This window comes from Cnephaeus nilssonii, assembly GCF_951640355.1.
Source record: "Cnephaeus nilssonii genome assembly, chromosome: X".
Taxonomy (NCBI): domain Eukaryota; kingdom Metazoa; phylum Chordata; class Mammalia; order Chiroptera; family Vespertilionidae; genus Cnephaeus; species Cnephaeus nilssonii.
In genome coordinates this window covers 11,881,322-12,017,620 of record NC_137071.1, presented here as the reverse complement: position 1 = coordinate 12,017,620, position 136,299 = coordinate 11,881,322, and the positions used below count along the sequence as shown (strand labels likewise).

General features: G+C 41.5%; 2 protein-coding genes across 3 annotated transcripts; one reads left to right on the top strand and one right to left on the bottom strand.

The window, feature by feature from the left end:
• Positions 1-28,791: 28,791 nt before the first annotated feature.
• LOC307096320 (uncharacterized protein CXorf58 homolog) lies at positions 28,792-67,726 on the bottom strand. The gene is made up of 9 exons (XM_079765906.1): positions 67,597-67,726; positions 64,473-64,608; positions 62,568-62,667; positions 59,705-59,799; positions 59,178-59,289; positions 49,928-50,059; positions 33,385-33,614; positions 30,563-30,722; positions 28,792-29,269 (listed from the first exon to the last, which is right to left on the bottom strand). Exons 2-9 carry the CDS (start codon positions 64,586-64,588, stop codon positions 29,093-29,095), a joined length of 1,122 nt encoding a protein of 373 aa, XP_079622032.1. The 5' UTR covers positions 64,589-64,608; positions 67,597-67,726; the 3' UTR covers positions 28,792-29,092.
• A 196-nt stretch (positions 67,727-67,922) lies between these two features.
• Positions 67,923-123,210, top strand: APOO (apolipoprotein O). Of its 2 annotated transcripts, XM_079765773.1 has the most exons (9): positions 67,923-68,131; positions 89,465-89,572; positions 91,240-91,359; positions 93,606-93,660; positions 98,648-98,743; positions 103,468-103,559; positions 108,399-108,479; positions 118,241-118,306; positions 122,911-123,210. In XM_079765773.1, the coding sequence occupies exons 1-8, from the start codon at positions 68,123-68,125 to the stop codon at positions 118,274-118,276; spliced, it is 597 nt and encodes a 198-aa protein (XP_079621899.1). In that variant the 5' UTR covers positions 67,923-68,122; the 3' UTR covers positions 118,277-118,306; positions 122,911-123,210. The 2 variants fall into 2 exon arrangements, with proteins under 2 accessions (XP_079621899.1, XP_079621900.1); XM_079765774.1 differs by lacking the exon at positions 98,648-98,743.
• Positions 123,211-136,299: the final 13,089 nt, after the last annotated feature.

Sequence of the window (136,299 nt, the reverse complement as noted above, 5' to 3'; positions counted from 1 at the left end):
TTTAGCCAAGTTGACATTACCCTGGGGTTTTCACATACCAAGGAAAGGTACCACCTTCTCATCTTGGGAGTCGGATGAATTTATACAATTATTTGTACAACTTGTATAGTTTAAGGAGCAGGACTTGCAAAATGGCCACAACTTCCAGCAAATCCTCTCCCTAAAAAGCAATGATAAAACTGAGCAAACTTGTAAAAAAATGTAAACTGAAAATTGACCATAGGCATACAAATTGAGAAGCATTTATTCAAGAAAATGTACTATCCTATATAATAAAAGTAATATGCTAAGTGTCGGTTGACCGGTTGACTGCTCGACCAGTTGCTATGATGCACACTGACCACCAGGGGGCAGGCGCTCCCACCAGTAGGTTAGCTTGCTGCTGGGGTCCAGCTGAGCGGGACTGGGCGAGAGGGCCAGACATGCCCTGGAGCCCTCCCTGTGGTCCCTCCCTGGCCGGCCAACCTCCTGCAGTCCCTCTCTGGCTGGCCAGCCCCCATCGGCCCCTATCCCCAGCCAGGCTGAGGGACCCCACCCATGCACGAATTTGTGCACTGGGCCTCTAGTACCTCAATAAGAACCATGGGAGTCTCTGATTTTTGCCTGGGGCTATTCCCATCCCAACTCTCCTTCCCCTTGCTCTATGGCACGGAAGTTCTTCCAGGGCCATTGCAGGGATCTACCTTTATTTGGAGTGGAGTGTGGAGAATCCCATATGTCACTATGGTGATATGGCAGCTAGCGTGAGGCATCAATAGTGATTGTGGCCCTAGCTGGATTGGCTCAGTGTATAGAGTGTCAGCCTGCGGACTGAAGGTTCCCAGGTTCTATTCTGGTCAAGGGTATTTAAAAAAAGAGTGATTGTGTTTAGTAATATATTGGCAGACCAGCCAGAAATTTAATAGGAGATCTTGGGAATGAGATAGCCTACTTTACCCCTGGGGGTCCAGAAGTATGTGCTCATGGACAAGGCTGTGTGCACCTAAGGGGAAACGTAAGAGCTAAGAGGGCCATAGTAAGATACTTGCCCCTGGCTGGATGTGAGGCCTTGCAAACACATAATATCAGGAATAGACTTGGAAACTGAACTTTGAATTCATTCCCCAGGTCACAGATTTATCAGGAAAGGGCAGAAGGAAGCCTTACTGCTTCAAGGTGTTATGTGTTAACTTCTGACCACTAAGCTATGCTGACTCAGTTGTTGCCTTGGAATTTAAACAAAAAAGCTGATCAGAGATATCAGTGGCCATCCGCTAGGGTGGGGGAGAGGGGAAGTGAGTGGAGAATAAACTGCACAGAATTCCTCCAGGAAAATCACTAAACAAGCATACCACACCCAAAAATAGCAAAACCACACAGAATCTAGACTTGCTACAATATAGTATCAAAAATGTCAAGTTTCAAAAAAAAAATTATGAGACAAGCAAAGAAATAGGAAAATGTGATCCATACCCAGAAAAATAAGGACTAAATAGAAAACTGTCTCTGAGCCGAGACCGGTTTGGCTCAGTGGATAGAGCGTCGGCCTGCGGACTCAGGGGTCCCGGGTTCGATTCCGGTCAAGGGCATGTACCTTGGTTGCGGGCACATCCCCAGTGGGGTGTGTGCAGGAGGCAGCTGATCGATGTTTCTCTCTCATCGATGTTTCTAGCTCTCTATCCCTCTCTCTTACTCTCTGTAAAAAAATCAATAAAAAAAAAAGAAAAAAAAAGAAAACTGTCTCTGAGTGTTATGGAGAGCAGAATAATTATAGTTTTGTATCCTGTATTTCACAAGTCATTTCAATTTTTTTGAAAAAATATAAAAGTGAATTGATTATATTCACTTGAAAAAAGTATTTTTTATTGATTTTTTATGTTAATCCTCATTTGAGGATATTTTTCCCATTGGTTTTTAGAGAGAGTGGAAGGGAGGGAGGGAGAGAAAGAAACATTGATGTGAGAGAGACACAGCAATTGGTTGCCTCCCATATGCACCTAAACAACCGATAATCAAGCCCACAACTGAACTGGCAACCTCTCAGTGCACAGGATAACACCCAACCAAGAGCCACACCAGCCAGGGCTGAAAATAATACCTTGAATAATTGCTTAGTGTTCCATAATATGGCTACATCATAATTAAACATAGTCCTACTGTGGGCATAACTACATTTTTAAAGTAGTTCATTTATTTTAAAGTCCATGACAAATACTGCTAGTTTAAGCTTCAGGAAAGTTGTATAATATTAGACCCACATCAGCAGTGAGTCTAATTTGTCACCACACCCTATCCAAAGTTGTATTTTCATTTTTATTTGATTTTAGTGAACGTTGAGTAATTTTTCATGTCTATTTGCCAATATGCTCTATGAATTCCTGTTCGTGTCATTTATGCATTTTCAGTGATATTTTAGTGTTTCATTATGGATTTGGAAGGATTCCTCATCAACTATATGTGCCACACTTGACCATACTATCCCAAACTAAGTATCTTTAATATTGGGTCAATTTTTAAAAATCATATAAATTTCATTAAATGTAGAAAGCGAATGAAACAATTTAGAGAAAACAAAGGGATGGGAATTATTCTGATGGAGCAAAATGATTAAGAATCACATATATTTAAGAGATAGGCGCAGCTGATAAAGATATTGAGAAAGGTATGGTATACATTACAGGGTCAAAAGAACCCCTATTCAAAAGTTAACAGCATTCTCCTTAGACCTGGGGTATGAGAGGTTTCTCTAATGGAAACGTGCGTTCAAACTTTTATTGAATACCTGCCTTGTGTACTAGTGGGAGTGAAGTTAGCTGGGAGTGAAAAAAAAAAGACCCATCTGCTCTCAATCTAATGAGGAATCATAAGTAACTAAAAATCACTGAAGGCAAGAAATAAAAATAAAGAAGGCAAGAGATAAAGGAAAAAGCAGGGTGCTGCGGGAGCTCTGAAAGTTACAATTACCATTGATGACAATCAGGAAAAGGTTCATGGAAGAATTGGCATTTCTATTTGGTCATGGACATTAAGCAGGATTTCTCTCTAGAAAAGGGTTCTCAAGAAAGGATGTGCTCAAAACTAGAAATTCTCTCTCTCTTTTTTTAGAAAACAGTACCTGATTACCCTATGCCCTGAGAATGTGTGTAACACATACCTCTTGACATCCTTGCAGTTTTGATGAAATACTTGCCTTCCAGATGTTTCTGTTTTTTCTTATGCTTCATGGTTCAACTCTTTAAAGAGTCACTCAAATCAGATACCTTTCTCCCCCAAACTCTGCTCTCAGTGTGTAAGTTGATGATGACAAAGAATCAAATTAACAAATACAATCAATATAAACAAATTACTATCAATAATAAGACACTTGAGAGACCTCTCCTCTCACAGAGTCACTGTTCTGACCAGTGCTTAGGACACCACCAGGGCAGTTATGATGCTAGTCATCGCCATGGTTTCAGTGGTGTTCTATGACCTGTGCATGACATCACTGCACCCCAGGCACCCAGCTAGTATTCACAGGACTGCAGGGCCACCACACACACTGGCCAGAGTGATCCCTTTGTCCAATGGGAACACCACCATTAACTTGAAAAGAAAAAAAAAAAAAAGAAAGAAAGGATGTGCAAAAAAGCGCAGGAGGTTCTGACCCAGGCATGCACACAGATCCAATCTATCTGTCTTCCATTCAAGTGGATTCTAGCACTGGTGGAAATAATCAACATAAAACAGCACCTAGTAAAATTTTTTATGAATGAAAAAAATAGGTGGAGACCCATTTTAGCTCATTAAAAAATTTATGTAAAATACAGACCATAGAAAATTTAGACTTTATAAAAACAACAGTAAAACTGACAGTGGCAAAAACTTTATACAATTAAACCTGTAGTCTTGGGCTCCCTGGAAGTTGACTCCAAAATGAGAATGAAAGTGTAATTTTCTCCTTATATTTATTTTTTATTTATTGCTCACGTTATTACTGATGCCTCCCATCCCCCCTTCTGTTTTGCCCACCTCTACTCAGCCCTCACTGCCCTCCCCCCTCCCCTAGCTTTCACACTGTTGTCTTTGTCCATGGGCTAGGCATATATGTTCTTTGGCTAATCTTTTCACCTTTTTAAAAAAAATTGATTCCAGAGAGGAAGGGGGGGGGGAGAGTGAGAGAGAAACATCAATGATGAGAGAATCATTGATCCATTGATCAGCTGCCTCCTATACACCCCCTACTGGGGATCAAGCCCAAAACCCGGCATATGCCCTGACCAGGAATCAAACCGTGACCTCCTGGTTCATGGATTGACACTCAACCACTGAGCCACACCAGCCAGGCTATAGTTTTAATTTTCATCTCTCTGAAGATTAGTGATGAGCATTTATTTTTTCATGTCTATTGGCCATCTGCATGTCCTCTTTGGAGAAGTGTCTATTTAGGCTCTTTGAGAATTTAAGTTATTTGAGAGGTCATTCCAGAAAGCATCAGCAGGGAATGGGGAACTGTGATGAGCCAGTAAAGGTACATCATCAAGCAGTTTTCTACTGGGGGCGAATGGGTTCAATCTCTTCTCCACAGACAACTGGGGGGAAAAGGTGTAGAACATACCTCAGAGTAATCCCACCAGAGGACGAGGAAGTATTTATCCTCCAACTGCCATCTATCATGGGCACATTAGCTCCAAGCATTTCAGGGTGACCAGTCTGAAAGTCCAGGTTGGGGCGGGAGTTGCAGGTTTTTGCATTCAGAAGCCAAAACCACCATTCTTGAGTACTGAAGAGTGAGTGTCAATGGGGCATGGGTGGGCCACCACCACTACCTGCTACGTTTGTTATTGACTCAAAACTATCGGAAGAGCCCTGGTCGGTTTGGCTCAGTAGTTGAAGCATCGGCCCTCGGACTGAAGGGTCATGGGTTCGATTCCCAGTCAAGGGCATGTACCTCAGTTGCAGGTTTGATCCCCGGCTCTGGTCATGTTCAGGAGGCAACCAGTTGATATATCTCTCTCACATCGATATTTCTCTCTTTCTCTCCCCCCGCCTCTCCTTCCCTTTCACTCTCCCAAAAAAAGAAATGGAAAAAATGTTCCTGGGTAGGGATTAAAAAAAAAAAATCCCCGTGTATTCAAAATTATCTGAAGAATCATGTTTTTACAAAATGTAGGCCCACAAAATTTGCACCACAGGAAATTGGTACACATAATGGCCATAAAAGTAAACTCACTTATAAGAGGTTATAATTTTTAAAAATTTATTTGGATAAAATTTAAAACAAGTTTTCATAGTGATATTTTTATGAATAAACATTTTCCAGATGAAAATCATTTCAGTAATTCTTAATACCTTCACAAGAATAGTAAGAATAGTTACATGGATGTAAAGTACAACATAGGAAATATAATCAACTAGAGGCATGGAGCACGAAATTCATGCATAGGTAGTGTCCAAAGCCTGGCCTGCAATCAGGGCCGGTCTTCCCTGGCTGCCGGCAGCTTGCCCTGCCCCCTGCTGCTAATACAAAATAATACTGAAAGTAATTGAAAAATAAAAATTAATGAAAGCAAACAAAAATAATTTCAATAAAATAAAAGCCAATAAAAATGCTAGAAACATTTAACCTGGATTATAGAGGAACTTGGTACCAAGGAATTAAATTGATTTGAATTTGCTCAGGAAAATATGTTCTTCATAAAATTTCAGCCATGTTGGCATGATTCTGATTAGGGTGTTTTTACTCACAAACATGGAGTCACAGTGTCCTCAGGCTCAAAACAAGAGGAGGATGGAAACATCCTGTTCTTGAGTTGCTAGAGGCCAAAAAATGAAGAGGATTTGTGCCAGGGGAAATTGCATGGGTAAATGCAGAGTGGAAAAGCATATGGAATGCTTTGAGAATGATGAATTCCTCACTGACAGAGCTATGGGAGCAGATGTTAAGCAAAAAAAAAAAAAAATCATTCATGAATATTCTGTGGATCTGCAGATTTCTTTGTTGAAAGAGGATAAGAGAAAAATTGAATCTTACAGCCTTCTAGTGTAACTCTTCGCAACTTGTCACTAAAATATCCCATGACCTTACAGGAAAAGAATAAAAACCCATTAAAAATAATGAGAGATTGACAGGCAGCATAATATAAAATTGTGAACAGCCTTGTAAATAATCTTAAGGCAAATGGAGTTTGAGAAAAATAGACCCGCACTTCTTCACCTTATGTAATATTCAGGCTTTCCTCATGAAAGAAAGCAACTAGAAAAAGATTTTTTAAAAGATACACTGCTTTTGCTCCACCCACCAAATCCTGACTCAGAGATTCAGGCCTTTACTAGCCTGAGGACTGGGCATTCATCTCTCTTGATCTCAAGCTCTACTATGAGGAGGCAGTTTTATTCCTGAGTTTTCCCCCTTTTCTTGAAACCTCGCAGTCCCCCATCCTTCACCCCTTCTCCCCAGCAGTCCTCACTGACTCCCCCCCCCCCTGCCCGCAAGTGTACCCATTGTCTTTTTACATTGAAAAAGGACCACAGTAATCAACTAGGCAGGAAGTAAGGGTGGACTGGCCGAGGTGTAAAGCATATCCTCCCCATTACTCATTCACTGTGACCGCAGACATAGGAAGAGCTATTTCACTGCCATTGGCTTCCAGTACCAGAGGAGACGATGAGAGGAGGGTGATAACCACCAGAGTACAAAGAGGTACAATAACAAGACAACCCATTAGAAACTAAATGTAGACTGGAAGTTGTACCCAACAACTCACCTCCTTTCCAGTTGCAGACTTAAGAAGGGGGTGAAACTACTACCCAAATGGATAGAAGTTGGGACGAAAGGCAATGCACATGTTCTGTTGACACACTGAGTCTGGAAGGGTCTTTCCTTGTTTGTGTATGAATTAAGAGAAAAAACAAATTGGGATCTACAAACAAAGACTATGTGATCAAAGAAATGGAAGACTCGGGAAAAGGAAATAAACTTCTGGAAAATTATTTGCTTTCAGAGCCAGAAGAAAAAGTCAAATTATTAGGCATCTTCAAAAGATTGCAGGAGAAGCAAAAGATCATAGGTAGAAAAAGAGCAAAAGTGTAAAAGGTACTTGACTCAAAGAAAGACTGTAAGAACACTCGAAAGGCAGCAGCAGAATTAAAGTCCATAGGCAGTAAAGCACAAAGGATGGCATAGAAAATTCACCTGCTGGTGTGAAAAGGTGTCCTTGAGATGCTTTCCCGGAGTGCAGGTGAAAAGGACAGATTCAGTTCTTCACCACATGCTTAATGAACACCTACTATGTGCCAGTCACTGTGCTAGGTGCTGGATCTAAAGGCTTGCGCATTATCTATCAGAGTGTGAGAGGCAGTCAAACCCTTAAACACAAATCCTATATAATAAAAGGCTAATATGCAAATCGACTAAACAGTGGAACAACCAGTCACTATGATGCACACTGACCACCAGTGGGCAGACGCTCAATGCAGGAACGCTAAGAATATCCGACTGCTGGGAGCGGGCCTAAGCTGGCAGTCGGACATCCCCTGAGGGCTCCTAGACTGCGAGAGGGCACAGGCCGGGCTGAGGGACCCCTGCGAGTGCACGAATTTCATGCACTGGGCCTCTAGTTAACATATAATTGCAAATCTTGATGGTTGCCTCAACTGAAAACTGGCTCAATAAGGATTGCCCATGTAGGAGAAGCCAGTTCTGATTGGGTGATTAGGGAAGGTCTCTGTAAAGAATAGATAACTGGAAAGAGAGAGGGTGAGTGGGAGAAAAGAGATATATAGAGAGTGGACATGGGTGTGTAGCCCTGCAGCTGAAAAGCATGTGCAGCAGAGACTGAAAGAGGACCAGGGCCTCTGGTGATGTAGGAAGTGAGGAATGTGGTGCAAGGTGTGACCAGAGAGCCACTATGGCCATACCTCACAGAGCTGTCTAAGGCTGGGTGAGGAGATAGTATTGCATTCTAAGGGAAGTGGGAAGTCCCTGAAGGCTTCTAGGTAGGCGGCTGATGTGATGTATGTCTTAAAAGGTCGTCTGGTCCTTGAATCAGGGTAAGAAGGAAATTGGAAAGCTCACTGAGGGGCCAGGGCAGTATGAAGGGTGATGACGATTTAGACAGCAGTGGTGGCTGACACTGCAGACAGAGAAGTGAAGGGAGTTAGGATACGCTCTGGAGGCTACCACTGGCAGAACTTGGGTATGAACTGGATGGTATAGGAGAATGGATGGCCTGAAACAACTCCTGAGTGCACTTTGAACACAGGGCCTATTACAGGGGTCCTCAAACTTTTTAAACAGGGGGCCAGTTCACTGTCCCTCAGACCGTTGGAGGGCCGGACTATAGTTTAAAAAAAAACTATGAACAAATTCCTATGCACACTGCACATATCTTATTTTGAAGTAAAAAAACAAAACGGCAAAAACACCCGCATGTGGCCCGCGGGCCGTAGTTTGAGGACGCCTGGCCTATTATATTGGCATTAATCACAATGGGAAAAATGGGTAGAAGAGTGATTTGGGAAGGGACCAGCGGGAGCACAGGTTCAGGCTCTTTAGGTCTCAGATGCCTGTGAGGTGTTCACGCGTGAAAAGGTGAAAAATATCACTGGATATAAATCTGGATGAATCTCAGGCGAGAGGTCAGAACGGACAGCATCCACTATTACAGATAGTATTTACTTGGGTTTTATGTACCCTTTCCATTCAAAGACACACAAAAGTAGACCAAATAGCATACTGAATCTCTATGTCCCCATCATAGTACAAATGATATTTTGCCATGAAAATGCTAAGTCACCTAGAAAAAGAGAAAAATCCCAACTACTCCAGTCTGAGCTTTCTCATCTGACAATGGGGATATTCTAACTGACCTCATGGAGTTCTGGTGAGAATCATATCAGATTAACCATGTCAACAGTGTATGGTAATCAATGTTAGCCATTAATATTTGATTATTTTGGGGTGGGCAATGTCGATCCATTAATGGAGAAGGAAAATATATCTAGGTTAGTGAGTGGAAACAAATTGAGTTAAGTTTATAAATTCAGGAGAAAGTGTTCAAATCATTGAGTTTTTATGGAGAGAACAAAACAGAAGCTGCTGGACACAACTACAGCATGTTCTGGAATTCTTGCAAGCTGAGGACACAGCAAGAGCAAGTAGACTTAAGGTTTCTATAAAGTGTGAATTGCACATATGAGTCCTAGGTGCTCCCGCAATGGAACCCCCACTTTATGATCATTATATTTGGGGGAAATTCACATGAAAATCAAGTAAGTACTCAAGTGTCAGAGCATTACATGATCTGGTCTGGTCAGTTTGGGAAGGTTTTTGCTGAAAAGAATGACTTTGTGAGAAGACCCCAAAATGGATTATGAACAAAAGGTTCAAACTGAACCTGTGCTCTGGAGCAGAGCCTCTCAAACTTTAATGGGCCACAGGGCCCTTGGGGATGTTGTGAAAATGCTCCTGATGCAGGACGGGGCCTGAGAGCCTGCATTTCCCACGAGCTCCAGGGCACTGCCGAGGGAGCAGGGCTTTCTGGGATCCTGCAGAGCTGTTGCTCCTCACTCTGACGTTGCATGAAGTCTGTTACTGAGAAATCCTGTAGCGCAAATCCCTGCTACTAGAAAGACAGTGGGACAAGGACGAGGCAGAAACCCATTTGGGGCTGGGCTTGTGGCAGCCTGTGGCTTAGAGTCCTCCCGTGGGCACGGTATGGCCCAGGAGGGTTGAGAGAACTAGGAGTCAACAGCTCTTGGCATTGATACTGCATCACCCACGTCCATGACCCTGGGAACTGGTGTTCAGATGTGGAGGAGAATGATGAGAACGTTGACACGGGGACAATGATCAACAAATTACAGGTGCGTGACATTCCTGGCCAAGAAATACATGAGGAAAGATGTTTTCTTTTATTTTTTTAATGTTCATTTATTGGTGAGAGGAAGAGAGAGAGAGAGAAAGAGAGAGATTTGTTGTTCCACTTATTTATGCATTCACTGGTTGATCCTTGTGTGTGCCCTGACCGGGAATCAAACCAGCAACCTTGGCATATTGGGACGATGCTCTAACCAACTGAGATAGCCGGCCAGGGCATGAAAGATCTTCTAGAAAAAAGGTTTTTCTGAGTTTAAGGGAGATCTCCATGTGTAGACTGAAGGAAGGAACTTACCCCATTTCAGGGAGGATTATCTAATGACACACACATGGCGATACGTTTTCGCTACAAAAGAAAACAGCCCGGGATCATCAAGACAGGAGAAAACATCATTTGCTCTGCACACTACTTGATGCTCTGCGTGACTTCTCCCTTTCAGACTTCATAGCATTCCAAAACAGGGTGGTGCTGGCCTCTAAGGTGACCAGATTCAGGAACTCCAACTATGTTGTCGGGATCCCTTTGCTCTCCAGCTGCCTCGGCTCTCATTCCTCCGGGGGGCCCACAGGCTTCCTCCAGACGTGGCACCCGCAGCTCCTGGCTCCCATTATCAGAGCTCAGTGACACCAGAAGAGAGAGATGGAGTCTCTCTCCTGGTTTCACCAGAGAAGGTCTCCAGTTGTCTTTCTGCCACGCGCTCGCCCTTGGATCCATCACAGTGGCCAAGAGAATGGAGTAAGAGAACTGGCCAGGGGCTTCGGGGACTGGGATTCAAAATCCCACCGGAATGAAAAGGGCGGAGTGAGAAAAATAAGCGAATCAAAGAGACGCTTGGCCAACAAATGCAAAGGGTACACGATGGGGAGGTCTAGGAGTTGCCCCACTGTACAGATGATGGCAGTAAGGATTAGAGGTTAAGACACTTGCCCAAGGTCATGCATCCAGTATAAACTGAGGAGGCCAGAATACAAACCAAGGCAGGCCGACCAGCGTTCTTCACCGCTATGCTCCAAGGCAACAAAGGCAATTTGGTTTCAGACCTCTCTGCAATATCAGCTTTCAGAATGAATGCTTTTAAAATTTTTGTTCAACTTGAATATTTTTTAGCAGTTTTCTAAATAGAGCTGGTTCCTCCTAACTGGTTTGGCTCAGTGGATAGAGCTTCGGCCCATGGACCGAAGGGTCCCGGGTTCGATTCTGGTCCAGGGCACATGCCCAGGTTTCAGGCTCAATCCCCAGTAGGAGGTGTGCAGGAGGCAGCCGGTCAATGGTTCTCTCTCATCACTGATGTTTTTGTCTCTCTCTTCCTCTCCTTTACTCTCTGAAATCAATATATGTATATATATATTAAATATAGCCTGAGCTGGTGTGACTCAGTGGTTGAGCATTGATCTATGAACCAGGAGGTCACGGTTCGATTCCCTGTCAGGGCACATGCCCAGGTTGCAGGCTCGATCCCCAGTGTGGGACGTGCAGGAGGCAGCCAATCAATGATTCTCTCTCATCATTAATGTTTCTCTTTGTCCCTCTCCCTTCCTCTCTGACATCAATAAAATATATTTAAAATATATAAAAATACAGCTGGTGCCATAAACTCCCCTACAGGAGAACAATAAAGTATTTTTTAAGGAAAGGTATTATTTTAAAAAATAAATGTTTTTATTGATTTCAGAGAGAAGAAGGAAGAGGGAGAGAGATACAAACATCAATGATGAGAGAGACTCATTGATTGGCTCCCTCCTGCACGCCCCACACTGGGGATTGAGCCCGCAACCCGGGCATGTGCCCTGACCGGGAATTGAACTGTGATCTCCTGGTTCATAGGTCGATTCTCATCCATACCAGCCAGGCAAACTGGTTGTTTTTTGTTGTTTGTTTGGGGTTTTTTTTGGTAATATGAACGCAAGGATTCAAACTTATTTGATGTGTATAACCCATGTACTTATCTTTACTGATGCTCAAATGATCCCAACTGTGACTAGCTGAAACTTTAAATTGAATCCTGCGTCCCTTTACCATGACCTAGTAATCTCTGAAAGCTTTATTGCTATCAAAACACCTTGTATGTGTCTTTCCCCAGATCCACAGAATGCTTCAAGGTCATACTTATAATTCTAAAAGGTGTATATATATATATATATGCCTTCCAAAGCAAAGAAGATACAAGCAAAGAAAATACTCATAAGAGAGAAAACAAATCATAAAGCAAAATAAATGGCAAAGAAAAAGATGGCCGTGTCCAGTCTTGCTCAGTTGGTGGAGCATCATCCTGAGCATCAAAAGGTTGCTGGTTCCATTCCCGGTCAGGGCACATGCCCAGGTTTCAGGCTCGATCCCTGGTGGTGGGCATACAGGAGGCAGCTGATCCATGTTACATTCTCACATCGATATTTCTATCTCCCTTCCCCTCTCTTTCAAAATCAATAAAAAATCTTCTTTAAAAAGATAAAATGCCCTGGCCGGTTTGGCTCAGTGGTTGGAGTTTCGGCCCATGTACTAAAGGGTCTTGGGTTCAATTCCCAGTCAAGGGCACGAACATCGTTTGTGGTTTTGATCCCCAGTCCAGGTCAGGGTACATGGGGGAGGCAACTGATCTATGTCTCTCTCATGCCAATCTCCTCTCTCTCTCTCTCTCTCTCTTTCTCTCTCTCTCTTTCTCCTTCCTCCCTCTCTTCCACTTTCTCTGAAAATCAATGGAAAAATATCCTTGGGTGAGGATTAACAACAACAACAATAAAAAGATGAAACATGATAAGCTAAATGTATTAGTTATAATGCTAAATCTAAATGGAACCTACTCTCATCTATATAATAAAAGCCTAAGCCAGTGGTCGGCAAACTCATTAGTCAACAGAGCCAAATACCAACAGTACAACGATTGAAATTTCTTTTGAGAGCCGAAAACCGACTTCTGTGCATGGGCCACGAAGTTTCAATCGCACTGTACGTGCGCACCCGCACGTGGTATTTTGTGGAAGAGCCACACTCAAGGGGCCAAAGAGCCGCATGTGGCTCGCGAGCCGCAGTTTTCTGACCACTGGCCTAAGCGACCATTATGGCAGAATGACCTGAACGACCAGTTGCTATGACACGCACTGACCACCAGGGGGCAGATGCTAAACGCAGGAGCTGCCCCCTGTGGTCAGTGCGCTCCCACAGGAGGAGCACCGCTCAGCCAGAAGCCTGGCTCACGGCTGGCGAGTGCAGCTGCCACGGTGGGAGCCTCTTCCGATTCTGCGGCAGCGCTACCGAGCCACAGCAGGCACAGCGGGCCGGGATGAGTGTGCGCAGTGCAGCACCTGGCACTGATTCGGGTTCCTCCCTGGCCGCCTGCCACTTGGCGCACTGCTACATCCCTTGGGGGAAGTCCGACTACTGTTTAGGCAGTCAGACATCCCCCAAGGGGTCCCGGACTATGAGAGGGAGGTCCGATTGCCAGCTTAGGCCCAATCCCAGTGCCGTTCTCTCTAGAAAGCAGTCAGTCTGAATAACTCTGCCTCAGGGAAGTGCAGGAAACTCAGGGTGAGCCCGCCTCCGTGCTTGACTCACCCACTCGACGGTGTTCACAGGACAGACTGTGGTGGCCCAACCCAAGCATGTGCAGCAGCTGCTGAAGCTCAAGCAGCAGGCTGTGCAGCAGTAGAAGGCCATCCAGCCACAAGCCGGCAGTCAGACATCCCCTGAGGGGTCCCGGATTGCGAGAGGGTGCAGGCCAGGCTGAGGGACACTCCCCGCCCCAGTGCACAAATTTCATGCACCAGGCCTCTAGTATACAAATAAAGTTTCCCAGACTGGATTTAAAACAATTATTTCTATGATATTTACAAGAATCACAAAATGGCACAAGAAGATCAATGTAAGAGAATCGGGGAAACATGCAAAACGAACACAATGAAGGGAAACCAAAGATCAAAATACTTGTTAGTAGAATTTGAGACCAAAAAAAACACTGAATAAAATGGCATTGAAATGTATAAAACAAAAATAAGAAGGTTAGAGACTGACTTAATAATTCAATTAATTTTCTTATTTAATAGTTTCCCAAAAAGAAACATGAATACTAGACAAATACACCTTTTTTCCCGTGGAACACATATACAATTTGAATATATAGCTGCACTCACAGTGGCACTTCAACAGGGTTCATTTGCTGAAGAAGACTCATGGGACCTAAAAGACAAAGCTTTCAAATGTACAGTTTATTACAGGGAAAGGACACCCTATAGCAAGAGCCTGAAAATCGGAATAAACATCACAGCATGGGACTCCCAGCAGGGGTCTGGAGAGGCCAAGTGCAGGCTCCGATTGTCCTCTTTCTGTAAAGGCCAGGCCAGATGTCTGTGGACGGGGAACCCCTGATGTGTGCACAGATCACTTCGGAACCAGGGAGACAAAAATGAAGTCTTTGCTGAGGGTGTTTATATTTTGCTTGTCACCTAGGCATATCCCTGCTGCAGACCCAGCAGAACCTGGGGCAGGGGGCTGTTGAGCAACACACCCAGACCAGGTACAACTCTCCAAGTTTATTGTTGTTTGTTGTTGTTGCTGTTTTTGTTTTGGGTAATCCTCATCCGAGGATATTTTTTCCTTTTAAAAAAAATATATTTTATTGATTTTTTTACAGAGAGGAAGGGAGAGTGATAGAGAGTTAGAAACATCAATCAGCTGCCTCCTGCACACCTCCCACTGGGGATGTGCCCGCAACCAAGATACATGCCCTTGACCGGAATCGAACCTGGGACCTCTCCGTCCACAGGCCAACTCTCTATCCACTGAGCCAAACCGGTTAGGGCCCAAGGATATTTTTTCCGTTGATTTTTAGAGAGAGTGGAAGGGAGGGGGAGAGACAGAGAGAGAAACATCGATGTAAGAGAGAGACATCACTCGGTTGCCTCCTGCATGCACTCTGACCAGGGTGGGGATCAAACCCACAACCGAGGTACGTGCCCTTGACCAGGAATTGAACCCAAGACCCTTCAGTCCACCGGCTAGGGCCAAGCTCATTGTTATTAATAAGCAATGCTGACAAGGTGGGTCAAACTCCCCTGAAACTCTTTGGACTCATAGTTACATGGACACATTATACATCAACGCTTTGTGCTTTGACCAGGAGCCACGTCAGGCAGGAGCTTTAATTTAACCAAACAGCTCAGGTTACTTGTAGACCCGCCATGAATTAGCTTTACAGCACAATAGCAAAGCACAAAGTCTATCTCAATAATTTCCAAAACACTGCAACCATACAAACTATAGTTTTGGACCACAATTAAAAAAAAAAAAAAAAGAGCCAAAACCGGTTTGGCTCAGTGGATAGAGCGTTGGCCTGCGGACTCAAGGGTCCCAGGTTCGATTCCGGTCAAGGGCATGTACCTTGGTTGAGGGCACATCCCCGGTGGGGGGTGTGCAGGAGGCAGCTGATCGATGTTTCTAGCTTTCTATCCCTCTCCCTTCCTCTCCGTAAAAAATCAATAAAATATATTTTTTAAAAAAGAAAGAAAGAATAAATATGATAAAACAAAGTAATCAAAATGCAAATTTAAAACGGCACTTTTCTTTAGACTATAAGTCTAATGAAAATTAAGAAGAATGATCATATGCAATATCAATAAGGATCTAGGGCCTCTTTGTTCATTGCTCCTGGAAATATAAATCTGTACAATCTTTGTCAGGTACATCTTGGTAATCTGGATCAAAATCCTTAAAAAGGTACATCCTCTTGACCCAGAAATTACTTATTTGGCATTTCATCATGAGGAAATAATTGAGGATATGGGCAGGCAAGAATGTTTATTGCAGCATAGTGGATGACAGCAAAATGTTCAGCAATATGGGGAGTGTTTCAGTAAGTCATAGCCATATCCAATGATTCAAAATAATTTTGTAGAGGTCTGTTTGTGGCAGGCTCTGTTAGTTGCATGTCTACAAAATTTCCCCCTCTTCTATAGTAACAGAACCCAGATACTGTTCAGGGCAATGATGTTCACTGCTCCAGGCACAAACCATGACAGTCCTGTTCCCACTTGCCAAACTTCCCTTGCAACCAGGAGTGGCCATGTGATCCAGTTTTTATTTTTATTATTTTTTAAATTGATTTCAGAAAGGAAGGGAGAGGGAGAGAGAGAGAGAAACATCAATGTTGAGAATCATTGATCAGCTGCCTCCTGCATGCCCCCTACTGGGGATTGAGCCGGCATGTGCCCATGACTGGAATTGAACCTGGGACCCTTTAGTCTGCAGGCTGATGCTCTATCCACTGAGCCAAACCAGCTAGGGCGTGATCCAGTTTTTAAAAAATGTATGTTTTTATTGATTTTTTTTATAGAGAGGAAGGGGTTGGGGGAGAGAGAGAGACATCAATGTAAGAGAAACATCAATCAGTTGCCTCCTACACCCAACCTGACCGGGTATGTGCCCTGACCAGGAATCGAGCCAGCGATCTTTAGGTGCATGGGATGACACTCAACCAACTGAGCCACACTGGCTGGGCTGTGATCCAGTTGTTGTCAATGAAATGTAAGAAGTCTACTGGGGGTTTTGAGAAAGTTTTGCTTTCCTAATAAAAGGGAAAGATGCTGTTCATGCCAGCAATCATCTACTGCCGACCTTATATTAAGTGAGAAAAATTATTTGTTAAGCAAGAGTTGTTTGGGTTTTCTGTTATTTGGGGCCCAAAGAGTCCCTAACTCTTTGGATACTGTAATGCACCTCTCCAGAACCCCCTCAGGACTCCCAGACACTGGGAGTGCTATAGGCTGACAGTTTTCACCTGTCAGCTATATCCAGGAATTGCACTCATTGAAGTCAGCTGCCTTGCCCAATGTCACATCCCCTTCCTGGGAGGCAATCCATCCTATATAATAAAAGGCTAATATGCAACGACAGAACAACTGGAACAACCGAACAACCAGTCGCTATGACGTGCGCTGACCACCAGGGGGCACGTGGAACATGGCGTGAGCTGTGGTGGAGCAGGTGAGCGGGGGTGCCAGACCAAGGCGGGGCACTGGTTGCTGTCATTGGGGCGAGCCTCTAGTGGTTACTGAAAAGTCTTTGCTCCCGTGCACCATGGTCTCACCTGGCGCTTGCACCTGCTGCTGGTGCTGGCCCTGCTCACACCTGCTGCCGGTGCTAGAACCACCGCTCGCACCCACTGCCGGTGCCTGGCACTGGCCCCGATTGCTTGGTGCCATCAGCGGGTGCAAGTGGAGGCTGCTGGCCCTGATCGCCCCTCAGGGCTTCTCCACCTCCCCCTGCTCCTGAGGGGCAATTGGGGCAGCAGCCACTGCTTGCACCCACTGACGGCACTGGCCCTGCTTGCACCCACTGCTGGCGCCAGCCCCAATCACTCCACTCCTTCAGCGGGTGCAAGTGGGGCCGGCGCTATGAGCACATGGGAATGGCAGCGGCGGGAGCAGGGCTACCGGCAGATTGGACTGGGGGCCATAGTGGGAGGAGGCGGGGCGGGGGCACAGAGGATGGGCCGTGCCCTGTGCCCACCGCAGCCTTGTGGCCCACAGTTCCTTTCAAGGTACATGAATTCGTGCACTGGGCCCCTAGTAGGACTATAAAGGCTCGGTCTTCTTTCTTCAATTTGGGGAAACTCTGCAGGTCCTCCCAGCTCCACAGCTGGAGCCCTTGTAACCACTGCACCATTGCCTAACTTCCCCTTGTGCTTAATCCTACTTTATTCCCTTTCTCGATGGTGTTGATCTTAAGAGCACTTCTTAATACATTTCCTGCACTCAAATCTCTTGTCTCAGAGTCTGTTTCCTGGGTAACCCTACCCACGGCATCACTGACATTTATTCATGTAAAAAGGTATTTAAAATATATTGCTAAATGACACAAGAACATGTTATAAAGCAGCATGCATGGTGTCTTCTTCTTATACCGATTACACAGAGGTGGGCAAAAGTAGGTTGATAATAAAAAAATACAATAATTAAGAAATGACACAAAAATAAACTCTGTTTCCTGTACTCATAACTATAAACCTACTTTTGCCCTACCCTGTATATCTGCATAGTAAAAATGCAAAGGAAAACACAAATATTTTAACACCAGGATTTGTGTTTCCAACAATATGCTGGACTAGATATTTAGAGAAACTCTAGTTCAGAACACATTAAATGCCAAAAAGTAAGTTTTAATATTTGAATACAGAGTTGTAGTGGGAAAGTAAGGGAACTCCAAGCGTGGTGGTGGGGACACAGAAATTATAGGAAAGCACAAATCCACAAGAGCTAACGATCACATTTACTCTGGAGGTAGCTGCTGATTCCTGATGGCCTAGAGCCAGGTTTCATGAGCATTGCTGGGGGAGATGGGAGACAAAGCCTTGAGCGTGAGCAGGATGGAGACCCTTACATTAAGGCAGGAGAGTCTAAGAGCAACAACCTTAAGAAGTTCAACTGGAAAAGCCCGCCCTGCAGATGGCACCTGGAGACGTCAACTCCATGGGAACAACCAGGTACAAGCAAATAACCAATATAAATATGGGGAAAATATTTGACTAGACACTTCATCAAAGAAGATATATGAATGGCAAATAAACACATGAAAAGATGTTCACAATCACTGAGCCTTAAGGGAATGCACAGGGTTGGGGCAAAAGTAGGTTTACAGTTCTGAGTGTGCGAATCAGAGTTTATTCTTGTATTATTTATTATTATTTTTAAAATATATTTTTATTGATTTTAGAGAGGAAATTAGGGAGAGGGAGAGAGAAAAATATCAGTGATGAGAGAGAATCATTGATCAGCTGCCTCCTGGAAGGCCTACTGGGGGTTGAGCCCACAACCCGAGCATGTGTCCTGACTGGGAATCAAACTGTGACCTCCTGGTTCATAGGTCAATGCTCAACCACTGAGCCATGCTGGTTGGGCTATTTACTAATTATTGTATTATTTTCTATATGATCAACTGTAACCTACTTTTGCCCCACCCTGTATTAAACCACAGTGAGATGCCATTTCACACCTATCAGAAGGGCTAAACTTAAAAAGACTGGGCACTGTTCTCTGAGCATGCCCACGCCCCTTTTTCTCAGGCATGCACCTTGCTTCTTCTATCCTAAGCTTTAAGGGTCCCAATGAGATTTGCACCCAGGGGAGCAATTCTGCAGCAGCTGCTCATCCCGGGTTTACCCCCATCCTGTCTCTAGGAGCCCTTCCTTTGCCTCACTATCCCAAGCTTTAATAAACGTACTCTCACTTTCACCTGAACTTGTGTGTGTCTTGAAATTTTCCCTGCATGAGTCAATAACCTGAAGGTGGCCTGAAAGGTCCTGGACCTCATCTGGGCAAAGCCAGCCCTTGGCACGGAAGCGGTCTGGTAACATTTTTGCTCCTTAAGATAACATACCTTTGAAATGTCAGTAATTTCCTTTTCCAGACTACTCAGGGAAAAAAAAAAAAAAGATAAAGAAAAGACTGATGATATCAAGTCCAGGCAGTTCCACTATATTCCTAACTTGCTGAGAGTGTTTATTATGAATGGGCATTTAATTTTGTTAAATGCTTTTTTGCATTAATTATATTACTGTGTGATTATTCTACGTTAGCCTGTTGATTACAATGAGTTTTTGAAAAATATTTATTGTTGAGAGTATTACAGATGTCCCCCTTTTTTCCCCCGATTGTCCCCCTCCATGGGGTTCCCAACCTGCCCCAGGTTTCACCATCCTACTATCTGTGTCCATAGGTAAGAGCTTTGGTTAATATCTTCCTGCCCCCTCTCCCCCTTCCCTCTGAGATTCATCAGTCTGTTCCATGCCTCTGATTCTATTTTATTCATCAGTTTATTTTGTTCATTAGATTTCTTATTTGTTTATTTTGATTTTTAGATTCAATTGTTGATAGATATGTATTTGTTGCCATCTTATCTATAATAATAAAAGTGTAATATGCTAATTAGACCTGATATCCTTCCGGATGTCCTTCCAGACGAAGCCAGGGCTGTAAGGGAAGCCCGGGTCCTGGTTGCCAGGGGGAAGCTGGTGTCGGCAGCCAGGGAAGGAAGGCCTACTCTTGCACGAATTTCGAGCATCTGGCCTCTAGTTGTTCATATTTTCTATTATTCCTCTTCTTCCTCCTCCTCCTTCTTTTTCAAGAATACCCTTCAGCATTTCATATAATACTGGTTTGGCGGTGATAAACTCCTTTAGCTTTTTCTTGTCTGTGAAGCTCTTTATCTGACCTTCAATTCTCAATGATAGCTTTGCTGGGTAGAGAAATCTTGGTTGTAGGTCCCTGTTATTCATCACTTTGAGTATTTCTTGCCACTCCCTTCTGGCCTGCAATGTTTCTGTTGAGAAATCAGCTGACAGTCGTATGGGTACTCCCTTGTAGGTAACTAACTGCTTTTCTCTTGCTATTTTTAAAAAATATATATTTTTATTGGTTTCAGAGAGAAAGGGAGAGGGAGAGAAATAGAAACATCAATGATGAGAGAGAATCATTGATTGGCTGCCTCCTGCACAGCTCCCCACTGGGGATCGAGTCTGCAACCCAGGCATGTGCACCTGACTGGAATCGAACCCGGGACCCTTCAGTCCATAGGCCAATGCTCTATCCACTGAGCCAAAACGGGCAGGGCTCTCTTTCTATTTTTAAGATTCTACCTTTGTCTTTAACCTTTGGCATTTTAATTATGATGTGTCTTGGTGTGGGCCTCTTTGCGTTCCTCTTGTTTGGGACTCTCTACGCTTCCTAGACTTGTAAGTCTATTTCTTTCACCAAGTAGGGGAAGTTTCTGTCATTATTTCTTCAAATAGGTTTTCAATATCTTTCTCTCTCTCTTTTCCTTCTGACATCTCCATAATGTGAATGCTGGTACACTTGAAGTTGTCCCAGAGGCTCCTTACACTATCTTCATATTTTTGGATTCTTTTTTCTTTTTGCTCTTCTGACTGGGTGTTTTTTGCTTGCTCATATTCCATATCATTAATTTGATTCTCAGAATCCTCTCTCTACTGTTGAATCCCTGTAAATTATTGTTTATTTTAGTTAATGTATGCTTAATTTCTGACTAGTCCTTCTTCATGTGTTAGAAATTCTCACTAAGATCTTTGAAAGTCTCACTAAGTCCCTTAAAGTTCTCATTAAGATGTTCGAGCAACCTTATAACCATTGTTTTGAAGTTTGTATCTATTAGTTTGTTTGCTCCCATTTCATTTAGTTCTTTTTCGGGAGATTTCTTCTGTTCTTTCATTTGTGACATATTTCTTTGTCTCTGCATTTTGGCTGCTTCCTTGTGTTTAAGCGGGACACCTGGGCCTTCAGAAGCCACTGTGCCACTGAGCCCCAATCCCTGATGGTTTTTACAGCCCATAGTTATGGGGACACCTTTTCCCAGCTCTGGGACCCTGAACTGAGGGTCTGGTGCTGGGCGGGGACCCCTTGCTTCTCATGGCACCCTCCATAGGAATGATCTCCCTCCAGGTTAAGAAAGCGGCACACGTGTGTGTGGGACCAGCCAGTTCACACCTCCACCCCTCCTACCAGTCTCAGTGTGCTTTCTTCTTTACCTCTATAGTTGTAGGACTTCCATTCAGCCAGCTTTCCAGTGGTTCTGGATGATGGTTGTTCTGTATTTTAGTTGTAATTTCGATGTGGTTGTGGCAGACGGTGAGTACTGGCATTTACCTACACTGCCCTCTTGGTTCTCACTGATTGTTTTGAATACTGAACCTTTACATCCTGGAATAAACCTCACTTGGTCATGATATAATCTTGGTATATATTGCTGAATTCCATTTGCTAAATATTTTTGAGGATTTTGGTGTCTAAGTTCATGAGTGACATTGTTTTGTAGTTTTCTTTTTTGTAGTTCTTTTGTCTGGTTTGGATATTATAGTGTCATCAAATTGAGTTGGAAAGTACTCCCATCTATTCAATTTTCTGGAATAGTTTCCGTAGAATTATTGCTAAAACTCATAGAATTTTAAAGCTGGAAGACACGCTTGAAATCACTAAGTACTGACCAGAAACTTGAATTGATTTTAGAGATACCAGAGATATCTTTTTATTCTCTCCAGGTAGCCAGATTCAATTTAGACTTCTATACCTTGGAGGATTAGCAGAGGAATTAAATGATTTTTCTTTTTTTAAAATATATTTTTACTAGAGGCCCGATGCACGAAATTCGTGCAAGGCGCTTGGCCCTCACAGCCCTGGCCGGCCCTCACAGCCCTGGCCAGCCCTCGCAGCCCCAGCTTCGTCCAGAAGGTTGTCCAGAAGGTTGTTCTGCTGTTCGGTCTAATTAGCATATTAGCTCTTTATTATATAGGATTGATTTCAGAGAAGAAGGGAGAGAGAGAAACATCAATGATGAGAGAGAATCATTGATTGGTTGCCTCCTGCAAGCTCCCTACTGAGGATCAAGCCTGCAACCCAGGCATGTACCCTTGACTGGAATCAAACCCGGGACCCTTCAGTATGCAGGCCTATGCTCTATCCACTGAGCCAAACCAGCTAGGGCAAATGATTTTTCTTGATACGGTGTAAAAAGAAGAAAGTACACTCAGAAGGAGCCAAAAAGTCATTTCCTAAAAAGTTGACAGCTACTCACTTCATTGCACTATAAAACCAGGAAATAGCCCTGACCGGTTTGGCTCAGTGGACAGAGCATCGGCCTGCGGACTGAAGGGTCCTGGGTTCAATTACGGTCAAGGGCATGTACCTTGGTTGTGGGCACATCCCCACTGGGGGATGTTCAGGAGGCAGCTGATCGGATGTTTCTCTCTCATCGATGTTTCTAACACTTTATCCCTCTCCCTTCCTCTCTGTAAAAAATCAATAACATATATTAAGAAATAACAAATGAATTGAAATGTGAGGGAAGAATAAACCAAAACAGTAAGAGCTGGTGAGTCTTTGGTTGGTTTTCCAGAAGTTGACTTTGAGGCTAGGATTCCAATGAAAGTAGTTTATTTAGAGGGCAAACAAACAAACACTTCAGTAGGAGAACAAGGAAGTTACTGGGGAAATAAGACAAGGAATGCAAGCCTGGTCAGTGTAGCTCATTGGTTAAGCATCGACCTATGAACCAGAAGGTCACAGTTCAGTTCCCAGTCTGGGTGCAGGTCCCACAGGTTGCAGGTTCAATCCCCAGTGTGGGGCGTGCAGGAGGCAGCCAATCAATGATTCTCTCTCATCATTGATGTCTCTCTCTCTCTCTCTCTCTCTCCCCCACCCCCTTCATCTCTGAGATCAATAAAAATATATTTTTAAAAAAGACAAGGAAGGCAAAGCAACCAATAGAATGTGTTACAAGTCCATTACCACTTCGGGTGACTGGAACTTAATCGTGCTGGAGAAATTCTGAGAGCCAGTCTAATACACACACACACATTTCAGATATTCCACAAAAGACAGAAGGAGCTAGGGTATTTGTACACCACCTTCTTTCAGGCACCGAGTCAGAGCCTCTCCTGAGGGGGCATGAATTCCCTGGCACTTCTGGCCTGCCCCATAAAAACCAGTGGCAGCCTGCTCCAGCCGCAGAATGCCCTAACCCAGTGGTCGGCAAACTCATCAGTCAACAGAGCCAAATATCAACAGTACAACGATTGAAATTTCTTTTGAGAGCCAGATTTTTTAAACTTAAACTTCTTCTAATGCCACTTCTTCAAAATAGACTCGCCCAGGCCGTGGTATTTTGTGGAAGAGCCACACTCAAGGGGCCAAAGAGCCACATGTGGCTCGCGAGCCGCAGTTTGCCGACCACGGCCCTAAACAATGGTTAGTCAGCTTACCCAAAACAGAAACAAAAGCCATGGTTTTACCTGTTGGTTCCAATATTGATCCTTTTCCGCGTTTTGCATTTGTCTCTTCATCCATCATCCACTCTTCTCTTTGTGGCTCTTGGTCTCTCTCTGTACTGACAATTTGTGGTTCTTTGTCTCTTTGTACTACGATCACTTTTTCCCAGGTTTAAAAGGATGCAACATGGTTTAAGGGGTGGAGATGGCACAATGTTATTTCAGCTCACCTAATAAAATGTGGCCATCATTCACCAAAATAAAAATATTAAAAGATGTTTACCATTAGTATATTTGCAGCGGTTCTCCCTAATAATGCCACTAAATATAAATACAGAATGTTATGAAGAAAAGAATAAGGTGTTCAGGGGCTGGTAAGTTGGAAGTTAGGGAATATGGGCAGCACATCTACTGCATCTGCCACAGCTTGGGAGGAGAATCACATATGAGACACAGAGAAATTACCTTCCAGAAAAAGATGGGTATGATTTTTAGAAAGGAAATATAAATACCACGATTTAATTTATTCCAAAATTACTCAAACTATAGAAATCTATTCTTGGGGATGACACTGTAAAAACTTTTTTAAAAATATTATTTTTTATTGATTTCAGAGAAGAAGGGAGATGGAGAGACAGAAACATCCATGATGAGAGAGAATCATTGATCGGCTGCCTCCTGCACACCCCTTACTGGGGATTGAGCCTGCAACCTGGGCATGTGTCCTTGACTGGAACTGAACCCAGGACCCTTCAGTTTGCAGGCCAACACTCTATTCACTGAGCCAAACTGACTAGAAGTAAAAATTTTTGTCAATGATGATATTCGTTTGATGCTGTGCCTTCAGAAATAATTTGTGAAGGCAGAAAGGAACTGGCAATGCATGGTCTTTGCATAGAGCATTTTGACTCACTTTAAATTAATGCAAACCTGGATATCATCATCTGAACCTATTTTCTCTGGCATGTTAAAAGAATTGCATTAACTTATTTGTGCTAAATGAGAAAGTACTCTGAATGAGAAAAAGGTAATGGATTGCATGCTGAGAATAACCTATGGATTAATATTTAAAGTTTCTCAAGAGAAGTCATAATACAACTCCCTGGAACAGATAGTATTATGGTATTAGTCATAGATTTCTGGAAATGCTGATCCAACTACTTTTAGCACTGGAAGCTTTTTATTTATAGAAACCCATAATAATTATTGATCCAAAATAAGCTCAGGTTGTATTTGATTCTTTCTTAATATTCTGTGGTAGAATGGTATAATTTTTGAATTTATTGTTTTAGTCTGGTCCATAACCATCATGTCTTGATTATTTCACTTTTAGAAGTTCCTCGGAACTCTCCAAATGTTGGAGAATTTTGGAGACTATAATTTGACAGGTTAATTTTACTGCCAAAGATTGTCATAATTTAATATTACCAGGGAGAAATGAATATTCACTTTTCCAAAAATACAGGAGGAAATGACTTACTTTTGGACAACTTTTTAAAAAAATGACACACATGAATATTTTAAACTTAATGTCATTTCTATGAATCATAGCTGAATATAATACTGTAAATTTATAGTGTAGGGCTGAAAAATTTTCAGGAGCCATCGTCATTCTCTCATATCTTCCTGGTCCACAAATCTGAGCATATACCCTTACTTCCAAGCAAGTAATTAATAGTAGAAGGGAAGTAAGTTATTGTTACTAGAACTTCATTAATTTTATAAACATTAGGGGTGAGTTAATTAAATGTTTGACCAAATATAGCAGGCTAATTTTTAAGTGGACAATTTTGTCTAGCCCATGAATAATGCTGTAAATATCCAAATGGCCCTTGGCAGAAAAAAGGTTTCCCACCCCTGTCCTAGAGAAAACCTAAAATACAACAACATGGCTTATCAGAATAATTTATGTTAGCTACTGTAACAAACAACCTCTACAATTGCTGGGGCTTAACACAAGGAAGCTTATTTCTTGCTCACATAACAGTCCATCAGGTCGGGTTGCTGCTCTGACTGTCACTCTTTCATTCAGTGACATAGGAATCTGGGGTCCTTCAATCCTATACCATCTTGGAGTTCTTTGTCTCTAGACATGTAAACAGGGGAGAGAGCACACAGAAGATCATGCATGACGTTTTTTGCCACGTCTAGAAGTGGCATACATCACTTCTGCCCACATTCTTCTGGTGGTCCCAATGCAATTGCAGAAAGAGCTGGGAAATGTAGGCCTGTGTTCCCAGGAAGAGGAAATGGAATTAGTGAGCACTCAGCCAGTCTCTGACACATGAAAAGGTTGAAAATAAGAAAATATGCAAAGTGATATGCCAGACAGAAGAAAGCTAGAGTAGCTTTGCTCATAATGGATAAAAAAGTCTTCAAGGCAAAATGCATTATTAGGAATAAGGATAGTAGCTACATAAAGATAACAGATTCAAATCACCAGGAAGAGATGCTAATTCTGAAATTATATATGTACCTAATGATATCTTCAAATAACAAACAGCAAAAACTGACAGAATTTGAGGAGAAACTGAAAGTCCACCGCCATAGAAATTAACATATACCCTTCCCAGTAATTGATGTCACACAGCCCTAAAATTAGTAGCAATAGAAAATATAAACAATAGAATTAACAAGCTTGATCAAAAAAAGCACAAGTATTGGAAAAAGTTTTCAATTAGTAATAATTGCACCTTGGATAAACCTCATTGGCTGTGATAATGCACTGAGCAATGCTGAAGAAAGGACAAGTATAGAATCTTGTATCCAATGGCACACAATTCACATTTTTCTTTTTCTATAAGGATGCTTTCTTTCTTTTCTTCATTAAGAGTGCAAAAAACATTCATCCAAACTGAAGATATACTTGGCTAGAAAGCCAGTCTCAACCAATTTCCCAGAATCAATATTATACAAATCATGTTCTCTGATTACAGTGCAATTAGGTTAAAAATAAACAACAGAAAAATAAGCAAAAGAAAGAAAACTGTGTATGAAGATGCTTACTCTAGTGTTAATTACCTACAACAGTGAAAATTTAGAATCACTGAAATATCCAATGATATGGTATGGTTACATAGATTATGCCTCATCAACCCAATGGGCTATCATGTGGCCATTAAAATTATTTTTTAAATGGACTATGTTTAAGATACAATATTAAGTAAAAATTTTAAATCTACAGGGGTGGGCAAAAGAAGGACTACAGTTGTAATACAAATAAATAACACAATAATTGCCCTAGCTGGTTTGGCTCAGTGGATAGAGTGTTGGCCTGCGGACTGAAGGGTCCCGGGTCTGATTCCGGTCAAGGGCATGTACTGAGGTTGCAGGCTCCTCTCTGGCCCGGACCCTGGTCGGGGCACATGCAGGAGGCAACCCATCAATGTGTTTCTTTCACATCAATATTTCTGTCTTTCCCTCTCTCTTCCTCTCTCTCTAAAAACCAATGGAAAAATATCCTTGGGTGAGGATTAAAAAAGAAAAAGAAAAAATATAATAATTAATAAATAATATAAGAATAATCTCTTCAGACAATTTTCTTTCTTTTGCTTATCTTTGTGTACTCACAATTGTAAACCTACTTTTGCCCACCTTTGTATGTTATTTATGATTATAACCATGTGAAAATATGTGTGCATTTAGACAGATTAGAAAGATATAAGCAAATTAAAACAATTGTATTATACCAATGAGATTATGTGTGATTCTACTTTTAAAAGGATTTTCTATGATGTGATTATATTGTTTAATGTAAGTTAAAAGAATCAATAGAAGACTTTATCTGGCAGCTGATGGTAATTATGTCTTTTTTAATGCTAGTTATGTCTTAATATCAATTATCACTTTCTTTTATAACAACTGAATTTTAGTATGGTACACAACTGCCCAAAACAAGAGTACATTTCCCAGCCTCCCTTGCAGCTAGGCATTATGACAGGACAAAGTCATAGCTAATAAGAGAAGTGGCTGCCCTTAAACGTAGAGAGTCTGTCCTTCCTTTGTCCTTTTCCTTCATCTTGTTACCCTAAATCTCCCTTAGCTTTGTTTTTGCACATACTATGGGTTGACTGAATCTGATATGCATTTGACTGAAATAGGAACTGTTTCATAATTTAACAAATGAAAATATACATGACTCATGAGGTAAGTATGTGTTTTCTATTGAACCAGTGTCCAGTACAAACTCTGAAAACAAGGGGATTATCCGTCCCATTTTTGGAGATCAAATGAGGATATATTAATATTGAAGAGTGCATGTTTAGTGCTCTCCCTCTTGGGAGCACGCCTGCGCCTTTTCCTTCCTCCTCTTCTTCCCCCACAGGCATGCATCTCCTAAACCCTAAGGGTCTGCACAAGACTTGCAGCCAGGGGAGCCATGGGCAGCAGCAGCTCCTCCTGGGCTAAATCCCTGAACCTGTCTCCAAGACCCCCTTTTCTCTGACTTCCCAGGGAGCCAAAGCGGCCCTGCCGAGGGTCTCCTTTGCTTTTTCTATGCTAAGTCCTCCCTTGTTTCACTGTCCCAGCTATAAATGACCCCCCCCAAAAAAAGAGTACACATTTCTGTTAAATATATTCTAGTGGGAATCATACACCTTTACTCCAATATTCCTTATCATTTAAGGGAGTGTTTTAGCAGAGAATGAGATCCATTTATAGGCTGCTTTGTCTGAGTTAAAGCAGCAACCAACTTCCACATTTTAAATGTTAAGCAAAATAAAAAAATGTATTTTTAAAGTTAAATAAATAATGAATGCCCTTTGTTTAACTATCACAGCCTCTGGTAAGGTTTGATATAATCCGATAGCCTGGATCACAAAAGATCAATACTTCACACTATATCAGGCATGAGAATTTATCAATTCAAAAGGAAATTGATAAATACTACTGAAAATAGTCTTCATACTTGAAAAGCAGCCAAAGTGCAACATGAAAGCAGATGCAACATTCTGTCCCAACTGCTTACAATGCTCAATAATGATTAGGTATGCTATGTCACACCGACTGTAGCAACAAATGCATTATTAATTTTATTATAATTGAGAGTAGGTCAATCACAAGCTGTTCTGTAAAAACAAAATGCTACTGAAAAAAAGACACTGGAGGCTGACTCCATAGCAGCCTTTTATTCTGCGAATTCTAATATTTATGCTAAGCATGGCCTGTTCAGATATTTTTTTAAATGAAGGAAAATCAAAATTGAATAAAAATGCTAGGGATTCATATATGCACCATTTCTTCAACAAAACTATTATATATGGTTAGTTTGAGGGCATCTAGTTGAAATAATTTATTCAGATTAAACTTCAGCCAGTAAAAAATATTTGCACCCCTGGTATTACAAAAAGAGCTTAAAAAATCTGTCGCGCATTTGGTTCAGAGAGCATACTGAGGCCTTGTTTATATATTTTTCTTTGGTATTCATATTCATCATTTATAGACAGACAAGCAATTTATTAAATCACTTGGTTTTCTTTCAATTAGCTGTACATTAAAATGGTGGATAACGATGAACATACAGTTTTTGACACCAGAAAAATGGTTCCTTTTTGTCTTGTTCCGATTTGTCATCTGGCTTGGGGTCTTTAAATTTCACAATTTCAAAAGATGGGGTAGAGAAGACAACCTTTCGTTGTTGCTTTGTATCTGGTCTGTCTGTTTGAGGTTCCTAGGTAGAATTATAAATGAAAGCAGAAAGTGTTTCATATTTGCTTTTTATTACTTTGTTTTTATCACTGACTTTTTGTACTTAGCCTCATCTCAATAAATGTATAACATATTAAAAATTACAGCCGAGACCGGTTTGGCTCAGTGGATAGAGCGTCGGCCTGCGGACTGGGAGGTCCCGGGTTCGATTCCGGTCAAGGGCATGTACCTTGGTTGCGGGCATATCCCCAGTGGGGGGTGTGCAAGAGGCAGCTGGTCGATGATTCTCTCTCATTGATGTTTCTGACTCTCTATCCCTCTCTCTTCCTCTCTGTAAAAATCAATAAAATATATTTTAAAAAATTACATAGCAATACATGAGCATTATAAATATTCCTATGATGTAGGAGTATACTGAGGCAGAATTTACACGGTATAGCTTTTTTATTGTTAAAATATGTTTTTATTGATTTCAGAGAAGAAGGGAGAGGGGGAGAGAGAGAAACATCAATAATGAGGGAGAATCACTGATTGGCTGCCTCCAGCATGCCCCACACTGGGAATGGAGCCTGCAACCCGGGCATATGCCCTGACCAAGAATCAAATGGTAACCTCCTGGTTCATAGGTCTATACTCAACCACTGAGCCATTCTGGCCGGGCAGTATAGCTTTTTTAACTTTATTTTTATTGTTGACACTATTACAGATGTCCCCATCACCTCCTCACGCCCAGCGCCCCCCCCATCCCCATCCACCTCCACCCAGCCCCTGCTCCTCTTCCCTCTGGCCAACACCACACTGGTGTCTGTGTCCATGGGCTATGCATATATGTTCTTTGGCTAATCTCTTCACCTTCTTTCACCCAGTCCCCCCACCTCCTCCCCTCTGACAGCTGTAAAGTCTGTTCCATGTATGCATGCCTCTTTCTCTTTTGTTCATCAGTTTATTTTGTTCGTTAGAATCACAGTATAGCTTTTAAGAAGTTCATATAGAAATGACTTCCTCTGAGAAAAGCACCATTAAAGATGTGCTGACTCATCAGTGTCAATATACAGAGGGTTGGTTTTTTTTGTTGTTTTTGTTTTGCCAGCTCATGCTGATGTGAAGCCTAAACGACTGGTATTAATCAGGTTTAAGAATTTCAAAAATATGTGTTACCAAGAGAAATGTAGCTTTATACTATCGCGCACTTGGTATATAACAAAGGGTTTTCAGCCTTGAACTTGTAGATTAGGAAAATTCTACTCATAGAAGTAGAATTACTTGCAGTTTGCATATTGCCCAAAACGATGAATTCAGTACAAGTTAAACTTACAGTTTTCACGGAAGTGCTTGCTTTTTTCTCCTTCTCATAAGCTTTTTTCATTTTTTCATTTTTCAATCGCGCTTGCTTGGATCGACGACCCAGATGTTTAAATTGAGCTTGCTGTTGGGGGGGCCGATATAAACATTGGCTATTCAACAGAGGTAAGTACCTAGAAAATATTTGTATTACGGACAGAAAATTGAACAAAATGAAAGGTAAACATACAGCAAGTTCCAAATTTTATTAAAGCATTCTCTAGCAAATATATCATAGATCTCAGTACTTGCAGCAATATTGCATATATATTTTTAGGCCAAAGTTATCATTTCTACTTGAGGTACATAGCACAGTTCTTTATATGCCATGGTGACATTGATGATGATGATAAAAATTATAAAACGCGGTTATCAATTGAAAATCAGTTTTCCTGGAAAATACTGTGTAGTAGCCATTTGAATCTTTTTTAACCATATACTAACACAAAAAGGTATTAAATTTCATAATAGCTGAAAAAAACCCCACAAACTTTTATTTTTTATTTTATTTTATTTTTAAATATATTTTATTGATTTTTCACAGAGAGGAAGAGAGAGGGATAGAGAGTTAGAAACATCAATCAGCTGCCTCCTGCACACCTCCCACTGGGGATGTGCCCACAACCAAGGTACATGCCCTTGACCGGAATCGAACCTGGGACCCTTCAGTCCGCAGGCCGACGCTCTATCCACTGAGCCAAACCGGTTTCGGCCCCCACAAACTTTTAAAATCAGTGTTGGGTTCAGACATAGTTTGTACTATGCCCATAGTCCCCTGGCTTTACCACTGCAGGGCACATGGCCCCAACTTCCAACTGCTAGCATTGACCTCACGCAGCCTGCAGCTTTCTTGTGAAAACAAGAACCCATGTTCGGGGAAACTGCCCAAGAATTAATACGGTCCCTCCTAAGCAATCCTTAACTGAAGACTAATGGACACTGGGGTACAAATATCCCAACTCCTTTGCCCCCTGTGGGATAACTTGAGTTGCATGTTCTGTACTCGCTCAGACATTCCCAGGAGAGGTTCAGCTCGTTACCCACAGTGGTAGCTTGCTTGCTAACACACACTGTTTTGGCGCCTGCCCTTCCCCATTTCACTTATCTATCCCCACTTATCAGTAGTTCCTGGGACCACCCCCCCCACCCCCCGCCACCACCACCAAATAAACTATACTCAAATCCTTGTCTCATGGTTTGCTTCTGGGAGATTCCAAACTAAGACTACATTCGAAAAAGCCTTGACCCAGAAACAAGGAGGCATCGATCGGACTGTCGGGCCTCAGAGGGAGGGTAGGGGAAGGTGGGGGGAGGGGGGAGAGATCAACCAAAGGACTTGTGTGCATGCATACGAGCCTAACCAATGGTTAAGGACAACAGGGGGGTGGGGGCATGCGTGGGGAGGGGTGTGGGATGGGAATGGGGGGATGAGGACAAATATGTGACACCTTAATCAATAAAGAAATTAAAAAATAATAAATTAAAAAAAAAGAAAAAGCCTTTAAGGAAGTCCTTCCCCCTCTTCAATTGATTTAGAGTTTGGCTACTTATTTGGTTAAAGCAACTCATTCTTGGATAATCAGGAGCCTGAGTCCAAACAGCTAGGAGTCTAGGGTTGTATATGGTGGCCAAGAAAATGACATCATTTATTTGACCTTGGTGCTAATAGGGTTAAGTTCTATATTCAGTGCTTATATGGATGAGTGAGAGAAAATCTATTTTATGATGACAGACTGTGCCCTACACCAGGCCATCTGTCTGGCAAATGTATAGTCTTGATCGTAAAAATAAATGGGCTAAATTATGTTATTGGGTCAGCACCACTCATCTCTACTCCTGAGACAAACCCCACACAAAACAACAAAACCCAGCATGTGTGACAATGGGTCACCAGTATTTTCTTCAGGTACTAAAGGAGTATTTTTTTCATTTCAAATATGACTGTGAAAATGGACTACCAATAGGTCCTCTTCAGTCTTATTATCTTTTTCTTAAGAAAGCAAGCTTAATCTGTAAACAAGATGGGTTAGGTGAGACATGGTAATGGAAGGAAAAAAGCTATAATTGGAGTAGGCATATTCTGTTCATGTTGTTCAGATCATAATACAGTCTATTTTGCTACAACATGCATTTCTATAATGTGAATTGGCTCATATGCTATTGGTAAAGAAGGGAATAATGTCACTGTGATTTATATGCAATTTATCTTCAGCAAGGCGAGGCAGAATAGCAAGAGCAGAATTATAACCTTCGGCAGAAAGGAAAAAGTCCTGAGCTCTGCGCAGCATGGGCAATGGGAGCCCTTCTGGCTGTACTTATAAAAACAACAGTTAGCACCTGCACTAGGGCTCTCTCCCCAGAGAGGCACCCCACCCCCACAGTCCACCCTTACAGTCCTCCACCCTACTCCCCACCTTGGGTGGCTCTCGGTTCTTGGCAAGTTGCACTGCCTCTCGTGTCCACTTAAAAGGCAATCACACTGGCTCAAGGCTCCACTTCTATCTGCACTATTTCGATGCCCACTCTTGCTCTAATTAAAGCGTTGCCAGCATCTCTACCCTACATTTTTATATTTGCTGTGGTGGCCTCCAGCCATCCTAAACTGCCTGTCTGGTCATTCAAGTTACCTCCCCAGGTAGCAATTGCCCTTTTAGTTGGTGCTCTGTTTACAAAGTTGCATAAGTTTGGAGCAATCTGCCTCAAACCTGTTATTATATTCTGTGAACTATTTGGCAGAATAGGGACATTTTCAGAAACGTCTCTAGTATCATAACCCTAGGGAGGGGTCACTTTTACCTAGTTTCGGTAATAACCCGCAGCTGGTTTCGACGCATCTCTTCTGTTCGTGGTCTCTGTGATAGATACTTCATTTCTCTTTGCAGACGTTTTGAGACTACTCTAGACTCTGCATAATCAAGTATGTCATACATCATCATTGTCTTGGGAATGTTTTTGAGGCTCAATCTTCTCCAACAGTTATTTCTTCCACCAGAAGATGCAGGCGTCTTATCCAGAATACTGGAATACTACAGGGGGGAAACAAAGTAGGTTTACACTGGTGAGTATGCGAAACACAGAGTTTATACTTGTATTATTATTTATTAATTATTATAGTATTTTCCATACAAACAACTATAAACCTATTCTTGCTCCACCCGGTAGAAACAAACAATTAAGAATGATTGGTTGTGGTGCTCTAGAATGGTTTTCGACACATTTCCCAAGGTTCCACTCAAATGTCACTTCATTCAAAAGGCATTCCTTGAACATCTCTGATTTTATTGGTCTCTCTCTTCTATGACTCTTATTGCTGACTAGTTGATGTTTTAGCTATCTGTGTGTATCTTAGCTCCCCTACTAGAAGGCAGAATCCCTGTCACATAGAATCATGCACATGGTACCACACTCACTACATATTTCTTTAATGTATAAACATTTTAATGGCAAATATAACTCACATAAGAGGCTCTGATGAAAAATGGCAGCAGAGTAAGTGGAAGCCACAATGACACCGTCCCAGAGCCAAACTGGAAATACAACTAAAATACAGGAGAACCACCCTGAAAAATCAACTGAAGACTTGCTGGAGAGAACCCTAGCCAAGAATGGACAGTGGAGACCGCACAGACACTGGTAGAAGGGTGGAGATGCAAGAGGGTTGACCACCGACAGCAGCTGAAGGTCTGGAGGGATATCTTTGCTGTCGGGGGGTTCCCACTGAGAACTCTGGGGTCTAAACCCCAAGCTGGGCTCCCCAGCCCAGAGCACCGGAACTGAGAAAGGCTCCCACATAACACCTGGCGTAAAAAGCAGCAGGGTTACTGTCTGCCAGCCAGAGACTCCTGGAACTGCAGGCACCCTCTTAAAGGGCCAATGCACACAATTTTGTGTGCAGCCACTTACATTGGGCTCTGGCAGAGGGAGGGAAGAGTGGACTGGAACTGTGTGAGCAGAGTCCAGGTTTGGGGGCTCTGGGGCTGGAGCTCAGACGGCAGCCACCCCAGTTTCCTGTGCTGAGTCATTCCCTCACACTGCGGAGAACATCTTTCTCTGCAGACCTTTGCAATCCAGGTGGTTTTAGCCTGGGGGAAGGCAGTTACCACACCCTGTTTAAAGACCTCTATCATCCTGTGTTCCCTACCCTGAGGCTCATCAAGGCTGATAACATTCACACTGAAGATAGAGACGGAACTCTGGAGGCTTTGAGTCTTTGCCTGATATCTGTCTGGGCCCGGGGCTAGGAAAAGCAGACCCTGGTGCACATCTTGATCCTTTCCAAAGGCACTCAGCCCCAGCAGAGGGAGCCACAAGCTGCAGTTTGCTGGTAGTCCCAAACAGGGTACTCAGGGCCAGTCAGAAACAGCACCTGGTATTTTCCTGCAGTAGAGTCTGGGAGTTGTAGCAGATTTACATAATACATAGACACAAACCCAAACAGGCAGCCAAAAAGGGGAGACAAAAAAAACACCCCCAAAATGAAAGAACAAGAGAATTCTCCAGAAGAGCTAAACGAAATGGAGATAAGAAATTTATCTGATACTAGAGGCCAGGTGCACTAAATTAATGCACAGGTAGGGTCCCTAAGCCTGGCTGGTGATCAGGGCTGATCTGTGGGCAGACCAGCAGTGTGATGAGGGCCCCCCATTCGCACCTGCCTTGGCTGGCCTGTTGTTGCCCACTCACCAGCTCCCCCCCCCACCGCCTGTCTCCTCCCTCTGCGTGGCGACTGGCGGGGCAATCAGGGGACCCCCGCTCACACCTGCCTGGGGCCTGTGGGCTGGGGGCAGCTCCTGCGTTGAGTGTCTGCCCCCTGGTGGTCAGTGCGCATCATAACGACCAGTTGTTCTGCCGGTCATTCCACCGTTTAGTCAATTTGCATATTAGGCTTTTATTATATAGGATAGAGTTCAGAATAACAATGGCCAAGATGCTCAACAGCATGAGAAAAGATATAGTAACTATGAAAAAAGACCAGTCAGAAATAAAGAATGACATAGCACTAATAAAGAACAAATTGGAAGGAATACTCTGCAGATTAGGGGAAGCCAAGGTTTGGATCAGTGAATTAGAAGACAGGGCAGAAAAAAAATCACTCAATCAGAGAACCAAAAAGAAAAAAACAATTAAAAAACAGGACAGCCAGGCCGGCATGACTCGGTGATTGAGCGTCGAACTATGAACCACGAGTGCACAGTTCAATTCTCAGTCAGGGCACATGCCTGGGTTGTGGGCTTGATCCCCAGTGGTGGTTGTGCAGGAGGCAACCAATCAATGATTCTCTCTCATCATTTATGTTTCTATCTCTCTCTACCCCTCTCCTGTCCTCTCTGAAATCAATAAAAATATATTTAAAAACAAAACAAAAAAACAGAAGGACAGCTTAAGGGAGCTGTTGGACAACATGAAATGTAACAATGTTCACATAATTGGAGTGCCAGAATTAGAGGAAAGTGAGCAAGGGATAGAGAACGGGTTTGAGGAAATAATGGCAGAAAACTTCCCTAACCTCGTGAAGGAAAAAGTCATGCAAGTCCAGGAGGCACAGAGAGTCCCAAGCAAGAAGAACCCATACAGGCTCACACCCAGACACATCATAATTAAAATGCCAAACACTAAAGACAAAGAGAGAATCTAAAGGCAGCAAGAGAAAAGCAATTTGTTACCTACAAAGGAGCTCCCATAAAGCTGTCAGCTGATTTCTCATCAGAGACTCTACAGGCCAGAAGGGAATGGCATGAAGTATTCAAGGTAATGAAAAGCAAGGATCTGAAACCAAGATTGCTATACCCAGCAAGGTTATCATTCAAACTAGATGGTAAAATAAAGAGCTGCCCAGATTTAAAAAAAAGAAAGAAAGCCAAAACCGGTTTGGCTCAGTGGATAGAGCGTCGGCCTGCGGACTCAAGGGTCCCGGGTTCGATTCCGGTCAAGGGCATGTACCTTGGTTGCGGGCACATCCCCAGTAGGGGGTGTGCAAGAGGCAGCTGATTGATGTTTCTAACTCTCTATCCCTCTCTTCCTCTCTGTAAGAAATCAATAAAATATATAAAACAAGCATTTAAAAAAAAAAAGAAAGAAAAAGAAAGAAAGAAAGAAAAGGCTAAAGGAGTTGATAACCACCAAATCAACACTGCAAGAAATGTTAAAGGGACTGCTGTAATGAGAAGAAATAGAGAGAGAAACATAGGCATACAGAATTAAAATGGCAATAAATAATGGTTGCACATCAACCTATAAACCAGGAGGTCATGGTCTGATTCCTGGTCAGGGCACATGCCCAGTTGTGGGCTCGATCCCGAGTAAGGGGCATGTAGGAGGCAACCAATCATTGATTCTCTCTCATCATTGGTGTTTCTATCTTTCCTTCCCTTTCCCTTCCTCTCTGAAATCAATAAAAAAAATATTTTTTTTCAAAACTATATATGCACCCCTATGCTCATAGCAGCACAATTTACAATAGCTAAGATTTGGAAACAGCCTAAGTGCCCGTCAGCAGATGAGTGGATTAAAAAACGGTGGTATTGCCAAAACCGGTTTGGCTCAGTGGATAGAGTGTCAGCCTGCGGACTGAAGGGTCCCAGGTTCGATTCCGGTTAAGGGCATGTACCTTAGTTGCGGGCACATCCCCAGTAGGGGGTGTGCAAGAGGCAGCTGATCGATGTATCTCTCTCATCGATGTTTCTAACTCTCTATCCCTCTCCCTTCCTCTCTGTAAAAAATCAATAAAATATATTTTAAAAAACAGTGGTACATCTACACAATGGAATACTATGCTGCTGTAAAGAGGAAGGAACTCCTACCATTTGCAACAGCATGGATGGATCTGAAGAGCATTATGCTAAGCGAAATAAGTCAGTTGGAGAAAGATAAGTATCACTCATTTGTGGACTATAATGAACAACATAAACTGGTGAACAAAAATAGATCCAGAGACAGAGAATCATCAATCAGACCGTCAAACCTCAGATGGAAGACAGGGGAGGGTGGGGGGAAGGGGGAGAGAGCAACCAAAGGACTTGTATGCATGCATATAAGCATAACCAATGGACACAGACACTAGGGGGGTGAGGACACGAGTGGGGGGACAATGGGGGGATAAGGACACATATGTAATACCTTAATCAATAAAGAAAAAAAATATTTTTAAAAAGTACCTATCAATAATAACCTTAACTGTAAATGAATTAAATGCTCCAATCAAGAGACACAGGGTAGTTGAACAATACAAAAACATGACCCAATTATATTGCTGTCTACAAGAGACCCACCTCAGAACAAAAGACTCACACAGGATGAGAGTGAAGGGTGGAAAAAAATTTTCCATAAAAATAGAAACGAAAAAAACCCCCACACAAAACCTGGGGCAGCAATACTCATATATGAGAAAATAGACTTCAGAATGAAGGCCATCACAAGAGACAACAAAGGTCACTACATAATACTAAAGGGATCCATCCAACAAGAAGATATAACCCTGGTAAACATATATGCACCCAATATAGAAGCACCTAAATATGTAAAAAAAAAAACAAACAAAAAAAAAACACCAAAACCTTCTAGAGGACTTTAGGGGAGAGATTGACAGCAATAAAGTCATAGTAGGTGACTTTAACACCCCCTGACTTCACTGGATAGATCTTCCAGACAAAAAATTAACAAGGAAACAGTGACTTTAAATGCTACACTGGATCAGACGGATTTACTAGACATTCATAGAACATTTCACCCCAAAGCTATAGAATACACATTCTTCTCGAGTACACATAGGTCATTCTCAAAAATAGACCACATATTAGGACACAAAACAAGTCTCTACAAGTTTAAGAAGACTGAAATCATATCAAGCATCTTCTCATATCACAATGGAATAAAATTAGAAATCAACTACAGTAAAAATACTCAAAAACTTTCAAACACATGGAGGCTAAATAGCATATTATTAAACAATGAATGGGTTACCAATGAGATCAAGAAAGAAATAAAAAACTTCCTGGAAACAAACGAAAATGAACACACAACAATCCAAAATCTCCGGAACACAGCAAAAGTAGTCCTGAGAGGGAAGTTCATAGCACTACAGGCCTACCTCATAAAACATGAAAAATTAATAATAAAATGATTTAACTCTACAACTTAAAGAATTAGAAAAATAACAAGAAAAGCCCAGAGTAAGTAGAAGGATATAATAAAGATTAGAAGAGAAATAAACAAGAGACCAAAACAACAACAATACAAAACATTAATGAAACCAAGAGATGGTTCTTTGAAAAGATAAGATTGATGAACTGTTAGTCAGACTCAGTAAGAAACAAAGAGAGAGGACCCAAATACAGGCAGTCCTCAGGTTACGTCGGACTCAACATATGTCGTTTCGTGGTTATGTCGCCATCTCCCATTTATTTATATATAAAAAAAGTTCTGTCATTTCAACGTATGTACATACGTGCTTTGTGTTTTTTATTATTTATCACAAGTAAAGGTCAGGAATTGTTATCTTTCTTTTAAATTGTTTTTACTGTTTCACTTCATTACTGCTGTGTATGTGCTCCATGTGAGTGATGTAGGTGCTTATGTAGGTGGGTTCCGACTTACAGCGAAAATCGCTTTACGTCCCGTCATAGGAATGGATCTCCAATTTAACCCGAGGACTTACTGTATATAAAATCAGAAACCAAAGCGGAGAAGTAACAACTGACATCACTGAAATACAAAGGACAACTATGTAAGAAAATACTATGAACAACTATATGTCAACAAGCTGGACAATGTGGATGAAATTTCTAGAAAACTATAATCTCCCAAAACTGAATCAGGAAGAATCAGAAAACCTGACTAGGCCCTAACCGGCTTGGCTCAGTGGATAGAGCGTCAGCCTGCAGACTCAAGGGTCCCAGGTTCGATTCCGGTCAAGGGCATGTACCTTGGTTGCGGGCACATCCCCAGTAGGGAGTGTGCAAGAGGCAGCTCATCGATGTTTCTCTCTCATCGATGTTTCTAACTCTCTATCCCTCTCCCTTCCTCTCTGTAAAAAATCAATAAAATATATTAAAAAAAACCTGAATAGGCCAATAACAATGGATGAAATAGAAACAGTAATAAAAAAATTCCCAGCAAACAAAAGCCCGAGTCCAGATGGCTTCACAGGGAAGTTTTACCAAATATTCAAAGAACTAACACCTATACTCTTCAAACAATTCAAAAAAATCCAAGAGGAAGGAAGACTTCCAAGCTCTTTTTATGAGACCAGCATTATCCTAATTCCAAAACCAGATAAAGACACTACAAAGAGAATTACAGGCCAATATCCCTGATCAACATACACTGAGTGGCCAGATTATTATGATCTCTGAACGCATAATAATCTGGCCACTCAGTGTATAGCCTATATAATAAAAGGCTAATATGCAATTTGTCCCCTCGACCAGGAGTTCGACCAGCAGGCAGGCCAGCCAACCACCCATGTCCCCTCCCCCTGGCCAGGCTGGCCAGACCCCCCCATGCACAAATTCATGCACCAGGCCTCTAATACACACACACACACACACACACACACACACACACACACTGAGTGGCCAGATTATTATGCATTCAGAGATCATAATAATCTGGCCACTCAGTGTATATGCTAAAATCCTCAACAGAATATTAGCAACTCAGATCCAGCAATATGTTAAAAAGATTATACACCATGACCAAGTGGGATTTATTTCAGGGATTCAAGGCTGGTACAATATTTGCAAATCAACACATGTGATACATCACCTAAACAAATTGAAAGGTAAATACACATGATTATACCAATATATGCAGAAAAAGTATTTGACAAAATCCAACACCTATTTTTGATAGAATCTCTCAGCAACAGTGGGAATAGAGGGAGCATATCTCAACATAATAAAGGCCATATTTGACAAACCTACAGCAAACATTATACTTAGTGGGCAAAAATTAAAACCATTCCCCCTAAGAACAGGAACAAGACAGGATGTCCGCTTTCACCACTCTTATTCAACATAGTACTGGGAGTCCTAGCCACAGTGATCAGACAAGAAGAAAGAAAAGGCATCCAAATTGGAAAAGAGGAAGTAAAACTGTCATTATAAACAGATGATATAATACTGTACATACAAAACCCTAAAGACTCCACCAAAAACCTACTAGATATAATAAATGAATTAGGCAATGTAGCAGAATACAAAATTAACACCCAGAAATTGGTTGCATTTTTATACACCAACTAGAGGCCCAGTGCACAAAATTCATGCACTTGGGGGGGGGGTCCCTCAGCCCAGCCTGTGCCCTCTCACAGTCTGGGAGCCCTTGGACATCCTTGGCACTGCCAAGGAGGCGGGAGAGGCTCCCGCCACTGCTGCTGTGCTCACCAGCTGTGAACCTGGCTTCTGGCTGAGCAGTGCTGCCCCTGTGGGAGTGCACTGATCATCAGGGGGCAGCTCCTGAGTTGAGCATCTGCCCCCTGGTGGTCAGTGTGCATCACAGCAACCAGTTGTTCTACCGTTCGATCAATTTGCATATTAGGCTTTTATTATATAGGACTAGAGGCCCAGTGCACGAAATTTGTGCATGGGGGAAGGGGGGGTCCCTCAGCCTGGCCTGCACTCTCTCCAATCCGGACCACTTGGGGGATGTCTAACTGCTGGGCATCCCTCTCACAATCTGGGACCACTAGCTCCTAACCACTAACCTGCCTGCCTGCCTGCCTGATCGCCCCTAACCACCTCTGCCTGCCTGCCTGATCGCCCCTAACTGCTCTCTCCTGCCGGCCTGATCGCCCTTAACTGCCTCTGCCCCTGCCACCATGGCTTTGACCAGAAGGATGTCCGGAAGACATCTGGTCTAATTAGCATATTACCCTTTTATTAGTATAGATAATGAATTCTCAGAAAGAGAAACTAAACAAACAATCCTATTTACCATTGCAAAAACAAAAAATAAGATACTTAGGAATAAACTTAACCAAGGAGGTAAAAGACTTGTACTCAGAAAACTACAGGACATGGAGAAAAGAGATAGAGGAAGATATAAACAAGTGGAAGAATATACTGTGGTCATGGATGGGTAGAATTAACATAATTAATATGTCCATACTACCCAAAGCAATCTACATATTCAATACAATCCCTATTAAAATACCAACAGCATATTTCACAGATCTAGAACAAATACTCCAAAAATTTATATGGAACCAAAAAAGACCCGAATAGTTGCAGCAATCTTGAGAAAGAAGAACAAAGTTGGAGGGATCACAATACCAGGTATCAAGTTCTACTACAAAGCCAATGTAATCAAAACAGCCTTGTACTAGTACAAGAACAGGCATATAATTCACTGGAACAGAACAGAGACCCCAGAAATTGACTCAAGTCATTATGTTCAATTAATATTTGACAAAGTAGGCAAGAGCATACAATGGAGTAAAGACAGTCTTTTCAATAAATGGTGTTGGGCCCTAGCTGGTTTTTCTCAGTGGACAGAGCGCCTGCCTGTGGACCGAAGGGTTCAGGGTTCAATTCTGGTCAAGGGCATGTACCTCGGTTGCAGGCTCCTCTCCAGCCCAGGCCCTGATCAGCATTCGTGCAGAAGGCAACCAAACCATGTGTTTCTCTCACATCGATATTTCTATCTTTCCCTCTCTCTTCCACTCTCTCTAAAAATCAATGTGGGGGGGGGGGAAGAAATAAAAAAAATGGTGCTGGGAAAACTGGACAGATACATGCAAATAAATGAAACTAGACCGCCAACTTACGCCATACATAAAAATAAGTTCAAAATGGATAAAATACTTAAATGTAAGTCGTGACACCATGCAAATCCTAGAAGAAACCATAGGCAGCAAAATCTCAGATATTTCTCATAGCAATATGTTTACGGATACTACATCTAGAGCAAACTAAAGAGAAGATAAACAAATGGGACTAGATCAAAATAAAAAGCTTCTGCACAGCAAAAGGAACCATCAACAAAATGAAAAGGGAACCCACTGTATGGATGAAAATGTTTGGCAATGATACATATGATAAACAGTTAATATCATATATATATATATCTCCCATACTACTTAACAAAACCCAATTTAAAATGGGCAAAAAAAAAATAGACATTTCTCCAAAGTGAACATATAGATGGCCAAGAGACAAAAAGTGCTCAAAGTCACTGATCAGCAGTGATGCAAATTAAAAGGACAATGAGGTATCACCTCACACCTGTCAGAATGACTACCATCAACAAATAAACAAATGACAAGTGCTGGCGAGGATGTGGAGAAAAGGGAACCCTAGTACACTGCTGGTGGAATGCAGACTGGTACAGCCATTATGTAAAACAGTATGGAGTTTTCTCAAAAAGTTAAATATGGTCCTAGCTGGTTTGGCACAGTAGATAGATCGTCGGCCTGTGGACTGAAGGGTCTCGGGTTTGATTCTGGTCAAGGGCACATACCTCAGTTGCAGGCTCTGGTTGAGACCTTGGCGGGAGGCAACCAATCAATGTGTCTCTCTCAGATCAATGTTTCTCTTTCTCTGTCTCTCCTCCTCTCTTCCACTCTCTCTAAAAATCAATAGAAAAATATCCTCGGGTGAGGATTAACAAAAAAAAAAAAAATTTTAAATTTAAATATGGAACTGCCATTTGACCCAGTGATCCCACTTCTAGGAATATATCCTAAGAAACGCGAAACACCAATCAGAAAGAATACATGCACCCCTATGTTCATAGCAGCACAATTTACAATATCTAAGATCTGGAAATAGCCCAAGTGCCCATCAGTAGATGAGTGGATAAAAAAGCTGTGGTTCATTTATACCATGTAATACTATGCAGCAGTAAAAAAGAAGGACCTGTTACCCTTACAGACAGCATGGAGGGACCTGGAGAGTATTATGCTAAGCAAAATAAGCCAGTCAGAGAAAGTCAAGTATCACATGATCTCACGCATATGTGGAATCTAATGAACAAAATAAAAATATGAACAAAATAGATCCAGAGACATAGAAACATGGAACAGATGGTTGAATTTCAGAGGGAAGGTGGGGGTAGGGAGTGGGGTGGGCTGGGAGAAATCAACCAAAGCACTTGTATGCATATATGCATAAGCCATGGACACAGACAATAGGGTGGTGAAGGCCTGGGGTGGGGGTTGGGGATGGGCTAGGAGTCATGGGGGAAAAAGGGGGACCTATGCAATATTTTCAATAATAAAGATTTAATTAAAAAATATAATAATCTAAATTAAACTCAGGATGAGCCCAACATTTGGTAATAGCTATGTGATCTGTATACCTGGTAGTGCTCCTTCATGACATGCTTGGGTTGAGATGACATTTGCATAAAGCTTTTTAGAAAGAATGAGTTCGTATTTGGTGCTAAGTGGCAAATTTCACTATTTTCATTTGAAGTATTTATAGAAACCCCACTTTTCTTTTTAAAATATTTAAAATATAAAATTAGGAATTTAAAAGTGCAAATATATATAATCAATTCAACCTTATAAATGCTCATTTAAGAGATAGGAATAGGGCCAAAACCGGTTTGGCTCAGTGGATAGAGCGTCAGCCTGCGGACTGGGAGGTCCCGGGTTCGATTCCGGTCAAGGGCACGTACCTTGGTTGTGGGCACATCCCCAGTGGGGAGTGTGCAGGAGGCAGCTGATTGATGTTTCTCTCTCATTGATGTTTCCAACTCTCTATTCCTCTCTGTAAAAACTCAATAAAATATTTTTTTTAAAAAAAGAGATAGGAATAGGGAAGCAGGATCTATGATGCTAGGAAATGGAATAACAGCAAGACAGTTAGGGTATATACACACACGCACACTCACACACATACAGGCCACTCTCCCTTTGTATTATTTAGGCATGCATGAATTTTAATTACCGCTATTTAGTTGAATAAGCCCAGTCCTCTAACAACATGGTTCAAATTTCAGTTACCACAGTATAATTGAGTAATTGCATCAAGCACAAACTCTGCTGCTCGCTCTTCAGTCCATAGATCACTGCGTAAATAACAGATGTGTATGGTGATTATGACAAATCATGTCACTTCTTTCAAAGTGTGTCAATGATTGGTCACAATGGATCTGTTATTTAATTCACACACAGACAGCAAAGTAAATAGTTGTGTTGCCTCTTTGTCCCCTAGAAACAACAAAAAAATCAGAGGAGGGACTAGGCCAAAAAAGTAACAAAAAGTGATAATGCTGGAAGTGAAATTCAAATCCCATGTAAACGGACTTTTAGAAGAAATAGGTGACCGTGGGGATGTTGATGCAGCCATCATTCAAGAGACTGCACATAGGCAGCTAGAGGAACCTGGCGAAAGTGAACTTATCAACGTAAGTGAGGAACGAGGCTGTAACAAAAGGGATGAAGCTGTGCCAGAGGAAGTGACCCTGACAAAAGAGACACTTCACAGTAAAGGAACTCTGAGATATATCACAACATTTAAAGTCCAAAGGATAAGCCCTGGCCAGGTAGCTCAGTTGCCAACACCAAGGTTGTGACCTCAATCCCCGGTTAGGGCACACACAAGAAGCAACCAATGAATGCATCAATAAGTGGACCAACAAATCGATGCGCATCCTCTCTCTCTCTCTCTCTCTCTCCCCAATTAAAAAATTTAATGTCCAGAGGATAAAATGTTGGTGGGTAATCCAAACTTAAAAGAAGTATGACAGCCGAAACCGGTTTGGCTCAGTGGATAGAGCGTCGGTCTGCGGACTGAAGGGTCCCAGGTTCGATTCCGGTCAGGGGCATGTACATTGGTTGCGGGCACATCCCTGGTGGGGGGTGTGCAGGAGGCAGCTGGTCGATGTTTCTCTCTCATCGATGTTTCTAGCTCTCTATCCCTCTCCCTTCCTCTCTGTGGAAAATCAATAAAATATATTAAATTTAAAAAAAAAGAAGTATGACAATTTGCCATAGAGAAGATGCATTGTAAGTTGCATAAGAACAAGAAGGAAAGCACTTTAAACTACTCTAGCTAGCTAAACATTTTTAGTAGTTTTATTGAGATTCACATCCCATACAATTCACTTATTTATTTATTTTTAAATATATATATATATATATTTATTGATTTCAGAGGGAAGGGAGAGGGAGAGAGAGATAGAAACATCAATGATGAGAGAGAATCATTAATCAGCTGCCTTCTGCACACCCCCCTACTGGGGATCGAGCCCGCAACCCAGGCATGGGCCCTTGACCAGTCCACAGGCTGACGCTCTATCCACTGAGCCCAACCAGCTTGAGCCAATTCACCTATTTAAAGTGTATAAGTCAGTGGTTTTCAATGAGTTCAAGTTTTTATTTTTATTTTTACAAAGAAATAAAACACTTTACAATGAAATAAAACACTATACGGGTACAGTGAGGACTGCCTGTGTATATTTTATTTCCCGAGAGGGGAGTAGTAAAATGGGTAAACATCTCAGCACTGTCAATGATCTGCTCTGCACTTATTAGCTATGTGACCTTGGGCCAGTTTTAGAAAAATCTCATTAAACTTAATTTTTTCTCATCTGTTAAAGGGTCACATAATTTATGAACGTGAAGATTAAAGGAGATAATATGCATATAAAGAGCTGAAGTCTGTGCTGTGTCCATAAAGGGCTCAATAAATATCAGGAATCACCATACCTCTCTCTTCCACTATGTCAATCTGGGGACTTTTTTCTATGACACCAGTCCTTGGCATAGCCACGATCTGCAAGTATGAGACCCATGTCCTTAGCAAAGATAGTTGGCACCCTCAAGCTCTAGTCATTTCCTGGTCTAATGCCCTAATCTTCTAGGTTAAGGCTTTGAAAGAAAGAAAACAGAACTGGGAGTCTCCAAGGCAGTATGTTAATTTCATGTTTCACATTGAAGCAACTGAGTAAATAGTTAAGGCCATGTGTTATTATTATGAGCTAGAATTTTGGGTTCCCTTAGTTTTTAGAATGTGTGAAATATGGTAATAATAATACCTATCTCTTAGGGTTGTTATGAGAATAAAAGGAGTTGGTATTACAGTTATGCGCCACATAATGATGTTTTGGTCAACAACAGACCACATAGATGATGGTGGTCCCATAAGATTATAATGAAGCTGAAAAATTCCTTTCACCTAGTGACATCATAGCCATTATGACATCATAATGCACTACTCACGTGTTTGTGGTGGTGCTGCTGTAAACAAAACTACTGTACAAAAAAAGTACAGCACAATTATAGTAGCAACTATACCATCTAGACTTGTGTAAGTGCAATCTGTGATGTTCGCACAATGCTGAAATCCCTAATGATGCATTTCTCAGAATGTGTCCCTATCGTTAAGTGGCGCATGACTGTACATCGGCATTTGCTATTATTATTATTTAGGTATCTAGTGTAAGTTCCCTGATTCAGCACTGCTATCCTATTAGTTATGCAAACCAGAAGACTAGGAGCCATGTTAAGGAAGGCTAGGACACCTTCCTTTAACTTACCACCCTGTCACCAAGGCCAACTGCTTTTTTAAAAAAAAAAATTTTTTTTTATTGATTTCAGAGAGGAAGGGAGAGGGAGTGATAGAAACATCAATGATGAGAGAGAATCATTGATTGGCTGTCTCCTGCACCCCCTCACGGAATTGAACCCAGGACCCTTCAGTCTGCAGTATCACTCTCTATCCACTGAGCAAAACTAGCTAGGGCAAAGCCTACTGCTTTTATTCCCTAACTAGAGGCCTGGTGCACAAAATTCATGCACTGGAGTTGGGGGTTCCCTCAGGCTGGCCTGTGCCCTCTCACAGTCCAGGACCCCTTGGGGAATGTCCACCTGCCTGCTCGCTTCTCCTTACCGCTCAGCTCACTGCTCCTTAGTGCTGCCGTGGAGGCGGGAGAGGCTCCTGCCACAGCCGCTGCGCTTGCCAGCCATGAGCCTGGCTTCTGGCTGAGCGGTGCTCCGCCTGTGGGAGCACATTGATCACCAGGGAGCAACTCCTGCATTGTCTACTCCCTGGTGGTCAGTGTGCATCATAGCGACCAGTTGTCCTGCTGTAACAGTCGCTTAGGCTTTTATTATATAGATTATCTCTTGCATCTCCAGCCTCACAGCCCTAAACCAATATGCCACCATCTCTCCTAAAATCCTGCAGGAACCTCCAAACTAGAAGGCTGGTACTATACTCTATTCCATATTCTACATTGCAGCCACATAGATCTCCTCACTTATCAGATTCTATCACCTCATTTCTTGAAACACTGTACCAGCTTCTCATTGTACACAGAATTAAGAAAAAAAAATACACCCTCCAAATAAAAAAACTAAGAAAAAGATAGAAAAGAAAAAAAAACACACAACACCTTACTATGGTTGAAAGCCCTGCATGATGATCTTAGCGGCCTTCCGGCCTGACTACATACCACCACACTCTGCTCTCTCTCCTTCAGTCCCACAGACCTGCTTCCAGGCCTCACAGCTCCTCCTGCCACAGAGCCTTTGCCTTGGGTATGCCACCTGCTCAGCCCCAGACTGAGGCTGTGACACATTGTTGATTGCCTCCCCATCAACCACTTCCCACTTCTCCCTTGCTCCTGGAGCCCTGGTTGTTGTTTTGTTTTTGTTTTTTTTTTTCCAGGTATGGACCAGCAATATACTCTGGGAAGGAGAGCCCCAGCACACAAACCAATCGGTGATTGGTTTAGGGGGGAACATGTGATCTGATTCTGACCAATGGGGCCTGAGGAAGTCTGTTGGGGTCTTCTGGGAAAGAGTTTTCTTCCTGAGATAAAAAGACTCATGGAGTCTCCTTCTTCCCGCTTTGGAATGTAATTGAGAATGTGATAGTTATCTTGCTCCCATGTGAAGGAAGCCAAGAGAACTGTAGAGAAGCTGACCCAGAACCGTAATGTCTTTGAGCTGCCACATTAGCTAGTCCAGGACGCTCCTATCTGGGGACTTCTTGCATGGGACAATAAAATGTCCTTTTCGTTGAAGTCTCTTGTGGCTGGAAATATTCTGTTACTTGTAGTAGAAAGCATCCCAACAATAAAAGAATCCTTCCTTATTAGGTCAAATCCCCATGCACTCTCTTAGCACCATGTATTTATTTTTGATTTTTAATTGAGATAAGGTTTATATAAAATTCACCATTTTATAGTGTACAAGTCAGTGGTTTTTAGTAAATTCACACCATATATCACCACTATCTAATTCCAAAACATTTCCACCACACCAAAAAGAAACCCCACATTCCTTAGGTATAACTCCTTAGACACAAAAAGCCATACATTAACTGAAGGGTCCCAGGTTCGATTCCGGTCAAGGGCATGTGCCTTGGTTGCGGGCACATCCCCGGTGGGGGGTGTGCAGGAGGCAGCTGATCGATGTTTCTCTCTCATCGATGTTTCTAACTCTCTATCCCTCTCCCTTCCTCTCTGTAAAAAAATCAATAAAATATATATTTAAAAAAAAAAAAGAAAATGATGGAGGCTATGGATACATGGGGGCAGTATGAGGGCAGGTATAAAATGGGTTAGCTCTATACCTTTTTCTTAATTTTGCTATGAACCTAAAAGTGCTCTAAAAAAAAAGTAAAGTCTGAGAGAATTTGTGAACACCCAAAATCCAATCAAATTACCTTGGGGGGTAGGAGGCGGAAACTTCAGGAAGACCCAACTTGATTGTGGATGTAACTGAAGAAGCTTAAACTGTATCTTATGGCTAAATAAAATATATATTCTAGCTAAAAAAAAAAAAAAAAAAAAAAAAGCCATACATTATATAATTTCATTAGTATGAAATAACCAGAATAGGCAAATTCAGAGAGACAGAAGGTAGATCAGTGGTTGATAAGGGCTGTAGTGATGGAGGAATCAGGAGTGACTGCTTAATGGATGAGAGGTTTCCTTTTTGGGGTGCCAAAAAGGTTCTAATACTAGATGGTGGTGAGGTTTGCACAATACTGTGAATGTACTTAATGCCACTGAATTGTTCACTTTAAAAATGGAACATTTTGTATTGTGTGTGTTTTTAAATAATAGTGTTATTGATTTATTTTAGAGAGAGCGAAGGGAGCTGGAGAGAGAGAAACATCCATGTGAGAGCGTTAACATCAATTGGCTGCCTCCTGCATACCTCCTACCAGGGATCCAGCCCGCAACCCAGGCATGTGTCCTGACCAGGAGTCGAGCCAGCAAGCTTTTGGTGCATGGGATGACACCCAACCTACTGAGCTACATCAGGCAAGGCTATATTGTGTGTATTTTACCATGATAAAAAATGTATGATTCTTGGAAAATAGGGTAAGAAGGCTTTTAGTTGTTGTTGTTTGGTTTCAATATCTAAATCTAAATTCCTTACTGTCACGTAATCTTGCACGGTGACAATATCTACTTCATCAGTTATTTTGAACTTCCGGAAAAGATATTCATCTTCTAAAATTTGTTCATGAAACTTCTTCTTCCCCATTAGTTTGTAAGCATCATATGAGGCCTATAAAAAGAATAGAGCATAGACTTTTAAAATAGTATAACAGCAATAATAATCAGCACACACTTTTACGTATTTTTCTGACAAATACATAAAATATTGTTCCTTTCTTCTAACAGCTTGTATTCAATAAAAGGATAGTATTTACAAAAAAATATTATATAGGGATTTTTTAAAACTACCTAAAATTTGTTCCCATAACCATATCTACATAGTTTTAAAATGCAGCTAGAGGAGCTGAGTTTACAATCCTGAGAACCAGTTTTTAATTTTTTAAAAAATTCTCATCTGAGGATATGATTTTAGAGAGAGAAGAAGGGAGAGAGAGAAACATTGATGAGAGACATCTATTACGTGCCCCAACTTGGGATCGAACCCGCAACCTAGGTATGTGCCCTGACTGGGAATTGAACCTGCAACCATTTTGGTTTACAGGATGATGCTCCAACCAACTGAGCCACCCAGCCAGGGCAAGGACCAGTTTTTGTTTTTTTAAAAATTTATTTTATTGATTTTTTTTTACAGAGAGGAAGGGAGAGGGATAGAGAGTTAGAAACATCAATAAGAGGGAAACATCGATCAGCTACCTCCTGCACATCCCCTACTGGGGATGTGCCCACAAGCAAGATGCATGCCCTTGACCGGAATTGAACCTGGGACCCTTCAGTCCGCAGGCCGACGCTCTATCCACTGAGCCAAACCTGTTAGGGCAAGGACCAGTTTTTAAAAGATGTTTTTTACCCCTTAAAAAACATTCCTTTCCCTTAAAACAAAACAAAACAAACCTATAACGCCATTCATGCTGTCCATGCAGAAAAAATTTATCTGATTATTAAATAGGTTGGCCTAGGAACTTCAATAAAAGGTATCACTGGGCCAACTATCTTTATGTGTTAGTTAATACAGTATATAGCCCCCAAATGGAAACATGTACGTTTTAGATTGCTCAGACTTCTTTCTCCCTCAGACTTCATTCTCAGTAGCCATAGATTGGCAAACAAAGGGTGTTTTACATTTGCTACTCAAGGAAAGCACCTGGAAGGGCAAAGACAGAAAAATCACAGAAAATACTGATGCTCAAATCCTGTCTGGCCCTGTTGGTACCAAACTCTTCCATGCACATTTCTCCTTGTTCTAAGAGCTATACATAGACTGTGAGTAGAGCCTTAAGTACTCCCCACCCTCTTTCCCACTCCCCATAGTACGTGCTGCTTCTTCTAACACATATTTGTATTATGCATCTGCGCTTATGGCCATAAAGGGTATGCTTATGTGAAGGGAGAGTAGCGTAGATGAAGATTTAAATATCTTTTGATGCCAGATCAGTCTCACTTTTCTTTTGCATCTCAAAATGTGACGCTAGTGAAAGTATGGGCGCTCTGTGTTATATAACGCTGATGTAAGGCCACAGAGGAGTCACTGAGATAGGATTGACTCAGAATCTGTTCTTTTTACTTACCACACAATACAACAGCGAGCCTTGATGTATTTTCTATTTCAATTCTTACTTTTGTTATCTAGAATATTCCTTTTAAATTTCTTAAATTTCTAAGCTTAGAACACAGATACATATGAAAAATAAGAGAAAATACAGGGTGGCCCGGCCAGTGTGGCTCAGTGGTTGAGCATCGACCTGTGAACCAAGAGGTCACAGTTCAATTCCTGGTCAGGGTATATGCCTGGGTTGCGGGCTCGATCCCCAGTGTGGGGCATGCAGAAGGCAGCCAATCAATGACTCTCTCTCATCCTTGATGTTTTTGTCTCTCTTTCCCTCTTCGTCTCTGAAATCAATAAAAAAATATTAAAAAAAAAAAAAGAAAATATCCCTAGCTGGTTTGGCTCAGTGGATAGAGCGTCGGCCTGCAGACAGAAGGGTCCCAGGTTCGATTCTGGTCAAGGGCACATGCCTGGGTTGCAGGCTAGATCCCCAGTAGGGGGCATGCAGGAGGCAGCCGATCAGTGATTCTCTCTCATCATTGATGTTTCTCTCTTTCTCTCTCCCTCTCCCTTCCTCTCGGAAATCAATAAGAATATATATTCTAAAAAAATAAAATAAAAGAAAATACACAGTGAGGCAAAAGTAGGTATACAGTTGTGAGTATGCAAAACAGTTTATTTTTGTATTATTATTTATTAATTATTGTATTATTTCCCATATGAACAAATATAAACCTAGTTTTGCCCTGCCCTTTATTCAAATGGTTGTAGTTTTATTCCTAAGGCAGTAAGTTAAAGGGACAGAAATCATTTACTAAAAATGTGATGTGGGGAGAGATCAACCAAAGGACTTGTGTGCATGCATATGAGCCTAACCAGTGGTTAAGGACAACAGGGGGGTGGGGGCATGCGTGGGGAGGGGGGTGGGATGAGAATGGGGGGATGAGGACAAATATGTGATACCTTAATCAATAAAGAAATTTAAAAAAATGTGATGGAATGTTCCTTTTGGGAGATCATTTTGGTTTTCCATTTCATTAGTTTCTTTCTACACTACGCATCTAAACAAAAGGCAGTATTGGCACGTAACTCCATTGTGCTCTCTTGCAATTAATTTTCTGAGGGTCCTAATTAACCATTCCGACAGTGACTCTAAAGGTAAAAGCAAATAGTTATACACCGAACAGGTCTGAAAAACCACTTAACTTCTGCTTTGAACATTATTTTAGATACAGTTTTATTTTACTTTAGAACAAGTTACTTAAAAAGGCATTTGTTATTTCCTCCCTACTCTACTCCACTCCGCCACCACCACCAATCTCTCCAAGCCCTGGTTTCTTTATTGGTACAGGGCCTCAGCTGTGTGAGGCCCATCCCCGTCTCTCAGCCAAAACTCTCTATGCCTGGCAGTACATGGCAGGCCTGCTGCCCATTTGTGACAAGGATTTGAAAAAAGTTTGCCCTCCAGTGGCCAAGATGTTCTTTCTCATACCTCTGTCGTGTATGGCCAGATTCAGGAAAGTCCTTCTAGATAGAAAGAGATGGAAAGCAGAGCTCAGCAACAAAAGGGAAGGGTAAAAACTAGGCAATGCTCTAGCTTGATCCCCAGTGTGGGGTGTGCAGGAGGCAGCCGATCAATGATTCTCTCTCATCACTGATGTTTCTATATCTCTGTCCCCCTCTCTGAAATCAATAAAAAAATATTTTAAAATAACTCCTAGCCCTGGCCGGTTTTGCTCAGTGAATAGAGTGTCGGCCTGCAGACTAAAGGGTCCTGGATTCCATTCTAGTCAAGGGCACGTACCTTGGTTGCAGGCTTAATCCACAGCCCTGGTTGGGATGCATGCGGGAGGCAACCAATCGAGAGACACATCAATGTTTCTCTCCCTCTGTCTCGTCCCTTCCTTCCATTCTCTCTAAAAATCACTTGGAAAACATCCTCCGGTGAGGATTAATAAAAAACAATACAAAATAAAACAAAAAACTAGGCAAGGATTCCAGGATAGCCACCAATCAGACTAAGATTCAAGAGGCAGGTTCCATTCTTAGTGGGTGACTCAAAGGGTCGGAAGGGGGTATCTCTAAATTTGACACCTCCCCTGATACCCGACATCAATGTGGCCCCGAAGCACCCCCATCCCTGTGGCTACTTGCTGGCCTAGATCCATACTTGGGCTATCAAGTTACTGTACCATCTCAAGTCTCTTCCCTGCCTGGCTGGACATTCTTATTCACGAAGGTAGTAATAACTAGTGTCTCTGCACGGGAACAGTTTATTGGTTTGAAACAGTTCAATTAGATACAGGCTCCGATTTAATAAAACCACCATAACGGCCTCAAAATGTGCACAGTACACAGAGAAGTGTTCAAGTCTCACTTCTGCCCCTGACAGACCTCTCCAAGTTTCAGTTTCCTCACAGGCAAAAAGGGAATAACATGTTATCTGTTTTGTTTATACACACACACACACACACACACACACACACACACACATATATATATATATTATTTCAGAGAGGAAGGGAGAGGGAGAGAGAGATAGAAACATCAATCATGACAGAGAATCATTGATCAGCTACCTCCTGCACACCCCACACTGAGGATCAAGCCTGCAACCTAGGCATGTGCCCTGACCGGGAATTGACCATGACTTCCTGGTTCATAAGTCGACGCTCAACCACTGAGCACACTGGCCGGGCAGGCTCACTGGGTTTTGATGTCAATTCCTTCACTTTCTAGTTATGAGGCCTTAGGTAAGTTACCTAGTCTCTTTAAAATGAAGATAATAACAGAATCTACATTCTAGAGTTTGTGAGAATTAAATAATAATGCACATAAAGTTTTATACGTCATACTTGATAGTGTTCAATAGGGGTAGTTATTATTAATATTAATGTTTTTCTTTTTTACATAAATACACAATCCTCAAAAAAGAATGGGATCTTCAATTTAAAATAATAGTGAATGTTAATGTTTAAGAGCTGTCAGTTAGCCAGGGGGGTTCCAGACCATGGTGGAGGGCACCTTTAGGACAGTGCTCATGAAAATACATTGTGCCCAGGGTCATTTGGGCGTCTTGTTAAAGGCAGATGCTGATCCAGTGGGTCTTGGGTAGGGCCTGAGAGTCTATGTTTTTTGGTCAATTCTCACCTGAGGATATTTTTTCCATTGATTTTTACAGAGAGTGTAGGAGAGGTAGAAGCGGGTGAGAGGGTGAGAAGGTGAGAGAGGGAGAGAGGGAGGAAGGGAGGGAGGGAGGAAAGGAGGAAGGGAAGAAGGAAAGGAGGGAGGGAGAGAGAGAGAGAAAGAGAGAAACATCGATTGATTGCTTCCCACATGCACCCTGACCAGGGCCTGGGATCGAACCTGCAACTCCGGTACATGCCCTTGACTGGGAATCGAAATCACGACCCTTCAGAGTGCGGGCTGACACTTTAACCACTGAGCACACTGGCCATGGCTAGGGCTAGAGATTCCGCATTTTAAAAAAAATATTTTTTATTGACTTTAGAGAAAGGGAGAGGGATAAAGAGAAACACTGACGAGAGAGAAAACTATTGGCTGCTTCCTGCACACCCCCTCACTGAAGATAGAGCCTGCAACCCAGGCATGTGCCCTAATGGGGAATTGAACCGTGACCTCCTGGTTCATGGGCTGATGCTCAACCACTGAGCAACACTGGCTGGGCATGAGTCTGCATTTTTAATAAGTTCCAAGGGATGCCAGTGTTGTAGGTCAGCAGGCCACACTTTGAGTAAGTCACAAGGCTTTAGAATATTCTAAATATAGTTGGTCGACTAACCACAGTGACAACCCTCTGTAAATAAGTATTGCTCTGAAAATAGATCATCGAAGTAGGTAACTGAAATAAGATCTCTTTTTTTCTACACACAACTATACAATTGTTCTCGCATCATTTGAACTGTCTTGGCACCTTTGATGAAAATCAATTCGTCATCTATGTGTAGGTCTATTTCTGAATTCTCTATTCCCTCTCATTGATCTACATGTCTATATGTTATCACTACACTGCTGGGATAACTGTGGCTTTTTAAGTCTTAAAATCAGGTAGTGTAAATTTTCTAACTTTGCTCTTCTTCTCCAAAGTTTGTTAGGCTACTCTATATCCTTTCACTTGTCTTTGCTTATTTTTGGTGAACACATGAAAGATGCCTTTGGAAAATAAGGAAATGAAACTAGAAATGGCAACAAAAACATGAGAAAAGCTGGAACAACAACAACCTGTGAAACACACCTCCTTCATAAGTGAACTTAGATTAAACATCTGAGTGGACTAAAACTGACTTATTTCTTTCATATCCTATCTAGTAAAGAGGGAATATGCTAATTGACCCTCACGCCATTGCAAAGATGGCAGCGCCCACAGCCACAAGATGGCAGTGCCCAGTCCCCTCAGCCCCCCAGCCGCCCAGGGCCGCCCGAGGCTCAGGTAACCAGGGCCGGCCGAGGCTTGCGCTGCCGGCAGTGGCAGCAGCAGAAGTGTGATGGGGGTGTCACCTTCCCCTAATAGCCGGGTTGCCTACCGCCCCTGAGGGCTCCCGGACTGTGAGAGGGAGCAGGCTGGGCTGAGGGATGCCCCCTCCAATGCATGAATTTTCATGCACCGGGCCTCTAGTTAAGAAATAAGTCAACTTAGGAAGTTGGGTCAGTTTGCTAAAGACACAATTTCTACATTCGAAGAGCAAAGGAGTTGAGTAAACTTATAGTGAGAAAAATTCCACTTCTATCAACCATTAACCCAAGTGTTACCAGAGTTTGTTTTGAAGCTGAACTGAAGGGAAACAGGAACCCTAAACTGTGCTCTCCAAACTGGGATGTCATCGTCATTTAAAACCCGTATAATGTTTAGTGAAAAACTCAAGCTGAATAATATGATTGCATTTTTACAATAAGAACAAAAAAATTAAAAATATATGTGTGGCCCTGACCGGTTTGGCTCAGTGGATAGAGTGCCGGCCTATGGACTGAAAGGTCCCAGGTTCGATTCCTGTCAAGGGCATGTACCTTGGTTGCAGGCACATCCCCAGCAGGGGGTGTGCAGGAGGCAGCTGATTGATGTTTTTCTCTCATTGATGTTTCTAACTCTCTATCCCTCTCCCTTCATCTCTGTAAAAAAGCAATAAAGTATATTTAAAAAATATGTGTGTGTATTTTTATGGGAAAAACATGAAGGGGTGACGGGAGCGGGCTAGAAGAGGCTAATGGGGGAAAAAGGAGGACCTATGTAATACTTTCAACAATAAAGATTTAAAAAAAAAAGAAAGAAAAACATGAAGGCTACAAAGCAAACTGTTAACATTAATCATCAGGTGAGTGAAAGTTGCACCACAGAGAAGCCATAAAGGCATATTTTCCTTTTTTTAAAAAAAAAAAACCTCTCTATGCTATTTCCTTTTTAAAAACAGTTATTTTGTAATTTAAATAAAAACTGAAGTTGCTATACAGCATTTACAAGTTTTAATATACACACAGTGCTTTCCAGCCACGGCGTCCAACGTTCTCATTTGCTCCAGCCTGGGGACAGTAGAGGCCTCTAGGAGCTGACCCAGGAGAATTGCAGTTCCTGGAAAGGCCCCATTATGCAACCTCAGAAAAGCAGCAACTGATGCTATTTTCTAGGGCCAACTGTAAGCTTATTCTGTAGATACATGTGGTATGAACATAAAGTAAACATCTACTTTTGTGTTTGAAGTCCTCCTACATACTGTACATGAAAAATATGAATGTTTCTGAAACACCATATTCCATATGAAAACACATAATCCATTTGATACATTTCTGAAACGGAGTTAAATTTTCTCCGACGTTGCCTGAGAACAGAGAAAAGCAGTCTCTTTTCCTTTTCTAATATTCTTTGGAGAAGAAATGTTACACATGTTGGAGCTGATCAGAAACTGCCAGGCTGTGTGGTCTTCTATCCTGAATTCATGCCATTACTGATTACTTCAGATGGCCCATAGTTTTCATGTAAAATATTTCCAGAAGGCGACAGGAAAAGAACCTTTGATTTATGGTTTATAAAAGGCTAAATATGAGTCCTAGCTGGTTTTTCTCAGTGGTTAGAGCGTCGGGTTGGATTCGGGTTAAGGGCAAGTACCTTCGTTGCAGGTTCAATCCCTGGTGGGAGGCAACCAATCCATGTGTCTCTCTCACATTGATGTTTCTCTCTCTCTTCCTCCCTTACATTCTCTCTAAAATCAATGGGGAAAAAAATATCCTCGGGTGAGGATTAACAACAACAATAAAAGGCTAAATATTAGAATGTATATATTTTTAAACTCAATTACAGTTATATATAAGGGTCAACAGAATAAAACATGTGTTGTATATCCTTACTATTAAAAGTGTGGTCCATGGGCCCCAGCTGGTTTGGCTCAGTGGATAGAGTATCAGCCTGCAGACCAAAGGGTCCCGGGTTCGATTCTGGTCAAGGGCACATACCTTGGCTGCAGGCTCCTCCCTGGCCCAGGCCCTGGTTGGGGCTTGTGCAGGAGGCAACTAACTGATGTTTCTCTTTGTCTTTCCCTCTCTCTTCCACTCTCCCTAAAAAAATCAATGGAAAAATATCCGCAAGTGAGGATTAAAAAAAAAAAGTGTGATCCATGGGAGCTGGTTAGATTGAGGCCCCATTCCAGATCTACTGAGTCAGAAACTGCATCTTTAACAAGATCCTCAGGTGATTCCTATGCTGCAGACAATTTTGGTGCATATTCATGAAACTTAAAAGTTAAGAACTCAGATAACAAAGGATAAAATATTTTAAAAGTTCATTTCCAACAGTCCAGCATGGCTTTTTCTAAATATGCTACCAGAATTGAAGAAACAACGATAAAATGATATTAAGACAAAATTGAATCAAAGGTTATGCATAATTTTAAAGCACTGACCAATAGGCCACTTTAGTCCGTTACAGGGGTGGGCAAAAGTAGGTTTACAGTTGTGAATATGCGAAACAGATAATTTATTCTTTTTAAAAAATATTTTTTTTTATTGCCATGCTGGTGTGCCTCAGTGGTTGAGGGTCGACCTGTGAACCTGGAGGTAATAGTTCGATTCCCGGTTGGGGCACACGCCCAGGTTGTGGGCTCGATCCTCAGTGGGGGGTATGCAGGAGGCAGCTGATCAATGATTCTCACTCCCTCTCCCTTCCTCTCTGAAATCAATAAAAATATATTTTATTGATTATATTTAAAATATGTATATTTATTGACTAGATTTAAAAGGTGTTTTATTGATTATTAATTATTATAATTATTATTAACCTACTTTTTCCTACCCCTGTCTTAACAAACCAAAAATTTAATATTAAGAATAATGGTGGGTATTTTCTAGAGCCTTATATAAGTAATTATTCCAAATATTTTTTTAGCTAATAAACAGAGACACTTTGAAACATATGCTTAAGAAAATACTAACTCTGGGGGGTGGGGGCATATATGGGAGTGGGGTGTGGGGGGGCAATGGTAAGATATGTACACATATAATACCTTAATAAAAAAATTGAAAAAAAAGAAAAAAGAAAATACTAACTGCCTGCTGGGATGTTTAATGGTGAAATAATAGTCTGTATAGTTAAATGCAATCCAGATACTACATATCTATGTTATGATGTTAAGAAGTGTAAGAAGCTAAATAACATAAAATGTACAGTGTGAAACATTACCTTACTTGACGGCTTTAACATATTTCTTCCACTGAAATACTTGTAACCATGGCCTCCAGTATGTAGGAAAATTTTAAACACAATAAAAGGTGGAAATTTTTCACCACTGAATCTGAAATAAAGACCAAAAATGTGTCATTTGGAATCAGGTTTGGGACTCTGTTACGGCTCCCCCTTGTGCTTAAGATAGTTTCTTGCATGCAGGATAAAGGCTATACCAGAGCGTAGAACAAACTGGTAAGGAAATGGATTGCAGAAGATTAAAGAGCCACACCTCGGAGGTGTGTGGGCTCACAACTATTCTCATATGTCTGGCAGGCTGGACACATCGTGGGACAAGAGCTACTCTCAGGGCAACTTTGGCCTAAGAGTCATGCCTCAGTTTCTTTACATAATAAATGTAAATAAAAACGTATTTACTTTGCAGTTATATACTGAGAAGGCATGAGGACTTAAGAAAACAAATTTCTAAGATTTCCTCATATTAACTAAGTACTTCTTGAAATAACTCAGCATAGAAACATTACCTGAATTTAACTTTACAGTTCATGCCACGATCTTTAGCAAACTCAGCCTCCAAGGGGCTCACATTCTTCAGTATATCATATGTCAGACAATATTCCTGAAATAGATGAGGGTGCTATAAATGGAAGGTGGTACCTTGCCCAGTTGCAATTTACTGAAAATAACAGAGGCGGCATGATAAAGTGAACGGTACACCAGACTTGGGAGTTCTGAAAAACTGGGTTCTAGTGTTGGCTTCTCCACTTATCATCTGTGTGGCCCCGAGTCAGTTATTCACTCTTTTGGCCTCCAAGTTTGGGTATGTGTTCCTCCTCAAGATCCCAGGCACTGTTCTTTCCCTATGATAACACTTCTCACAATGTACTGTAAGTAACTACAAACTCCTTTTTATCTCCTACTAGACCTGTGGTCGGCAAACTGCGGCTCGCGAGCCACATGCGGCTCTTTGGCCCCTTGAGTCTGGCTCTTGCACAAAATACCGCGGCCTGGGCGAGTCTATTTTGAAGAAGTGGTGTTAGAAGAAGTTTAAGTTTAAAAAATGTGGCTCTCCAAAGAAATTTCAATCGTTGTACTGTTGATATTTGGCTCTGTTGACTAATGAGTTTGCCGACCACTGGACTAGACTATACAAGCTTAATGAAGGTAGGGACAGTGACCTTCTTCTTTACCACTGGATTCCCACCACCTGGAACACAGCAGGTGCTTCACAGTATTTGATATTGAATGAATCACTGTAAATGAGGATGCTCATACTACTGTTACTAGCTTTTAAGCACTTTTATATACCACATACTACGTTAGGTACCTTATACACATAACCTCATCGATAGCAATATTATTTGAATATTATCAACTCAGCAATATTACTTGAATATTATCATTCCCATTTTACAAATGAGCAGGCTGAGGCTCTGGGAGTGTCTGTAACTTATCCAAAGGCATACAGGTAGTAAGTGGGGAAGCCAGGATTCAAACTTCAACCTGCTTGACTTTAAAGCCCCCACTTCTCTCCCATATGACCCTGTCCAACATTTATGCCTATGCCAATTACATAAAAATATATGCCAAATGCCAAGACCGGTTTGGCTCAGTGGATAGAGCGTTGGCCTGCGGACTGAAAGGTCCCAGGTTCGATTCCAGTCAAGGGCATGTACCTTGGTTGCGGGCACATCCCCAGTGGGGGGTGTGCAAGAGGCAGCTGATTGATGTTTCTCTCTCATCGATGTTTCTGACTCTCTATCCCTATCTCTTCCTCTCTGTAAAAAGTCAATAAAATATATTTAAAAAATATATATATGCCAAAGGGATTTTAAAATGACAAAGCACTATTAATGTAAGGTATTAACTTGAAGTATTAGGATAACATGAAAAAAAATTTCCTTCTTTCTGTCACTAAAAGAATCTAAAATGATAACAAAACCAGAATGATCATACTTAAATACAAGTTCCATATGTGAAGACAATGGACAATGAACCTGCAATGTCTCAAGTTGACCTAGGTGGGTTTTCTCTGAGGTATTCTGCTGTCACTGACATCACAACTAGGTCTGTGGGGTCAGATGGTGTACACAGTGCTCAGACTTTATTATTTTTTTCAAAGGGGCTAAAATTCCCTTAATATGACTATCTATAATAATAAAAGTGTAATATGCTAATTAGACCGGACAACCTTCCGAACGAAGCTGGGGCTGCGAAGGAAGCCCGGGTCCTGGGTGCCTGCTGGTGGCCGGAGGGAAGCCCAGGTCTCAGGTGCCAGAGGGAAGCCGGTGCCTGCAGCCAGGGGAAGGAAGGCCTACTCTTGCACAAATTTCGTGCATCAGGCCTCTAGTTACTAATAATAGACTACTGTAATCATGGGTGATTTTATTAGGAGAGTATTTGGTACTGTATGATGGAATTTCTACTACTCTGCTTGGGTTGACAGAGTTGTTCTTTGCATTTTATTTTACTCAAATAGGACTATATTATTTATACTGTTCTGCACTTGCCTTTTTCACTAGCACAATATCTTAGCTATCTTTCCACTGCAGAATTATATGCAAGGCTTCGAGGTTTAACACTATGAAAGCACCAACACTTAGTTTACTTAACCATATAATTGATGAACATTACATGGTTTTCCTTCCTTTGCTGTTACAAACAACACTGCACTGAAATGGTACATAGATTATAGAATAGTCCTAGAAGTGAAATTGCTAGGTGGAAGGTAAGGGCACTTTTTTTCTTTTTATTGTTGTTAATTCTCACTGAGGATATTATTTCCATTGACTTTTAGAGAGAGGGAGGAAGGGGAGGGGAGAGAAAGGGAGCGAGTGAGGGAGGGAGGGAGGAAGGGAGGGGGAGAGGGGGAGAGAGAGAGAAATATTGATGTGAGAGAAAAATATTGATGTGAGAGAGAAAAATATTGATGTGAGAGAGACACACCGATTGGTTGCCTCCCACATGCACCTGGACTGCGTTCGGGGATCTAACCTGCAACCCAGGCACGTGCCCTTGACTAGGAACCAAACCCGAAACCCTTGGTGATGCTGAAACCACTGGCCAGGGTGGAAAGGGCACTTTTAATTCAGAGATTTTTATTGTTGGACGATCACTGTCTCACATCTTCAAATAAACTGAGTTTAAAAATATCATGTGGGTTTATGTAATAAAAGGCTAATATGCAAGAAATAATAGTCACTTATGTTAAAATAAATCCAGAAATATTCATTTAGGGCTAATCAAAGAAGCAATCCCAGGACCCTATGCAATAATATTAGATTTAAATAGGAAGGGAAAAGTTACTTATTTTATCCTTACTTAACAGATACTTTAGCTTGATAAGTAATTAAATCTGTCAGAGAAAACAGAAAGCAAGATACATACTGCTGCACAAATTGTATGCTTTAGGAGTTGAAATATTGTCCTGTCCATATAAGATAGCCAAGCTCTTTGTATCTTTAGAGCTGAAATCTCTTTACGAGTTCTGAGAGAAAAAAAAAGAGGTTAAAATTTGTGAAGTTGTTTTCATTTTCTTAAAATCTTGGGGAACTCTGAATTTATGCTTCCTCTTTCCTGCACCTCCCCATTCCCACCCTATAAGTGACCTAACGAGGAACATCTAGATGTGGTACTTGGAACTGGTTATTTGCTGAATCTAGTTAGAATGAGGATATGAAATACTTGAGAAGATTTCCATGGAGATTAAAAAACTATTCTGGCTAAAACTTTACCATCAAAAGGCATATATATTATAACTAGTGGCCTGGTGCATGGACTCATGCACATTGAAAGGAAATTAATTAGAAGAAATATTTTAATATCGCTATTTGCCCTTTCTCTATAATAGAGGTGTCAACCAAATTCATGATTGACAATGACAGATCGAAACACACGTGTGATTGGCACCAGCGAGAGCTTTATATGTATCACGCATGCACGAGTCAACTTAGCCTTTTATATATATAGATAATGTGTGAGGAGGCAAACTTGTTTTCTAAAAACATCCATGACCTAAAATGATTTTTGCTGTAGTTAGTTCTTAAAAACTCTGTCCAACTGCCCTAGCCGGTTTGGGTCAGTGGATAGAGTGTTGGACTGCGGACCAAAGGGTCCGGGTTCAATTCTGGTCAACGGCCCTGGTCGGGGTGCGTGCAGGAGGCAACCAATCGATGTGTTTCTCTCACATCGATATATCTCTCTGTCTTTCCCTCTCTCTAAAAATCAATGGAAAAATATCCTCAGGTGAGGATTAACAAAAAGACACTGTCCAACTAATTCAAGTGCTAAGAAAATGTGGAATTTTTGAAGTTTATAGTAGGCCCAATTCTCTTCTGAGAGCCGATGACCAGCCCTAGAAAAGAAACTCCTTTGTGCTCTATGCTTGAACCAGGTTCATCCTAGTCAGGCCAGGTAATTATTTTACTTTTGTTCACATCCCAGCACTGGCAGGTCACAGGGATTTCCTTCTCCCCAACCTCCCAACCCCATCATTACCCCACAGGGCTACAGGCACAAAGAGAGGTATTCCTGTATAGTGTCACTGTTGGCTGGCAAAACGCAGACTACAAGGTGTAGAGTAGAAAAGGCCTGGAGTATGGAAACAGTCCTTTGAATCTGAGCCAATGCCATTTATTAGCTGTCTAACCTTCTGCAAACCACCTACCTTCTCCCAGTTGCGGCTTCCTCACTTATAAAATGTAATGACAGCTTTATAGGGTTGTACTGGGATCAAAGAGATGTGCGTTAACATGCTTTACAAATTATGAAATACTATCCTATGTAATAAAAGGCTAATATGCAAATCGACTGAACAGCAGAACGACCGGCCGCTATGATGCACACTGACCACCAGGGGGCAGATGCTCAATGCAGGAGCTGCCCCCTGGTGGTCAGTGCGCTCCCACAGGGGGAGCACCGCTTAGCCAGAAGCCAGGCTCACGGCTGGCGAGCGCAGCAGCAGTGGTGGGAGCCTCTCCTGCCTCTGCGGCAGCACTAAGGATGTCTGACTGCCAGCTTAGGCCCGCTCCCTCATCAGTTGGACATCCCCCGAGGGCTCCTGGACTGCAAGAGGACACAGGCCAGGCTGAGGGACCTCCCCACCCCCCCGAGAGCACAAATTTCGTGCACCGGGCCTCTAGTAATTATAATGATTATCCAATTCAAAAGTAATTTAAAAACACAAAAATCTATAATTTACAAAACAAGATGTGTTTGATGTTAGCTAGGTAAATACCATATGTAAACTGTCCAGTTGTGGAAAATGATACAAGGCGAAATTTGGCTACTCACAGTCGTCCTGGCTTTGTCCTTTTAGTATGTGGCAAAGGTGATTTGTAGCTGTTTACTATCGTTGGCTGAACTGATTTTCCACCACCAGTGGCCCCTGCCTTTGAGGAACCACTCATTTTTCTTATAATGAAGTAATCTGAAAGTATATAAATTAAGCATTTGAGGTCATAATCTGTATTATTACACTGTTTGGATGAGACTCAAGTGTCATTGACTGTTGTACTAATTCCAGAATCCCTTCAAAAGGAAGGCATCATGTATCTCTTAATATTGCTTACAGTTTACAGTCTTTATTATGAGGAATGTGGGAAAGACAAAGAGATCTATCCAATCGCCTTCTAACTGGTCTCCCTGTCTCCAGGCTCTTTGTCCTCCTATTCATTGTCCACTCTGCAGCTGGAGTTAACTTTCTAGAGCAATACCCCAACCTTCTCACTCCCCAACTTAAAATATTTCAGGGCCTGGCCACCGTGGCTCAATGGCTGAGCATCAACCTATGAACCAGGAGGTCACGGTTAGATTACGGGTCAGGGCACATGCCTGGGTTGTGGCCTCGATCCCCAGTGTGGGGTGAGCAGGAGGCAGCCAATCAATGATTCTCTCTCATCATTGATGTTTCTATCTCTCTCTCCCTCTCCCTTCCTGAGATAAATAAAAATATATTAAAAAATAAAACAAAATCTTTCAGGGACACCTCATTTCCTCCAAGCTGAAGTCCAGACTCCCAATTCCAGCCTTTTCACAATCTAGTTCCATTCTCTCAAACCTCAAAATACCAACTTTCATCAGCATTCCTCGCTACACTCTGTGAGAACAGGAACTTCTTGCCAAAATCAGTCAATGTTTTACAACTCTGGGCTGCTGATCAGGCCATGTCCTCTACCTGGAATGACTTCCCTGCCACCAGCAAACATCAATTCATCCTTGAAGACCCCAGCTAACTGATGCCTCTCAAGTTTTCCACCTTTTCTTTTTTTTTTTTTTTTGGCACAGAACTGCTCACTCCTGTCTCCAAGGTCCCATAGTGCTGTATATATTTTTCTTTAATAGTACTTCTCATATTGCATTATAATTTGTTTTCTTGGCTGTCATCACAACAAGTTCATTGAAGGCAGGAGGCGTATTGCTAACTATGGACTCCCCAATGCCTAGCAGAGTGAAGGGTTTTCACATGCTAGACTAAAAAATTCCCACCCCGGTTTTGTCATGGAATAGCTGTGGAACTTTGGGCAAGTCCCTTAAACCAGCGGTCGCCAACCTTTCGGACCTCATGGACCACCGGTTGGCGACTGCTGCCTTAAACTCTCAGTAACACAGTTCCCACCATGGTAAAGTGAGATGGTGTGTACTAAATGATCTGATTCCATCTCTGATTTTCTATCCTTTGATGCATTACTCCAATTTGGATGCAGTTCCCAAATTCTTAGTCACTGCTTAGTCTCTTCTACTAAGCCAGGGGCTCTTTATCTTTTCTTTTTAAATCAATTTTATTGATTTTTTTTTACAGAGAGGAAGGGAGAGGGATAGAGAGTTAGAAACATCGATGAGAGAGAAACATCGATCAGCTGCCTCCTGCACACCTCCCACTGGGGATGTGCCCGCAACCAAGGCACATGCCCCTGACTGGAATCGAACCTGGGACCCTTCAGTCTGCAGGCTGACGCTTTATCCACTGAGCTAACCCGGCCAGGGCTCTTTATCTTTTCTTTTGGTGTTGTGAATCCCTATGGGCAGACTCCTCCCAAGAACTATGTTTTTAAAAATGCACAACATAATATATGTAGGATTCCAGAAAACTTCAATTATATTGAAATCACTGTGGCAATATTTTAAAAAACCAAATTACAGAAATATGTGCCTTCTTTCTGCATTAAATAAAACGAGAGCTCTAATCACTACTGTACTTGTGAAGTGGTAAATGAGTAGAAATGATATCTCAAGAAATCTTCCATGACTAAAACATGATATGAAGACATCTGCGCTTTCTCTTAATGACCAAGTCACAGGTACTGTTGATATTACCGTGGCTTGTTGCCTGCACTATAATGGAAAGAAATGGTAAAGTTCATTTAGAGGTTAGTAAAAATAAAGTTGTAATTTTTCCCCATCCAAGTTCACATACTTCCCAAATTAAAAACTCCTGCCCTAATTTATCACTATACTTTACACTTTTATATACATATGTCATTCCATTACTAATGCAGAGCCTTCAGAGTCTTCTCAATATTTCTCCGTAGGGATGTGAATGGGGGTAGCTTGGAACATACAATTCACTTGAGAAGGAGAAAAGCAGCCTTTAACATCTGGGATCTGGCCTGGCACTCACAGCTGGGATTTGGTGTTACACTGGCTTCCTAACGACACCCAATCCAGAGCAAAGCCCCGTTTCCTTGAACTCGCCCCAAAAATCACCCAAAGAAGCCCAAATCCTATAATAAATCTTTCAACACCCTCTTACTGAGATGCCCCACTGTGTCCCAAAGTGTGCGTTTTCCTTGCAGCAATGAGAAATAAACCCAAGTTGTTAAAACTATACTGGTGTTCCAAGTGGTCTTTGACTGGAGGGCAGTGACATGCCACCACACAAACCTCCCAAATCTTCCAGATGCCTGCCTGGATGGCTTTACACTTTCTATGGGGCCAGGACGTGAAATACAGGATGAAATATGAACACCCTCCCCCCGCCCCATTATGACACATTATACCAATTATTTACGTGAGATCACAGGCTTTAAAGGTAGACTAGGTTTGATCCTGGCTTCCCACTTTCCTTCGGTGTGGCCTTGTACATATTACTTCTCTGTGCCTCAGTTTTATCATCTATTAGGTTGGGAAAAATAATCAAGCCCATCTACTTTGGTTGTCCAAAAGATTAGATAAGTATGTGTAAGTAGTTGAGGGCTGAGCTGGACACACAGTAAACGCCGTGTTAGAGCTTACTATCCTTGTTCATAGGATAATTATTACTTATTTCTACTAGTATTAAGGGATTCCCAGTGAAGGGCACGCACTTAGTATATCAAAGAGAAAACAAAAGGTTAGGGCCTTTAGAGACTAAAGGACATAGCGAATTAGTTTAAGACCTCAGAAACTCCAGCCCACGGTAAAAAATAAATCGGAAAACCTTTTGAGAGGTAAATCCAGGCCCCCGAAGTCGGAGGCTTCCGGGTCCGAGGCTTTCCAAGCTGCCCAAGGCCCTTCGGGCGCCCTCGCCCGGAGGCCTCGCGCACAAGATTCTCAGCCCACGCCGCTGGGTGGCCAATCAGGCCTGCGAAAGCCGATTCCCAGAGCCGCGAGGCGTCCGGCGCCTGCCTCCTCGCTCCCCGCTTGTTCCGCCCACACTGAGCGGGCGTTTTCTGGTCGCCTAGCAACCACCGGCGCAGGGGCGGAGCCTGCGGGAGGCGGGCTTAAGCTCGCCCGTCGCGCGACGCGCGACGCGCGACGCGCTGCAGCTTAGCGACGTCGCTTCTAACCCTCGCTTCCGAACTAAGCTTTCGCGGGACCAACTCGGCTGTACCACCACCACCACCCGCTCGGCGGCCCGCTGGCGGTTGGAAGAATCAGGACCCTATCCGGCCGCCGTAGCCGCCTCTCTCTAGTGGGCGGGGCCTAGGTCGGGGTGACCCCGCCAGAGCCGCCTTGCCAGCGACATGTTCAAGGTGAGAGCGTGGAGCCGGGTCACAGCTGTCACCGCTCCCTCCCGGTATCCCGGAGCCTCTCTGGGGACCAGGCCCTACTGGCCCTGAGGTTCTTCCTGCCTCCGGGCCGGCTGCATCTTGGTGCCGCGGTTCATTCACCTGTCCGCTGGGAGCCAACGGCTGCCCGGGCGGAGGCGTGAGACTCCGGGGAGGGTGGGTGGGGCCATTTGGGTCGTATTCTCGTGAATAAAACACTTTGAAAAATTAAAGTACCCCCCAAAGTACCCACCCTCTCCCCGCTGTGCCCTCCTGGGTTTGTGGGTAGGATGAGGCCATCTCGGGGCTCTGCGGGGTTCGGCTTTAGTTGCTCGGAAGGGTCAGATTTCAGAACCTTGTGTATGAATGGGGGAGGGCCACCCTCTTGAGAAGGTGCTGTAGGATGTGGTGGTTGATGGCCTAGGAGAAGTTGGGTGAGGGGGGAAGCTGGAGTTTTGCTCCCCTCCTTAGTGAACATTATTTAGTGTGGACAAGTCGACCTCTTTCTTTACATTTTATGAATTCGCGTCCTTTGAAAGAAATTGACTTGTACAGTGAAAACTTTTATCGAAAAGCTGCATTTTAACGAAGCTATTATTCTACTACTTAAAAAAGTAAATGATAGTCTCTATCTTGAAAAACAGATCACAAGCTACCAGAAATTTGTCTGCAAAAAGCATACCATCCATAAAATAATGCTAATGAAATTTCAAAAATACTGCTCAAAACTTTTATTGAGCTCCTGCAGTGTGCTTTGGGTGCATTAATATAGGCTATAAAATCAGAACATAGATTTTGCCTTCTTACCCTGGCATTGCCACTTTCTAGCTGTGTGACCTTGAGCAAGTCACTTAACCTCTTTGTACTTGTTTTTCTACTAGTGAAATTGGAATAGCATGTACCTCATAGGGTTGTTATAAGGAATATAGGGCAAAGCACTTGGAAGGGTCTCTGGCACATAGAGCTACCATCTAAGCATTCACTTTTATTTTGTCTTCAGGCAGCTCACAGTTTAATCAGGATGACAGATCCCAGGCAACTTGCATTCATTTGATTACTCTGTGTTGAACACCCACCTAGTATGTGCTAGAAGCTCAGCTCGGCTTTAGGGCTGCAATGACAAAGGATATGCTGTGATCAGTTTACATGGGTATCAACAATGTACTGTGTGGTAGTAAAAAGGAGAGCAGGATCTACTCTGCCTAACCAGGGCTTCTTAACGAGTGGTCCTCATCCCCTCAAAAGTGTTTGGATAGAATCTAGGGAGTCCCTGATCTCTGATGGAAAAATAATCTTTTTCACCAATCTCTAACTGAAATTTAGCAACTTCTCCTATTGTGAATGTAGATAACTGTGTCATTTATCTATTGCTGGAGAATGATCCACTGCAAGCCAGTACCTTAAAACAACTGATTTATTCTCACTATCTGTGGGTTGGCTGGGCAGTTTTGCTGGCATCTGCCAGCGGATGTATTCAGTTGGTGGCTATACTACAAGGTGGTCTTACTCCCATGTCTGGGGGCTTGGTACTCCTCAATGTGCCTAACTTGAGCTTCCTCACATGGTTCCTGGGTTATAAGAGGGCAGGTCTCAGTGTACAAACTTATTGGCTTGCATCACATTTGCTGATGTCAAGACAAGTCACATGACCAACCCCAGAGTCAATGTGGTGGGGGACTACCTAAGAGCATGGATATAAGGAGGTGTGGTTCACTAGGAGCCATTAATTTATTAAGCTACTATAGCAACAAGTCACAATAGTATTAGCAGTACCTGTCACCAGTAGAAGTCCAAAACCAATGCAAGTCACAGACTTTTCCACATCACATTACAGTTGTTGCACATGTCATTTATGCTCATCACTACTTCAGAATTACAGTAGTTATAGGACTCACTGTTAGATCTTTTTCTTTAATGAGCTAATAAAGAAGCACATAATACTATATCAGATTTGGGGTTTTAAAAAGATTTTTATAACTTGCAATATAATTAGCGTTTTACGCAGTTAGAAGCATTACTTTGAGAAGGGATCCATAGGGCTCATCAGACAGCCAAAGAAGTCTGTGGCACAAAAAGGCAAGGAACCCGTGGGGACTTCAGGAGAGGCTTCAAAGAGGAGACATTTCAGTTGACTTATGAAAGACTAGTAGGAGTTCCTGAGTTGGATGAGTTGGGGAACATTAGCATTGGTATTCCATTGGGGGCAATGCCAGGAACTAGTTCTGCTGTGTCAAGGGAAATAATAGAGTGAGCTGAAATGATTCAAACATGTAGTTGGAATAGAAAAGATGCAAGAAACCTTGAAGAATACCAACATACAAGGAGTAGGCAGAGGTAGAGGGGAGGCCACAGATGCTGGAGAAGCAACTTTGGAGAAGTAGAAGCACAAAACAGTGATGTTTAGAAAATTAAGGGAGGAAAGTTTCGAGAGGGACAGGCTATGCTAGGATACTTTCGGCTGGGAAAACCCAGTTGTTTAAATAGTAAGGCAAATTATCTCACAAAGTCCAGAGGAAGGGTGGACTCTTGTGGGTCACACATGTCATCAAGGAACATGTCATCAAGGACCCAGTCTCTCTTCTTGGCTTTCAGCAGTAAGATTGGTTCCCCTGTGGTTGCAAGATGACTTTAAGACATGCTTTCCCACTCACTAGAGCAAGAGAGAGATGACAAAACTACCATGCTTGGATTATGCTCTTTCTTCAGTCTGATTGGACCAACTTAGATCAGGTATCGGCCCCTGACCTTTATCGATCGCTAAGGGAATGCTGTGCTCTGATTGGCTTAGACACAGGATCATCTCTGGATAGGGTCACTTTACCTTAATCACACAGGAGAAATGAATTCATGAACACTGTGGGGGAATGGAGACTGGATATGTAACCAACAATGTCCATTGCAGAAAGATAAGCTAATTGAATTTGGAGAAGTGTTCATTGATTTGGGCAATTTGGAAAGCTTCCATGATACATACAGGTTTACTGATGGAAGTGAAAGCTAGATTAATATGGTTGGTGCTTGAGAGATGTATAAATGTGCACAATGTTTGATAAGCTTGATTGTCAAGCTAGAGGGACATGTTGGGACAGGATTCTAGAGTTGTCTTGCGGTTGTTGCAGTATTTAAAGATTTGGCAATGTTTATGGCCAAGGGAGGAATGTGGGGAGGGAGCTTTTACAAAAGAGAATTCCTCAGCTTTAAAAGGAAAGATAATCTCTCCCTCCTGTGAGATGGAAGAAGGATGACAGTGATTGTAGACCAGTGGTTCTCATCTGGATGGTACCACCCCCTCTGCATACTTGGGTTGTTCTTCACATCTTTAATTTAGTTGTGTTGAACATTTATATACTGAAATATAATTCTTACAAATCTTTCCTTTTTGTTCCCCATTATGTTATCAAATCAGTCTACTGGTCTCTTTTTTGGATTTAAGTGTGTAAGTGGGTGGTTAACCCTTTGTACTTGCTTGCTTTATTCTCAATTCCTTTATTCTACTCGGGATTTAATTTTTTAAATACCCCAGATTTTACAAAGTGCGGCAGTAGAATAAAAAACGAGTTTCTTTTCATACAAACTTATTTATTTGGATTTTTTAATATTTCAAATTATTGATACATTCAATAACTGTCACACTCGACATCCGAGTGCAAAAGGTTAATTTTATTTAAAGACTAGAGGCCTGGTGCACGAAATTCATGCACGGGGGGGGGCCGCCCTCTGCCCAGCCTGTACCCTCTTCAATCCAGGACCCCTCGGGGGATGTCCGACTGCCAGTCTAGACTGGCAGTCGGACATCCCTCTCACAATCCTGGACTGCTGGCTCCTAATCGCTCACCTGCCTGCCTGCCTGCCTGGTCGCCCCTAACTGCCCCCTCCCGCCAGCCTGATCACCCCTAACTGCCCCCTCCCCTGCCGGCCTGGCTGCCCCTAACTGCCCCCCTGCTGCCACCCAGGTTGCCCCCAACTTCCCCCTCCCTGCCGGCCTGGTCGCTTCTAACTGCCCTCCCCCTGCTGGCCTGGTCACCCCCTATGCTGGCCTGGTTGCCTCCAACTGCCCCCCCCATTGGCCTAGTCACCCCTCACTGCCCCCCTGCTAGCCTAATTGCCCCCAACTGTCCCCCCTGCTGGCCTGGTTGCCCCCAACTGCCCTCCCTGCCGGCCTGGTCACCCCCAACAGCCCTCCCTATTGGCCTGGTCACTCCCAATTGCCCCCCCTGCCAGCCTGGTTGCCCCTCACGGCCCCCCTGCCGGCCTGGTCACCCCATGCAGCCTGCTTGCTCAGTTGTTTGGTCGTCCCTTGGGCTGGCCCTGGGCGGCTGGGCAGCTGCCATCCGAGGCTTGCCTGCACCTCGGGCCGGCCCTGGGCAGCTGGGGGGCTGAGGGGACTGGGGGACTCTGGAGTCTGGTGCGCAGAGCAGCCGGGCGGGCCTGGCCGTGCCGCATGTCTGCTGCCCCGGCAGGGCTGAGGGGACTGGGCACCGCCATCTTGTGGCTGTGGGCGCTGCCATCTTTGAGGGCATGACAGTCAATTAGCATATTCCTTCCTTATGGGCTGCGAGCGCCACCATGTTTGTGAGGGTGTGACAGTCAATTAACATATTCCCCTTTATTAGATAGGCTAGCAAAAGAATTACTTTGCCTAGCCGGCTTGGCTCAGTGGATAAAGCATTGGCCTGCAGACTGAAGGGGTTTGATTCTGGTCAAGGTCATGTACCTCAGTTGCAAGTTCTTCCCCAGCTCTGGGCCCTGATTGGGGCACGTGCAGGAAACAACCAATCAATGTGTTTCTCTCACATTGGTATTTCTCTTTGTCTTTCCCTCTCTCTGAAAATCAATGGAAAAAATATCCTTGGGTGAGGATTTAAAAAAAATACATTAAAAATATTTGTCATAAAATGGTGGTGTTGGTAGATATAATAGCTGAGAACCAGTGCTTCTCAAACTGTAATGTGCATGCAACTCTTCTTAAAATGCAGCTTCTGATTCAGTAGGTGGGGGCTCAGATTCTCCATTAAAAAAAAATCCTCACCTGAGGGTATCTTTATTGATTTAGAGAGAGAGAGAGAGAGAGAGAGAGAGAATGAGATCGATTAGTTGCCTCCGTATGGGCCCCAACTGGGACCAAATCTGCAACCTATCTATGTGCCCTGACTGGGAATTGAACCCAAGACCCAGCCAGGGCAGATTCTCCATTTTAAGCAAGCTCCTGGGTGATGTAGAGGCTGCTGGTCCCCCATCATACTTTAAATAGCAAGAACTGAGGCAACTTGGTAGGTGAATGGTTTCTTGTGTTTTCAAGGTGAGTAATTTTATGACTGTGGTGGGATTTGGAAGAGCACTGACCAAGGAACAAACGAGAGAAGTGAGAGGCTGAGAGCTGCTCGGGCAGGTGTATCATGATTGTAGCCCAGGAGTGGGGACAGAGCAAACGGTAGAATTGATTTGGGTTTGGGCGTTATCAGTTTGGGTCACCTAGGGCCTGAGGGCAAAGGTGTTGATAGTATAGGTGTTGGTGGAAAAAGTACAGTGTGTGTGTGACTAGTTACATGCATATACCATTAAATATTTGAACTGGAACCGGTTTTGATCTAGCTGTTCATCTTTAGGCCAGCAGAGGGCACTGGTGGATTATAAAACACATTTGAAAAGCTGAATCTTTTATTGCATCTTATTGCAAGAAGCAGCTTTTCCGGGTGCTGCTTCAGGAAGCTTGAATATGGAATACATACACCCAATCCCCAGATTCACATTACTAGATTTCATTCATTACACAAATGCTTGTCATGGTCCACCTATGAGCTGGGCACTGTGCTGTACCCTGGCGGGTATACATGAAAAGACCCAGTTCTTACCTAGGAGTCTCCAAATTTGGCCACACATAATTAGTCAAGAGACAAATAGTTTCCAGGGCCCTGGCCACAGATCATATTTAGTTTATAAGTGAGGTCCAGGAATCTCTCTCTAGTTTTGTCTTTTCTTTTTTTAAAAAATATATTTTATTGATTTTTTACAGAGAGGAAGGGAGAGGGATAGAGAGCTAGAAACATCGATGAGCTGCCTCCTGCACCCCCCCCCCCCCCCACTGGGGATGTGCCCGCAACCAATGTACATGCCCTTGACCGGAATCGAACCTGGGACCCCTCAATCCGCAGACCGACGCTCTATCCACTGAGCCAAACCGGTTTCGGCATCTCTCTAGTTTTGAAACAACAACAAAAATCCCCAGGTGACTATGAAACTTCCATTTCAGGATCTCACAATGCTATTAGCAGCACAAACTAACAGCCCCTTCTAATGCAGTGAGGTAAGTACTCGAATGTAAAAGTGTTGGGGAAATGTAGAGCAGTGGATCTCAATCTTGACCGCACATTAGAACCACCTGGGGGGGGGCCTTCTATAAGTCCCGTTGCCCCAGCTGCACCCAGACCAATGCCATTAGAATCTCTAGGGTTGGGATCTAGGCATCTAGGTTTTAGACTTGCAGCCAACTTTGAGAACCACTGACTTAAGGAGCAAGCACCAGCAGGGGGCCTCAGGAGACTTTGTAGAGGAGACTGTGCCTGCGTTGACCTTTGAAGCCGGACAGACAGGGTTGAAAGGGCCTGCCAAGTAGAGCAGAAAAGTCCTCCCAAGGACACAGAAGTGAGAATTCAGCGGAACCATGGGCAAGATACCAAAGTTCTCTGTAGCTGTGTCCTCATCTGTAAAACACGATGAGACTAGCACCAACCTCAAATTGTTATGTGGATTAAATTAACTCAGACCTAAAGCTTGGCATGGTGCTTGGCACAAAGTAAGTCTCGATAAATGTGAGCTTTTAGTAACTTTTAATTGGCCTCTTAACTTTTGATTGGCTCTAGGAGGTTGCCACAGCATTTCCCCCCTTTTTATTTACAGTAGTGTTATGGTGGTACACGTTCTTGACGCTTTCCGAAAGTATTTATTCAAAACTTGTTGAGTGGATGTGGCAGAGGAGAGAGAAGGAGAATTTTCAAGCTTTTGGCTTGGAAAATTCAGTGGCTGTTAGAACCATTCACTGAAATGGGAAAGTGGAAGAAGGCCGAGTTTGGTTTGGGGGAAGATGATAATTTGATTTTGAAGAGGTTTGGGCTTATTGAAATATCTGTGGACAGTAAGAGGTGAGATTCAGTTGGTATGGAACCCAAAGGTATGGAGTTTTCATGAGAGAGATGTGGGCTGGAGATGGGAGAATCCTCAGACGTTTCGACTCGAGAAGAGGAAATATAGTGAAAGCTGATCTATATCAGTTCCTTCGGTAAAGACAGAGATGTGACTTGTACTCACAGCACTATTCAGAGGAACCTAAGGTGACCATGTTTTGGGCTGTAGAGCATTATTACCTCACATATTCTTTGTGGCTGTTTGGTCTTTATTATATATATATATTTCTTTATTGATTTCAGAGAGGGAGAGAGAGAAACATCAATGATGAGAGAGAATCATTGATCGGCTGCCTCCTGCACGCCCCCTACTGGGGATTAAACCCACAACCCAGGCATGTGCCCTTGGCCAGAATCGAACCTGGGACCCTTCAGTCTGCAGGTTGACGCTCTATCCACTGAGCCAAACCGCCTAGGGCTAAAAATACATATTTTTTTTATTGATTTCAGAGAGGAAGGGAGAGGGAGAGAGAGAGAGAAACATCAGTCATGAGAGAAAATCATTGATCGGCTGCCTGCTCCATGTCCCATGCTGGGGATCCAGCCTGCAGCCCAGGCATGTGCCCTGACCGGGAATCGAACCGTGACCTCCTGGTTCATAGGTCGATGCTCAACCACTGAGCATGCTGGGTGGGCCTGTTTGGTCTTGATGTAAATGCCTTTATTGCCTATCTTACTTTCTGAAATTAATTTCCTTACCATAAATAATATGTTACTGGTACAAACTGAGGGGAGAATAATATGTTACTGGTACAAACTGCTAAATGGAAAGGAAAATCATCTGTAAACTGGAAAAGAAATACTATAACTTCATTTTACTTGAATATTATTTTAAATGCCACATATTATGTAAGATAATATAGATTTCCCCCCTTACAATTTAAGCATCTCTGAGGCAATTCTCCATGAGGAATTCTAGTGAATACATTTTTACTCACCTAAATACCTATTTATGTAAAGAACTAATTGGATGTTTTTTCCTTTTTACCCTTCAAAGATGTTGGGCGGTAGATCACAAAGAAGAAAAAACAGTTGTAGTGTTTCTGGTTTCTAACTGAGTGACCTTAATGAGGTTTCTTTATCTCGGAGTCCCTTTATCAAGGTACTGTGGGGACAGTAATATGCCCCTCCATATCACACAGGATATTTGGGAGGTTCAAATGAGATAACGTATGTGAAAAGCACAGTAAACTACAAAGCACAATATGAATGTAAAGTATTTTCAGTTCCTGCAGCACACCTGTCCCCTGAAGTGATCTAGAGCTTCAGGTTAGCACTGTGGACTTAGGACTGTATAAAGTAGACCAGCCCTGGCCAGTGTGGCTCAGTTGGCTGGAGCGTCATCATCCTGTGTACCAAAGGGTCTCGGGTTTGATTCCCAGTCAGGGCAGTTGTGGTTTGATCCCTGGTTGGAGCACATGCAGGAGGCAACCAATTATGTTTCTCTCTCTCTGTCTCTTTCTCTCCCTTTCTCCATTCCTCACTCCCTTCCCCTTCTTTCCCTCCCCCTTCCTCTCTCTAAAACTCAATTAAAAAAATAATAAAGTCTTTGAACAGCCCCCTTTTAAAAAAGTTCATCAGACTTGGATAAATTCACTTCTCATTTGGAACTGACTTCTGCTTAGGCCACTGTAACACACTCTTCCATCTACTTCTAAAATGCAAATAGCCTCTCACGTGCAGCTAACACTGGAAGAGGATACAGAAGTAGATGAATTATTCCTTAAAAGAATGGGGGGGGGGCAGAGACAAAATGGAGAACAGTAGATAATACCCTAGATATTTTTGATAAATGAATTTATTACCTCATGAGACCTATGCATATTTGTAGACTTTTATGATATAAAGGTTTAATTTATAATATGTATGTATATGTGCTCCACACCTTTCTAGACTAAACTGGAACTTCTTAGAGGCTAGGAAATGAATTTTGATATTTGTTTGTGTGGTACATTTAAAATTAACTGCAAGTAATTAGATTTATAAGAAATCTCTAAAAAAAACCCCTCTATAGCAAATATATCTATTTAAAAATTTGAGAGTTGAGTTATTTGTAATATGACAGGAAGGTATTAAAATGAAAGGATTAAAAGATTTTATGTCAGTTGATTTTTCTGCAAAAATGCTTAAGTGGAATTTTAGAGTTAGTGCATATAACATGAAACTAGGCAGATATTTTCAGGGGAAATCTCAATCTAAAGATATATCTTTGAACTTGGAAGTTGTTTTTTTTGTTTTTTTTGGGTTTTTTTGCTGATTTTTTCTTAATTTTTGCATGGCCTCATGCCAGTTTTATTAGAAAGCTTGAACAGTACCAATTTCTGCCTCCTGCATGCCCCACACTGGGGATGGAGCCCACAACCCACACATGTGCCCTGAATGGGAATCGAACAGTGACCTCCTGGTTCATAGGTCAGTGCTCAACCACTGAGCCACGCCTGCTGAGCTTAATGTAGTGGGTTTTAAAACTTGTGTCCATTGTACACAAAAACTTGTATACGCAAGAATTTAGTGGAAGGGTTGCAGAGTTTTCAATATGCTGAGATCCTGTAACTTTGAATATTAAGCTGTATCTTCATAATAGCATTACAGATAGTACAGTTGTATTTTGAATGAATATTGTCTTAAAGGCACTTTAAATACAGTCACCCTTTGTTTGCCTACTTCTTCCTGACTCGTTGAAGCAATGTAGTGTGTTTTATTCAGAGCCCACACTGGCTCCAACTTAAGGATGTCTTCAGTTGGGTGAGAATGAGGAGCCTTCTGTGGGAGCTAGAGATAGAGTCACAACTGCATGTTCACTGCTTTAATGGGAGGGATACCCAGTGGTCTCTTTTTTTCAGATATGTCTATTCATTCCTTTGAATGGTCTTTTAAAATAGGATATATGAAAATAACAAGGTACATTTTTCTTTTCCCCCCATTCCACAAATGCCAGTCCTTTCTAAATAACAGCCTGTTTCCTTTATGTTGAAATGAACCTCCTCTTCCACTAGAGGGGCTGCTTCACGTGTTGCATTATGAAACGGGATAAACTGGTGAGTAAGTAAGCACCAAGCGATAGGGGAACTCCCAACAACTTGACTTAAATCCTCTGATGATGGCTTACCTCACTTGGCTAATATTTATTCTGAGCCGGCTTATGAAGTCACATCATTTGGGAGCACTGTTAAAAATGGTTATAACCAAAGGACTTGTATGCATCCATATTAGCATAACCAATGGACACAGACACTGGGGTGGTGGGGCTTACCCGGGGTGGGAAAAGAAGACATATGTAAAACTTTAGACAATACAAAAAAAATTGTTACTGAACCTCTAAAAAAATTGTTGTATATAGTACAAATACTGACTTTTCTTGTTTTTGTTCCTATTTTATTTTTAAATTATTTTTATTTTGTTTAAAAAAATTATCTTTATTGTTGAAAGTATTGTGATTGTCCCCCCTTCCCCCCCACTGACCCCCTCCACCCTGCTCCCACCAAGCTATTGTCTATGTCCATGGGTTATATATATAAGTTCTTATTTTAGCAGAAAGTTTCATTATGAATCCAGATTATTGTAGCTGAATTGAGCCTTGCACATGATTTTTTTTTTCAAAAAAAATTTTAGGTTTTCTTTTCCTTAAAGATGAAAAGCCAGTCACTATCTGAGTTGAGGTGGAAGGCAGTTGTGGCCAGTGAATTTGGCATTCTCTGTGCACACAGTGGCCTGTTAGGAAACGAAACCTATTAGGAAACGTTCTCTGTACACACAGTGATCTCTTAGGAAAGAACTCTAGATAGACTTTACTTTGACAGAATAGCTCTTCCTCTTAGAAAATGTCGATTTTTTTTAGTTGCTTGAAAATATAGAAGCATTCGAAAGGCAAGCCTTGAAGTAAATGTTCCCTTGTGATTTTTTTCCTACTTATGTTCCCTTAACTCAGAAAAGAATAAGTGGATTTTGGGATGCATTCCTATACACACACACACACACACACACACACACACACACACACATATATATGTGTAACACACACATATATATATATACATATATATGTGTATATATGTGTATATTTATATATATGTATATATATGAGATTTAGGTAAGCAGTGGTAAACTTTTGTCTGAATGAGGAAGTTCAAAAATATTTGAAACATGGTACATTACATGTCATCTGTGTTCCAATTGTGTGAAGCCAGTACAGCCTAACCAGATGACTCAAAATCTGTCTGAAGAAATAATTATCTCATTCTTTGCCCCTGAGGTTTCTTCCTTCCTGTTTATCAGACAACTTTATGACTTCTTTGTGTGAATTTAATAAAATCTGATAAGTATTTTTAATGAGTAGGAAGTGGAATAATTACAGATGAAACATAATTTCTTTTCTTTGCGGACCTAATTTTGTGGTGAATTCTGCTTTCTAAAGATAAAATAGAAGTTGGTTTTCTGTAAGAAAAAGGTAAATGTTAATCTTGAAAACAGCCTCATTTTTTTCTTTAGTCATCTCTAGATCACAATGTGTTTATAGTGGATGAGAAAGAACTAGGGAATATCCATTACTCTAGTACAGAATTGAAAGTTTGTCATAAAATACTTCCGTGTTTGTCATAGTTAGAAGACAGTTCTTTTTGTTGGTTCAAGTCTGAACTCTTAAAATGTTGGCTTCATAATCCCTTCACTGTGGAACAGATTGAAGTGATTGTGGTTTGTATTGTTGTTGAAGTATAAGTGCTCTCAAATGTATACATTCAAATGATGTCCATTAAAACAGCTGTTTTGAGAGGACAAATTTAATTATTCTGTCAATATATTTCTTCCAAACACACTGTCACTGATCAATATAATTATTCCAAAAATATCATCACTGATCAAAACATTTTTTCCCATCTTCTTTTGGTGTTATCGTCATACTTTGTGGTAAATTCTTTTCTTTTAACCCTCACCCGAGGATATTTTTCCATTGATTTTTAGAGAGAGTGGGAGAGAGAGGGAAAGACAGAGAGAAATATCAATGTGAGAGAAACACAGCAGTTGGTTGCCTCCTGCACCCCTCCCCCCCCACCAGGGCCCAGGCGGGGGAGGAGACTGCAACCAAGGTACTTGTCTTTGAGTTGAATGGAACCCAGGACTCTTCTTTCCGCAGGCTGATGCTCTATCCACTGAGCCAAACCAGCTAGGGCGTAAGTTCTTTATAATATCTTCAGGAGCCAGCCATTTTTGTTTTTTGCATAACACAACACAAATCAATATTTATTGTAAAAACTTAAGGAAATATAGTCTCATTTTTACTCATTTCTCGGCATACTTTTATATTATACCCTCAGTTGGACATTTTTTTAAAACCTCACAAATCCTCCCCCCCCCCCGTTTTTAAACAAATACCACTTTCTCATTTTTATTTAAAATATATTGAGACAGATTTACTTATAAGCTGAAAATTTGATCTGAAGGTATTTAGAAATAGAAACCATATTTGATCACATATTGAAAGTAAATTTCTTTTACAAATTTGTTATATAAATACTTGCAATAAATTTTGACTCAATATATGATCTATCACTACTTTGAAGAAAAAATACTTTTCTTTTGAGGGGGCATACTGTTGATTTTTCTTTCTGGCTGCATTGATTTTTTTTTTCTTTTTTGCCATCTTAACCATTTTTTTTTAGTTCCATATATTTTTTATTGTGCTAAAAACTTACATAAGATTACTTATCAGATTTTATTAAATTCACATCTTGGTCATTTTAAGTGTACAACTCAGTAGTGTTAACTATATTTACATTGATGTAGAAAAGAGCTCCAGAACTTTTTCATCTTGCCAAACTGAAACTCTATACTCATAAAACAACTCCCATTTCCTCCTTCCCCCAGCTCCTGGTAACCGCCGTTTACTTCCTGTTTCTATGAATCTTACTATATTAAATACCTCGTGTAGATGAAATGATACAGTATTTTGTCTTTTGTGGCTGACTTCTTCACTTAGCATAATGTCCTCAAGGTTCTAATATTCCATTGTATGTATATACCACATTTTTTTTACCTGTTCATCTTTCTGTGGACACTTGGGTTGCTTCCCCCCCTTTTTTCAGTCCTCACCTGAGGATATATTTTTATTGATTTTAGAGAGAGAGGAAGGAGGGGGGAGAGAGAAACATCGATCCGTTGCCTCCTGAACCCACAACATAGGTATGTGCCCTGACCTAGAATTGAATCCACAACCTTTTGGTGTATGGCAGTGGTCAGCAAACTACGGCTCGCGAGCCGTATGTGGCTCGAGAGCCGCAGTTTGCCGACCACGGGTATGGGATGATGCTCCAACCGAGTCTTAACTTTGGAAACCGGCCAGGGCTTGCTTCTACTTTTTGGCTATTGTAAATAATGTTGCTGTGAACATGGATGTGCAAATATGTCCTCGAGACCCTGCTTTCAATTCTTTTCGATAAATACCCAGAAGTGGAATTGCTGGATCATATGGTAATTTTATTTTTACTTTTTTGAGGAAGCTCCATGCTGTTTTCTAGCCCCACCAATAGTGCACGAGGGTTCCAGTTTCTATCCTTGCCAACACTTGTTATTTTCTGTGTGTGTGTTTTTTAAGTATATATTTTTATTGATTTCAAAGAGGAAGGGAGAGGGAGAGAGAGATAGAAACATCAATGATGAGAGAGAATCATCGACTGGCTGCCTCCTGCACATCCCACAATGGGGATTGAGCCCGGGCATGTACCTCCACCGGGAATCCAACCGTGACCTCCAGGTTCATAGGTCAACACCTAGCCACTGAGCCATGCCAGCCAGGCTGTTTTTTTGTTTTGTTTTGTTTTATAGTGACCATCCTAAGGGATGCGAGGTGAGAAAATACCTATTTAAAAATTGTATAAGTAATACTGAAATAACTTTTCTTTGAAAAAAATCAAAACAGTGCATGCAGTTAAGGTAATTAATTATCAGGTTTCCATTGTCCGCTTCCCTCTAACCCCCTTCTCAGAGAAAGCCTGTTACCAGTTTAGCATGTGGCCCTCCAGATTAGACAGGATTGTTACATAAAATGTAGGTACTGTACTGAATGCTCCTTTTGAGGGTGAGGGCAAATTATTTTGGTGTATCAAGAATATGGACTCATTTAGTTTCTCTATTTTTAATTCAATTTATGACACATTACTAAGGACAACAATGTAGCCTGATTTGGGCATAATTGTTGATTGTTTGAATCATTTTTTTTACCCTAAATTCTTTCACATAGTTTATTTTTGTTTTATGTTCTTTTTTAGAACAAGAATAAACTCAACTATATTGTTAGTTTTCAAAGACCTTTTTAAAAACAAATCCATTTCACATTTTTACTTATTAAATAGCTGAAAAGAATCAGATTAAAAGCATTTTGTTTTTACATGAAAAATGCTTTCATATGGAAATTATTGCAGAATAGGTTGATTGAAGATCAGAGAGCAAGTGTAACATGGTGGGCGATACATAATTGTGCCTCATTTCCTATAAATAGGGGAATAGCTAATATTAAATGGCATTTATTTTTATTTTTAATATATTTTATTGATTTTTTTACAGAGAGTAAGAGAGAGGGATAGAGAGTTAGAAACATCGATGAGAGAAACATCCATCAGCTGCCTCCTGCACACCCCCCACTGGGGATGTGCCCGCAACCAAGGTACATGCCCTTGGCTGGAATCGAACCCGGGACCCTTCAGTCCGCAGGCCGACACTCTATCCACTGAGCCAAACCAGTTTAGGGCCCTTTCTTTTTTTAAAAAAAATATATATATTTATTGATTTCAGAGAGGAAGGAAGAGAGAGAGAGAGAGAGAGAGAGAGAGAGAGAGAGAGAGAGAAAGAGAAACATCAGTGATGAGAGAGAATCATTGATTGGCTGCTTCCTGCACACCCCACACTGGGGATCGAGCCTGCAATCCGGGCATGTGCCCTGACTGGGAATCAAACCTTGACCTCCTGGTTCATAGGTTGATGCTGAACTACCGAGCTGCCAGGCTTAACCTTTCTTATGTACAATACATGTCTGTTGTACTGTTTAATCTATAAATAAACACTTTAAAAACAAAAAGGACATGAAATATAAATGAAAATTTAACAAAAAGGAAAGGAAATGTACAGTAAAAAAATGAAAAATTTCCAATAATTGTAAGCAGCAACAAAAGCAAAAAAAAAAACAAACAAAAAACAACACACGAAAATATTCACAGCCCAATATCCTGATATTTTAACAGGAGTAAACTGACTCATATTTGCACATTCTCTCCTTTGTTTGTCACCTGAGAGATGCATGACTCATCATACAGGTCTCAGCATGAAAGAGTTGTGAGGTTGAGAAGCAAATTGTTCGAGATAGGAGACGCTCGAGAAATGAGGTTCCACTGTATATATTTTAATCCTCACCTGAGGATATCTTTTCCATCGATTTTTAGAGAGAATTGAAGTGACAGGAAGAGACACAGAGAGAGAGAAACATCGATGTGAGAGAGACACGTTGACTGGTTGCCTCCAGCATGCACTCTGACCCGGCCGGAGGTCAAGCCTACCACCTAGGTATGTGCCCTTGATTGGAATTGAACCTGGGACCTTTCAGTCAGCAGGCCAAAGTTCTATCCACTGAGTCAAACCAGCCAGGGCTCTGACCTTGATATTAAAAGGGGACTTTTTGATTAGGAATGTTTTTGATATTAAAGTAGCAGCCATGGTTCATGGTTGCCTATTTTTGCCCCGTATAGCAATCCAATCTGCTCATGGGTGTAGCTGAAAAGATTGTGGGGTGTCAGAAATCATCCTCCTGTTCCAGACCTTTGGTTTCTTTTGTTACTTCTCTTTACAGCAGCTATTCCTGGAGACACTGAGTCTTGTCATCAGTCTGTTGGGTGACGGCTAAAAAACAGAAGCGAGGGTGGCAGGAAGGCAGGCATAAACTTTCTGATTGTTGATTCCGCCTTTTCTGGGCAGTTGTTTCCCAGAATTTCTAGTTGTGGCACATTATTCCTTTTTCTTTGTTATTCCTGCCCCTACAGGTGGTGTAATTATTTGTTTATCCGCTTTATTAGACTGCGGAGGCAGTGACCACATCTTATTGTTTTGGAAGTTTGTTTTCATTAAAGGGTTGCTTTGATGTTGTCCTTTGTGTGGCTTGCACAGCCATTAAATGAGGTAGGGAAACTCAGAGAAAAACAGGTTTTGGAGAAAGAAAATTCATTTTGAGGAAGTCATTTGAAAAACCTGGTGAAGATGTCCATGGGGAGTTAAAACATACAAGCCTAAGACTTAGGGAGAGGCCCGGCCGGGATACTGATTTAGGCATCAATAACATAGGATTGGAGTTAAAGACTTAGATATAAATGAAATTGGCTCTGGAGTGAGGAAAGGAGAGGGCTTGAGGAGAGGGTTAAGGACTCCTCAACCTTGAAGAGATGGATAGAGGAAGAGAAGGCTTGTGGAATGGAGCTAGAGGGGAATCTTGAAACAAAGGGAGAGAGAGTTTGAAGATGGTGGAAGTGGTCACCAGTTTCAAGGTGCAAGCAAGATGCCATATGTCCACTGAAGTTTAAAGGACTGGGAGGCCTTGGGAAGAACAGTTTTAGGTGCCTTGAGTAGGGAAGGGAGGAAGGACTAAAGTAGAGAAAGCAAACTGTCTTTCTAACTTGGTGTTGAAATATACATACAGAAAAGTGCACAGCTCATAAGTGAATTTTTACAAATAGACCATACTCGTGTATCTAGCACTCTAGAGGCCCTTGTCGATGTAAGAGTCGTCCAAACCTGTAGAGAATATTTATGATTTTATTTGAGCCAAACTGCGGACAATTACTGGGAAGCAAAATCTCAACACGTTGAGAAAATGCTCCTGAAAATGGCAGTTTTAGTGCTTATTTTATACATCAGAATCCATTGGTGGGAGATTGGGGAGGGAGGCAGTAGAAAGCAAAGTGCTTCTTTTGCCTGCACACTTTGCTGAGGGTATCTCTGCACATTTTTAACAGCCTTTCCCTTTTTAAATTCTGATATTGAATGGGTTAGGCTGAATACTCATTATGAACTCTACTAAATCATGATAGTCGCCCAGCAGGAGTCCAGCGTCCACAATTCCCATTTGTGACAACATCTGGTCAGGTGCAGGTGGAATGGGGTGGTTTTTCACTAGAAAGAGCCCCCTTTGATGCCAGAAAGGAAAGAACCTCCCAGGATGTTAGGCAGCACATCAGCACAGGCTTGTCTGCCTGTGGACCTTTTACCCAGGCTCCTTCTGTGGTTTTCATCACACACTCAGTGCACCTGTTTTTACCACGCTCAGGTGTGTGCCTGACTCCTTCCTAGGAATGACCATTGGCCTGCAGTTGCTACCCATATGTTGGCGTGAATTTGGTGCAGTTTAGGTGTGCATTAGATCCTTTTTAAAATAGAGTTTGCATATAGTGTGATGCACAGATTTTAAGTTGTACAGATCTTACAATTTGAGTTTTGACTTCTGTGTACACCTTCTATAACCTGCACCCCAATAAAATACAGATCATTTCTGTCACCCCAGAAAGTTCCCTTGTGCCCCTTCTCAGTAAGTCCATCCCCCTCCACACATTACCCCCAGGCATCGACTGGATTATGTTTGAGGCCATAGAGTTCAAAACATACAGAGTTCCTTAAAGTCTGGATGGTAAGAGATGTCAGCAAATAATACTTATTCAAGTAAATCAGTGCTTCTCAATGGGGCTGGGGGATGCCCCCCAGGAGACTGTTGGCAGTGTCTGGAGACATTTTTGACTCATGCTGGGGGCGTTCCTGACATCTAGTGGGTAGAGGCCAGGGATGCTGCTAAGCCTCCTACGTGCACAGAAGGCCTCACAACAAAGAATGATCCAGTAGTAGCTCATGTACTCTCTGCCCTGGGGAATGTTAATCTGTGGAAATCTCTCAAGTCTCTTGGGATGACCTTTGTTTTGTTTATTTGTTGAGAGCCTGTGGGAAGCTGAAAAGGTGACTGCCGGAGGGGGCTTTGTTTTCTACCGACCTGTGGACACAGTTCTTGCTGTTGAGTGGGAGTGAGGGCAGACTTGGGGGGTAGACTAACAGGAGAAGTGGAAGAAGAAAACAATTTGGGCAATAAAGGGACAGGCTTAGCATAATATTAAAACAAGAACAGTGGAAAAGAGGGAAAAATAAAGTAGAAATTAATAATCAAGAATCCAATACAGCCCAGACCGGTTTGGCTCAGTGGATAGAGCGTCAACCTGCAGACTAAAGGGTCCCAGGTTCGATTCCGGTCAAGAGCATGTACCTTGGTTTCAGGCACATCCCCAGTAGGAGGTGTGCAGGGAGGGACTACACTAACTGTAGTCCCTGATCAGATGATGTTTCTCATCGATGTTTCTAACTCTCTATCCCTCTCCCTTCCTCTCTAAAAAAATCAATAAAATATATATATTTTTAAAAGAATCCAATACATTGTTAAATTTTAAAAGTAAACAAGTTGAGATTGAAAATAAAAGATGAACAGGAGAATAATCATTAAGAATTTAAAAAGTAGAAATCTGAATTAAAATGATAGGCGGCTATGAGATGAAAAGTGACATATGTGGAAAGTACATAGGATTAAGGATCGAAAGCAGGAATTGAGACTTAAGGTCAACATAAGACATTACACTAAAGGAGGATGAAGATAGGGGTCAATATGAACCTAAAATGCTCAATGGGGAATGAAAGGGGGGGCAGCTATTACCCATGAGGAAGGGAATCAGAAACAAAGTCCAGGGTGGGGCCACCTGGCTCAGTGGAAAGTCCCCAGCTCAAGCAGTGTTGTTAGTAGGTCTCAGACAGACTCAGAGGGCAGAGAGCACTGAGTTCACACCTCCAGATACCAGCAGCCTAATAGGCCCTCTCCTGGGGTGCAGGGAGGGACTACACTAACTGTGTCAGCAGTAGCTGGCCAACCTTTATCCTGGAAGCGAAAGAAATTTTAAAAATATATTTTATTGAATTTTACAGACAGGAAGGGAGAGGGATAGAGAGTAAGAAACATCAGAGAGAGAAACATCGATCAGCTGCCTCCTGTACTCCCCCTACTAGGGATGTGCCCACAACCAAGGTACATGCCCTTGACCGGAATCGAACCTGGGACCTTTCAGCCCACAGGCTGACACTCTAGCCACTGAGCCAAACCGGTTAGGGCAGCAAAAGAAATTTGTAGCAATAATTTCTTGAAATGAAGACCTTTCAAGATGAACACATAATACTTTCAGGGTGTGTTAATTATTTTAAAAGCAGGTAAAGTAATAACCACTTAAAAAATAACTTCTAGCTCTTTATTTGCTTCTGAAATATGGGAATTTCCTTTTTGTATGTGTGACTCCAGGTATACATTGCAACAGACATTTTTGTTCTGGTTTATTTGTGTTTTGTATTAAGAATAGCCTCGTCTTTCACATTACAGGCGCTACAAATCTCAGCGCTGTGATTTCCGTGAAGCTGAATCATGCCAAAGTACATAGAATAACTCAACCACTTATTTATATTTCACCTCTCTTCTGTCCATTTAGGCAGGCAATAAACAGTTAGTCAGCATTTGGTATGTGTGAGGCAGTCATGGGCACTAGAAATACAAAGTAAGACATGACCCTATCCCGAAAGGGCTTCCAATCTGGTAGAGGGAACTTGATAAGCATAAATAAATGGACAGATAAGAAAAGCAATGAATCTCCCTGCTCTTAGACAAGTTGTGCAGAAAGATAAAGCAAGTATAGAACATTCTAAGCAGAGGAATCAGCTTGTGGGAACCCATGAAGCTGGGAAACAGCATCGGAGAAATATAGGGAATTCAAGTTTTGTGGGAGAAGGCAGAATGACAGATCAGGTTAGAGAAGGTGGTTGGGGTGAAATTATAATGGACCTTGTTTGACCCACATGAAAGTCCTGGGTGATGAGTTCCAAAGGATCTCAAATAAGGGTAGAAGATAATCAGGTTTGTAGTTTACAAAGACCATTCTTTCGCAGTGTGGTGGTTCGAGCCATCAGAAGCCAGGTGAGCAGTTAGAATGCTGCTAAACAATCCAGGAAAGAAGTGAGGGCCCAGGTGAAAACTCTACAGGAGGGGATGGAGAAAGGGAATTAAGGTCATTCAGTAGGCAGAATTAAGAGGACTTAATAACCAATAGAATGGGATGGCAGTGAAGGATGACCTCAGAGTTTCTGATTAGGTGTTCTGGCTGGGTGATAGCACCATTCCTGAGAAAGTAGAGAAGAGGTAATTATAGGGGGTTATTGCTGTGTAAGTATAGGGGATTATTGAGAAAAAGCTTTCTGACTTGATTCCACAGCACACATCCACGCATCAGGCCTAGTGTGGACTGGAGGCACAGATAAGATCAGGGGTCCTCAAACTTTTTAAACAGGGGGCCAGTTCACTGTCCCTCAGACCATTGGAGGGCCGGACTATAGTTTAAAAAAAACTATGAATAAATTCCTATGCACACGGCACATATCTTATTTTGAAGTAAAAAAACAAAACGGCAAAAACACCCGCATGTGGCCCGCGGGCCGTAGTTTGAGGACGCCTGGATAAGATCTTGATGAGTTGGTTTTGGACATTCTTGATCTGGGAAGCTTGTGTCCCATCCAAGTGGAAACGTCCAGAAGTCATAGGGTGAGTGAGTTGGTAGCTCAGGAGAGAGTTCTGGGCTGGAGTTGTATATCTGGAAGTCACTGGACATGAGGGACCCCCCCTCCCCCCCAGTCAGGGAGAGCAAGGCACAGAAAGAGACTGAGTTTGGGAATTGAGATCGGGGAGACCAGCTCTGGATGGGAATGGAAAGGCGGAGCTTCTGAAAGTTTGATTAGCACAATTACAGACATAATCTTCACTCTATTCAATGAATTACTAGGTGAGATCATGAAAAACTCCTTCCCTTGTTGGTGGTGTGTGTGTGTGTGTATATATATATTATTTATTTTACTTGAAAGGCCAAGTGGAAAAACTTCAAAACTACTGTCTTTGGGAAATTAAGATAAAGGTGACCTGAAATGTTAAGTCCATGAAAACATGTTTTTCAGGCAGGAGTGGCTGAGGTTAGGAACATGCTTATGTTGTGCACATTCATTTCATAACATTAAGATAAGGCTTAAGATTGCTTCTGTGTTTCAGGTAATCCAGAGGTCCATGGGGCCAGCCAGTCTGAGTCTGCTCACCTTCAAAGTCTATGCATCACAGAAAAAGGACTCAACTCACAAAGCTTCTGTGAACGTTAATGAGGTGACGTGCTGTTCATGTTGTGATATATTTTGAGCATCTGATTTACTGACCATAGGAAGTATACAAATTGTGTATCCGGAAGGTACAACATTTTAGAGGATATTTAATAGGAAAAAATACATTTCCGTATAGTTTATTATTCTTTGTGAAGTTACTAACCTGGCTTTTTCAACAGATAAATTTTAATTAATGGTACTTAGTGTCGGGCATAATATTTCCTAAATTTTTAGTGGGGACTCTGCTATGTCCCAGTAGATTGTAAGCACAGTTTTGCTTCTAAGTGATCTGCCCAATTCCAGACTGCTTATCAAGTCAAGAAAATATTTTTCTTTTTCATCTCTAAAAAAAAAAAAAGGAAAGAAATTAAAGACCTGGCCTCATTCTGCTTCTTGGCCAGATTAGAAGGTCATAAATAGATGCTTAATGAATACTAAAGAAATAAAACAAGAAATCTTCTCTCCATTTACATCCTTTTTTGGTCTGTACTTGCCACTGATTATTTTGGATATTTGGTTTCTGTTGACTGTGAGTAAAGTGGCATAAACATCTACCTTCAGACACGAGCAGGGTTACTTAAATGTGCTTACATAAAACTAAATAGCTTATCTCTTACCCTTTACTCCCTCTCAGGCCTTGGGGCAGTGGAATTTTTGAGGGTGAGGAAGGCAGCCAGTAGTGGCTGTAAAAAGTTTATTCTCTGGGTGGGGAACAAACCTGCTATCATCCTGCTTTGATTAGCACCAGACTGATCATTTGAACTAAGTAACATGCTCTTTAATTATGCTTGAGCTTTTTTTTCTACCCCACTCTAGTCTACCCTTTAGAGCAAGCATGTCAAACTCGCCGCCGGCGGGCTGCATGCCTTGTTTAAATTAGTTGGACATGCTTGCTTTAGAGTAATACTATTCTTTTTTAAAAATATATTTTTATTGATTTCAGAGAGGAAGGGAGAGGGAGAGAGAGATAGAAGCATCAATGATGAGAGAGAATCATTGATTGGCTGCCTCCTGCACACCCCCCACTGGGGATCAAGCCCGCAATCAGGGCATGTGCCTTGACTGAGAATCGAACCAGTGACCTCCAGGTTCCTGGGTTGATGCTCAACCGCTGAGCTACACCCGGCTGGGCAAACTATTCTTTTTTTAAAATATTTTTTTTAAATTGATTTCAGAGAGAAGGTAGAGGAAGAGAGGGATAGAAACACCAATGATGAGAATCATTGACCGGCTGCCTCCTGCACGCCTCACACTGGGGATTGAGCCCACAACCGAACATGTGCCCTGCCTGGGAATCGAACTGTGACCTCCTAGTTCATAGGTCGACGCTCAACCATTGAGCCACGCTGGCTGGGCTAGAGTAATCCTATTCTTTTCCCAAACTAAATCTAAGGTGGAACACCAAATTTCATTATATAAAACAGATAAAGTGGAGCTGCTTTGTCTGCTACCAGTAATGTGGGGAGGACAGTAAAACACCTCATAGCCCTGCTCTCTTGGCCTTGGCCTTATTGATTAAGGAAATAAGATGCAGAGATCCTGTGAAGCAAGTTTAGGGCGCAGTTTATGAATTATTAGAAATACAATGCCTACAAATTTGATCATTGATTATGTTCTCATTGCTGTATAGACATTTTTATTTCTTTTTGTTCTGTTTTATAATGTATGCAGCTTTCCCTCTACTCTGTTCCCGAAGTTCAGTCTAAATATGTGGAGGAGCCAAGGACTCAACTTGAAGAAAGCATCTCACATCTCCGACAGTATTGCAAGCCATATACAAGTTGGTGTCAGGTACAGCTCTTCTGAAAATGGAGTGAACGCCTTTCTATTTAGAGTCAATAGTGAGAAGTCTGTATAAGCTGCATGTTTTCAGAAAAAGGGTCCCAAGTGAAGAGTGCCCAGCTTACAAATGTTCATCTGTGCCATCTATGGGATGGGGGTGGAGGGAGCAGAGAGCTTCCTGGTGGTGGCAAGGGCCATAGTTGCACGGAGAATTTCCTTCCCACTGGGTAGGAGTGGAGCGCTGGTAAGTGTCTTGATCACAGCTATGAAAACACTATTGTCTACAGGGAGAGGATATGGAGTTGGAACTCTAGAGGAAGGAAAAGAATACAATGTAACCATTTTATGTCAAAATTGGGAAGTCCCCCCTAGAGATTCTACAAATCAGCACCACTTTAAACAGTAATGGTTACCGAACATGTTGAATGCTATAATAGGAGGGTAAATAACTGAAAAAGGGTAGAATTACATATTTGAGTACTGAACTATTTGCCCCAATAATCCAAGAACAACTTGTACAAATTGGCTTCTACCACTGCTCAGGTTTTAGATCAAGCATTTGTCATTATGTTCACAAAGGGATTTCTGTGGTTTTTAACATCTAAAACCGAAGTTTACAGTCTACAGAATGCTTTTGTGGGCTTTGATACATATATTTGCTATACTTGATCTTGACTTTGAAAATTGATGGGAAATTAGTAAGAAGCATGTAGATATGTGTCACTTGGTCTAGATTTACTTTGCTTGAGACTTACAAACTCAATTTTCATCCAGATCTTATTTAAAAAATTTAAATGTCCCATAGAAAATTTAAATTTTCTATGTCAGCACTGAACCAATTTAGAAAGAAAATAGTAAGCACAGACTCTATCAACAATATAATTAGGCCATGATACTTAAGTATCATAACCATATTATTGTTATGAAATACCTAAGGACTATATATGAGTTGTAAAACACTTAGACTTTATTCTCTTGTTCTAGAAGATTTTTAAACCATCTGCTAGTGGTTAAGATAAGGTCAGCAAAGTTGTGCAAATATTTTTGTATTATGTAGGCATGACTACCATTAATTCTCTCTCTCTTTTTTTTTTTGGTTATGAAAGTACTTTGTCTCTTGCTTTCAATCTAAGGTTGCTTTTTGTTTTTTACTTTTTCATCTGTATATGATACTCAGTGCAGGAAAATACCTCTGTAGATAATAGAATAGTTATCAACATGTTTATTTGCACTACTTCTAAATAATTTTTGTGATTATAATCATCTTATTTTCCTATAGAATAAAGTCTATGAATAGAAATATTTTAAATTCTTGGCTCCTTTTTGTCAGGCCAACAATTTCTAGCCCCTTTCTTCAAGAACTAATTTAATTTTTCTTCATAGTGAAAAGATTATGCCAGCAAAAAACGTGGGCAGTCACTCTAGACATTGATCTGCAGCTTTTTTTTTTAATGGGCAGCAAAAATCAATAAGTTTTAATGAAGTGATAATCAGTTTTTAAATGTTTTTTATGTCCCCCTTCAAATTTAGCATTTATTATTTAAGTCCATTTAACAGAATTAGAATAACTTGTTTTGATTTGAACTAAATGATATAAAACAAATTCTTTTCCAAGTGGCAACTGGTTCTGATACCCGCACATCTCTTTTCCTATCTTCACTGGTAGACTTCTTGAAGGTGGGTACCTTCTAGGTAGTCCCTTGTTTTCTTTAGGATCATTTGATGTTCATGTCCAAAGCCCTTTTACTGTCATTGTTAAGGGAATATTAACACTTCATTTGCTTTGCGACTAGGGTAAATATCTTTTCAAACTTAGATATAGACTCCTTTGTCCAATAAAGCTAGTCATTCCTGTTTCAAATGGGCAGTTTTTTTAGACATAGGCTTTAAATCATGGCAAATCAGGAATTAGACTTAATATGAAAGGGCGGGTTTAATCTCACATGGAAAGGATTAATTATTGAGGGTGTTGATTTTTGCCCATTCTCTTCAATTTTAATAGAGAATGAAAAGGCTGGGTTGTTGAAACCACTCTACTTGAAATCTTTGTTTCCTGTGGCAGTCATAAGCCATTCTGCTGAGCAATTTGTGGTGAAGGGGAAATTACAAAAGAAAATAAAGAACACAAAAAACCCACTATATCTTTGTTTGAAAAGTGCTGATAACATGATAATTTATTCAGTAAAGGCAAATATATTTATTATTACTTTATAATCAATAAATTATACTCATTCATTTTCTTTTCACCTTTTTAGGAAATGTATTCCCAAACTGAGCCCAAGATGCAAAGTTTGGTTCAGTGGGGGTTAGGTAAGTTTATTTTTAATGAGATATAATCAGCTTCATTAAAATTGGACCCTTTAACCAGGGTTCCATGGATGGCTCCAGGAAATGTGTGAATTACTTAAAATTGTATGCAGAATTTTAGAGCTATGTAGGTTTTTCTGGAAAGATGATTTATTATTTTCATCAGATTTCAGAGGATTCGTGTACCCAGTCACTCAGGTAAGTCTCTTCGAGATCATTAGGGTTGTTAGGCTAGCAAATGCAGATATACTGGATTTTTTTTCTTTAAATCTATTCCAGGTGCAATGTCCTTAACTCACACTAATCCACACTGACTCATCAATAGGTTTTCAGAATCAGGAGAGCTCTTTTGCATAGCTATTAATACATTTTATAGTTTAAATGCAGGAAAGAAATGGGTTGATGTGCCTCAGAAAGCCATTATTGCATAATTAATAGTGTTTTTACATTTTTTATTGGTTCTTATTTTTTTCAAATTATAAAAGAAAGTTTACTGAAAAAGTCACAGAGTTACAAAAGGTGAGCCAGCTGGGCTGCGTGGGCTCAGGAAACGAGTTACCAAGGCAAAAGAAGGGCCCTAGAAGGGTCCTTGGAGCTGAGGAGAAAAGCAAAGGTAATGCACCTGGGGAAGGAGAGGGGGGAAAGTTCAGTCATGCTCGAGAGAGAGAGAGAGAGAGAGAGAGAGAGAGAGAGAGAGAGAGAGAGAGGTGTGTGGATAGAGTGTCAGCCTGCGGACTAAAGGGTCCCGGAGAGAGAGAGAGAGAGAGAGAGAGAGAGAGAGGTGTGTGGATAGAGTGTCAGCCTGCGGACTAAAGGGTCCCGGGTTCGATTCCGGCCAAGGGCACATGCCTGGGTTGCCGGCTCAATATCCACTAGGGGGCGTGCAGGAGGCAGCTGATCAATGATTCTCTCTCATTATTGATGTTTCTATCTCTCCTCCCTTCCTCTCTGAAATCAATAAAGAAATATATATATTTTTTAAAGGAAATACGGGTGGGTAGAGGCGTGAGTGTGCTCAAGAGAGAGAAAGAGTGTGTCTTCATTGTATTTTTAAATTGTTGACAGTATTACAGATGTCCCCCATTTCCCCCCTCCCCTTTCCCCACCTCCTTCATTGTTTTTTTATTGTTTTTGATTGTTTTTCACAAGCACTTATCACATAGACGCATAAACTGGTTTCACAGTCTATGTTTTGACTAATCTCAGCCAGGAACTGGTAATATATTTCATTCCCCTATTGGACATCTTGGCAAATCAAACTCTTATTTTTACAAGTGCTTGTTTCCATGACAGAATAAAATAAAATGAGTATAGTTTATTTCTTGTGAAGATCATTCTAGAGTGTTGATGTGCTGATAACCCTTAAACTACCAGATAAATAAAATTTTCATTTGAAGACAGACATATTAATAGCCTACCGGTTCTTTAAATTATTCATGTATGATAATGATAATAAGTAACATCTTAATTTTATTAATTTTATAAACACAAAGTGCTTATTATGGCCAGGAACTAGTCTCAGTACTTTAAAAAATATTAATTCTTGGCCCTGGCTGGGTGGCTCAGTTGGTTGGAACATTGTCCCATGCACCAAAAGGTTGTGGGCTCAATCCCCGGTCGTGGCATGTACAGGAGGCAACTGATCGATGTTTCTCACATCCATGTTTCTCTCTCCGTCCCTCCCTCCCTATCTCCCTCCCTATCTCCCAACCTCCCTCTCTCCCCCTTCCACTCTCTAAAATCAATAAAAACATATCCTCGGGTGAGTATAAAAAATATATTAATTTATGTATAATCCTCATCACAGCCTTGACAGTTAGATACTTTATTACCTTCTTTTTGTTTGAGGAAGGGAGGGAGGGAGGGAGGGAGGGAGAGAGAGAGAGAGAGAGAGAAAGAGATTGAGAACATAGATGTGAGAGAGAAAGATCTATCAGTTGCCTCCCCTCCCATATGTACCCAGACTGGGGATTGAACCTACAACCTGGGTATGTGCCTTGACCAGGAATCGAACCCACCACCTTTCAGGGTATGGGATGACGCTTCAACCAACTGTGCCACACTGGCCAGGGCTATTGCCTTCATTTTTTTTAACCTAAGGAAACTAAAGAACTCCTGATCTTTTATCTGGACATGTGTCATTGTTACCTGTTATTTCCCATTGATTCAGAGCAGTAGTCATTTGCAACATGTAGTTTTTTCTTCTCTTGAACTCATAGTTCAAGAGTAAAGGTTCTTCAGAAAAATCCCATTATGAGTTGTGTTGTTGTCTGCCAAGGCAATTAGTCCATTCCCCAGCACTCACAGCCAAGTCATGTTACCAGAAGCTAGGCTTCAGCTTCAGTGCAGTCCTATAGCGTATCTTCTTTCCCATTTCTTTGTGATTTTACCCCCTTCAGCTCAGCTCACCGAAGCCATCTGGTTGTCCTTCTATCATCTGCTCTGTGTAGAATTGATAACACCATGCTGATAGGCAAAAATAAAGGGAAGTAGAAAATTGTCTCAAATGACCCACGCAAAAAGATGGAAACTTAAAACTAGGTTAAAAGCAAAGTAAGCAAAAGGCCAGACAGGAATTAGTACCAACAACACAAGCCCTATAGTAATATTTAAAATGACCACATTCCCCAAAGAACCCAGGAAATGGAAAACTGGGATGTGTCTGTGATTATCTGGGGGAGAGAATTACTCAGTACTCAAATTCGTTCAGTTCCGCATACGTCACCATAATGTCAAGCATTGAAGATCAGGGCTGATTAAGACAGTGGTCCAACCATTGCTGCGTATAATATTAGCGCAAACACAGAGGTGGTCACAGACCACTGTAGAAGGTACAGAGGAAGGAGACTAGTTTAATAGAGACTGGGGAGCTGGAAGCAGTCAGGGAAGGATCTCTGTGATGAATCTTGAAGAAACAGAGGTAGCCACACCAAAACATGGGGGCAAGACTTGGGCAGCATTCCACACAGCGGGCACGGCACCATCAAGGCTTGGATGTATGACTCAGTGTTGCGTGTGCCGGGAACTGGAAGCAGATAGGGAGTGCTGAAGAGGAGGTCGAGAAAGAGATGTGAAGGCTTTTTAAATCATGACCCAGCTAAAAGCCATTTGTTAATCCATGCAGTATTCATCAACGCCTGGCAGTGTTTTTAATAAATTATCTGCCGTATGAACATTCACTGTTACCACTGAGGAAAGTCACATAGAAGTCTGAGCAATGCACCATTAAGGATTGTATGTTCTCCTTGTGGAGACATACAATACAGCCCTGATTAATTAAACACAAGGTGCTGTAAAAGTAGTATCAAATTATGGTACAGAGAATAAATATGATGGGCCTTTAGAGGAGGAAGAGCGGTGTGGGCTGATGAGCATAGGAAAGGCTTTTCTGTGTAATTAGGACTTAAGCTGGCTGTTATTTGATGGGATTGGCTCAGTGGAGCGGAGAGGAGATGTGGCATCATGCAAGTATAAGGCGTGTTCAGACGTGGCAGATGGGCCTACGTGTTGCCTTTATTTATTTTTATCACTATCAACAATGACTATTTGCCGCATATACTTGTGCTATAAGTTTCCTTCGTTATCCAAATTTATTCTCTTCTTGAGTTTGAATAAGTTCAGATAGCAAAGGATGCTTTTCCCCCTGAGCCTAATGTATTTAGTTCCTTAGTTTCAGAGAGCAGGCAGCAAAGCTTTAGAGAGTGATAAATTTACCCAAATCTATAGGCTTACCCCATTTTCTTGTGCTTTGCTTTATTGCTTTTTTTTTTTTTTTTTTACAAATTGAAGATTTGTGGCAACCCTGCTTAGAGCAGGTCTATCGGTGCCATTTTTCCAACAGGCTTAGATGATGTTTAGCATTTATGAAGCAATAAAGTATGTTGTAATTAAGGCATGTACATTATTCTTTTAAACCTAATGCTACTGCACACTTAATAGACTGCACTACAGTATAAACGTAACTTTTATAGGCACTGGGAAACCAAAAAACTCATGTGATTTGCTTTATTGTGGTGGTCTGAAACCAAACTTTTTTAAAAAAGAGTTCTTAGATTTTATTTTATTTTATTTATTTATTTTTTTAAAATATATTTTATTGATTTTTTACAGAGAGGAAGGGAGAGGGATAGAGAGCTAGAAACATCGATGAGAGAGAAACATCGACCAGCTGCCTCCTGCACACCCCCCACCGGGGCTGTGCCCGCAACCCATGTACATGCCCTTGACCGGAATCGAACCCGGGACCCCTCAGTCCGCAGACCGACGCTCTATCCACTGAGCCACACCGGTCTCGGCGAGTTCTTAGATTTTAGATGAACAAATGGTTTGATGAAAGTCTTTAGTTATTTTTAAAAAATATTTTTATTGATTTCAGAGAGGAAGGGAGAGGGAGAGATAGAAACATTAATGATGAGAATCGTTGATCAGCTGCCTTCTGCATGCTCCCTAGTGGGGATCAAGCCTGAAAACCCCGACATGTGCTCTGACCTGGAATCGAACCGTGATCTCCTGGGTCACAGGTCAATGCTCAACCACTGAGCCACAACTGGCCGGGATGAAACCAAACTTTTTGTATCTCTAAGGTATTCCTGTATTCTGTGTTTGGATAACAAGAATTCAGATAACAAGGATCTCTATTTGTATTTCTCCCTGTGTGAATAGTTGATTCTGGTCTGTAGCCTTTAGGAATATGAAGGTAATTGACATTACTCTACTGTCCGTAGGTTGTCAGACCAAAAGTGTTTGGAAATTGGATACTTGGTATGTGAATAGTAAATCATAAGGCATGGCAGATAGGCCTACATTTTGCCTTTATTTCATGTTTATCATATAAAAAGAAGGTGTTGAAAAGAAGCATATTAGCAGAAAGCCAAGAATACATTATTTAAAAAGCATCTGATACTATATATACTACTTATATTTAAGATTTTTTGGTTTGCTTTTTAATGAGTAATTTATGGAACTGTTTCCTGGTCTGATTCTATTGTAGACAGCTATGAATTTCTCCAAAATGCTCCTCCTGGATTTTTTCCAAGACTTGGTGTTATTGGTTTTGCTGGCATTGTTGGACTCCTTTTGGCTAGAGGTAGGTACAATTTTGTGAAATTTAAAAAAAATAGTTCATAAGGGAGAGAGAAGATATATATATTTGGTTCTTTCTTTTCATTTACGTTTTTAGAATGAGTTGGATCCTGAGTATGGCCTTCTTAATATATAATTGATATGGTTGTTTTCTCCAATATATTTGATTTTAAGCATATATAGAAATTGTAAAAAAAAAACACGAAAAATTATATATTCTTGGTTGAAAAAAAATTAGTTATCCTTTATAGGCACATTTACTTGATCAAGTTACTGTTGCTCTTTGGTACAGAAAGAGTGAACTGTTGTTAACCAAAGTCTGTCATACCTAAGACACTGTTTTTAAATGTTTCACTCTTTTTTTTTTTTAAATATATTTTATTGATTTTTTACAGAGAGGAAGGGAGAGGGAGAGAAAGCTAGAAACATCGATGAGAGAGAAACATCGACCAGCTGCCTCCTGCACACCCCCTACTGGGGATGTGCCCGCAACCAAGGTACATGCCCTTGACCGGAATCGAACCTGGGACCTTTCAGTCTGCAGGCCGACGCTCTATCCACTGAGCCAAACCGGTTTTGGCTAAATGTTTCACTCTTAAGAATAGGCTATTAATCACAGTGAACAGAACAGTGATCTCATAGAAAATTTTTAAATTTTTTGATTCATTGTAGCTTTAGTCCTCGAGGATATAAAATTTTTTTAAACACTTAAAAGTAAATGCTAATAAATGCCAACATAAAAATATTACTACACTATACTGATGAACTATAAAACATTTATAGAAAACCAAGGATGAAAACATTCTTCACTATAATGAAATGAATTTGTTATGAACTGCTTGATGATTCACTGATTGTGAAATCCAGATTTTACAAAAATTCCTAAAATAGAAAGTTTATGAACTCTGTAATCAGATCCCCATAAAAGATAACTATAGACACTAGTTCGGTATCCATTCCTCCACTTTTAAAAGTCTTCGCTGTGCATGCCTTAATGGTAATGTTAGAACCTGGAGAAACGCTGCGCTGGTGCCATTCGCCCAACCTGTAAAATGAACTCTGGTTGGAGTTTCTGCGCCCTCTTCCCGTCTACTGTATATAAGGATTAAATTTAGAGCCCTGACTCAGTTGGTTGAGCAACATCCCATGCACTGAAAGGTCAAGGGTTTGATTCCCAGTCAGGGACATACCTGGGTTTGGGGTTCAATTCCCAGTCTGGGTGTGTATGGGAGGCAACTGATCGGTGTTTCTCACATCAACGTCTCTCTCTCTCTCCCTCCCCCTCCCTTCCTTTCTCTAAAATCAATAAAAAGCATTTCCTTGGGTGAGGATTTAAAAATACACACACACACACACACACACACACACACACACACATACACACACACACACAAAACCAATAAACAGCATTTATATGTTATCCTGTGTAAGTGTTAATAATATACATCGCACTAGCACTAGCATCTATATGCATCCCATGTAAAAACATGTGTCTCTCAGTGGAGACTATTTCTCATGTCAAGTCAATTTCAAGTGTATTTCCCTGTTTCACCCTCTACATGTTTTCTTAACCTCATTCTCAGGTTTTCCCCACTCTCCATCCTGCTCAATTCCCCCTTTTCCCCAGGCTGCACATCTCTCAGTCTGGACTGACATTCAGCACAGCTGTTGTCTTGGGATACGGCTCCACACTCTCTTGGGTGTGACCCCCTTTTCCGGTTCCATGTCACCATCTCCTTGGTTTGCTCTGCCATGCTGTTGAACTACATGCTTAAGTCACTTTCAAAAATGCCTATGTTGGAGGTAAACTTTCTAAGTCCTTGCAGGTCTGAAAATTACTTTCTGCCCTCATACCAAGTGATAGTGTGGTTGGGCGTAGAGTTTGTTTTCCATCAAAACTTTGAAGGCCACACCTTCTAGCTCAGGAGTTGCAGATATGAGAGTCAGAAGCCAGGCTGGAAGCTTGTTCTTTTTGAAGTGATTCCTTCCCCACCCCCCTTCTGGAAGCTTTGAAGAGCTTCTCTTAATCTGCAGTGCTCTGAATTCCCATGGTGCTGTGACTACATATAGTTGTTTCATTCCTGGTTGGGCATTTTGGTGGCTTGCAGCCTTCAGCTGCAGGAAGGCATCTGTCAATCTTGTATTTCTTTGAAAATTTACTCTTATCTTTTTCCTTCCTGGACTCATATGCATTAGCGATTGAGCTGTTTAAACTGGCCCTATATGTCTCTTATATACTCTTGATTATTTTATTTTATTCCTTTTGATTTTTTTTAAGTTGGTCATTTCCAAGACCTCTTTCTTGTTCTCTGAATGTTCCTTTTTCTTCGAACTTTTTAAAAAAAATGTAGTAGCTTCTTGAGTTTATTTGATGATACTTAATTACAGGTTTAGTTTTGTTTTTAATTTCTTGTTTCCTATAGGGTCATTTTTTCCTTCTTGCTTATCTCAGTTTTCTCTTTTATATTGCAAGCTTTCCTCAAATGACTAGTGATCCTTGGTTGTACAGTCATGTTTAAGAGCAAAGCGATTGAAATGCCAATAGGAACTTTTGGGGTATAGATGGGGCTTGCTGACAGACAGGTTCTACCTCGGGATGAGCTGAATGGAAACTGACTTAATATGAGAGGTGCCTGCGCTTAGTGCCTGAGTGAGGAAGGCTCTATCTCCTCTCAGGCACTTACACGTATGTGCACACTACACCACATATCTTGGTTCTCAACAGAAATCTATGGCATTTCTTTAGAGACAACTCATCCACTTTTTAAACTTTTTAAAAATATATATTTTTATTATTGATGTCAGAGAGGAAAGGAGAGAGAGATAGAAATATCAGTGATGAGAGAGAATCATTGATTAGCTGCCTCCTGCACACCCCACACTGGAGATCGAGCCCACAACCCAGGCTTGTGCTCTGACCGAGAATTGAACTGTGACCTCTTGGTTCATAGGCCAATGCTCAACCACTAAACAACACTGGCTGGGCCACCCCATCCACTTTTTAAATTTTTGCCTGGAGAGACACCTGGCCACAGGCAGTTTTGCACTGGGCTGGTGTGAGGGCAGGAGAAGGTCAACTGGTCCATGCACAGGACTTGCATTTATACCCTTGTCTTTTTTTGTTTTGTTTTGTTAATCCTCACCCGAGGATATTTTTCTGTTGATGTTTTAGAGAGTGGAAGGGAGGGGAGAGACAGAAACATCCATGTGAGAGAGACACATTGATTGGTTGCCTCCCACACCCGCCCAGACTGGGGCCATGAATCAGATCGAGCTTGCAACCAAGGTACATGCCCTTGACCAGAATTGAACCTGGGATCCTTCATTCCCCAGGCTGATCTCTATCTATTGAGCCAGACGGCCCAGGGCTATACCCATGTCTTGATCCCTGGTTGCCCTTTCCACCCTCCACAACACCTGCCATATTTGGGCTGCTGGGACATCCTGCTCCTTCCTGTGCTATAGCCCCTCCCTCCTCAGGACTTCAGGGCTGTGTGTCTTCTTGCTTCCATCCAATCTCCATTTTCTTTCTTTTTTTTAAAATATATTTTTATTGATTGCAGAGAGGAAGGGAGAGGGAGAGAGAGATAGAAACATCAGTGATGAGAGCGAATCATTGATCGGCTGCCTCCTGCATGCCCCCCACTGGGGATCTAGTCAGCAACCCAGGCATGTGCCCTGACCGGGAATCCAACCGTGACCTCCTGGTTCATAGGTCGATGCTCAACCACTGAGCCACGCTGGCTGGGCACACTCTCCATTTTCTGAAAAGTGGTTGATACTTCTTATCTGTCAGTACCCCCTCCACACATTTCCTCTTTGTTGTGGGTTTATTATCTGTATTTTCTTCTTGTACTGTTATTACCACAGAGTATTAGAAAGGAGAGGAGAGGAATGCTTGTGTTCAATATGTAAGTAGGAATCCAGTTTACTATAAAAGGACACACACCTTAGAAACCAAAATACTATGTAGTTTTTCTTTTCAAAACTCTTTTTTTAAAAAAATATATTTTATTGATTTTTTACAGAGAGGAAGAGAGAGGGATAGAAAGTTAGAAACATCGATGAGAGAGAAACATCGATCAGCTGCCTCTTGCACACCCCCTACTGGGGATGTGCCTGCAACCAAGGTACATGCCCTTGACCGGAATCGAACCTGGGACCCTTGAGTCTGCAGGCCGACGCTCTATCCACTGAGCCAAACCGGTTTCGGCATCAAAACACTTTTTTTTCTGCTTCCTTGAAAATGGTGATTCTCTTAAACATTGCGCTGACAAAAGAAGCCAGTCACAAGGACCACATATTATATAATTCACTTATATGAAATATCTAACTAGGCCAGTCCTTAGAGAGAGAAAGTAGATGAGTGGTTCCCTAGGGCTGTGAGTGATGGGGGAATTGGGGGCAACTGCTAGTGGATGAGGTTTTCTTTTGGGGGTGATGAAAATATTCTAAAGTTGATTGTGGTGATTGTTGCACACTTCTCTGAATAACTAAAAAGCCATTGAATTGTACACTTTAAAACACTTTGTACAGGGAAGTTGTGTGAATTCTATCGCTCTGAAGCTGTGAAAATGTGGCAGTCCCTTTTTATATGCTTGATATTAGTAGGCACATTCTCTGTCAATCTTAGGACCGAAGACGTTTTATTCAGTGTTAGATATACAGGCAAAGTGTGATGGTAAAAGTGGAATCATCTGACAGTGTACATAACCTTTTATTTAATAGGTTCAAAAATAAAGAAGCTGGTATATCCACCTATTTCCATGGGATTAGCTGCCTCGCTTTATTATCCACAACAAGCCATCGTATTTGTCCAGGTAAGTTAGACCCAGCAAGTTAAGCTGTTCCTTATTCTTGCTTATGTATGAATGGGTTTACTGCTTGCTTTTATTTTATAGCTTTTATAACACCAGACTAAAGTTTATTTGCACATATAAATGAATAGAGCAAATTTAAGTGTTCTCCACTATGTAGTTCAGCTCTGGCTCTCCTTCCAATCATGTCAGTATTCAGAAAACACACTAATTTGAATATTAAAAAAAACCCTTAAGATCCTTTTTTTTTCTTTTTCTTTTTTTTTTGCATATTGACTTGGAAGTCTAGAGACTCAAATTTCAAAGTTGACAGTTATGGGTCATTCTCAGTTCAGGCGTCTCAGGTCGCAGCGCCCTCCTTGGAATTGCTGGCCCGGGCCTGTACTCGGCCCTCCACGCCTTCTCCCTGGTCCTAGAGCTGGCCTCGCTTCCCTTGCTAGGTACTTCAGGGAATGCAGTCACTGCTCTCAGGGCTCTCAGTTGGTTACTCCTTCCTCATTCTTCAGGCCTTAGCTTGATGGCATGCTGGCAAGTAGAATACAGTGGCAGGCAACATGGATGGCTAAAGCTGATGTCTTAGCTCGAGCTGCCATAGCAAAACATTACAGACTGTGGGGCTTAAATAATAGAAATTTATTTTCTCGCAGTTCTAGAGGAAGGAAGACCAAGAGCAAGGTGTCGGCAAGATTGGTTTCTCTTGAGGCCTCTCTCCTTGGCTTGCAGATGGCCGCCTTCTCGCTGTGTCTTAACATGGCCTTTTCACTGTACAATGTAAACCTCATTTAACCTTAAAAGGCCCTATCTCTAAATATAGTTATGTTGTGGGTTAGGGTTTCAACATTTGAATTTTGGGGGCACATAATTTAGTCCATAACAGCTGATCCCTGGACCAGCAATATCAAGATCACCAGGGAACTTGTTAGAAATGCAAATTCTCATGGAACCTGCAGGAACCATCCAGGTGGACCAATGAAAAATGCCTTTTGTCTACAAATTGCAGTGATCCTACATAAACTGGAGGCTTCTGTCTGGCTTAGGACAGCTGGCTAAGTCTGAGGGTTCCCCTCCATACAGCCTTTAAAACCAGCACTTCAGGTGCTGCTTTCCTTGCTGCTTTATTTTATTTTTTTATATATTTTATTGATTTTTTACAGAGAGGAAGGGAGAGGATAGAGAGTTAGAAACATCAATGAGAGAGAAACATCGATCAACTGCCTCCTGCACACCCCCCACTGGGGATGTGCCCGCAACCTAGGTACATGCCCTTGACCAGAATCGAACCTGGGACCTTTCAGTCCGCAGGCCGACGCTCTATCCACTGAGCCAAACCTGTCAGGGCTTTGCTGCTTTGTTTAATAGCTTGCTGGTGAAGTGCACTGGATTATTAATGGACAACCAAGTGAGGTTCCTTCTGCATCCATCTTAACTGGTTTTTTAAAATAGTAGTCCACTGTGCTGATTGCTGCTAACAGTCAGGGTACAATTAAGGTCCTGGAGTTGATATGAAGAGTTTACACAAGTTAAATCGTACTTGATTCTGCTGAAATACACCTGCAGCTGACAATGAGAGAAGACAGAAGCTGTCATGTCATGTCTCTCCCCAAAGTCACCATGGGTTTTGGATTTGTTTTGAGTATTTTTTCTTTTACTCTTTTCCTCCTTTACGACCTTTGCTGACATGGGAATACCCAGGGAACACTCCCCCATCAGTGTAACTCTATAGACTTTGCTGCAGTTGGTGGTGTGATTATCAAATTTTTGTGATAAACACATTCTTTTTTTTCCCTTCCAAATACATTTTTAAAATTACTCTTTTTTAAAAAGTATGTTTTATTGATTTTACAGAGAAAGAAAGGGAGAGGGAGAGAGAGAGAAACGTTGATCAGTTGCCTCCTGCACGCACCCCAACCAGGGATCGAACCTGCAACCTGGGCAAGTGGCCTGATTGGGAATTGAACCGGGGACCCTTTGGTGCACAGGATGATGCTCAACCAACTGAGCCACACCGGCCAGGGCAAGAGAAACCCATTCTTTTGGATAAAAATAAATAACAAAATGTTTTTAAAGTTAGAGAAAGAAATGCAAATTCTCAGGCCCTAACCCAGACCTACTGACTCAGGCACTGAGAGTTAGGGCTAGCAATCTGTTTTAGTAAGCCACCAAGGGATTTTTATCTATATGAAGTTTGAGAACCACTGATATAGACTAGATTCCTTTAGGGCAGTGATGTCTGAACGTAGCGGGACTCTAGACATGGTGTTCCTTGGAAAATTGGCAAGAGTGAAGCAGGCTGTAGGTTTTGATTTCCTGGACAGCTGATGGAGACAGGGATCAGTTGCCAGAACTTCCGTATCACGCGGAGACTCTGTCCTAGGAGGAGGAGCAGTGCTGCCATCAGAAATGGGCGCTGGGGCCTCTGAGCCAGGCTGACGTGACACTCAGCTCCCTGGAGTCCTCGTGACAGGATTGAGTGTAGATTCCTGGATTGTGCTGCAGTTGTAGATGGGGCCCTAGTGGTTCCAGCTGTGGGAAATTGATGGCTTTGGTGGAAAATTCCAGTAAGATGGTCTTGACATTGTTTATTGAAGCCCTGAAGGCAGACAGTTTATGTTCCTCTGTCTTTCAGCCCCAGCTCAGGAACAGAGTATCACTCTGTCTGCTCTAGATCATAAAAATAATCTAACATCATGTCAGTCTGCTGTGGTTTAAACAGTAAATGGATAGGGTGGGCCTGGCTGCTGATTGACAGGCACAGGTGGCTGCTCCCTGAATAAAAGACTTTTTAAAAATCCTATATGCTATAGCATATGTTGAAAAAATATATTTTATGTTCACAACCAAGATAGTAGGATGCAAATCTGAGTTGTATTCTAATTTATTTTTAAAGTCAGTGGGAAGGAGTTTTGTCTTTTATTTTGTACCTAGGGTAAGCCAGAACAAAACAATTCACTTTATTTTCCCTAGGTATAAAACATTAGTGATCCGTTTGTCATGAAAAAGTTCCAGAAATGGATAGTGATGATGGTTGCATACATTGTGAATGTATTTACTGTAATGCCACCGAATTGTACACCTAAAATGGTTAAAATGGTAAATTTTATGTTATGCTTATTTTGCCACAGTAAAACAAAACAAATATCAGTGATTGAAAAAGATTTTCTGATACTGTTTTAGTGTCATTTGGTTCCTATTTCACAGTTTAAATTTTTGTGTGTTTTTTATGAATAGTCTGACTTTGGACAAACCTCTTAATTTCAAACATTCTGTTTTCTGTTCAGTAGTGTTTGGATAAAAGTACTATAGAAAACCCTTAAAGTGATGGTGAATGTTATTTTCCTCTCAGAAATTTATAACACCGAAAAGTGTAATATATGTGTTAAATGTTTGACATGTCTCCCTATGGGTCTGAGAATCATAGCATATCATATTTTAAGAATGGTTGCAGCAACTGGAAGAATATAACTTGTAATCAGCATGTTACAACTACCACTGGATTTACTAGCACTGTGTATAGAATAGAGATAATTCATGTGAATGTGCTTTGTAAACTAAAATGCTATATATGGATAAATTATTATAAAAATTAGGAAGAGAAGAGTAACTGTTTTCTGAAAAATTTTTAAATATATTTTATTGATTTTTTACAGAGAGGAAAGGAGAGGGATAGAGAGTTAGAAACATCCATGAGAGAGAAACATCAATCAGCTGCCTCCTGCACACCCCCCACTGGGGAAGTGCCTGCAACCAAAGTACATGCTCTTGTCTGGAATCGAACCCGGGACCATTCAGTCCGCAGGCCGAAGCTCTATCCACTGAGCCAAACTGGTCAGGACTGAAATTTTGAATTACTGTCATGTGGAAGAGTAATCAACATTCTTTGTCACAAACAGGACCAATGAGTGCAAATTACTGGAAGCTTTTTTTTTAAAAAAAAGAAAGCTCAATAATTTAAAAAAAATTTTTCAAACCATTAAATCTAGCTAGCCAAAGGTGGACAAGTGCCTTTTAGGTAGTGAACTCCCTGACCCCCCAATATTCTCTGACTCGGGGGCCTACATCTCAGGATGTTGTAGAAAGGATTTTGGATCAGGAGGCAAAATCCCTGTAGAAACTTGAAGACTTTATATTTTGAGGGACCTGGGAAGACTGAGAGCATCTTCATTGGGTTCTCCAGTTTTTTACCTAAGCCCCTAACATGAATGATTGATTTTCATCTTGGCGGTGTGATTTGATTGGCTGTTATGTGCTCCATGTGGTAGGTAGAAGCCTTCGTTCTGTGTCTGATTTTCAGGAATTTCCCATGTCAGCAGTGATCTATGTTTTTTCCCCTTGAAATTATGAAAGTTTGGAATATACACCTAATTGAGGGCAGATTATTTTATTTTATTATTATTTTTTAAAATATATTTTATTGATTTTATACAGAAAGGAAGGGAGAGGGATAGAGAGCCAGAAACATCGATGAGAGAGAAACATTGATCAGCTGCCTCCTGCACACCCACTACTGGGGATGTGCCCGCAACCAAAGTACATGCCCTTGACCAGAATTGAACCTGGGACCTTTCAGTCCGCAGGCCGATGCTCTATCCACTGAGCCAAACCGGTTTCGGCGAGGGCAGATTATTTTAAATAACTACACACAGCAAAGTATTGTTCTTCTTATTCTATCCCTCTTACTATTTTTTATTTGCTCATGTTGCACAGTTTTAATGTGTATGTCTCCAGACTTCTGTAGTGATCATATGCTTAAATATTGTTCTATTGGGAACAGGAAAATGGAAAATTCTATTCCTTACCAGTCATGTACTGACTAGCAGTGGATCTTTTCTATTTTGTTTCCAGGTCAGTGGGGAGAAATTATACGACTGGGGTTTACGAGGATACATAGTTGTAGAAGATTTGTGGAAGGAGAACTTTCAAAAGGTAAAACAGACCTTTTTCATTATCTTCCTTTTGGTTTAAATATGTGGTTTCTCTAGAGCAGGGGTGGGGAACATCCGGCCCTTTGGGCCGTATTAGGCCCGAGAAATCATTTGGTCTGGCCCTGCCAAGGCATTAGGGCTGAGTAATTTAAAAGTTTGACCAAATATAGCAGGCTTATTTTTAAGTTGATAATTTTGTATGCCCATGAATGATGTTATAAATATCCAAATGGCCCTTGGCAGAAAAAAGGTTCCCCACCCCTGCTCTAGAATTTTGTAAAATTCTTGCTAACCCTGTTGTTCAATCTTGCCTTTTCTGTTTATTTATTTGACCTCTTGCTCAGATTCTCTGGTGACCATTAGTGGAGAAACAATAGAACTTCTGTGCTTTTCCTTATTACCAGCAGGTCTGAATAGATGGTAACCATAAAATGCATTCCACAGCAGTCTTATACCATAATTTCCATTTTATTGTATTAATAATTTGCTTAATTAAATTATAGCATAGTATCTGGAAGTTTTATCAAAACTGGATAGGAAGGGAACATACGTGCTCCTAGGCCAAAGACATAACCAAGACTCCTCTTGCTGTTTCACCTGCCATAAGCTCCTGTTCTTTCCTCTAGTAATACTGTATCTCAGCCACAGGCAAGACACGCGGCAAAGGTTGCATAACTATAAGGAGGTGTCATCATTTATCTTTTCTTACAGCCATATAGCTCATTGGATATTGCCCATGTTTACTGGAATTTTCTCTCTTTCCCTGATAAGAATGAGCACAGAACAAGGCATCATGTCTCCTTCAGGCACTCAGAGGCACAGCTTGCTAAGGAAGAATTAGAATTCTTATATTAACATAACTTCATTGTAAATTGAAGGAAGTTTATTTTGACTACTATCAAATCACAATAAAAAATATAACTATCTCAAAATTAAAAACCAGAATTTGGAAATTTGGAAGTAATGTTATAGAATAAATTTATAAGCCCTCCTCATTGTATACATAAATACTCTCCCAGTGAAATCTTTTTTTGGTATTTGTTTATGCTTTTTAAAAATTGTTGACACAACCGTGCCCGGCTAGCTCAGTCGGTAGAGCATGAGACTCTTAAAAATTGTTGACACTATTACAGATGTCCTCATTCCCCACCCCCTCCCTTTACCCACCTCTGCTCCCCGCCCTCTGGCCATCACCACTTCCAGTGAAATCTTGACAAATTTTTGTACTGGTTTCTAAAGGAATTAATCTCTATTGAGCCTATTCAAACTAGCTCGTGAGTAAGAAGTTCTGAATTAATATCAAATGCCCTTTGGTAATCCCTTTTAAAGACTAAACACTCATTGTTTTACTTTCATTTCTCTTGACATTTTCTTTGGAAGCTTCCTTTCCTGTTTAAAAAATTCCTTAAGTCTACACTGATTTTTATATGGGAAAGAAAATACTAGAATGTCAGGGAAGCTATACACAGCCCTAGAAAGAAAATGCTAGAATGTCAGGGAAGCTATACACAGCCCTAGAAAGAAAATACTGGAATGTCAGGGAAGCTGTACACAGCCCTAGAAAGTGAAACTCGGCCTCAGTTGTGAGTGTTCACTGTGTGGTCAGGCAGACACATGCACACCAAAGCCAAGCGGGGTCCCCCTGGAGCCTCTCGATTGAAAATAGTTTTTTCTATTCTGATTCAGCCCAGTGCACAAGCAATGGGACCGTGATTGGAATGCAAGTCAAACAGGCCAGCATTTTATGATAATTGGAAAATGTTAGATTTTAAAGCTACTCAAATTTATATGCTTGCATTTGGGGAGGAAGATAGTAAGGGGAGTGCGATAGTAAAGATGATTAATTAGCTCATGGTTGCTCTGCATTTCTGTCTCTCGCTTTTTTTTGTGTGTGTGTGTGTGTGTGTGTGTTTTTAAGCCCTTGCTCTCTTCAGAGTCATGGAGAACTCATGTTCTTCCATTTGTTTATTTTCAAAACATAACTTTCTTGACAGCTGTTTGTTCTCAATAAAAGGTAATGAAGTCAACGATGACCACCTAAACATTTAGCACAAGTTTTAAATGAAAAAATAGCACAAGGCTCTATTAATTCAAGATTTGATATACTTAGATTTCAGGAATTATTTGATAAAGAAATGCCTTTGTTTTTATTGATTCCTCTGCCCTCCTCTTGTTTGATTTTGTGAGTTTCAGTGGGATTTTTGTTTGTTTGTTTTATTAACGAGAACAAAGATTTAAGCTACCCTGGAACAGAAATCTTTTAGGGCCCAGGAATTATCTCTTTGATGGAAATTGGGGGACACTTGCCTGGCTAGTGTGGCTCAGTGATTGAGTGTCAACCCATGAAACAGGAGGTCACAGTTTGGTTCTCCGTTGGGGTGCATGCCTGAGTTGTGGGCTCGATCCCCAGTAGGGGGCGTGCAGGCGGCAGCCCATAGATGATGTTCCTCTCTCATCAATGTTTCTGTCTCTCTATCCCTCTCCCTTCCTCTCTCTCTAAAAATCAATTAAAAAAATAAAAATTGTATACAAATTTTAACAGCTGATAGCTCCATTTTGAAAATGAAAAATGTATTTTAATAAACACTGCATTTGTAATTATTCAAAGTGTATGTTTACATTTTTGGGGATACCCTATATATAAATCAAAATATAAATAAATATATAGTTTATCTAGAGGGAGTCTTACTATATATCATTTTTAACTTGTTTTGTTCCCTCAACATTATGTTCATTGGCTATATATGGCTGTAGCTGCCTCATTTTTACTGCGGTGGAATATTTCTTTGGTGGAAAAAGCCCATGTTGATGGCTGGGTGGGTGGTTTTCATTACATTGTTGTTGCACACAGACCCGTAAGCGTTTTTGTGCATGTGTCATGGTTTATTAAGCGTTTTATAAGGCTGGGATTCTTGATTCATAGGGTCTGCACATTAATTTCACTAGGTGGCTCCAAGTAGGTTTCTAAAGTGGTTGTTTCCATTTTTGCCAGTTGGCTGACTTTATAATAGTGTGTGTGTGTGTGTGTGTGTGTGTGTGTGTGTGTGTGTGTTGTTTTACTTTATTTCCCAATTTTTATTTTGAAAAATTCTCAAAACTACAGAACAGTTGCAGCAATAATACAATAAATATACCCCTCACGTAGATTCACCAATTAATACTTTGCTACAGTCGCTTTATTTATCTCTCTACACAAGCGTGGGTGCTCACACACACTTGTATTTTATTTTTCTGAGCCATTTGAGAGTTAGTTGTAGATGTCATTGCACTTTCCACCCATATCTAATTCAGCACGTATTTCTAAAGAACATGGACATTGTCTCATATAGTAATCACAATATCATCACTGTACTGAGGAAAGTTAACATTTCGCTGTTTTTACATGAACACTACCTAATATACAGTCCATATTCGGATTTCTCCAGTTGTCCCAAGAATGTGCTTTCCTTCAACAACTTAATTTTTTCATAGCTGAGGGAATTATTATAAGGCAAACACCTTTGTACCCATCATCATTAGGACAAAAAACTAGAACTTTGCCAGCCACCCAGAAGCCCCTGCATGTAGTCCACCCCATCTCAGTCCTCTTCCTCCATCCAAAAATACCCACCATCCTGACTTTTATACTAATAACTCCTTCTCTTTCTTTATGGCTTTTTCATCTAAGTATCTATCCCTGTCACTTTAGTCTTGCCTGTTATTATTTCTGAATTCATATGTCTTTTACTATCCCAGTTTTACAAACGAGGAAACTACATTTTGGAGAAGTTAATTGATCAAAATAATTCAACTGGTGAGGGACTCATTTTCTACTATACCCTAACCAAGCTGACACATGAAACTAACCATCACCGTGTTGTTTAGCTTATTCCTCTAGCCCTGTGTAGTCCACTTTGGCAGCCACTAGCTATTGAGTACTTGAACTGTAGCTAGTCTGAATTGAAGTGTGCTATAAGTTTAAATTCACACCAAATTTAGAAGACATGATAGAAATAAAAAGAATGTAAACAATCTCATTATTTTTATATTGACTATATGTTGAAATAATATTTTAGATATGTTGAGTTAAATGTATTGATTACTAAAAAACAAACACAATGAAACCCAATATATATTAAAATTAGATTATAAGGAGAATGAGTTGTAAAATATTTTAAATAAAATTATTTCTCTGAACCCATGGACACAGAAAATTGTGTGGTTAAGGCCTGGGGTGTGGGCTAGAAGGGGTCAATGGAGGAAAAAAGGGGAACATCTATAATACTTTCAACAATAAAAATTTTTTAAAATAATAAAATTCTTTGTCTGAAAATGCAAAAAAGTTCAATTTTGGCTTATACTAAATCACAAACTGTCTTTTGAAGTTAGAATGTTGTTGTTTTTCTGAGGTCATGGAGGTTTCTGCCAAGAGAGATCTGATTTGTCATAGGGTAGATATTTCTTTAGTGAGATATTTGACTGTCATGCTTTGTTATACTATAAATGATATGTAACTAAACAAGAAAAATTTCCTAGCAACAGACCTGTTTTCCTCAACCAGAAAAATGTTTATATGTGCTCATTTTCTTTTTTAAAAATAGGTTTTTATTGATTTGAGAGAGAGAGAGGAAAGGAGAGGGAGAGAGAGAGACAGAAACGTCTATGAGAAACATTGATTTGGCTGCCTCCTGGGATTGAGCCTGCAACCTGGGCATGTGCCCTGACCGGGATTTGAACTGGTGACCTCTTGGTGCATGGATTAACCCTCAGTCCACTGAGCCACCCCAGCCGGGTGTGCTTATTTTCTTAATGTCCAAAAGATTAAACAGCTTATGAATTTAGCGTCTTATATATATATATATATTTTAAAATACATTTTATTGATTTTTTACAGAGAGGAAGGGAGAGGGATAGAGAGTTAGAAACATCGATGAGAGAGAAACATCGATCAGCTGCCTCCTGCACACCCCCCACTGGGGATGTGCCCGCAACCAAGGTACATGCCCTTGACCGGAATCGAACCTGGGACCCTTGAGTCCGCAGGCCGACGCTCTATCCACTGAGCCAAACCGGTTTCGGCAGCATCTTATATTTTTGAGATTGAGATGCTGGCAAGTATGGATAGCAGATATATAAGAATATCACTAGAAGTGCTTGGACCTGGAGGCCAAGAGAGTGGACTCCACAGTGGGCACGCCAGACCCTGTCCCCGCCCCACCTCTTACAAGCCTAGAAACCTTTTAGAAATTGCTCCAGAGCTCTGGGAAGTGGGGGTAGGAGCTCATGGGGGCCGTTTTGAGGATTGAGTTTATCCATGTGAGAACCATTAAATGGACAGACTAGCACGCTAAGCCATGATAGATGCCACTGCACATTTTCATTTCTGCCTGAAAAGATAACAGCTCCTGAAAGGAAAGGGAGCCATATGGCTTGTCCCCATTAGTCAAGGAGCCTCCTATCAGTGTTTTAGTTTTTTATTACTGCGTAACAAATGACCACAAATTTACTGGCTGGAAGCAATAAAAATTTATTAAAATCGACTCTGTAGGTCAGAAGCCTAATGCTAAATCAAGGTGTCAGCAGGGCTGCAATCCTTTCTGGAAGTTCCAGGGGAGAATCCTGCTCATTCAGGTTGTTGACAGAATCCAGTTCCTTGCACTTACAGGGCCAACGTCTGTTTTGCTGGCTGCCAACTGAGGGGCTTTTCTCAGCTTCTAGAGGCTGAAGAATTCCTGGGAACATAGTCCTCCTCCTCCATCTTCAAAGCCACTACTGTAGGTTATTTTATTTTTTAATCCTCACCTGAGGAAGGGGGAGGGAAGGAGGGAGGGCGGGAGAGAGAGAGAAACCTTGATATGGGAGAAACGTTGATCTCTTGGTGCACGGGTCAGTGCTCAATCCACTGAGCCACACCAGCCAGGTGTGCTCATTTTCTTAATGTCCAAAAGGTAAAAAAGCTTATGAAGCTAGCATCTTAAATTTTTGAGATTGAGATTCTGGCAAGTATAGATAGTAGAATATATAAGAATGTTACTGGAAGTACTTGCCAGGCATTGTATTAAGGTAAATCAGACCTAAAGTATATTTAACTAAGTAGAGAACCACATAGTGTGTGTGTATTTTTTAATCCTCACTGGAGGAAATTTTTTTTCCCGTCGATTTTTAGAGAGAGTGGAAGGGGAGGGAGGGGAAGGGAAAGAGAGAAACATCGGTGTCAGAGAGACAATCAGTTGCCTCCTGCACACACCCCGAGTAGGCCGGGATCGGGCCTGCAACCCAGGTACATGCCCTTGAACCAGAATTGAACCTGGCCCATTTGGTCTATAGGCCGATGCTCTAACCACTGAGAACACTGGCCAGGGTGAGAACCACATAGTTGTTTTTTAAAAATATATTTTTATTGATTTCAGAGAGGAAGGGAGAGAGAGAGAGAGAGAGAGAGAGAGAGAGAGAGAGAGAGAGAGAGAGAGAAGAAACATCAATGGTGAGAGAGAATCATTGAACGGCTGCCTCCTGCATGCCCTCCCACAACCCGGGCATGTGCCCTTGACCAGAATCAAACCCAGGACCCTCCAGTCTGCAGGCTGACGCTCTCTCCACTGAGCCAAACCAGCTAGGGCCATAGTTTTTATGACAGACCCAATTGTTGGACATAGTTATCTCATCTCCATAAGTCTCTTTTTAATTCTTCTTGTTCTTTATTAATTACACTAGAGGCCTGGTGCACGAAATTCGTGCACTGGGGGGGTGTATGTGTCCCTCAGCCCAACCTGCACCCTCTCCAATCTGGGACCCCTCGGGGAATGTCCAATTTCCTGTTTAGGCCTGATCCCACAGGGATCAGGCCTAAACAGGCAGTCAGACATCTTTCACAATCCCGGACTGCTGGCTCCCAACTGCTCGCCTGCCTGCCTGATTGCCCCTAACCACTTCTGCCTGCCAGCCTGATCACCCCCTAACCACTCCCCCGACTAACTGCTCCCCTGCTGGCCCGATAGTCCCCAACTGCCCTCCCCTGACAGCCCGGTCACCCCCAAATGCCCTCCCCTGCATATTCCCTCTTTATTAGATAGGGTTTTTTCTTTAACATATTGGACAGCCCTAACTGGTTTGGCTCAGTGGATGGAGTGTCGGCCTGCAGACTCAAGGGTCCCAGGTTCGATTCCGGTCAAGGGCATATACCTTGGTTGGGGGCACATACCCAGTGGGGAGTGTGCAGAAGGCAGCTGATCGATGTTTCTCTCTCATAGATGTTTCTAGCTCTCTATCCCTTTCCCTTCCTCTCTGTAAAAAAAAAATCTATAAAATATATATTTTTTAAAAGAAACATTTAAGATTCCTCCATATCTGCCTGGCTGGTGTGACTCAGTGGTTGAGACCCCAGGCTGGCACTGGGAGGGGATTGCTCCATGGGGTGCACGCCCCTTCCAGGCTGCTGCTGGGAGGGGATCGCTCTGGGGGGGGTGAGGGTGCCTCCCAGGCTGACACCCCAGGCTGGTTCTGGGAGGGGATCACTCCGTGGGGGTACAGGCACTTCCAAGGCTAAGACTCGAGGTTGCAGGTGTGTGTGTGTGGAATCACTCCGTAGGGAGTGAATTTGTTTTTGTTTTTTATAAAGGGTCAGGAGGGCCTCTGGGCAGTATTCTGTCAGGCCGCTTATGATGCTGGCTCTCAGCGCAGCCCTTCCTGGGACTGGGGGACTCCGGCGGGGCTGAGAGGACTGGGTGCCGCCATCTTGTGGCTATGGGCTCTGCCATTTTGTCATGGAGTGATGGTTAATTTGCATATTACTCTTTTATTAGATAGGATACCCAAACTTTTTTTTTTTTCTAAAGGACACCTTTCTGACAAAGACAACCTTTTTTTAAAAAAATATATTTTATTGATTTTTTACAGAGAGGAAGGGAGAGGGATAGAGAGTTAGAAACATCGATGAGAGAGATACATCGATCAGCTGCCTCTTGCACACCCCCTACTGGGGATGTGCCCACAACCAAGGTACATGCCCTTGACTGGAATCGAACCCGGGACCCTTGAGTCTGCAGGCCAACGCTCTATCCACTGAGCCAAACCGGTTTCGGCCCCAAACTTTTTTTATATACAAATGCTCGAATACTATGTTTTAGGAGGTCCTAAGGATATTGTGCCCTTATGAAGCTTATATATTAGTGAAGGATTCAAACATGAGTGAACGATTTACCCAAATCAGGAAGCTCTTGTGTGCTATGAATATGAATAAAAGGTTCTTATCTAAACCAAAGGGCAGTGGACTGGGGAAGCCTAGATCTAAAGGATGAATAGCATTACAGTAGGCAAAAATTGGGATTGATCAATCGACGTCACGGGGTACATTTTGCAAAATTCTCATCACAGGAAAGAGCTTGGCAAGTTGAAAGAGCAACAGCAAGAAGGCCTGTGGGAGTGTGTGTGTGTGTGTGTGTGTGTGTGTGTGTGTGTGTGTGAAAATGGCTCAGGAGGAATAGAGTAAGGCACACAGGTAGTGAATGCTATAGGACTCTGCTCAGAGCAACAAGTAGACTGGGGTATTGTATAATGATCCATCAAACAATACATATGGCCTTGTTCCCCAGAACTCAATTGTCAAGTGGATATGGTCTGAGGATATGGTTGTTGATCATGATATAATTTATCATCCAAACTAGGATACTTTACTAGTAGAGCAAGAATGTCCAGCCCGTAGTCCATATAAGGCCCGTGAAATCATTCAGTCTGGCCCTGCCAAGACATTAGGGGTTAGTTAATTAAATGTTTGAACAAATATAGCAGGCTGATTTTTAAGTGGATAATTTTGTGTGGCCCAAGAATGATATTATTAATATGCAAGTGGCCCTTGGCAGAAAAAAGATTCCCCACCCCTGCTGTAGAGTGTGAAAGGGTACACTATTATGCTGAGACAATCGGTATAAACCAGTATAACTTGGGCAAGCCAGGGTGTATGATCCCCATGCTTAGAGACCAGTTCTCAAACACTCCGGTAATCCTGAAGTTGCCTAGAAACCATGCTCGGAAATTACAGGATTAGTCACATGTTTCTGCTTTCTCACTCCCCCCACCTCCTTCACCCATGGGTAGGAGAACCTGCACCAAGTCTAGACCACAGAATCACAGCCCCATTGCCTGCTTACCCACAGCCTAATGTTTTTCAGGTTGCCATCTCCTGAGAGCTCAGATCCTTGCTGTACACCAGGCCTTACTAAAATTAAAGTCTTAAAAACATAGGAAAGAAAGTAAGGCCTTAAACATTGAGCACATAAACTCCCACTAGAAACTTTCCTACATCACTTCTCATGGATGACATGACCTAATTATATGTTCCCAGATGGCGGCCAGGCAGAATGGGTGTGATCTGATCATAAGCTTTTTCAGAGTAAACATGTTTTGTGACTTGGCCCCTGTGGTGGATGATACACAGAGTGGAGTACCTACAGGACGCGTCCTCGTAGTTGTAAACCTTGTTTAACAATGACTATGACATGAAGTAGTACAGAAACCTTTTCACTGCTGATTTTATTTCATTTTTTATAGAATCAGCTGTTTGGCTGACTTAGTATAGTGAGATTTGATGGAGCTTTATTTCCTGATCCCCTCTGTGCCTGTCACTGTCTGCAACAGGGCCCTCCCGGAGGCTTAGTAATTCCTTAAGTTTACTGAGAAATGGGTCACTTCGTATTATAATATTTAGTGTTTGATTCAACCAGATGCTGAAGACTGGCACTATTTCTTTTCAAACTGTACTAATATTCTTACTTTTTGTTTTACAAGCCAGGAAATGTGAAGAATTCATCTGGAAATAAGTAGAATACTCCAGGTTCAGCCCATTTTAATCAGGTAAAGAATAGGAAAATTCTGGTTATTTTAGTATTGTTAGCACCAGCTAAAATGAGCTCTTTAATTAATTTAATCAATTCTATAAATGAATTACAGCAGTTTCAACTTTATGTGGAAACATAGGGTCAGGACGGTATTTCATTCTATCTTTAATTTCTGGGTTTAAGTGCCATGACATATAATTGTGTTTGTTCCTGAGAGGTACCTGGATTTTTTAGACACGATTTCAAACAATTGAAAAATGCCATTATTTCTTAAGTTTCTGTTTTCAAACTTCACTATAATAGGTACAGTTGTACTCATCAAATAGTCATTCATTAAACATTTGTTGAATGTATGACTGTTGTAGAGAAGCTCTAGATTTAATAGAGATATTATCTTAATTGACAGGGAATTCATAGGTGTACTTATTCCTTCTGTAAAGATTGAGTAACCTGAGGCTGAGGAAATTTAAGATGATGACAGATGAAGTCAGAAAAATCAGTTTGATTTCTTCTGGCTGGTCTTATGCTCAATTTGCCATTTATTTTCATTTATTTGATATTTACTCATTAAGTACCTACTAAGTAAAGAGCACTAGTTATATTATTTTGGATGCATATTAAAAATTGTATAGTAGCACTTGTGATTTCCTAGTAATTTGACTATATGGAATTTGGAAACAATCTAAATATTCAACTGCAGGAAAATGGCTTCTCATGGTATATCCATAAACAGGAATGTTATTATGTTTTAATAATATTTAATTGCATGGTAATATGTACACAATTATTAAGTGGAGAGAAAAAAGGAAAGTATGATACACTTTTTAAAAATTTTATTGATTCGTTTTAGGGAGAGAGAGGAAGAGGAAGGGGGCAGAGAGGGGGGGAGGGTGAGAGAGAGAGAGAAACATTGATTTGTTGTTCCACTTATTTATACATTCATTGTCTGCTGCTGCTGCTTCTTCTTCTTCTTCTTCTTCTTCTTCTTCTTTTTTTTTTTTTTTGCTTCTTGTATGTGCCCTAACTGGGATCAAACCCACAACCTTGGTGTATCGGGACAATGCTCTAACCAACTGAGCTACCTGGCCAGAGTGATAGATGATACACTTTTTGAGAGGATAAAGCCCAGGAAATACAGAAAAATATTTAAGTAGTTCTCCCTTATTCAGAGCTTCAATTTCTGTGATTTTAGTTACTTGTGGTCAACTGTGGTCTGAAAATATTAAATGGAAAATTCCAGAAATAAACAATAGTGATCGAACTCCTGGTCGAACTCCTGAGGGGACACTTTGCATATTAGCCTTTTATATATATAGATTATGGCTGCAATTTAAAATTCATGAATGCCCCAGGTTTGAGGTTTTTCTCTTTCAAGCTGTCTCTCTATATTTGGAGACCCAGAGAGTCATATAATCTTTGATTTTGAGAAGGGTCATCTGATCCAACTCCCATCCTCAAGTGTGTGCTCCCACTTTTCACCTCCACTGGTAGAAAACTCACCCCACACACATGCCCAGTTGCAGACTCCATCCCCGGTTGGGGGCCTGCAGGAGGCAGCCAATCAATGATTCTCTCTCCTTGATGTTTCTCTCTCTCTCTCTCTCTCTCTCTCTCCCTCTCTCTCTCTCTCTCTCTCTCTCTCTCTCTCTCTCTCTCTCTCAAACCAATATATAATAATAATAATTTTATACTTATTACATGTTGAAATTATGGTGATATTTTAGATATGTTGGGTTAAATAAAATCTATTATTAAAATTTTTTTTTAAAAGAAAGAAAACTCACCCCACAGAGCAGCCATCTTGCATAGTTCTGATTTTTAGGAAGCTGTTTTTTATACTAAGTGAAAATATGTCTCCTTATAAGTCCTACACTGTGGTCCTGATCCTGCGTTAGGGGTCACAGAAACAAATGCAGATCTGCTTTCACATCACAGCCCTTCATATAGTAACCCCAAGTCAGCAGTTCTCAAATTTTGTTAAACAAATTACCCAGGCAGCTCGTTAAAAGGCAGAGGCCTAGGCCCTACCCCAGAATCAGCATCTCTAGCGAGTGGGGCCAAATGTGCACCCAATGTGCTGTTAGAAGAGAGACTAGAGCGTGAGCAGCAAGGAAGACACACTTCTCCTCCAGAGACTTTACATTGAATATGCTTATATTTCTCTACAGGGACAATGAAACATGGAATAAAGGGAAACTATGTAAATATCCATTTCATTTTCCAAAAATATTCTGTGCCAGAGTTCAACTTATGGCATACACAACCTTGATTTGATTCTTTATCTTTTTAGGTTTTTATTGGAGATGTTTGTTTTTCTGTAATCCTCACCCGAGGATATTTTTCCATTGATTTTTATTTTTATTTTATTTTTTATTTATATATTTTTTTAATATATTTTATTGATTTTTTGCAGAGAGGAAGAGAGAGGGATAGAGAGTTAGAAACATCGATGAGAGAGAAACATCGATCAGCTGCCTCTTGCACCCCCCCCCCCACTGGGGATGTGCCCGCAACCAAGGTTCATGCCCTTGACTGGAATCGAACCCGGGACCCTTGAGTCCGCAGGCCGACGCTCTATCCACTGAGCCAAACCGGTTTCGGCTCCATTGATTTTTAGAGAGAATAAAAGGAAGGGGAGTGTGTGTGTGTGTGTGTGTGTGTGTGTGTGTGTGTGAGAGAGAGAGAGAGAGAGAGATGTGAGAGAGACATGTCGACTAGTTGCCTCCCCTATGGGCCCCGACCAGGGCCAGGGATCGAACTTACAACTGAGGTACATGCCCTTGACCAGGAATCGAACCCGAGACCCTTCAGTCCGAGGGCTGACACTCTAACCATTGAGCAAACTGGCCTGGGCGAGATGTATTTTTAATTATACAAGTGATGCATATTTTTATAAAGGTAATTTTTAAAAACTTGCCTTCTATTCCTTTCCCAGAGGTAATTTCTGTTAATATTGTGGTATATCATTCCAGACCTTCTCCCTATCTGTTATGCATCCATTCGAACTTTTGTTTTTTGACAGAATGAGATCATATTCCTTGTGTTGTTTTACAAGAACACTGAAAACTCCATGAAGGAACATATTGCAATTTTATGATCACACCTAAAGAAATTAACACTAATTCCTTAATATCATCCAAATAGTCAGACAATATGCAGACTTTCCTGATTGTCTCATTAATAACTTTTTATACTTCGTTTGTTTGAATCAGGATCTAAACAAGATCAGCTCATTGTATTTGACTGATAAGCCTCTTAAGCCCCTTTTTAAACTGTAATAGTTCCTTCTCCCTCATTTTTCCTTGCTATTTGTTGAAAACCTTGGCTTATTTGTCCTTTAGAATTTCCCATGTGGCTGTGGCTGAGTGTATACATTTAGTGTCATTTTGTTTCTCTCTTGGTTCCTCTCTTCTGTGCATTTCCTATAAACTGATGGATCTGAAGGCTTAATCAGATTTAGGTTCAATTTTTTTTGGTAAGAATACTTCATAGACCATGCTATGTTTAACTATATTGAATTAATGAACTTGCCTTTTTTCACTTAATATATTGTGTACATTTTCCCTGTTGGTACTTCTGAATCTATGTCACTCCTTTAGCTACATAATAATATCCCAGTATGGACTACCATGATCTATTGAATCCTTATTAATATAGGTTGTTTCCAGTTTGTAGTTTTTAGTAATGCAGTAAATCTCTTGAATTCTTAGAGAAGTCCAAAACAGATTAATAAACTGAGATAGAAAAGGTAAGCTAGTGGTTTACATGTTTAATTTAAGAATTTTTGATTTTATCTTAGAAGATCAAAGGAGTAGTCACTGGCCTCTAAAATATTTATAAACCTCTAATTGCTAAGTAGATCCTTTACATATTAGGGGAAAAAGTAGTATAGAGAAGAGCTGGTTTACCTTTGGTGTGTCTGGATTGCTGTGTATCTCATTCCAGAAAAGAATGATGGGGTGTTTCGAGGAAAGGTAGATGTCAGACTGACAGTAATACAATCATGTTCTCCAACAGATGGACGAAAATAGAGTTGTTTAGTTTTCAGAAAGGGTGAGGTGGGTGTTGCTGTGCCACTTAAGCATTTATTTGTTTATTTATTTAATGTTTTAATTGACTTTTTAGAGAGAGAGAGGGAGGGAGAGAGAGAAAGAGAGAACATTAGTGTGAGAGAGAAACATTGATGTGTTGTCTCCCACACACACCTCAGGTGGGGATGAAACCCCAAACCTAGGGGTGTGCCCTGACTAGGGACGGAACCCACCACCTTTCTGTGCATCGGATGGCACTCAACCAATTGAGCCACACTGGCCAGGACTAGGCATTTATTTATTATTTATAAATTCATCCATCTGTTTAATTAGCTCAGATACATAGCCATTTGAAAATCTGAATGTGGTATTGATGAAACACAAAACCTTTCTGGTATTTAGTGCCTGTCTATAAAATGAGAATAAGTACGCCTTTCTCTTGCTCCTTATAAGCCTCATGGTCATATAATGCTAATGGAAATATTTGTTATGGTTTCTCTATGTAAACCTAAAGAATTTTCAAAATGCAAAATTGTAGCATTGTTTTTATTTTTTCTGGCATAGTTTACTTATGTTATTTTTCTTTTAGTTATAGGTAAACATTGGAAACTCCATACAATAAACCAGTGTTTCTACAGAAAAATGGAAGAGATGTCATTATTGAATGTAGTAAACAGGCTTTTTTCTTCAGGAAAAACTACAGTAGGCCTCATTGTTACCTTGGGTGATGTCATACTACAAAGGGACTAATCTGAAATCTTTTCACCTCCAGATAATGTACATGCCTTTGAACTTCTTGTTCTCATGTTGCTATTTATGTACATAATTAAAATTCCAAGTTAAAAAAGTTGTCCTGCTTCCCCTCTCCCCCATATTATGGAGCGACTGTTCAAGTTATCTAGTGCCAATGTGTGCATGTGGTGTATGTGTGGTGTGTCTCCGAGTATACATGTATGTGTGTGTGTGTGTCTCTGAGTGTGCATGTATGTGGTGTGTATATGTGATGTGTGTCTGAGTATACATGTATGTGTGGGTGGGTGTGGCATGTATGTGGATGTCTCTGAGTATACGTGTGTGTGGCTTGTATTGTGTTGTGTATCTCTGAATGTATAGGTGTTTGTGTGTGAGTGTGTATGTGAAAACTGTTTATTCTTTTAAAAAACATATTTTTAAAAAATATATTTTTATTGATTTCAGAGAGGAAGGGAGAGGGAGAGAGAGAAACATCAATGATGAGAGAGAATCTTGATCGGTTGCCTCCTGCACGCCCCACACTAGGGGGTCAAGTCCGCAACGCAGGCATGTGCCCTGACCGGGAATCAAACCGTGACCTTCAGGTTCATAGGTCAATGCCCAACCACTGAGCCACACCGGCTGGGCTATTTACTCTTCTGTGAGCAGCATCAGCTAGCCATCTGCAGAGTCTGTGCCCCACAACAGAGTCGAGTCAAGAAGAGTGGCTCTGGAACCAAGAGACGATGCTTCGAGGGCCAGCGCAAGGAACCAAACCTGTAAGTAACAGTCTGCCCGACTCTGATTATAAGATACACAAAAGAAAATAGTGAGTGGGAACCCTTGTGTGCTGTTGCCTCCCAGCTTGTACAGAGCTTCCAGTTCTTCATTGCCAGTGGGAGATGCTTAATGAAGTAGGCTTTGTCTTCTGCCCGTGTGGGAATGCTATGTGCTTGTGTGTGTTGGTTCTCTGTATGTAGGCCTTGTATTCGCCTTTGTGGCCCCTGAATGCCCAGCTCATTGAACTCCATGTTCCCAGTGCTGGTGAGAATAGCAAGAGCCTCTTTTGACTTGTCAGCCAGCCAGGAAGGAAGGTGGGGAACAGTATGTGAAAGATTTGGAAGTTAAAAATCATTTTTGTATTCCTGTAGCATCAATTGAATTACTAATTGTTGACCTTTGAGAATTGATAGGAGTTGGTAAAATAGTAATACGCAAATGGAACATGCACGTGTTAATATTAAATATATTTGATAGATTCAAAATGGCAGGAATGGTGCCAGCATTGTTACTGGATTAATGAGCTGAAACACATTTGTCCCTAGAATAATCCTGCTAGTGACCCAGAAGTCTTTTACTTCCTTTTATGCTGAAATACTTTTGTGTTACTGTAGCAATCACCCTATATAATAAAAGCCTAATATGCTAAGCGTCCAACCATTTGACCAGTCGCTATGACGCACACTGACCACCAGGGGGCAGATGCTCCAACCGGTAGATTAGCTTGCTGCTGGGGTCCAGCTGATCGGGACTGGGCAAGATGGGCTGGACATGCCCTGGAGCCCTCCCATGGTCCCTCCCCAGCCCTGATCATGCCCCAGTGGGGTCCCTCGGCCTGGCCTGTGCCCTCTCGCAATCCGGGACCCCTTGGGGGATGTCAGAGAGCCAGTTTCAGACCAGTCCCCGCAGGCCAGGCTGAGGGACCCCACCAGAGCACAAATTCAGGCACTGGGCCTCTAGTTTCAATATAGTAAAGTTGTGCCTAAATTATATCTCATTATATTATCTCATTATAATATCTCATTATATTATTATTTCAGGCCTTTCCCATTGACTTGTCTTCCTACGTCACCTCCCGAAAGTAGAGATTCCACAAGTTTCCTTGTTCTTGAGATTGCTTGGTCTAAAGAAGATGAAGAAATGGCCCACATCGTAGCATGCTCTGGAGATAATTAATCAAAAGGTATTTGAGCTCTAGCCGGTTTGGCTCAGTGGATAAAGCATTGGCCCACAGGCTGAAGGGTTTGATTCCAGTCAGGGCCACATACCTTGGTTGCCGGTTCCCCAGGACTGGCCCTGGTTGGGGTGCGAGCAGGAGGCAACCAAACTATGTGTCTCTCTCACAGCGATGTTTCTCTCTGTCTCTCCCTCTCCCTTCCACTCTCTCTAAAAATCAATGGAAAAATATCATCGGGTGAGGATTAACAACAACAACAAAAAAAAGGTATTGGAGTGTCTCCTAACTATAAGGTATTACTTCCCCTTTTTAACTCTTCATTCAATATTGAAACATTGCCTTAAAACCTCTTAACTCCTCCAAAGGGGATGTAGAGGTGGGGGTCACAGAGCCGGCTCCTAGTGGTAGCTGGTCCGTATCTAGGACAGCAGGGGACTCATTCCCAGCCAGTGTAAGTCAGTTACCCTTTTCGCTATGATCTTTTCCTTTTGTGGTTTTTGTGTCCAGTGCTGCCTTCTTTTTATAGTTAACACTTTTTGCATGCCTTCCAGGAACACCCAACTGTAGGGAATATAAAATTTGCATATCATAATATCTTTTTTTAAAAATATATATTTTATTGATTTTTTACAGAGAGGGATAGAGAGTTAGAAACATCGATGAGAGAGAATCATCGATCAGCTGCCTCTTGCACACCCCCTACTGGGGATGTGCCCGCAACCAAGGTACATGCCCTTGACCGGAATCGAACCTGGGACCCTTCAGTCCGCAGGCCGATGCTCTATCCACTGAGCCAAACCGGTTTTGGCCAGATCATAATATCTTGCATTTCTCCAGCTCCTTATCCTTTCAGAGCGCTATTTTCTTCCTTTTCTTCCTTGGTTTATTCCTGACTTCAGTATGCTTTGTACTGTTTTTCTCTGTCCTGCAGTGATACTCTACTTAGTGTTTATACTTTTTAGTCTGTTTCCTCTGACCATTTCTCTTTAACTAAACTATGAACTTCAATCCAATTTATGTGTAACTTAGTCGACATAGTTCTATCGGAATAACTTCAGGGAGTTTGGAGGGAACGTTCTCTACCATACAGAGTGACTTTAGCTCACCTAAACAGACAAATATGGTGTAGTCTGTTCTGTGATAATGTGGTCATTGGAGTCCTAAGAAAAATTACTTTGTCGGAAATCAGGATTTAAAGGCAGTTGCTGCAGTGGGAATAAAAGGGAGTAGGGGCACTAAAGAATGTCTTCATGCCTGGCCGGTGTGGCTCATTGGTTGAGTATGGACTCATGAACCGAGAGGTCCCGGTTTGATTCTCGGTCAGGGCACATGCTCCGGTTGTGGGCGTGGTCCCCCGTGGGGGGTGTGCAGGAGGCAACCCGTCAATATGTCTCTCTCGATGTTTCTATCTCTCTCTCCCTCTCCCTTCCTCTATCTCTAAAACAAATAAAAACATATTATAAAAAAAAAAAGAATGTCTTCATCAATCTTGTCACTGGTGGCACCTCTTGGGACAAAATCAAAATAGTAGTAGTAGGAACACCACCCACCTGGGCAGTGGAGTAGCAGGTGCCTGGGCTACTGGATCAGCACTTTTTGTCCTAAGTGCTAGATTCCAGCCCAGTAGCATGTCCCTCATGGATCAGTGACATATCCAGGTGGCCTAAAAAAAATTCATTCGCTGCAAAATGCCTGGATTCACATATGCAGATGGAAAAATGTGACTTGCTTGTGATTTACTGCCAAATCAATGGCAGTTAGAATTAGGCCACGTAGTGAGTATTACTACTGGTTTGTGTTAGTTTTAAAGATAAAATTCAGAATCCTTGAATTCACTGGGAAAAGAGACAGAGATTCTGTTCTCTTAGTTGTCTGTCCTGTTTCAATGAATGCACTTTGCACTCATGTTTTGGGGAAGGTTTGGTAGTTAGAGAAACAGTTTTCTTTGTGACTACTGGTATCCATGCTTATTATGTAAGCTGAATGATTTACCCCGATTGTTAAAGTTTTCACTTTTTAATTTATCACATCCACCCAGCCTAATGCAGATACCACTGTCAGGGGGACCAGCAATGTATTTGTGGGACTAAACTCACCCAAGGCTTAATTTTAATTAAGGTAAATATTTGAGTTAATGGTTCCATTCACCACTGGTTGAAAGGAACTTGCTCGAGGTTTTGGTTTTGACCCTGTACACCGCCTGTCTGATGTTTTGTCTCCATTCTGATAGGTTCAGATTTCAAGTCAGTAATTAGCCAGCTCATAGTTCTAAAGGTACAATTAGGTCAAACTCCAGGCGTGACCAAAGTTCAAGCTTATTTATGTTTATGAAATGATAGCCAAGGAAATGTCTAGATGGAGAAAATGCTTGTTTTCATAAGGCAGGCATTTCACTAGTTCACATTTTGCTTGCTTAGCAGTGCTGAACAGATTTGGAAATTAAAAGTCATTTTTAGTTTCTGTATTTCACACGTAAGGGCCGTTATCATCTTCATCAACTCTAGAGCTTTGTTGTTGGACTGCAGCTGTGTCTCTAGAAGGCAGAAGAATAGTGCACGAAGTGACTATTCCCCCTGCGCACCCCAACCTGTGAAATAGTCTTCAGACTCTGTGTCCGAAGGGTTAGTTGGTGAATGCTCTGCTCTCCTTTCAGTGCTGGCCTGACCTGGGAATAGACAGGACAGGTGGGAGAAAAAGAAAAAGGCAAAGATGGAGAGAAATACAGGATTCAAAGACTGCTCCCGACATTCAAAAGTGAAGTCATAGTGAGTCCTTCTAATGCTTACGTGATGCAATACCTGGATTTTGTTTGCAAATTTGAGTGTGGTTGGAGGAATGATTTTAAATGTTTTCTTCACTACAGACAAAATATGAGCTGGCTAATTTATCTCCCATATCCCTTCTAAATCATAAGAAAGTGGCCTGAGTGTCAGAATATATACATTATTTTCTCCTGAAACCCCAGGAAGACCAGAGGAAGGGAATTTTGAAGATGACATTAGCATACAAGGAAAGAATGGGAAGAGGGAGACAATGGGATTTTATTTTTTGCAACAGAATTAGTGATAACTGACTCTTTTTTAAAAAATTGTTGACACTATTGCAGATGTTCCCCATTTCCCCTTTATCCACCTCCACTCAGCCCCAACACCCCTCCCTCTGGTCATCACTACACATTGTGTCCATAGGCTATGCATATATGTTCTTCGGCTAATGTCTTCACCTTTTATCCAGTCTCTCTCCCCCCATTCCCTCTGACCTCTGTCAGTGTGTTCCATGTATCCATGCCTCTGGTTCTATTTTGTGCATCAGTTTATTTTATTCATTAGATTCTACATATAAGTGAGATTATATGGTATTTCTCTTTCTCTGACTGGCTTATTTCGCTTAGCATAATACTCTCCAGGTCCATCCGTACTGTCACAAAAGGTAAGAGATCCTTCTTTTTTACAGCCGTATAGTATTCCTTTGTGTAAATGTACCACAGCTTTTTAAAAAATACTTTTTTGTTGGTTTTTAGAGAGAGGGGGAGAGAGAGAAACATTGATGAGAGAAATATCAACATCAATTGGCTGCTTCCTGCATGGCCCTGCTGGGGGTCAAGCCCACAACCCATGCTTGTGCCCTGACCAGGAATCAAAACCAGTGACCTAAAAAAACACACACAAAAAAACAGTGACCTCTTGGTGCATGGGTTGATGCTTAACCTCTAAGCCTCACAGGCTGGGCACACAGCTTTTTTATTCACTCATCTACTGATGGGCACTTCGGCTGCTTCAAGATCTTGGCTATTGTAAATAACATTGCTATGAACATAGGGATGCATATATTATTTCTGATTGGTATTTTGGGATTCTTAGGATATATTCCCAGAAGTGGTCAAATGGAAGTTCTATTTTTAATTTTTTGAGGAAACTCCATCTGTTTTCCACAGTGGCTGTACCAGTCTGCATCCCCACCAACATTGTACTAGGGTTCCCTTTTTCTCCACATCCTCACCAGCACTTGTTATTTGTCGATTTATTGATGGTAGCCATTCTGACAGGTACAAGGTGATATCTCATTGTAGTTTTAATTTGCATCTCTCTGATGACTAGTGACGTTGAACATTTTTCCATATGTCTATTGGCCATCTGTATGTCCTCTTAGGAGAAGTTTCTCTTCAGGTCCTTTGCCCATTTTTAAATTGGATTGTTTGTCTTCCTGGTGTTGAGTTGTATGAGTTATTTATATATTTTGGAAATCAACTCCTTATCAGATGTGTCATTGGTAATCATGTTCTCCCACAAAATAGGTTCCCTTTTCATTTTGATGGTGGTTTCTTTTGCTGTGCAGAAGCTTTTTAGTTTGATGTAGTCCCATTTGTTTATTTTTTCCTGTGTTTGTTTTTTCTAGGAGATGTATCAGCAAAAATATTGCTAGGAGAGATGTCTGAGATTTTACTGCCTATGTTTTCTTCCAGGATTTTTATGGTTTCGCACCTTTAAGTCTTTTATCCATTTTTTGAGTTTATTCTTGTGTATGGTATATGTTGATGTTCTAGTTTCATTTTTTTGTATGTACCTATCCAGTGTTCCCAACACCATTTATTGAAGAGACTGTCTTTACTGCATTGTATGCTCTTGCTTCCTTTGTCAAATATTAATTGACCATAGAGACTCACTGTTCTGTTCCGTTTATCTATATGTTCTTATGCCAGTACCAGGCTGGTTGCTTTCTTTCAAATCCTTTCCTGAGGGTATTTTTTCCGTTGATTTTGAGACAGAGTGGAAGGGAGGGGGCGAGAGAGAGAGAGAGAAACATTGATGTGAGAGAGACACATCAATTGGTTGCCTCCTGCATGAGTCCCAACCGGGGCCGAAGATTGAACCTGCAACCGAGGTATGTGCCCTTGACCAGGAATTGAACCCTCAACCCTTTGGTCTGCGGGCCGACGCTCTAACCACTGAGAAAACTGGCCAGGGCAGAACCAGGCTGTTTTGATTACAATGGCATGTAGTATATTTTGATATTAGGTATTATGATACCCCCATCTTTGTTCTTCTTTCCCAAGATTGCTGAGGCTATTCAGGGTCTTTTTTGGTTCCATATAAGTTTTTGAAGTATTTGTTCTAGATCTGTGAAATATGCCATTGGTATTTTAATAGTGATTGCATTGAATCTCTATAGATTTCTTTGAGTAGTATGGACATTTTAATGATGTTAATTCTTCCATTCCATGAACACAGTATATGCTTCCACTTATTTGTGTCCTCCTTAGTTTCCTTATTTAATGTCCTATGATTTTCCGAGTACAGGTCTTTTACCTCCTTGGTTAAGTTTATTTCTATGTACCTTATTTTTTGTTGTAACAGTAAATGGGATTGTTTTCTTAGTTTCTCTTTCTGATAGTTCATTATTGGCGTATAAAAATGACACCGATTTCTGAATATTAATTTTGTATCTTGCTACTTCGCTGAATTCATTTATTAGATCTAGTAGTTTTTTGGTGGAATCTTTATGGTTTTCTATGTACAATATCATGTCATGTACAAACAATGATAGTTTTACTTCCTCCTTTCCAATTTGGATGTCTTTTATTTCTTCTCATCTGACCACTGTGACTAGGACTTCTAGTACTATCCTGTATAACAAAAGCCTAATATGCTAAGTGTCCGACTGTTCGTTCAACCAGTTGCTATGATGCACACTTACTACCAGGGGGCAGATGCTCCAACCAGTAGGTTAGCTTGCTGCTGGGGCCCAGCCGATCAGGACTGGGCGAGATGCGCTGGACATGCCCTTGAACCTTCCATGGTCCCTCTCCGATCAGCCCTGATTGGGACTGGGCAAGATGAGCCAGACATGACCTAGAGCCCTCCTGCAGTCCCTCCCCGGCCCCAATCATGCACAGGTAGGGTCCCTCAGCCTGGCCTGCACTCTCTTGCAATCCGGGACCCCTCGGGGGATGTTGGAGAGCCAGTTTCACCCGATCCCTGCAGGCCAGGCCGAGGGACCCCACTGGTGCATGAATTCATGCACCGGGCCTCTAGTTGTGAATAACAGTGGCAAAAGGGGACATCCCTGTCTTGTTCCTGTTCCTAAGACAGTGGTCGGCAAACTCATTAGTCAACAGAGCGGCAAACCGCGGCTTGCAAGCCGCATGTGGCTCGTGAACCGCAGTTTGCCGACCACTATCCTAAGGGAAACACTTTTAGTTTTTGCCCATTGAGTATGATGTTGGCTGTAGGTTTGTCATATATGGCCTTTATTATGTTGAGGTATGGTCCCTCTATTCCCACCTTGCTGAGAGTTTTTATCATTAAATGGGTGCTGGATTTTATCAAATGTTTTTTTCTGCATCTATTGATATAATCATGTAATTTTTCTCTCATTTTGTTTATGTGAATGTATCACATGTATTGATTTGTGAATATTGTACCAACCTTGCATCCCTTGAATAAATCCCACTTGATCATGCTATATGGTATTTTTAATGTATTGCTGGATCCAGTTTACTAGGATTTTAGCATCTATGTTCATCAGGGGTATTGGCCTGAAATTTTCTTTCTTTGTAGTGTTTTTATCTGGTTTTGGAATTAGGATCATGCTGGCCTTGTAAAAAGAGCTTGGAAGTCTACCCTGCTCTTGAATTTTTTGGAATAGTTTGAGGAAGATAGTATTTGGTAAAACTTGCCTGTGAAGTCATCCAGTAGATGACTTTTGTTTGCTGGGATTTCTTTTTATTACTGCTTCAATTTCATTAGTATTCAGGTTTTCTGATTCTTCCTGATTCATTTTTGGAAGATTGTATTTTTCTAAGACTTTGTCCATTTCGCCCAGGTTTGTCCAGTTTGTTGGCATGTAGTTGTTTATAGTATTTGCTTACAATCCTTTGTATTTCTGTGGAGTCAGTTGTTACTTCTTTCATTTCTGATTTTATTTATTTGAGTCCTCTCTCTTTTTCTCGATGAGTATGGTTAAAAGTTCATCAATCTTGTTTATCTTTTCAAAGAACCAGTTCTTGGTTTCCTTGATCTTTTGTATTATTTTTGTAGTCTTTACATAATTTATTTCTGCTCTTGTCTTTATTATTTCCTTCCTTTTACTTACTCTGGACTTTGTTATTCTGTTTGACTCTTGAAACTCTGTGCCTATATAACATTGACACAAATAAAAATGACAAATTATAAGAAAAACAAGGAAATTTATATTAAAAATCTCATTTGCTTTGTAAATTTTGGTTCCTTGTGTCAAACAGGGCCCTTCCTGTAATGAATGCAATATGATACATTTCTTTCCATCTATTAAAGTTTTAGAAGGTTATGGTGTGTCTTCATATCTATGGTATTTGCGGCTCATAACTCTGACTCATTTTCTGAGTCCTTTATCAGAAAGGCAATGCTCATTACAACATTGCTCAAGAGGGAGGCTGTGATCTGTATGAGGACACGTTCCCTGGGATTGAAAATCAGGTTGTTTCCGTGAAGAAAGCAGAGACTGCTTAGCGCATTGTTAGCCCTGCAGAAGCCCTTCCGAACCAGAATTGGCCATCGTGCACCAGGGCCTTCCCTGCACTGTGCACCCCATTTGCCTGTGTTGCTGAGGGTGGTGGAGGAAAAAGTGTCCTTTCTGTTCTGTTAAGCAAACCTCGCACTGCTTAACACTCTTCACTTCGTGTTACTGGCTTTTTTGTGGTCCCGTTGACCTAAAGATGCTTAACTTATTACTAATCTTATTTCTTTGTGTGATTGCTGTTTTCCCCTTGGGACACCTTCTGTTCTTGTTATTCATTTCAAGTATCAAGATGTGAGATTTAGGGAGAGCTTGCACCCTTGTAAGACCTTTTTACCTTGTTTGTACTCCTGTTGAATTCACCATCACCCTTACATTTCTGAAGAACTGAGTTTCCAGACATGAAAACCTTTTCTTTCTGAACTCGTGATTCACTTTCTAGATTTTTTGTTGTTGTTGTTGTTGTTGTTGTTAATCCTCACCCGAGGATATTTTCCCATTGATTTTTAGAGAGAGTGGAAGGGAGGGGGACAGATACACAGAGAGAGAAACATAGATGTGAAAGAGACACATCGATTGGTTGCCTCCCGCATATGCCCCGACCAGGGCCGGGGATCTGGCCTGCAACTGAGGTACATGTCCTTGCCCGGGAATCGAAACCCAGCACCCTTCAGTCCGCAGGCCATCACTCTGTCCACTGAGCCAAACCAGCTAAGGCCACTTTCTAGATTTCTTATGGCCTCGTACATACTCTACCCTTGTTAGTTCACACTTGATCTCTAGTAGACTGTAATCTCCTGAGGCCGGGACAACTATCTTTCTTCTTAGTGTACTCACAGTGCTGACCTAATGCATTGATGTATACATTGCAAAATGTGTGCTGAGTGAATTATTTGAAGTTCAAATTTTTGTTATGATTTGGTTTCAATCGAGCCTTTGAGGGTACCCATAGACATTGGATTTGTTTGTCACAACCCGATAGCATGTGTCCCTGTGTTTCTGACTTCCAAATCTAAAACCAGAGGAGGTTGGGCTAGATGCTGTCTAAAGGCCTTCAGTCTCTCTGACTCTCCCCACTCCATTGAGTGCATGGTCTATATCAGTGGTGGGCAAACTCATTAGTCAACAGAGCCAAATATCAACAGTACAACGATTGAAATTTCTTTTGAGAGGCGAAAACCGACTTCTGCGCATGGGCCACGAAGTTTCAATCGCACTTTATGTGCGCGTCTGCACGTGGTATTTTGTGGAAGAGCCACACTCAAGGGGCCAAAGAGCCGCATGTGGCTCGCGAGCCGCAGTTTGCCGACCACTGGTCTAGATATTCTGTTATGTTGGGCAGAGGGGAGAAATACAGTTTACAATTCAGATACGAAGACAAAGAGCAGCAGCATCATAACACACAGATTAACTACCTGATAGTGATTCCAATATTGGTCTTATGCAAAGAGGCACCCAAGGATATTTATCCAAAACATGAATTCAATGTGCAACGGCAGTGTTTTGGGTTTTTTTTGTGTGTTTTGGTTTTTTTTTTTACATTTTTTGTGTACACTAACTTCTTTAGAGAAGGAAGGAGAGTAATCAGAGGAAACAAGTCTGGTAAAACAGGAGCTATTGGCTTTGGATGGATGATTTTACTTTTTTGTTTGTTTGTTTGTTTGTTTGTTTGTTTTGTTAATCCTCACCCTAAGATATTTTTTTCATTGCTTTTTAGAGAGAGTGGGAGGGAAGAAAGGAGGGGCGAGAGAGAGAAACATCTATGTGAGAGAGACACATAAATTGGTTGCCTCCCACATGCTCCCCAATGGGGGCCGAGGATCAAACCTGCAACCCAGGTACCTGCCCTTGACTAGGAATCGAACTCACAACCCTTTGGTGAGCAGGCTGACGCTCTAACCACTGAGCTACCGACCAGGGCTGGGTGATTTTACTTTTCCTGAGTTAGGACCTAACTCACACTCTCCACTGTTTTCCCCTTAGAACACCTGTTCCCAGCAAGTCCAGCAAGAATGAGCCGAGGGTTGGGCTTTTGGGCCCCCCTTGTATTTCTCTAGCTCGTTCCTTAATGTTAATATATGTGGACAAGATAAACACCTATCTAAGGATAGTACCAGTTGAGATCGTGTAGGTCCTGCTTTAATGAATATATATGGTTAATTAAAAATATATATCTGTTTGTATAAGAAGGTATGCCACTGTCCTTTAAAAATCTTTTAGTAGCTTAAACATACTATAATATAATATATTGATAACTGTTGTAGTGTACTTATTATTTAAGTAAACTTCAAATTAGAGCTTGAGTGAGTGCCATGGTCTCTGTGTAGGTCATAGAGATTGTGCAAATGACGTGAATTACTCAAACGCCTGATATCCTCCTGAGATTCGGGAATTTTGGTAGTTCTTGGGCAGGGGGTGTTTATGGGACCGGCCCCCAGTAAAAACCCTGGGTACTGAGTCTCTAGTGGGCTTCCCTAGGCAAAGCATTGGCTGCGTTTGTTTTCTGCTGGGAAAGGAACGTACTCCTAGGCTGGGAGGTAGAGCCTCCAAAGCCTGTGCATGGATTTGTCCAGGTTGCACCTGTGTTTGTTCCCCTTGCTGGTCTTGTCATGTACCCTTTGCTGTGAAAGACCTAAGCCATTAGTATAGCTATATATTGAGCCAAATGTGTGGGTAATGTTGGGAGACCCCCCCCCCACTCCCAAAACAGCATGTAGAAATGGAGTTTGCTTTATTATGTGATATCATCTTCCCCTCAGCTTTAGAGGAAAACCATAAATACAAGGACTATTAGATTTACATTAAATATTTTCAGGTCACAAGACCCGAAAAAACAGTTTGTATTCATCCTCCTCAAGCAAAGAAAAAGTAGTTTTGGAAAGCCACATAAAACTCTAAGCTCCCTTGTTTAGACCAAATTAGTGATTGGATTTTTTTTCTGATTCTCACAATAGAGTCTTTCTTCCGTCCCTCATGCTATGGAGACAAGCTGTTTGGGCTGGTTCATAAGTAAATGGGTTATAAACTTCACTCCATTCAAAAGTGACGTATTTATGCAAGTATTTATTTGTCCTAGAGAGAGAGAGAGAGAGAGAGAGAGAGAGAGAGAGAGAGAGCGCGCACTGGCTCATTTCAAGTATTGTTCTCAGCCTAGATCAGAATACTGAAGAGCATACATCACACATTTTGTTTTAAACACAATAGTCTGATTGTTCATTTTTCGATGGTGCGATAAATATTTCCCTGGGAAAGCACTACCAAATAGGTAAGACTTAGAAGACTGTGTTGGATCATAAACCTAAATGTAAGAGCTAAAACTAGAACTCTCAGAAGACAACACAAGATTAAATCCTGGTAAAGGAGTAAATCGTGGCCTTGGATTCGGTAATAGTTTCTTCAGTACAACACCAAAAGCACAAGTGACAAAATAGAGTTATTGGACTACCTCAAAATTTAAAAACTTTTGTGCTATAAACAATGCTATCAAGAAAATTAGAAGACAACCCAGTGAGTATGGGAAATATTTGCAAGTCATATCTGATAAGAGACTGTATCCCTATAAAGAGCTTTATAACTCAACAATAAAAAGACAAATAAACCAATTAAAACTGGGCAAAGGATTTGAACAGACCTTTTTTCCAAAGAAGATATTCAAACGGCCAATAAGCACATGAAAAAGATGTTTGCCCCAGCCGGTTTGGCTCAGTAGATAGAGCGTCGGCCTGTGGACTGAAGGGTCCCGGGTTCGATTCCGGTCAAGGGCATATGCCCGGGTTGCGGGCTTGATCCCCAGTA

Excerpts from the sequence above, each read along its gene's own strand:
- LOC307096320 (XM_079765906.1), bottom strand. The coding sequence starts at position 64,588 with ATGAGTGGTTCCTCAAAGGCAGGGGCCACTGGTGGTGGAAAATCAGTT. Across the intron at positions 59,800-62,567 it reads AGCATACAATTTGTGCAGCA|GAATATTGTCTGACATATGA; the intron begins GTATGTATCTTG and ends CATCTATTTCAG. Across the intron at positions 29,270-30,562 it reads CAAGCACTTCCGTGAAAACT|GAACCTCAAACAGACAGACC; the intron begins GTAAGTTTAACT and ends AATTCTACCTAG.
- APOO (XM_079765773.1), top strand. Across the intron at positions 98,744-103,467 it reads TGGACTCCTTTTGGCTAGAG|GTTCAAAAATAAAGAAGCTG; the intron begins GTAGGTACAATT and ends TTTATTTAATAG. Across the intron at positions 103,560-108,398 it reads AAGCCATCGTATTTGTCCAG|GTCAGTGGGGAGAAATTATA; the intron begins GTAAGTTAGACC and ends TTTTGTTTCCAG.